General features: G+C 43.3%; 2 protein-coding genes across 4 annotated transcripts in view; one reads left to right on the forward strand and one right to left on the reverse strand.

The window, feature by feature from the left end:
• The first annotated feature begins 10879 nt into the window (after positions 1-10879).
• Positions 10880-60656, forward strand: THBS4 (thrombospondin 4). Its single transcript, XM_029218904.1, has 22 exons — positions 10880-11153; positions 16521-16724; positions 27913-28160; positions 31539-31647; positions 32038-32120; positions 32457-32508; positions 32729-32931; positions 34351-34488; positions 36117-36185; positions 43879-44031; positions 47074-47178; positions 48100-48207; positions 48510-48669; positions 49978-50096; positions 51184-51236; positions 53763-53956; positions 55287-55465; positions 56097-56145; positions 56239-56435; positions 57068-57240; positions 59658-59797; positions 60436-60656. The coding sequence occupies exons 1-22, from the start codon at positions 11066-11068 to the stop codon at positions 60495-60497; spliced, it is 2886 nt and encodes a 961-aa protein (XP_029074737.1). The 5' UTR covers positions 10880-11065; the 3' UTR covers positions 60498-60656.
• A 54946-nt stretch (positions 60657-115602) lies between these two features.
• The window catches only part of SERINC5 (serine incorporator 5), an 84240-nt gene continuing 55663 nt past the window's right edge, over positions 115603-144179 (reverse strand). For 2 of the 3 annotated variants that reach the window (XM_029215859.1, XM_029215861.1), the window contains 10 exons: positions 143188-143366; positions 142637-142719; positions 141097-141190; positions 135311-135522; positions 133661-133756; positions 131050-131176; positions 124515-124581; positions 121361-121400; positions 120535-120679; positions 115603-116897 (listed from right to left, as the gene is read on the reverse strand). In XM_029215859.1, coding sequence (XP_029071692.1) covers positions 116750-116897; positions 120535-120679; positions 121361-121400; positions 124515-124581; positions 131050-131176; positions 133661-133756; positions 135311-135522; positions 141097-141190; positions 142637-142719; positions 143188-143366 — 1191 coding nt within the window. In that variant the 3' untranslated portion in view covers positions 115603-116749. Of the gene's footprint in view, positions 116898-120534; positions 120680-121360; positions 121401-124514; positions 124582-131049; positions 131177-133660; positions 133757-135310; positions 135523-141096; positions 141191-142636; positions 142720-143187; positions 143367-143830; positions 143936-144179 lie in introns of all 3 variants that reach the window. The other variant, XM_029215860.1, reaches the window with a different exon arrangement.

Below are 144179 nucleotides of genomic sequence, written 5' to 3' on the forward strand. Positions count from 1 at the left end.
AAAGGGAAATCTCTCCCAGCAGCCTCAGGAGCAACGGACTAAATCTCCACAAACAACTTAACGTACCTGCATCTGTGGAATACCTGAATAGACAATGAATCATCCCAAATTGAGGAAGTGGCCGTTGGGAGCACCTGTAGACTTGGGGTTTGCTTTCTGCATCTAATTTGTTTCTGGTTTTATGTTTATCTTAGTTTACTATTTAGAGTTTATTATCATTGGTAGTTTTTATATGAATTTGCTTGCTCTCTTCCTTTTTTAAAAATATATAGATATATATTTTTTTTCCTTTTTCTCTTTTTGTGAGTGTGTATGTACTTGCCTCTTTGTGTGATTTTGTCTGTATAGCTTTGCTTTTACCATTTGTCCTAGGGTTCTGTCTTTTTTTTTTTTTAGTATAGTTTTTAGCGCTTGTTATCATTGGTGGATTTGTTTTTTGGTTTGGTTGCTCTCTTTTTCTTTCTTTTTTATTACTTTTAAATTTTTTAAATTTTTAATAATTTTGTTTAATTTTAATAAATTTATTTTATTTTTTCTTTCTTTCTTTTTTTCTCCCTTTTCTTCTCAGCTGTGTGGCTGACAGAGCCTTGGTGCTCTGGCTGCATGTCAGGCCTGTGCCTCTGAGGTGGGAGAGCCAAGTTCAGCACATTGGCCCACCAGAGACCTCCCAGGTCCACATAATATCAAACAGTGAAAGCTCTCCCAGAGGTCTCCATCTCAACGCCTAAGACCCAGCTCCACTCAACGACCAGCAAGCTACAGTGCTGGACACCCTAGGTCCAACAACTAGCAAGACAGGAACACAACCCCACTCATTAGCAGAGAGGCTGCCTAAAATCATAATAAGGTCACAGAAACCCCAAAACACACCACCGGATGCGGTCCTGCCCACCAGAAAGACAAGATCCAGCCTCATCCACCAGAACACAGGCACCAGTCCCTTCCACTGTGTAGGAAGCCTACACAAACCACTGAAGCAACCTTAGCCACTGGGGGCAGACACCAAAAACAACAGGAACTACGAACCTGCAGCCTGCGAAAAGGAGACCCCAAACACAGTAAGTTAAGGAAAATGAGAAGACAGAGAAACACACAGCAGATGAAGGAGCATGGCAAAAACCCACCAGACCAAATAAAGGAAGAGGAAATAGGCAGTCTACCTGAAAAAGAATTCAGAATAATGAGAGTAAAGATGATCCAAAATCTTGGAAATAGAATGGAGAAAATAGAAGAAACATTTAAAAAGGAACTAGAAGAACTAAAAAGCAAACAATGATGAAAAACACAATAAATGAAATTAAAAATTCTCTAGAAGGAATCAATAGCAGAATAACTGAGGCAAAAGAATGGATAAGTGACCTGGAAGATAAAATACTGGAAATAACTACTGCAGAGCAGAATAAAGGAAAAAGAATGAAAAGAATTGAGGACAGTCTCAGAGACATCTGGGACAACGTTAAACACACCAACATTCGAATTATAGGGGTCCCAGAAGAAGAAGAGAAAAAGAAAGGGACTGAGAAAATATTTGAAGAGATTATAGTTGAAAACTTCCCTAATATGGGAAAGGAAATAGTCAATCAAGTCCAGGAAGCGCAGAGAGTCGCATACAGGATAAACCCAATAAGAAACATGCCAAGACACATGTTAATATTAATCAAACTATCAAAAATTAAATACAAAGAAAAATATTAAAAACAGCAAGGGAAAAACGACAAATAACATACAAGGGAATCCCCATAAGGTTAACAGCTGATCTTTCAGCAGAAACTCCGCAAGCCAGAAGGGAGGGGCAAGACATATTTAAAGTGATGAAAGGGAAAAACCTACAAAGAAGATTACTCTACCCAGCAAGGATCTCATTCAGATTCAATGGAGAAATTAAAACCTTCACAGACAAGCAAAAGCTAAGAGAATTCAGCACCACCAAACCAGCTTTACAACAAATGCTAAAGGAACTTCTCTAGGCAGGAAACACAAAAGAAAGTAAAGACCTACAATAACAAACCTAAAAGAATTAAGAAAATGGTAATAGGAACACACATACCGATAACTACCTTAAATGTAAATGGATTAAACGCTCCAACCAAAAGACATAGACTGGCTGAATGGATACAAAAACCATACCTGTACATATGCTGTCTACAAGAGACCCACTTCAGACCTAGGGACACATACAGACTGAAAGTGAGGGCATGGAAGAAGATATTCCATGCAAATGGAAATCAAAAGAAAGCTGGAGTAGCAATTCTCATATCAGACAAAATAGACTTTAAACTAAAGACTATTACAAGAAACAAAGAGGGACACTACATAATGACCAAGGGATCAATCCAAGAAGATATAACAATTGTAAATATTTATGCACCCAACATAGGAGCACCTCAATACATAAGGCAAATGCTAACATCCATAAAAGGGGAAATCAACAGTAGCACATTCATAGTAGGGGACTTTAACACCCCACTTTCACAAATGTACAGATCATCCAAAATAAAAATAAATAGGGAAACAAGCTTTAAATGACACATTAAACAAGATGAACTTAATTGATATTTATAGGACATTCCATCCAATAACAACAGAATACACTTTCTTCTCAAGTGCTCATGGAATATTTTCCAGGATAGATCATATCTTGGGTTCACAAATCAAGCCTTGGTAAATTTAAGAAAGTTGAAATCATATCAAGTATCTTTTCTGACCACAGTGCTATGAGACTAGATATCAATTACAGGGAAAAATCTGTTAAAAATACAAACACATGGAGGCTAAATAATACACTAATAAATAACCAAGAGATCACTGAGGAAATCAAGAGATTCTGTGCATTAATTTTGTATCCTACTTTACCAAATTCATTGATTAGCTCTTATAGTTTTCTGGTAGCATCTTTAGGAATCTCTATATATAGGATCATGTCATTTGCAAACAGTGACAGCTTTACTTCTTCTTTTCTGATTTGGATTCCTTTTATTTCTTTTTCTTCTCTGACTGCTGTGGCTAAAACTTCAAAAACTATGTTGAATATTAGTGGTGAGAGTGGACAACCTTGCTCCTGATCTTAGAGGAAATGCTTTCAGTTTTTTGTCATTGAGAACATTGTTGGCTGTGGGTTTGTCATATATGGCCTTTATTATGTTGAGGTAAGTTCCCTCTATGCCTACTTTCTGGAGAGTTTTTATCATAAATGGGTGTTGAATTTTGTCAAAAGCTGTTTCTGCATCTATTGAAATAATCATATGGTTTTTCTCCTTCAACTTGTTAATATGGTGTATCACATTGATTGATTTGCATATATTGAAGAATCCTTGCATTCCTGGGATAAACCCCACTTGGCCATGGTGTATGATCCTTTTAATGTGCTGTTGGATTCTGTTTGCTAGTATTTTGTTGAGGATTTTTGCATCTATGTTCATCAGTGATATTGGCCTGTAGTTTTCTTTGTGACATCTTTGTCTGGTTTTGTTATCAGGGTGATGGTGGTCTCGTAGTATGAGTTCGGGAGTGTTCCTTCCTCTGCTGTATTTTGGAAGAGTTTGAGAAGGATAGGTGTTAGTTTTTCTCTAAATGTTTGATAGAATTTGCCTGTCAAGCCATCTGGTCCTGGGCTTTTGCTTGTTGGAAGATTTTTAATCACAGTCTCAATTTCAGTGCTTGTGATTGGTCTGTTTATATCTTCTTTTTCTTCCTGGTTCAGTCTTGGAAAGTTGTGCTTTTCTAAGAATGTGTCCATTTCTTCCAGGTTGTGTATTTTATTGGCATACACTTGCTTGTAGTAATCTCTCATGATCCTTTGTATTTCTGCAGTGTCAGTTGTTAGTTCTCCTTTTACATTTCTGATTCTACTGATTTGAGTCTTCTCCCTTTTTTTCTTCATGGGCCTGGCTAATGGTTTATCAATTTTGTTTATCTTCTCAAAGAACCAGCTTTTAGTTTTGTTGATCTTTGCTATAGTTTCCTTCCTTTCTTTTTCATTTATTTGTGATCTGATTTTTATGATTTCTCTCCTTCTGCTAATTTTGGTGCTTTTTTGATCTTCTATCTCTAATTGCTTTAGGTGTGAGGTTAGGTTGTTTATTTGAGACATTTCTTGTTTCTTTTTTCTTTTCTTTTTTTTAATAAATTTATTTATTTATTTATTTTTGGCCATGTTGGGTCTCCGTTGCTGCACGTAGGCTTTCTCTAGGTGCAGCAAGCGGGGGCTACTCTTTATTGTGGTGCGTGGGCTTCTCATTGTGGTGGCTTCTCTTCTTGCAGAGCACAGGCTATAGGTGCACGGGCTTCAGGAGTTGTGGCACATGGGCTCAGCAGTTGTGACTCGTGGGCTCTAGAGCGCAGGCTCAGTAGTTGTGGCATATGGGCTTATTTGCTCCATGGCACGTGGGATCTTCCTGGACCAGGGCTTGAACCCATGTCCCCTGCACTGGCAGGAAGATCCTTAACCACTGCACCACTAGGGAAGTCCCATTTCTTGTTTCTTGAGGTAGGACTGTATTGCTAAAAACTTCCCCCTTAGAACTGCTTTTGTTGCATCCCATAGGTTTTGGGTCATCGTGTTTTCATTGTCATTTGTTTCTAGGTATTTTTTGATTTCCTTTTTGATTTCTTCAGTGATCTCTTGGCTAATTAGTAGTGTATTATTTAGCCTCCATGTGTTTGTATTTTTTACAGATTTTTTTCCTGTAGCTGATATCTAGTCTCATAGCGTTGTGTTTGGAAAAGATTCTTAAAACTATTTCAATTTTCTTAAACTTACCAAGGCTTGATTTGTGACCCAAGATATGATCTATCCTGGACAATGTTCCATGAGCACTTGAGAAGAGAGTGTATTCTTTTGTTTTTGGATGGAATGTCCTATAAATATCAATTAAGTCCATCTTGTTTAATGTGTCATGTAAAGCTTATGTTTCCTTATTTATTTTCGTTTTGGATGATCTATCCATTGGTGAAAGTGGGGTGTTAAAGTCCCCTACTATGAATGTGTTACTGTCGATTTCCCCTTTTATGGATGTTAGCATTTGCCTTATGTATTGAGGTGCTCCTATGTTGGGTGCATAAATATTTACAATTGTTATATCTTTTTCTTGGATTGATCCCTTGGTCATTATGTAGTGTCCCTCTTTGTTTCCTATAATAGTCTTTATTTTAAAGTCTATTTTGTTTGATATGAGAATTGCTACTCCAGCTCTCTTTTGATTTCCATTTGCATGGAATATCTTTTTCCATGCCCTCACTTTCAGTCTGTATGTGTCCCTAGGTCTGAAGTGGGTCTCTTGTAGACAGCATATATACAGGTATAGTTTTTGTATCCATTCAGCCAGTCTATGTCTTTTGGTTGGAGCATTTAATCCATTTACATTTAAGGTAGTTATCGGTATGTGTGTTCCTATTACCATTTTCTTAATTGTTTTAGGTATGTTATTGTAGGCCTTTACTTTCTCTTGTGTTTCCTGCCTAGAGAAGTTCCTTTAGCATTTGTTGTAAAGCTGGTTTGGTGGTGCTGAATTCTCTTAGCTTTTGCTTGTCTGTGAAGGTTTTAATTTCTCCATTGAATCTGAATGAGATCCTTGCTGGGTAGAGTAATCTTGGTTGTAGGCTTTTACCTTTCATCACTTTAAATATGTCCTGCCACTCCCTTCTTGCTTGCAGAGTTTTAAAGATGATACAAACAGATTGAGAGATATACCATGTTCCTGGATTGGAAGAATCAACATTGTGAAAATGACTGTACTGCCCAAAGCAATCTACAGATTCAGTGCAATTCCTATCAAGCTACCAATGGCAGTTTTCACAGAACAAGAATAAAAAACTTCACAATTTGCATGGAAACAGAAAGACCCCGAATAGCCAAAGCAACCTTGAGAAAGAAAAATGGAGCTGGAAGAATCAGGCTCCCTGACTTCAGACTATACTACAAAGCTACAGTAATCATGAAAGTATGGTACTGGCACAAAAACAGAAATATGGATCAATGGAACAGGATAGAAAGCCCAGAGATAAACCCACCCACCTATGGTCACCTTATCTCTGATAAAGGAGGCAAGAATATACAATGGAGAAAAGACAGCCTCTTCAATAAGTGGTGCTGGGAAAACTGGACAGCTACATGTAAAAGAATGAAATTAGAACACTTCCTAACACCATACACAAAAATAAACTCAAAATGGATTAAAGACCTAAATATAAGACCAGACTCTGTTAAACTTTTATAATAAAACATAGACAGAACACTCTATGACATAAATCACAGCAAAATCCTTTTTGACCCACCTCCTAGAGAAATGGAAATAAAAACAAAGATAAACAAATGGGAACTAATGAAACTTAAAAGCTTTTGCACAGCAAAGGAAACCATAAACAAGAGGAAAAGACAACCCTCAGAATGGGAGAAAATATTTGCAAATGAAGCAACTGACAAAGGATTAATCTCCAAAATTTACAAGCAGCTCATGCAGCTCAATATCAAAAAAACAAACAACCCAATCCAAAAATGGGCAGAAGACCTAAATAGACATTTCTCCAAAGAAGATATACAGATTGCCAACAAACACATGAAAGGATGCTCAACATCACTAATCAGTAGAGATATACAAATCAAAACTACAATGAGGTATCACCTCATAGCAGTCAGAACGGCCATCATCAAAATATCTACAAACAATAAATGCTGGAGAGGGTGTGGAGAAAAGGGAACCCTCCTGCACTGTTGCTGGGACTGTAAATTGATACAGCCACTATGGAGAACAGCATGGAGGTTCCTTAAAAAACTAAAAATAGAACTACCATATGACCCAGCAATCCCACTACTGGGCATATACCCTGAGAAAACCATAATTCATAAAGAGTCATGTACCACAAAGTTCACTGCAGCTCTATTTACAATAGCCAGGACATGGAAGCAACCTAAGTGTCCATTGACAGATGAATGGATAAAGAAGATGTTGCATATATATACAATGGCATATTACTCAGCCATAAAAAGAAACGGAATTGAGTTTTTTGTAGTAAGGTAGATGGACCTAGAGTCTGTCATACATAGTGAAGTAAGTCAGAAAGAGGAAAACAAATACTGTTTGCTAACACATATATATAGAATCTAAAAAGAAAAAAGAAAAGGTTCTGAGGAACCTTGGGGCAGGACAAGAATAAAGACACAGATGTAGAGAATTGACTTGAGGACATGAGGTGGGGGAAGGGTAAGCTGGGATGAAGTGATAGAGTGGCGTGGACATATATACACTACCAAATGTAAAATAGATAGCTAGTGGGAAGCAGCTGCATAGCACAGGGAGATCAGCTCGGTGCTTTGTGACCACGTAGAGGGGTGGGATAGGTAGGGTGGGAGGGAGACGCAAGAGGGAGGACATATGAGGATATATGTATATGTATAGGTGATTCACTTTGTTATAAAGGAGAAACTAACACACCACTGTAAAGAAATTATACTGCAATAAAGATGTTAAGAAAGAAATTCAAGTGGAAAACTTGACATAACTAATGATAGCTTTATTCAAATATCAATTAACAAATATGTATATAGCTTCTACTTAGCTGTGCCAAATAGTAGCATGTAATATGAGTAACTTCTCCCCCTTCTGAAGAACAGGAGGAGCAGAAGCAGGATGGGTATCCCCACGCCCGGCTGCAAAAGATTTTGAAAAGGTTTATTACTCACATAGGGAGGCTTTCTGGTGAGAGCAGGATGGGCTCCCAAGCTGGTCTGCAGATGGCTTGAGAGAGAAGGGAAAGAAGGCTGGCTTTGGGGTGTTCATGATGATTAGGGGGTGGGGCTGGGGAGAGTGTTCCCATGCATGATGTAGGGCTTGCACAGCACCAAAGGAAGGAGCACCCAGGCTTTCTTATCCAGTTGCTCAGATGTGGGACCAAGAGGAAGGGGAGTGCTGAAGCTTGAAATCTGTCAGCAAACATCAAAAATGGGGCATACTCTGTGTTACAATAATTAGAAATGGCACAGAACCTAGTATATAATTTGCTACAATAAGATCGTAATGTGACAATAATGTTACATAGTAAACAACCCCCAAATCTTAATGGCATATAAAAATAAATGTTTAAAATAAATAAATAGGGACTTCCCTGGTGGCACAGTGGTTAAGAGTCCACCTGCCAATGCAGGGGACATGAGTTCGATCTCTGGTCCGGGAAGATCCCACATGCCACGGAGCAACAAGCCTGTGCACCACAACTACTGAGCCTGCGCTCTAGAGCCCACGAGCCACAACTACTGAGCCCATGCACCACAACTACTGAAGCCCATGCTCTGCAACGAGAGAAGCCCCCGCAATGAGACGCCCCCGCACCGCAATGAAGAGTAGCCCCCGCTCGCCGCAACTAGAGAAAGCCCACGTGCAGCAGCAAAGACCCAATGCAGCCATAAATACATACATACATACATACATACATTTATTAAATAAATACATTTTAAGAAATAAACGTTTGTTCCTCTCGTGGCTAGAGTCAACAAGACAGCTCTGCTGATCTTGCCTGAACCTATTCACGTGTGTGCGTCAGCTGTGAGCAAATCTCAGCTGGCTTTACTTAGGGTGACTGTGGTGCCTCAGCTCTGCTCCATGTCTCGTCCTCCAACAGGCTAGCACAGCCACACTATCATGGCAAAGGCAGAGGTGGAAAAGTAAGCAAATCCAATCACACACGTATGTTTTTTACTTCTGCTTGTAGGAGTTTTGCTAAATTCTTATTGACCAAGAAAACTACATGGTCAAGCCTAGAGCTACAGCTGGAAAGCAAAAGATATATAGATAACAGTGAAGCTTTGGGGCCATTTTTGCAATCTACGGCACGAATGGATTACTAACATATCACAACCTCTTATCCTGCTTTACAGTACCAAGAGAAGGAAAGTAAATTCAATGAGCTACTTACTATCAAGTGTCAGCACTGTACTTGGAATTAGGACTATGAAAATAAATGAGATAGTGCTAAAGAGCTCAGTCTGATATTGGGGAAAATTTAAATAAATTAGTACATTATTAAAATAAATTAAAATTCAGTGTAAGTGTTAACAACAGATATTTTAATGAGGTGGCACAGAAAAGACACAGATTAACTCTTTCACCTCCTTTACCATATATTTCACAGCCAATTTAATGAATTTTATTGTAATCAGATTTCCTCTTGATTCTGAGAACATGAAGAAAAAGCTGACTGAGGTTCCCCAAAGAATAGTCTCATAAAATGCAGTCTCTTTAAAAACAAAACTAAATTGTAAGTTCTATTAGGCTAGCAGAAAGTCATTTGATTCTTTTGTTGCTCAGGTACACTTAGTAGTCATCCAGTTTCAACCAAAATTTATTGTGTGCCTACCTGTGCAAGCTCTTTTGTTGGGAATTTGCTAGGGTTTGGGGATGCCTGGCAAAGATGACTAAACAAAGATGACTTAAAAAAAAAAGGTATCTGCCTTCCAAATAACTTAGTCCTACTTACTCTGAAGTCCGTTGCATAAAACATATACAAGCAGAGCCATTGTGCTTAAAGTAGAAGTTGGGGGCCTGGAGCTCCCTCCAACCCAGGCCACTCCTGAGGACACCGTTTGGTGGCTTGAAGATTCTCGAGTCTAATCCATCTCACTAGTGTACAGTGACATTGCTGGAAACATGTGCCCTTTGTCTCTTCAGTGCTCTCTTATATGTAGACATATGGTGACCCACTCCATACAGAGACTTAGTGCAATGCGGCCTTAAATGAAGCCTGGATTAGAACTATGTTAGACCCCAAATAGAAAGGAGCTCTGAATATAGCTCACAAATTTTCAGGTCATTAGCTGTAAGTGGAATCATAATTGGTGAGGGGTTATTCTAGCACAGTTTGGGAATAAGAAGATGAGTTAATCTTCCAGTTTATGGCAGATAGCTTCTTAAACTTTGAAATGGAATTCTTTGAGATTTAAAGATAGGGATATAAATACTTTGCTGGATTTTCTCCATTAGTCAAGATTGTTTAAGAGGAAAAAGTTTGCCATTGTTCTGAAATATTTTTTCCTCTAATTAATCCACATTATTTTTAGGGAGCTTTGCCTAGGAGGAAGACTAATTCCTTATGTTCCTTCCCTCTCTTTTAGGTCCTACTCCCATAGCTTTAAACTGTCACTTGGAATCTTTTGGGAAGGCGGAACAGAAGTGGGCAGAGTGTTTGGAAACCGGACTGAAAAATTCTCCATAAAACACTGCCATCCTATAAATGGTTCTGTCTGGATGGATTCCTTGAGATGTGTTTTATTTCCATTGAAAACTCAAAAACTTTGAAACATTCACCGTTCACGTCTCAAAACTTGATGGGGAAAATATTCATCATTTAAAGTATTCAAGAAAAGCTTTCTCCGGACCACCAGTTGTTCTCCGGACCACCTTAGGAGGCAGAAGTTCCCGGAGAGCCTTCAGGGCTCGTTGGGAAGGGAACCCAAGATGGGCGTTATGAGCCTGACCAAACGATGTTCTTCTGTTTAGAAAAGAAGAGGTGGGGGATGGATGGTGCCCAAAGCTAGCGGGTCAGTGTCACTTTCTTCCTCCTTTGCCCCGCTCTTCTCCTTCTTCTCTGTCCTGCGTGTCCTCACTTTCTCACCAGCCCCGCGACTGCTCATCCTTGCACTTCGCATCCTCCTAACCCCCTCGTCCGTGCGGGCCCGGCGACTACGCCCACCCACCCAGGACCGGGTCGGCCCAGGGCTCCTTCCCGTCCCCAGTCCCGAAGCTCACGCCTCTCTCTCTGCCGCCCACGCTCCCCGCTCCGGCCGCCCCCATACTTCCCGGCCAAAGGGGATCCCAGCCAAGTAGGCCGCCCCGGCCTCGGCCCTCCCCCACCCCGGCCAGCCAGACCATAAAGCGCCCTGCCCAGCATCCAGCGCGCTCAGCTCCGCGGCGCCAGGACGCGAGCACCGCCCCCGACGGCAGCCCGGACGCCGCGCTCGCCTCACCTGCGCTGCGCGTTGGAAGCCCGACCGAGGGGCCGCGCGCCGTCCGCCCTCCCAGGCAGGGCCCGCGGAGCCGTGAGTCCCGAGCGCCCGCGGGGAGCAGGAAAAGGCAACATGCTGGCCCCGCGCGGAGCCGCCTTGCTCCTGCTGCACCTGGCCCTGCAGCCGTGGCTGGGGGCCGGCGCCCAGGCCACCCCCCAGGGTAAGTGGGAGCGAGCCGGGGCGGGAGCCACGGGCCAGGGTCCCTCGGTCACGGAGCCCGCCGTTCCGCGGTCCACTTGGGCGAACGGAGGGACCAGCTCCGCGCGCGGCTCGGCCCCTGGCTCCTGGGGCCTCGCTCGGCACCTCTCTGTTTTTTATTGTGATTGGAAACGATAAAGATTAGAATTTTCGGAGATTCGATTATCCAGCGATGAGACCAATTCCCTATACAATAGTTTGGGGGATGCAAAACTTATTTTCAGGCTAGGCAAAGACGTGGGGTTTCCAATCTTATGGCGCGGCCCTAGACCTCGAACACGTTCTGTTTGAAGTAGGGCGAAATCCGCATTCCGTCCCCCGCTGCTCTCTCTGGCCGGCCCTCCACTCAGCCCAGCATCCTAAATCCTTCGACGCGGCAGGAGCGATGTTCCCACCAGGTGGTCTGAGGCTGATATCCCCAAGAAAGGTGCAGTATGGCTGTATTGCCCTGCCACTCGCCTTTTTCTGCTCCAACTTTGTTGGGACCTCAAAACCTCCTTTGGGAGTTGGCTTGGTCTCTTGATTCTTGAGGTAAATTGAACTGGAAGGCTGAGAAATGGGTCTTTCTCTACAAAGAGGTTAATAAGTTGATGAATAATTTGAAAAGCCACCTGGATGATCAGTCTTCAAACCCCTTTGTGAGATGGGGTGAAAAGAACTGTTGGGCAGAAAGCACTTAAGCTTAAACAGAATTTTGGAAAGACCAAAAGGAAGAAATTATTTAAGCAAGAAAACATCTTAGGGCTTTAACTGGCTATCTAGTGATGACCTTCATCTGTTTGAATTGATGCCTGGGGTTAATTTTTACTGACTAAGGAAATAAAGCTGGAAGAGACGCGCAACTTGAAGTAAAAATTGCTAATTCAAGGAAGGCAGAATGAAGAAAGTCTGTGCTGGTGCTCTCCATTCCCTTCCCCTCCCACTGCAGTAACTACCCATTTAAACTTTGCGTTTCACCAGATAACTCATTTTGATTCCAGACCAGGCAACCAGAATTGTGTTTTCAGGGGGTAGTGAAACTGCTTTTCGTTTGGGTTGAAATGTTTAAAATGCTGTACTTTATAGTATTTATTCATTGTGACCTTGCTTCTAGGAAGGTAAGAAAGGAAGCCTTCTTTAAAAATTAATGTATAATTGGCATATAATGTTATATTAGTTTCAGGTGTACAACATAATGATTTGATCATTGTATACATTGCAAAATGATCACCACAGTAAGTCCAGTTAACATCCATTGCCACACATGACTGCAGATTTTTTTCTTGTGATGAGAACTTTTAACATTTATTCTCTTAGCAACTTTCAAATGTGCAATACAGTACTATTGACTATCGTCACCATGCTGTACATTACATCCCCATGGCTTATTTATAACTGGAAGCTTGTACCTTTTGACGTCCTTCACCCATTTCACCCCCACAACTACTACCCCACCTCTGGCAACCATCAGTCTGTTCTCTGTGTCTATGAGCTTGTCCTTTCTTGTTTGTTTTTGTTTTTAAGATTCCACATATAAGTGAGACCATACAGCATTTGTCTGTCTTAATTACACTTACATAATGCCCTCAAAATCCATCCATATTGTCATAAAGGGCAAGATTTCCTTCCTTTTTATGACTGAATAATATTCTATTGTGTGTGTATCACATTTTCTTTATTCATTTATCCGTTGATAGACACAGGTTGTTTTCATATCTTGGCTATTGTAAATAGTGCTGTGATGAATAACTCCATATATCTTTCGGAGTAAATGGTTTTGTTTTCTTTGGCTAAATACCCAGGAGTAGGATTGCTGGATCATATAAGGTAGTTCTATCTTAAATTTTTTGAGGAACCTTCATACTGTTTTCCATAGTAGCTGACCCAACTTACATTTCCACCAATGGTGTACAAGGGTTCCCTTTTTCCCACCTCCTCACCAACACTTGCTGTTTCCTGTCTTTTTGCTAAGAGCCATTCTAACTGGTGTCAGGTGATATCTCACTGTGGTTTCGATTTGCGTTTCCCTCATGATTAGTGATGTTGGGCATCTTTTCATGTATATGTTGGCCATCTGTCTATCTCCTTTGGAAAAATGTTTTTTCAGATTTTCTGCCCACTTTTAAATATGTTTGGTTGTGATTTTTTGTTGTTTTGTTTGTTTTTGCTATTGAGTTGTATGAGTTTTTTTATATATATTGGATATTAACCCCTTTTCAGAGATGTGATTTGCAGATGTCTTCTCCCATTCCATAGGTTGCCTTTTCATTTTGTTGGTTTCCTTTGCTGTGCAGAAGCTTTTTAGTTTGATGTAGTTCCACTTGTTTACTTTTGCTTTTGTTGCCTTTGCTTTTGGTGTCAGAAAGGAAGCTTTTTGACACAGTTCAAAAGTTTTCTTATTGCAAACATTATTTAACAGGTTTGAATTCATGGGTGTAATATTTTGTGTTATATGAATTCTTGACGTTTGAACACACAACTTCATGGTGTGTTGCAGGTATGGATTTTGCTTCTCCTTGGACAGAGCTGCCTGTTTTATGGAGACTTGAAATCAGGCTATACCTAAATTATCTGGTTAATTTAATTGCTGTAGATGATCTGATTAAGTCAAGTTTCTGATAGATTCTTTATTGAGTTGATTAGTTTGCAGTTATCAGCTCAGCTGAATAATTTATCTCCTTTTTCCTCTGAGCTGCCTTGCTAGTCTTATTGGTAAGTATTCAATTTTCATACAGTGATGGTTGGGCTCATTGGTAGCAGTAATTTCACCTGTAACACTAGAAGGTTGTGCTTAGATCCTGGCGATATTACTAAAGCGTCATAACATTAGTAGAAATTTGTGGTGTCTCATTTCCTTTTCAAAACACTCTCCAAACTCATTACTAACTAATCCCGACTTGGCCTCTTGAGAGTGAAGCCAGTGGATTAGAGGAACCATACAGATTGAAATGCGGTAAATTTAGTTTCAGCTGAATTATGACGTAATCATGGTCAAAGCAAAAATCAGGAATACCAAGAGTTTAGTTTTGCATGCAGTTCCCAAACTTTTAAACACACCTCTTTCCTGAAGATGTCTTGTCCTGAATGGAACTTTTAAATATATTGCCTTATTTCCCTTTGCTCCCACTGGTGGAAATGTAAAGTTTCCAGTTCTCTAGAAATTTAAAAATTCTATGCCCCTTTAGAAGTACAGTTGGCAGCAGTCCTCATGTTTGGGGAATGTGGGATGCTAGAAAGAACATAAGAGATATTCTGCTTTCCAGCACTGCTAGTATTAAAATCATTATCGTATAAGGTTCTTGATACACATGAAAGAAACAATACAGATCCAATCTGAAGACATATCGTCTTTTAAACTAGGCTGTTGCCTGTTTGTTTTATAACTATTTTTTATTACAAAAGCAACACCTGTTCATTGTAAAAAAAAAAAAAGAAAAGAAAATTGGATAAGTGAAAGCAAATAAAATTAAAAATGTATAATTCTTCAACCCAGAGATAGCTACTATTCTTGTTAGCATTTTGTCATATTGTTTTTCAAATCTTTTTCTGGGCAAATACATATTTCAAATGGGATCATGTTATACATGTAATTTTATCATCTGTCTCCACTTAATATATCATGAGCTTTTTCCCATATCTAAGTATTCAGCTGCATTACCCTTTTTAATATATAGTAATTTAATATATAGTATTTCTCTTTTTGGGTGGACCAAAATTTATTTATCCAGGGCTCTAATGTAGGACACTTAGTTTCCAGTGTTTTCATACTATAAATATTTTGTTGAACATTTGCGGTGCCACAGGATGGCTTCGGAGGGCTGAAATCCCTGTAATCTCTGTCAAGCCTTTCTGTCTCTGTTAAGAAGAGACAAAGTGCTCTTCCAGCAAAGATTCAGGTTTCCCACCTCTTCCAATTAGATTTTCACATAACTCCTTCCTAAATAGAAATTCTAGAATTAACACTGGTGGTGAATCTCCTAAATAAATTACCATATCATCCTTTATTTTCTTAAGATAAATTCCTTTTGTAGCAACGCTAAATCAAAGAGCATATGTGTCTTAGGGCCTTTGATATTGCTATTTAAACTGGCTTCAAAGTGTTTATACCAGTTTAAATCTTACCCACCAGTATATGAGTACCCATCTTCCTGAATCCTCACCAACAGTTGGGTATTATTGTATTTATTGTTTTTCCAATTTGATGGTGAAAATAATACCTCGTTGCTTAAGTTAGCAATTCCTTCATCATTAATTAAGCATATGAACAGTTATATATATACTTATTTGCCATTGTAACTCTTTTTCTGTAAATTGCCTTTTCATGTTATTTACCCATTTTTCTATTAGGATGCTAATTTTATTGATTTGTAAGAGCTCTTTATAAATTATGGGTACTGTGACCCTTTTTAGTAACCAGATTATTGTATCCAGGAGACAGCTCTGGAGCCTGAAGTTCCTGCAGGCTATGGAATTGTCCAAACGATATTTGCATAAACCAAGAAAAATACTAAGTAACTTCTAGTGAGTATTACCCAAATTTGGCCTTTGCCTTTTAAATTAACTGGACATACTCTCTCATAGCTTTCATAAAATTTGAGAGAAGGTGCTGCTGACTCGATCAAAAGCAACTTACACAAATATACATGCAGGTTCTAGTTTTTGTAGACCAACTCTATCAGTGAGGTTACAATCAAGAAATAGAAACCACGTTGTATGGTTTTGTTTTGTTTCCACATCGGGATTTCTTAACAGAGAAACACTGGGGCACTGTAAATGCACAAAGGGAACGCTTTGGTCTCACAAAGGTAGCAAACTGTTTTGTTAACAGTGTATCTCCTACCATACCCCTGCTTTCTGCTGCATATTCCCTGTGTCACTTATCTCTGACCAGGAAAAGACAACGGTCCAAGAGACACATGAGGGACCCCAAGGCAGAAATTCACTACTAGGGGCCATAAGAAAAACAATGACTTGGACGCTGTTACCTGCGTCCCCCACACCTTATACGTTAAGCCTTTAGTATGAAGGCTTTTAGCTTTTATACTAGCCTCTCCCTAGTGGGCATTTTCAGAGCCACTTCTTCAGCCAAAATGCAATTTTGGGTTTGCAAAGTTTGTCTTCTCTTGGGGGCTATAAGCTTGTGATGAATATTGTGCTCTATTTCTTCTGGTTCAAATGTCCAGCCACTGTAAGAGTGATGAGGAAGAACTGGCGAGTTTGGCAATGTGGAAAAATGATTACAGTATCAGTTTACTTCATAGCTTACTGTCAAATTGTCTCCCCTCAAAAAACGTGTTTGCCCCAAAGTTAAACCTTTCACTGATTGTTCCTTTCTCCCCATTCTCCGCAGTCTTTGACCTCCTCCCATCCATCAGCCGGAGGCTGAACCCAGGTGTCCTGCAGCCAGTCCTGACAGACCCCACCCTGAACGAGCTCTATGTGATCTCCACCTTCAAGCTGCAGGCGAAAAGTTCAGCCACCATCTTCGGACTTTACTCTTCAGCTGACAACAGCAAGTATTTTGAGTTTACTGTGATGGGACGCTTGAACAAAGGTAAGGAGATTTATAGAAATAATTTTCTTAAAAATCCTCTCTGCCTATTCCAGGATTTGGGGTCTACTTTCCTTCAGATGGTTCCATCCACCATTGATTTCAGTTTTCAATACCAAATTCCTCTGATTGTGCACTTACCTGTACAGGGAGGGTGAGTTGATATCGGGAGAAAGAAGGAAGAATAGCTTGCGGCAAAAATGCCCTTTGACATTGTCCGATCCTCATGTTATTCTGGATCCAGTTCTGGAAGGGACAGGACCCAGGACCGTTTGGCCACTCTGTTAGTCAGCTTGAGCTGCTATAACAAATACCATAGACTGGGTGGCTTAAGCAACAGATGTTTATTTCCCACAGTACTGGAGGCTGGTAAGTCCAAGGTCAAGGTGCCAGCAGATTTGGTTCCTGATGAGAGCCTGGATCCTGGCTTGTAGACAGCCACCTTCTCACTGTGTCCTCATATGGCCTTTCCTCAGTGTGTGCTGGTGCAGAGAGAGAGAGTGAGCTGTGTCTTCCTTTTCTTGTAAGGACACTAATGCCGTCATGGGGGTCCCACCCTCATGACCTAATCTAAACCTAATTAACTCCCAAAGGCCCACTTTCTAATACCACCATATCGAGGGTTCGGGCTTCAACATATGAATTTGAGGGGAACACACACATTCAGCCTGTAATAGCCACTCACACCATTCTTGTGCTCCCTTAGAAGCATGTGGCTTAGCAGACCTAACTCCTAGCTCTGCAAGCACCTCCCGGACTTGATGGAGAGAATATATCTCAGTGGTAGAACGAAATGAACAGCTCTCTTTTCTACCTGTTTTGTGCCAATTTACACAGGTCTGTCACTTGTTTGTTCCCTCTGCTGTCAAATGTTTCACTGTCAAATTGAGTTCCTACATGTACTAAGAAATGACTTCCAAGGAAAAGGTCACTATTTTTTCATCTCCTTCTCTTCCACCCGTGCCCTGGGGACAACACCTGTTCCTGCTTATTGAGGAATGTGACAGATACGTGTCCATGGTGCTCATGCTTTTAAAAAAGGACTGGTCCTTCCGGCGAGATTTTTTATTTGTTTGCTCTACAAAGTAGATATTTCTAGTGCTTCAAACTCTCTGAGATTCTAATTGTGATTGAACACTTAAAGCTGCAGGTGTTGGGAGCTGAAAGAAATTCCTAATTCTTAGCATTCATAGGACTATAGAGTTAAAAGCAAGAAGGAATGGGCTTTTAACCCCTCCTTTTATGTCAAGTTCCAATATCCTCCCTCCCTCCTTCCATCTCACTCACAAGTCTGCTTTCTCTGTCTGTTCCTCATGGCCTCTCGGGCTGAGGTGCAGTTTCAGACAATGAAGGGAGCTGGGGACATGATTCATGATTTAGCAGATGTTTCAACCATTCCTGCTCCCTTTGCCCCGCCTTCAGCCCTGATGGGAGGTAATTTCACCCATCTCTCTGCCTTGATTCTGACAACCCCATTTTGCCTCACATCTCTTGAAGGAACAGCTCATTGTCTAAGAACCCAGCTACTCAGTTTATCATCTATAAAAGCCACCCTTCTTCATCTAAAGGGCAGTAGCTTCTCACTAAATTATTTTAGATGCACTGGAAGGTTTTTCTTTTAGCTCGCTCAGCTTAGTGGCTAAAAGGCCCTCTATAGAGCCAAAAACTCTGCTTCTAGCTTTTCACTCTCTCTGAATCTCACCCTCTATCTCTAGATTGGCCATTGTAGAAAAACAAGCAACTTCCCCTGAGCTGATGCTTTCTGTTCACTCTATAGAAGCCAGGGTAATGCTAGGTACATGGGCAGGTAGATGGATAGGGAAGGGGGTTGTTAAGTGCGTTTCCTTTGAAGAATCACCAGTCATGTGAGTCAGCTGTTAATACCAGCTGATCTCCATGTTAAAGGAGAAAAAAAGAGGACAGGATTGAACACCTTTCCACCTGCCAACCTACTAGAAGAGATAAAAAGCTCTTAGAAAAAATATTTTTTAAACGGAGTCCTAAAAGAATCCAGAGATGACAATTCTCAGAAAACAAAGAGGAATTTATAACAGTATTAGAGTTGAAGAATTTGACACAGAGAAGATTCCCTGGAGCAATAGGAAAAAGGACAGAGATTTGCCATCCCTTGTAAATCTGAAAGCTCTAGGAAGGAGCAGCAGCCCATTGTGACTGGAACAAGAAAGAAGTCACTGGGTCCATCAGGTCCAGAAAAAGATGGCAGCATGTGTTTGTGACTCCCCATTGAGGTGTTCAGTGGTGGTGCTGGGCTGCACCCTGCAGGCCTCGAGAAGACCAAAAGAAGAGCCCAGAACAGTGACAGAGACATCAACAGTTTATTGGACAGGGGATCTTACATGTCTGCAGCAAAAGGTCCTGGAGCAACATCCCACTGTATAGAGCAGACAGCAGGTGGGACATGGCAGCGATCTTTGCTACTCGGAGGAGAAGGAGGCTACCATGTATGGGGGAATTGACGTCAGGTTGGCTCGTCAGTTACCAGGGAAACCGGCAGCCGGGGCACATCCCTCACAGCCCCTCAGGTTAACCGCCATCATGAGGGCAGAAGTTTCCCTTTAATAAACTAGCAGGTGGAGGCGTTCTGGCCTAAGGATTAGAATAAGCACTTGCCGGAGCAGGGGGTAAGCACTTTCATGTGAGTAGGGAGTAGGTGAAGCAGGGACTGGTTGAGCAGGGGAGTTACAAAGAGCAAGAGACCATCTTCAGTGACCTGACCGTTCAGGGGGCCATGCACACCTGCCATGATTTGTGGAGAGTGGGGGGAAAGCATCTTCCTGAAAGGTGAACCCCAGTCCGTTATTCAACTGACAAGCCTCAGCTGATCTTGTCTTCTGTTGCTTTGCATGGAAAACAGCGAAACAAGAGATCAAGATGTATCTCTCATGACTTAAAGCACCAGAGTAGGAAATAGGACACATCTTTCCCTCTATTAAAGGTTATGGTTTGGGAGAGGGTGACTGCACAGATGGAATCGAAGAGAGGATTTGGTTGTCTGGGCCTCTGACGAGCTCCTACAAGAAACTAAAGTGTATTCCATGAAGACTGCAAAGAATGAGTTTGCCACTGAGCTTTCTGTTTCTGCCCTCTCACTCCCAAGGCATCCTACCATGGTCGCCTCGTTACTGTTCGCAAAGCGTAACATGGATCTAGTTACGCCTGACTGCAGAGACCTGTAGTGGCTTCCGATCCCAAACTGAATAAGGTGCAATTGCCCAGGCTGGGCATTTAGGGCTTTCTATTGCCTGACTCCCAACCAGCCTTTCCAGTTTATCTGTCCTTGCAACTGTCCGTGCAGCCTGTGCTTCAGCTGGATGGACTAACTACTGTTCCCTGGATGCAGCCATGCTGTCGCTCCTTCTCTGTCCTTTTGCTCTTGCCCTCTGCTCCCCCTGGTGCATGCCCTGCACCATCTCAAGTGACTGAAATCCTACACACGTAAGACGCGTCTCCAGCTCCTCCTGACACCTTTCTTTATATGACTTTGTACCTCCACAGAAGGTGCTACTGTTGGCTTGCCTTGTATTTGAATTACTTAGAGGTCTTTTCTCCAGTAGGTTATAAGCTCCCCTAAGGCAGGGACTGAGTGTATACTGCAGCACATAGCACAGTGCCCCGTACATAGAAGTGGCTCATGAAGAGACTGGATAGAATAAATGGAGGCTGAGAAGAGTAGCTTTGTTTAAAAAAAAAAAAAGACATTGTTGTGGAAATTCTAGATGTATACAATGTCACACAGTAGGCCTGGCTCGGAATCACTTTTTGAATGAATGAATGTTGAAGACCATTTGGTTGAGGATGTAAAAGTGATACAGGTAGTATTTCTGATAGAAATGTTCTATCAGATTATTAGTAATACAGTGGTATAGAAATAAGCATTCTATAGAAACCACCTAGCTGGGTAGAAGATATGGTTGGTGATTTTCTTGAATCTGGCATAGAGACAACTTTCCAGTTAGTATCCTGAGTTTGAGTCACAATTAAAAGTCTCAGGAGCTGTGTCACCATGAATGCATCTCTGAATCCCCCTGAGCATCGATTTACTATCTCTAAAGTGGGGATGATAACAGCTACCTCCCAGGTTGATTGCAAGAACTGACTTACATAAAGTATAATAACTTAGAGTCTGAAGCTCAATAAAAACTTCAGGTTACTATATTAGATAGATTAGATAGATAGTGAGAGACAGAGACACCTTTCTATTATTTAGGCAACTGTCTTCCAAAAATGATGAGTCGGTGAACTCTTGGCTTACCTTAGTGAAAGCTTCACCTTTCAGAAAAAGCATGAGAGGACCGCTTCTTTAGCCTTAATTTGAGAGCCACAAAAAAACAACTTGATGCTGTGGAAATGAAGGGAACTCCAAGAATTAGCAGTAATGACTGGAGAGAGCCAGGCTTCTCATCCTATGACAGGAGAAGTCAAACGGCTCAGAGTAGTTCTGAAACCTGCAGGCTAATGAGAGATACAGCTTGAAAGAGATGGAAGAGTTTAAAAGTTAGAATTCTGGAATTCCCTGGCTGGCCAGTGGTTAGGACCCTGAGCTTTCACTGCCAAGGGCCCGGGTTCAGTCCGTGATGGGGGAACTAAGATCTCGCAAGCTGCGTGGAGAGGCCAAAAAAAAAAAAAAAGAGTTCTAAACCAAATAATGAAGGGGAAAAAATGAGGTGCCTCAAACGCTTATAATAATATTTACTTATGGAGCCATTACAATGAACCGGGGCCATGCTAAAGGCTCAACGCTCATTTTCCCTTTTAACTTTCACAGTACTCTTATGAGGTACCCTTGAATGAACTCAGTTTTAAAATCATGATATACAGAAAGTGGAAAGAATTTTCGTGAACTTTAGGACAAACCTTCAGAGGGTTGTACTGTTTTATTCATGCATTTGGGGATTTCCTGGAAAAGAGAGCTGGGATTATTTGAAGGCAAATAGGTTTACTAAAAATAAATCCTGCCAAATTTTTTAATGAATTTTATGAAGTCACTCATTATACCTTTCTGAATAATATAAAAAAAGAATAAACTAGATAAATAGTACTGTTAGGAGTTGGTAAATTGCCTTATAGCAAAGTATCTAGTGGTTTTTGACAAGGCTCTGTCTTGGGCATTGAACTTTTCAACATATCAGTGACTTAGGTGGAAACATAGTATTTTAACATGTTTGCAGTTGGCACAGAGCTGGAAAAAACAGTTGAACATGTCAGATGCCATTATCAAGATTTGCAAGGTCCTACCTGGCTGACACACAATAGGCCACCATCAGATTCAATTTAACAATAATAAATGTAAATCCATCCTCTAGGAATGAAAAGTAAATTGTAGGCACTCAGGATGTGGAAGGCCCATCCTAAGCATCCTAGTCAACAACGTTAAGAACCAAGCAATGTTGAGCACAGTGCCTGGCACTTAGTAGTCGCTCAGAAATGTTTGCTGAATGAATGAATGAACAGATACAGTGACGCAACTTCTTTTTAAAGCTTTTTAAATTTTAGGCTTCATTAATACACACATGTGGCCAGATTAAGGGCACTGATAGTCCCACTGCACACTTAATTGTCCAGCCACATCTAGAATACTGTGTCTAGTTGTGAGCACATCTCACAGGGACACTGTCAAGTCAGAGACTACCTTAAGGAGAGTCACCAAGCCAGCATCCTTCTGGATCCCGTTTTTTTTTTTTTTACCACATCACAAGTCAAAAAGTTAAAGGAAGTGGAGAAATCAAGGAGCCAGACAGAAGACATGAGAGAAGTGCAAGTTGCCTTAAAATATTTGAAGAGTATCATTTCGATTGAGGATAAGATTATATCTGTCTATAGTTCTGAAGAGTAAAATTAGGACACACTGGTGGAAGTCGGAGGAAACAGATATTGGCTCTGAATTAGGAAAATCTTGGGGAGCAATCCAAGAGTGAAATGGGTTTTTCTGCAAAGTAAAGTTCTTTGTTACTGGAAATGTGCTGGTAGAGGCTGCACTTTTACTAAACGGATTTGTGAAATGAGATATTAAGCTGGATGACTTATAATGCTAATATTCTGTGGCTCTACTAAGGCTAGAGAGCATTCCATGGGCATTTAAGAAGCTGCTGTGCACCTCTCTCCTATAAGGTGACCTTGGGATTCTGTGCACATTTACAGCTCTGTTACCTACCTGATAGTTGTTTACAGTGATGCCTCGTAACTTAGCAAAATATAAAGCCCTTTGCAGATGTTCAGTATAACTGCTGTGCTTCCTTCCACTGGATGGTTTCTTTGCTCCGTGTGTGTGTGTGCGTGTGCGTGTGCGTATGCGTATTCTGTAAGCTTTACATTGGTTTAAACTGCTACAAAAAAATTTCAAAACACACAATACTGCATTTATCACACCTGAGAGTCACCCAGAGTACTTTTAGGACAAGCAGTTTGATGATTTACCTTTTATGTATTTCCAAAGCACTAAAGTTAGAAAGACCTTAGCGTATAGGGCATAAAGATAAATGAGCCAAGGCAAACAAGAATATCCGTCACAAGAAACATTAATGGCAAGAAGTCTTTTTTTAATGTATAGTTATTTAGAGAAGAAGAGGAAAGGTTGACAGCAATTGCTTTCATCATATATTTAAAAGTGCCAAAGAGCAAAGCCATTCGCCAAGCAAAGCCATTCGCCAAGCAAAGCAGAAAGCCCTGGACTACCTTGCTGAGTTTGCTGCCTGCAGGCCAGGTCACTCTGAGTTTCTTTGCCCAAGCAGACAAAATATTATCATTTCCAGTTCTTTAAAGCTGGTAGCCTGCTTCATAGCTTTGACATTCAACACATCATAATATTTTTGACCGCCAAGTCTGTCCACTTTTCAAAAAGCACCTTTTGAAAGTTTTCCCAAGATAGCAATATTTCAAATCTTCATTGCTTTGGTTTGCTTCTTCGTCTTCATCCCCCGCCAGTCACTGAGATGGTTTTAATCAGGCCGGGCTGCGTGGCTCCTCTGTCAGGCTGGTACCCAGACATGGAAATGCAGCCATAAAACGGGGCTGCAAACTCTCAAGTACACAAAGATGCTAAGTTTAGAAGGAAAGGGTTTATGTACGTAAACTAATAGAAACTGCTCCCCACACTTTTAAAAAGATTGTGGATTAAAAAAATCAGAGTAGGGGGCTTCCCTGGTGGCGCAGTGGTTGAGAGTCCGCCTGCCGATGCAGGGGACACGGGTTCGTGCCCCGGTCCAGGAGGATCCCACATGCCGCAGAGCAGCTGGGCCCATGAGCCATGGCCCATGAGCCTGCGCGTCCGGAGCCTGTGCTCCGCGACGGGAGAGGCCACAGCGGTGAGAGGCCCACGTACCGCCAAAGAAAAACCAACAGAGTAGATACATGAATACTCTATTTTATCTATTTTTTCATTCAACAGATAGTTGTATTTGGTGTTTTCAGATGCTGTGGTGTATGGGAAAATTAGTAAGAAATAGACTGCTTGTCCCAAGAGTTTATGCTTTAGCAGAGAAGATGAGAAATAAACAAATATACTAGTACCTACGTTTGTATAGCAGCTTATATTTTTGCATTTTCTTATTTGACCACCACTGAAAACAGAATTACATAGGAAGGACAGCTTTTATTGACTCCTTTTAATAGTTTAAGAAGTGAACACTTCAGGCCCAGGGTCACATAGGGATTAAGGGTCCGAGCCATGACTGGAACCTGAGTCCTGAAAACGTATACCTAGCAAAGCACCGAGAAAGTGTTAGGGAAGATGAATGAGGCAGTAACTTCCAACCATGGGGAAGATGGAAGACTAGAGGGAGTCTGGTGCATTTGAGCTGGATCTTGGCTTCAGACTTGTGGCAATGATGGAGCAGGAAGGAGAGGAATGGAGAAGAGAACATTCGCACAGAAAGAAAAGGATGAGGGAGGCTGGAGGAAGCTAGAGAGGGGTGAAAATGGGTTATTAGAACTGGTCGTTCAGCTTGGCTGGTGATCAGCAGAATGGAAGGTGGCAGGAAGGTTGGGCCCGTCCTGGGATAAGTTACACATTAATTAGGGACCACTAGGGAGCTAGTGAATGATTCCACTGGCTCGCTTGTGTGTTGCATTGAAAAGGCAATCATTTGGTCAAAACAGTCCTGTAAGAATGTCAAGCTTTCAGTCCAGAAAAACTGCATAGAAAGAGACCCTCAGCAGGAAGGTAAGTAAGGAATCTGGCAGAGAAACCCAGAGATAGAACAAGGTAGAGGCAGAAACACCGTTTGAAGACCTGCAGCCTTCAGTTCTAATCAGAGGAGTTCTTGGTACTCGCCCTGAGAGAGAACAAGGCTGAAATCACCAAGCACACTTGTTTCAGTGAGAAGCAAGCAAGAGAATGGAATGTGCCTCAGTTGAAGAAGCAGAGCTGTACCCAGTGACGGTTTTCCTGAGTGCGTTGCTCCCTGGGGTGCTAAGGGGCAGAAGTGGGCTGGAGCCAGGAGAAGACTGCTCCTTCTGGCTTCCAGGCCTGATTTTTCACTCCTTCTGGAGGCAGAAGTGATGTCTTACTGGCTCACTTGTATTTTCCCCTCTGTTTTGCTCCCCTCTGCTTGTGTGTATGTTGGGCTAAGATTGGGCAAGGTGAGCACTGGGAAAGGGGGACCAGAGAGAGGAAGGGAACCATGTCTGCTCTCTCCCCTCCAGTGGTGCTGCTTCTGGAGAAGGTCAGGGAATCTCCCAGGCTGCAGGCTCCTGGGTTGTTGAGGCTGTTTCTAGACTCATTGTGACTGATGGGAGAATGCTGAGTTTTCTGAGCAGGTGCCTGTCGACCCTCTGGGGTAGTCTTACTGCTCTGAAGATAAAATAAGTATAGAAGCACTGAAGTAAGGGGTTTGCAATAAAAAAGAAAAATGAAAAAATGGAAGCCATAAGCAAAATGAAAATTATTGGATCAAGTATGAAGAATGGTAAATGTCAAAGCACTTGATAATTTTCTGCTAACGGACCTTGTGAAGATGGAAGTTTCCATAAGTCTTCTTTTCCTTTTTTTCCTCTTGCTCTTGTCACAAGATCTACGAGCATGAGGAATCTGTCATTTCAGTGCTGCACTGCAACACAAAGCAAGGCAGAAGTCTAGCGTGCCCTTAAATGACAGCAGGAACACAATGGCAGGTTTGGCTGCCTGCAATAGATGTTAAATTGCTACTCTCTAAACTTTTAAATTTATATGTGAAAAGCTTTCAATGCAATCATTTAATTATTCATTGAAAGTTTATATTCACAACATTAATGTGCAACTGTTATACATAACGTACTCCACTAGGTACTATTTATAAAATTAAACTTAGCGATTCAGTTATGAAAATAAATCATGGCCCACATGGCCTGGAAGGCCTGCTCAAAGCAGGCAAGGGCCCATGAAAATATGTTTCCTTTGAATTACACAGAAATCCCAGGAGAGAAAGACCAAGGGTATTTGTTTTAAGCTGCTCTGTGTATCCTCTTAAACTGTTACTATGAGGAACAGAGGTTGTGGCCATAATGAAAATGAGGAGATCCTGAGTATATGTGTCTATGACCTGGTTGAAGTCTGGTAGTCCAAGTGGTGTTTTCACTGGCCTGTAAAAACGCCAGGGATTTGCAAAACTATTCAAAAAAGTAAAGAAATAGACGTCTTAAAATATTGAATTAGTGCATATATTTGGGTTCATTTTCCCCCTCTTTTGTGTACCTTATGCCTCCAATTTCCAGCCATGCTGTTACTATTATAAATTCTCAACAATATTAAATAAAGGGGTAAAAAAACTCTGTTGTATCCCATGTTTAAAATACCTCAAGAATTTCTACTCACGTCTTTTTTCTTTCTCCTCATACCACATTTACTTAAGTCTTACCAATACTTTGCTTCAGGAAACGTAGTAATGTACTACAGCCATAGAAAGGCCTTCTAGCCAGTCTGTTCTGTCAGGTCTTACCAATTCTTCTCTCTCGGTAAGCAAGTGGCAGTGACCACGTGGGCACGAGAGAAGATCTCCTTACTCCTCAGGGCATCTCTCTATACCACAGACCCTGATGCCAACTGGCCCCCTCCAGCCATGGTCAAATGGGAAAGCAAATCTAGTCAGGGTTTAGAAGGGTGGGGAAGTCAACCTAGAAAGTCTAATGTATTTGGAGGAAGTCTTCAAAAACATCTTTAAAATTTCATAGTAGGGATTATTTTTTCTGGCAGTATCGCAACATAAACAGATATTCCTGGCTGGCTACTCCATGGGGCAGCACCAAGTTGGCATTTACATTTCACAGAAGAGGTATCTGAGGAAAGATGGTCCCAGTTACTTGTTATGAATCATATAGACTGACTGTAGCACACTCTGGGTTTATGTGTGGAATTCATTTTTTTCTTTTACTTTTTTGTATTACATAAGTAATGCATGTTTCTTGTAGAAAAATCAGGCAATAAAAATGAAGAAAAGGAAAAAAAACACATCGTCCAGCAATGACCGTATTAATATTTCCTTCTAATTTTCTGTATATGTGTATATAAGTCTGTGTACATACCTACATAGTTTTTTCAGAATGAACCTGTACTGACTCATAACCTTTTTTTCACTCAACGTAATACTGGGAATGTCTTTTTGTGTAAGGTAGTGGATCTCCCATGAAGTCCTTACAAAGGCCTATCCAGGCCTAGCATTCTTTTAGTCATGGAATAAACCACACTCAGTTTCAAATTCTAGTCCTGTCACTTACTGTGTCCTTGTGCAAGTTCCTTCGCTTATCTGAGCTTCTCTTTCCTCACCTGTAGTCATTCCAGTTTCGTAGGGTTGCAGTGAGGAGAAATTAAGTGTTTACAGCAACGAAGGGCAGCACCCAGCCCTGTAGTAGTGCTCAGTAGATGTTTGCGAATTAGTGAATTCATGCCCTCAGGAGCTTACTTGGATGTTACTTGACTTTTGATGGGTTCTACTTGCTCATCATTATCTGAAATTATTCTGTTTATTTTCAAATTTACTACTTATTGTCTCTCTTCATGAGCACAAAACGTTCTCAGCAACAGAGTGGCGGCCAGTGCCTAGAAAAATGCCTGGCACACAAAATGTTGAAAATTTATGGTGCTGACTTACGTGCGTCTTTCCAATGACCCAGCCTTGCCATCGTCACCTGGAGGCTGTGCAGCACAGAATCACGCCCTTTCCCTTTATCTCATTATTCGCTGACCCGTGCTTGGTTCTAGCCATCCTCCGTTACCTGAAGAATGATGGGAAGATTCATGTGGTGGTTTTCAACAACCTGCAGCTGGCCGACGGCAAGCGGCACAGGGTCCTCCTGAGACTGAACAATCTGCACCAGGGAGCTGGCTCTGTAGAGCTCTACGTGGACTGCTCGCAAGTGGATTCCATTCACAATCTCCCCAGAGCCTTTTCTGGCCTTGCCCAGAGTCCTGAGGCTGTTGAATTGAGGACTTTCCAGAGGAAGGCACAGGTAAGAACCCACAAACCATTCTCCAAACTGGAAAGATGAGTTTCTGAAGCTTCTGCTGAACGCAGAAGAGTGGGCTGAGGTCAAGAGTGGGTCTAATTTTGGCTGCATGTTAAAAACACCTGTGGAACTTAAAAACCGACTGCTAGAGGGCCCACCCTCCAGACAAGTTAAATCAGAATCTATAGCGGTGGTGCCTCGGCATCAGTATTTTTTAAAATACTGATTCTAACGTGAAGTCAAAATTGAGAGCTGCTCTTTTAGATGATAAGTGGAGACTTTGGCGATATAATTGTAAAGCAGGAAAGGAATAGCAAAAAGAATAGCAAAAATTTTTAAACTTTCTTAGGGCAATAGGATGATCTACTTGTAATCTTTCTATAACGTTATTATATTTTTAATGAAAGTAAAAAAGAATGATTGGAAATTGCCAAGCACCAGGAACAACATTTTTCACAGGTCTCACTAGAGCATCCCTAACAAAAAGACCCTTATTGCCAACTTAATTCCATGAGGCCTTACAAATCACATCACTTCTGTCTTCTGTTTTATGCCCGGTTGATGGTATTTTTTTTCATCATATCGTTGCACCTACTCTAGAAATTGCCACATATGCTTCTCTTAGAATTTTGCGCTAGGGGGACTTCCCTGGTGGCGCAGTGGTTAAGAATCCGCCTGCCAATGCAGGAGACATGGGTTCGAGCCCTGGCCCAGGAAGATCCCATGTGCCACAACTACTGAGCCCACGTGCCACACCCACTGAAGCCCGTGCTCCTAGAGCCCGTGCTCCACAACAAGAGAAGCCACCACAATGAAAAGCCCATGCACCACAACGAAGAGTAGGCCCTGCTCGCCGCAACTAGAGAAAAGCCCGCGTGCAGCAATGAAGACCTAATGCAGCCAAAAATAAATATAAAAAAATAAATAAATTTATTTTAAAAAAAAGAATTTTGTGCTAGGAAATACCTTGTTTCCTATAAATAACTAGTAGTATTCTTTGTCTTTTCCAATTATTACTATAACTGCTCATCGTTTCAGAATTTCATCTGATACGGAAGTCAATCCCAAAATCAGTAACTACGTTCATCCACTGTGGCCCATTGTTTTATATATTGCAATCACTATTTTCCACTTCTATTTCATTATTATATGCTTTAAACTATATGTGCTCTTACCAAGTTATTCTGAGCCCTTTGTGTAAAGAAGCAGGGTGTAAACAGTAATTTCCATTGTAACTAGGAATGCTGAGGAGTTTTAGATAATAATGTAAAAACTATGAATCAGATACTAGAATTTGTGCTTGAAACATAGGAAGCATTTTCAAGCAGAAGTTTCAAGAGAGCTAAAATCCCAGTTTAGAGAGAGGGAGAAAGAGTTGTATATATATTTAGTGTAGATTTATAGAGAGAGAAAAAAATTAATGGAGAGATATGCCAAACTTTATTTCTGAATCCCCAGAGTAGCCCAAATAGTCAGAATGACAGTCAGAAATTGTGTCACTGACATTTCAGAAATTAGTCTCCACCAAATAAGTCCATTTCTAAAAACCAAGGTCATCAGAAACATGGAATTTTGTCCAAAAGTCCTACCTCCTTAGACTATCAACAAGGACCACAGTGCTCTGTCTTCATAGTCACCTTCTCAGTCAGTCAGTCAGTCAATTAGTCAGTCAGTAGGCACATTCTAGGCATTAGGCCAAACAGTCATGGCTCTGCCTCCATAAAGCTTATGGTCTGATTCCAACAAAATACCTATTATGTAGCACGTGTTGTATACATCTTAACTTAGCTAAATGAAAAAGCAGAGTCCCTCTGAAAATCCTTAGCATGCTCATTTCTAAAATAAGAATGATGACTTTATGTTGCCAGTTAACATAAACATTTTCTATCATACATATATAAAATAACGAGTACAGTAAAAGCTACAAAATTAAGGGGTGAGAAAATTGACTGTGACTAACAATGAATGATGGATATAAACCAGTAATGTGAAAATATATGAAAATATACATCACAGAATATACAGTTTAATATCACTAATTATTAAAGAAATGTAACTCAAAACCACAATGAGTATCGCCTCACACCGGTCAGAATGGCCATCATCAAAAGGTCTACAAATAATAAATGCTGGAGTGGGTGTGGAGAAAAGGGAACCCTCTTGTACTGTTGGTGGGAATGTAAATTGGTACAGCCACTATGGAGAACAGTATGGAGGTTCCTTAAAAAACTAAAAATAGAACTACCCTATGACCCAGCAATTCCACTACTGGGCATATACCCTGAGAAAACCATAATTCAAAAAGACACATGCACCCCAGTATTTATTGCGGCACTCTTTACAATAATCAGGTCATGGAAGCAATCTAAATATCCATCAACAGAGGAACGGATAAAGAATATGTGGTATGTATATACAATGGAATATAACTCAGCCATAAAAAGGAATGAAATTGGGTCATTTGTAGAGACTTGGATGGACCTAGAGAGTGTCATACAGAGTGAAGTAAGTCAGAAAGAAAGAGAAAAATAAATATCGTATATTAACGTATATATGTGGAATCTATAAAAATGGTACAGATGAACCTGTTTGCAAGGCAGAAATAGACACAGATGTAGAGAACAAATGTATGGACACCAAGAGGGGAAAGGCGGGGTGGGATGAATTGGGAGATTGGGATTGACATATATACACTAATATGTATAAAATAGATAACTAATGAGAACCTGCTGTGTAGCACAGGGAGCTCTACTCAATGCTCTGTGGTGACCTAAATGGGAAGGAAATCCAAAAAAAGAGGGTATATATGTATACGTATAGCTGATTCACTTCACTGTACAGCAGAAACTAACACAACATTGTAGATCAACTATACCCCAATAAAAAAGAAAGAAAAAGAATATACGAAAAAAAAAAAAGAATGTACGGTTTATTCCTCCTCATAATACAAGGAAACCAGAGACTTTGCTAAAACCTGAATCCAAGATACCCTAAGAACAATAGTGTTTAAAATTGGGGTCAATGTCTTATTCATTACAGTCTAAACTCCATAAACAAACAACTCTTAAGAGGCTCCTGCCACAAAAGAGCTTGTCTACCATGAAGGAAAACTGCCTTTTCTCTTCTCTGAGTCACCTTCATGAGCTCTCAGACCACGCTGGACGCCAGCACTCTCCTGAGCTACTGGTTTCTTCCATATTTGCTTCAGTCAAAAGGATAGGGCTGGCAGGCTTCAGGAAAAAATGCAAACCCACAAAATTATGTAAAGTGTCAGAGTCCAAGTATTCAGGCCTACTGTGTTATGAAAATTGTGTGCGTCTGCAAGCTCACTGGCTTTTGAATGACATCAGCAATGTATGGTATGAATCCGATTTCTTCCAGGACTCCTTGGAAGAGCTGAAGTTGGCGGTGAGAGGCTCGCTGTTCCAGGTGGCCAGCCTGCAAGACTGCTTCCTGCAGCAGAGCGAGCCGCTGGCTGCCACAAGCACAGGTGTGGGCTCTTGGGCAGTTTGCACACCTCCGTCAACACAAAACCCCCAGGCCCCCGGCTGGACTGGGTCCCATCCCAGAAAGGTGGGCTGTCGGCAGAGCAGCCCTACAGGATCATGTACCTACAGAGATGAGGCTCTTGTGCCAAGTCCAGGGCAAGGAATGTGTTCATTGCACTTTTATTAGTATAATTCATAGGAATTTGGAGTAACCAGCCCAGCGGCATCATTATCATTATGTTTTAGATGAATTAAATGAGTTTTACCCTAAACTAAATTCCTGTATCTTAGGTTCTTTGTCTTGATGGTCTCTGGGAAATCATTTGTTTTTGAGTCACTGTAGAAATAGCTGTCACTGACTGAATGCGCCTTACCTTCTGCTGTTCCTACAGGAGACTTCAATCGGCAGTTCTTGGGGCAGATGTCACAACTAAACCAGCTACTGGGAGAGGTGAAGGATCTTCTGAGACAGCAGGTAACAAGTAGGACATACCATCAGAGAAGGTCCAGTCTTATCAGAGAAGCTCTGTGTTGGAGTTAATGGATCTGCAGGCCTGCAGAGGCAGGGAGCGGACCTGGAGCCTGACCCCAAGTGGCCCCGTGCAGCCCGCTGCCCTGGGGCTCTGAAAATGGGGGACCAGCCTGTGATAAACACACCAGGGCTCCATGCAGAGTGGGAACTACCAAGAGCTCCTTTAACACTCCTTTAAGTACTGCTTAATAGTTTGCTACTCATGGATTCTTTCACCCCTGGATTATACATCAGGAACTCCTTTTCCATCTTTTTTTTCCTCCCTTCCCATTTCTAAAGGTCAAGGAAACATCATTTTTGCGAAACACCATAGCTGAATGCCAGGCTTGCGGTAAGTGCTTTTCTAGTAACTGGTGCATTCTGAGTTGGACCAGCAAATGCCAACTGATGATGGGCCTGGGTGGGTTAGGCTCCACTGGCGCTGGTTTCTGGAGGTTTGGCACAGAGGCGGAGGGAAGGGAAAAGAAGTTCACTGCAAAACTAAGCTTGATTCTGTATCAGCTCTGTTTTCTTGGTGGTTTATAAGCCTGTGGATGATGGTTTTCCTCTAGGTCCTCTCAGCTTTCAGTCTCCAACCCCCAACACCGTGGTGCCCCCCGTGCTCCCAGCATCCCTGATACCCCCAGTGCGCCGGTGCGATTCCAACCCGTGTTTCCGTGGCGTCCGATGTACCAACACCAGAGATGGCTTTCATTGTGGGCCCTGCCCTGAGGGCTACACAGGAAATGGGATCACCTGTTCTGACGTTGATGAGGTAAAAGTTCAACTAGATAGGATGGGGCTCCCTCAGTATCTTGTACATCCGACAGCTTATGGAAAAAGAAGCTATGTTGATGACTAAGGGATGACTTGGGTTGTCCTCCAGGCTACATAAAAAGTACTCCCTCAGGAATCCTTAGAGATCTGTGATGGTGGGAAGGAGGAGGCATGACACGCAGTTGTGGCCGTGATCATTGAGTCTCCCCTCCATGGTTCCCACTTTTCCGGTTTGTGTTACTACAATGCTGAGATTTCAGCCTTCAACTCTAACATTGATTCTTTCTCTTAAGCAGTCTCTGTGACAATTGTGATTTTTCCACACATTTGCAAACATGGGAGGGGAAAGATCTGGGTAAGGGTATATTTCAGGGGTTGCAACTGATTGCTTCAGGCTTCCTAAAACAGAGGAGCAGACAGGAATCTCAAACCAATAAGATCTTTTGAAGAGGCCCCATTATCTGTGAGTAACCAAAAGTGCCCAGAGATGGAGCCAGAAGGACATACAGCAAATACGGGCTGTTTGGCCAGCTGGCAAAGCCTCTGAAGGACCATCGTTAGCCAGTCACTGGTCCAGTCCCAAAACGGTGTTCGCAGTGGGTAGCAAGGCTGCCCCCAGAATGTGCCTTTGGCCAGAGGAAGGCTGGAAGGAGCTTTCACACACATGGATCCTGCAGGCTTGTGGTAGCTGATGACCTCCCCAGGTAGTAAGCAATTAAGATGGTCTTTAGTCATCCCTCCACTGGAAGAACATCTGCACATGTTTCACAGAACTGCATCTGGTTTTTATCTGTGAGCTGGAATTTTCCTCCTTTTGAAAGGGCAGGAAGTGGTCATGTTTTTTACATTAGTTGAACTGGTTAAAAACGAAACAAAACAAAACAAAATCAGAATGAACCTCCTAGACTGTGAGAGCCTAGGAACAGTCATGGACTTGGTAGGGCACAAAGGCAGGCACAGACCCTGATGAATCACATCTTACTCAAGAAACAACAACTGCCCTGGTTTTGTCTTCTCAAGGTCTTTTTGTTTGAGTAGTTGGTTCCTTTGGACTCAGCTAATAGCTAGCCGACAAGTGGTCCAGGAGCACTGTCCTCTCACGGAGGTTTTAAAACTCCAAGTTAGAATATCAGGGAATTTGCGCTGGGAGGTAGACTGGTTAACATTAAGGACTCTTCCCACTCGGCTGTGCGTGATTCTATGATATAGCAAAAGCCCACTACAAGGAAACCTCCAGACCGTGTGGGTCAGGGATTCTGTGAGTAACTATGAAATTGGAAGCCTTTATTGCCTTTGATCATGTCGAGCACCAAAAAATGATAGTTAAATGAATCCCCAAGTCTGCACAAATAGATGAATGGAAGTTTGAGGGTGTTTTCTCCATGCGGCTAAAGAGTGAATTTTTCTTTCTCTCTAGTGCAAATACCATCCCTGCTACCCAGGCGTGCGCTGTGTGAACTTGGCTCCTGGCTTCAGATGTGACACCTGCCCGGTGGGCTTCACAGGGCCCACGGTGCAGGGTGTTGGGATCAATTTTGCCAAGACAAACAAGCAGGTGGGCTGAAGTTGTGGCCTTTTAATCTCTAATTACCAACAGAAAACCTTTGGTTGGTTCCCACCTCTTTCCATATAACCCTTTACCTCCCTGAGCAGCCAAGGGTGTGCAGAATGTCCTCATGCACTGCAGGCACATTAGGAAGTTTTCCAACTCATTTCATCAAGGCTGGTGAGGAGGAAGCTAGTCAACTGGGATAATCGAGTAGCACTAGGAAAGCAGTGAAGGGGGTAATCCTGGATATGTGACATGTTTCAGCCTTATTTTGTTGGTAGCCTTTTGAACATTTTGTCCCACCAAATAACTTAAGAACTGGGGAAACAAATAAAAGCTTTGAAAAATTAGGTCACTTTCATAGAGTCATTGTTGCTGATCAGAAGCTGTTTTAGAGATAAGAGGATTTCAAGAGTAGAAATAATCCCCTGAGGAAACCTGCCTTTCTTCTTATATAAGCCGTAAATTGCTGTAAAGCACTCAAGCACTTTGTGACAGTCTCCGTTTATTTCCAAATGTTCTCCTATATCCTGGACATTATTTAACTGACTGACCGTGAAATTCTTTTTGATGTTTTCAGCCCCTAAAAATGGTTGGTCTATAAATATATTTTACTACCTTACGGAAATTATTAGCTTTAAAGAAGGGCGGAGGTTCATAATTTCCTAGCAGCCTATCAAAGGATTCTAGAGGGCATCATTTTTTAGACTAGAAAAAGGAGCCAAGCTCGACACACACGAATGACAAGCCATTGGAGTAATGACCTAAGTTTTTCTTCCTCTTCTCTAAAGACAGAATCGCCAAGACTAAGCTAAGAAAAATAGACAAAAATAAACAGAAGGTGCTTTATGTAAGCTAGGAAGGAGCCCTTCCAGTGGATTTCCAGAATATGGTAGAATGAACTTAAGTCAAAGGGAACCAACTTGCTGAAATTAAACAACAAATTTTAATGCATGACCAATATCAAAAGAAATAAGAGGAAATGTGCAGGTTCGAGAAACAAAGAGGGAACTCAAAGTCAGAGCTGTGGGTGGAAACTGATGTCACAGCAGCTCATGGGAGGTGGGAGATGGTTTTAGGTCCTCCAAGTGGGAAACTGGGGTTCAAGCACTGTGTGGGTATAGCAGATGTAGTCTTGAACCTTTAGAAAGACCTAATACCCCTGAAGAAAGCCAGAAGCCTTAGAGAGCTATCCTACTTATTACAAGGAGATGAGAAAACTTTCTTAGCCCCCAAAAATCAACAGGAAGCTTGATGTCAGCTTTGGGACATGGTTGACAGAAATGACAGTTGCCCACAACAAATCAAAGCTCCAAGCTTGTAAGACATGTAGTCATGAGCTCCAAACCTATGTTACACATAGAATGCAGAAACAGGAGCCCCAAAATTGACATAAAAACCAGCCCTAGAGCAGTAAAATCCCCAGGACCCTGGCTAATATCACTTTGTGAAGAGACTCCAAAACTCAGGGCAAGTGGGACACCCTCAAGCAAAAGCAGGGCCACTAAGGATATACTCTGATCACCAGCCTACCTGAAATTGCACGTCCTCGCTTCACACAAAGATGTCAAAACAAAGCAAAATGTATTTGTCTTTCTACTTAAACAGTGTCCCTTTAAACTTCTCTGCACTAGGTCTGCACTGACATCGATGAGTGTCGAAATGGAGCGTGTGTTCTCAATTCTATCTGTGTTAACACTTTGGTGAGTATTTTTCATGGCTCTTGTTATTGAAGACTAGTTATTAAAACAAGTATGTGTACATAAATCATAACCCCAAAACACATGGAGAACATATGGGCATAATATATTTGACTTGCAAGTGAGGATAAAATTTGTGCTGAAAAACAGTTTTTAATGTAAGAGTAATTTATAAGTAATTTTCTATATAAGAATGATTTTATATGGGAATTCCCTTGTGGTCCAGCGGTTAGGACTCTGCGCTGTCACTGACAAGGGCTGGGGTTCAATCCCTGGTCGGGGAACTAAGATCCCGCAAGCTGTGTGGCATGGCCAAAAAATTACTACTAATAATAATTTTATAAATGCCAAATTTGTTCTTTATCTTCTCTCAAAGTTGCAGTGTTGGGCTTTGGGGTTTTTTTCTTTTTTTTTATACAGCAGTTCTCATTAGTCATCACTTTTATACACATCAGTGTATACATGTCAATCCCAATCTCCCAATTCATCACACCACCACCACCCCCTGCCATGGCTTTCCCACCTTGGTGTCCATACGTTTCTTCTCTACATCTGTGTCTCTATTTCTGCCCTGCAAACCAGTTCATCTGTACCATTTTTCTAGGTTCCACATACATGCATTAATATACGATATTTGTGTTTATCTTTCTGACTTACTTCACTCTGTATGACAGTCTGCAGGTCCATCCACGTCTCAAACAAATGACCCAATTCGTTCCTTTCTATGGCTGAGTAATATTCCATTGTATATGTGTGCCACATCTTTATCCATTCGTCTGTCAATGGGCATTTAGGTTGTTTCCATGACCTGGCTATTGTAAACAGTGCTGCTATGAACATTGGGGTGCATGTGTCTTTTGGAATTGTGGTTTTCTCTGAGTATATGCCCAGTAGTGGGATTGCTGTATCCCACTAAAAACTAAAAAATTCTATTTTTAGTTTTCTAAGGAACCTCCATACTGTTCTCCATAGTGGCTGTATCAATTTACATTCCCACCAACAGTGCAAGAGGGTTCCCTTTTCTCCACACCCTCTCCAGCATTTGTTGTTTGTAGATTTTTTGATGATGCCCATTCTAACTGGTGTGAGGTGATACCTCATTGTAGTTTTGATTTGCATTTCTCTAATAATTAGTGATGTTGAGCAGCCTTTCATGTGCTTCTTGGCCATCTGTATGTCTTCTTTGGAGAAATGTCTATTTAGGTCTTCTTTCCATTTTTGGATTGGGTTGTTTGTTTTTTTGATATTGAGCTGCATGAGCTGTTTATATATTTTGGAGATTAATCCTTTGTCCGTTGATTCATTTGCAAATATTTTCTCTCATTCTGAGGGTTGTCTTTTCATCTTGTTTATGGTTTCCTTTGCTGTGCAAAAGCTTTTAAGTTTCATTAGTTCCCATTTGTTTATTTTTGTTTTTATTTCCATTACTCTAGGAGGTGGATCAAAAAAGATCTTGCTGTGATTTATGTCAAAGAGTGTTCTTCCTATGTTTTCCTCTAAGAGTTTTATAGTGTCCAGTCTTACATTTAGATCTCTAATCCATTTTGAGTTTATTTTTGTGTATGGTGTTGGGGAGTGTTCTAATGTCATTCTTTTACATGTAGCTGTCCAATTTTCCCAGCAGCACTTACTGAAGAGACTCTCTTTTCTCCATTGTATATCCTTGCCTCCTTTGTCATAGATTAGTTGACCATAGGTGCGTGCCTTTATCTCTGGGCTTTCTATCTTGTTCCATTGATCTATGTTTCTGTTATTGTGCCAGTACCATATTGTCTTGATTACTGTAGATTTATATTATACTATGAAGTCAGGGAGTCTGATTCCTCAAGCTCCGTTTTTTTCCCTCAAGACTGCTTTGGCTATTCGGGGTCTTTTTTGTCTCCATACAATTTTTAAGATTTTTTTGTTCTAGTTCCGTAAAAAAGACCATTGGTAATTTGATAGGGATTGCATTGAATCTGTAGATTGCTTTGGATAGTATAGTCATTTTCACAATATTGATTCTTCCACTCCAAGAACATGGTGTATCCATCTGTTGGTATCATCTTTAATTTCTTTCATCAGTGTCTTATAGTTTTCTGCATACAGGTCTTTTGTCTCCCTAGGTAGGTTTATTCCTAGGTATTTTATTCTTTTTGTTGCAATGGTAAATGGGAGTGTTTCCTTAATTTCTCTTTCAGATTTTTCATCATTAGTGTATAGGAGTGCAAGAGATTTCTGTGCGTTAATTTTGTATCCGGCAACTTTACCAAATTCATTGATCAGCTCTAGTAGTTTTCTGGTGGCATCTTTAGGATTCTCTATGTATAGTATCATGTCATCTGCAAACAGTGACAGTTTTACTTCTTCTTTTCCAATTTGTATTCCTTTTATTTCTTTTTCTTCTCTGATTGCTGGGGCTAGGACTTCCAAAACTATGTTGAATAATAGTGGCAAGAGTGGACATCCTTGTCTTTTTCCTGATCTTAGAGAAAGTGCTTTCAGTTTTTCACTGTTGAGAATGATGTTTGCTGTGGGTTTGTCATATGTGGCCTTTATTATGTTGAGGTAGGTTCCCTCTATGCCTACTTTCTGAAGAGCTTTTATCATAAATGGGTGTTGAATTTTGTCATAAGCTTTTTCTGCATCTATTGAGATGATCATATGGTTTTAATTCTTCAGTTTGTTAATATGCTGTATCACATTGATTGATTTGCGTATATTGAAGAATCCTTGCATCCCTGGGATAAATCCCACTTGGTCATGCGGTATGATCCTTTTAATGTGTTGTTGGATTCTGTTTGCTAGTATTTTGTTGAGGATTTTTGCATCTATATTCATCAGTGATATTGGTCTGTAATTTTCTTTTTTTTGTAGTATCTTTGTCTGGTTTTGTGTGATGGTGGCCTCACAGAATGAGTTTGGGAGTGTTCCTTCCTCTGCAATTTTTTGGAAGAGTTTGAGAAGGATGGGTTTAGCTCTTCTCTACTTGTTTGATAGAATTCACCTGTGAAGCCATCTGGTCCTGGACTTTTGTTTGTTGGAAGATTTTTAATCACAGTTTCAATTTCATTGCTTGTGATTGGTCTGTTCATATTTTCTATTTCTTCCTGGTTCAGTCTTGGAAGGTTATACCTTTCTACGAATGTGTCCATTTCTTCCAGTTTGTCCATTTTATTGGCATACAGTTGCTTGTAGTAGTCTCTTAGGATGCTTTGTGTTTCTGCGGTGTCTGTTGTAACTCTTATTTTTCATTTCTAATTTTATTGATTTGAGTCCTCTCCCTCTTTTTCTTGATGAGTCTGGCTAATGGTTTATCAATTTTGTTTATCTTCTCAAAGAACCAGCTTTTAGTTTTATTGATCTTTGCTATCATTTCCTTCATTTTCATTTATTTCTGATCTGATCTTTATGATTTCTTTCCTTCTGCTAACTTTGGGTTTTGTTTGTTCTTCTTTCTCTAGTTCCTTTAGGTGTAAGGTTAGATTGTTTATTTGAGATTTTTCTTGTTTCTTGAGGTAGGCTTGTATAGCCATAAACTTCCCTCTTAAAACTGCTTTTGCTGCATCCCATAGGTCTTGGATCGTCGTGTTTTCATTGTCATTTGTCTCTAGGTGTTTTTTGATTTCCTCTTTGATTTCTTCAGTGATCTCTTGGTTATTTAGTAACATTGTTTAGCCTCCATGTTTTTGTGGTTTTTACATTTTTTTCCCTGTAATGATTTCTAATCTCATAACGTTGTGGTCAGAAAAGATGCTTGATATGATTTCAGTTTTCTTAAGTTTACCGAGGCTTGATTTGTGACCCAAGATGTGATCTATCCTGGAGAATGTTCCAAGTGCACTTGAGAAGAAAGTGTAATCTGCTGTTTTGGGATGGAATGTCCTATAAATATCAATTAAATCTATCAGGTCTATTGTGTCATTTAAAGCTTGTGTTTCCTTATTTATTTTCATTTTGGATGATCTGTCCATTGGTGTAAGTGAGGTGTTAACGTCCCCCACTATTATTATGTTACTGTCGATTTCTTCTTTTATAGCTGTTAGCAGTTGCCTTATGTATTGAGGTGCTCCTATGCTGGGTGCATGTATATTTATAATTGTTATATCTTTTTCTTGGATTGATCCCCTGATCGTTATGTAGTGTCCTTCCTTGTCTCTTGTAACATTGTTTATTTTAAAGTCTATTTTATCTGATATGGGTATTGCTACTCCAGCTTTCTTTTGATTTCCATTGCATGGAATATCTTTTTCCATGCCCTCACTTTCAGTCTGAATGTGTCCCTAGGTCTGAAGTGGGTCTCTTGTAGACAGCATATAAATGGGTCTTGTTTTTGTATCCATTCAGAAAGCCTGTGTCCTTTGGTTGGGGCGTTTAATCCATTCACGTTTAGGGTAGTTATCAATATATATGTTCCTATGACCATTTTCTTAATTGTTTTGGGTTTGTTTTTGTAGGTCCTTTTCTTCTTTTGTGTTTCCCACTTAGAGAAGTACCTTTAGCATTTGTTGTAGAGCTGGTTTGGTGGTGCTGAATTCTCTTAGCTTTTGCTTGTCTGTAAAGCTTTTGATTTCTCCATCGAATCTGAATGAGATCCTTGCTGGGTAGAGTAATCTTGGTTGTAGGTTCTTTCCTTTCATCACTTTAAGTATATCATGCCACTCCCTTCTGGCTTGTAGAGTTTCTGCTGAGAAATCAGCTGTTAACCTTATGGGAGTTCCCTTGTGTGTTATTTGTTGTTTTTCTCTTGCTGCTTTTAATAATTTTTCTTTGTCTTTAATTTTTGCCAATTTGATTACTATATGTCTCCGTGTGTTTCTCCTTGGGTTTATCCTGTATTGGACTCTCTGCGCTTCCTGGACTAAGGTGGCTATTTCCTTTCCCATGTTAGGGAAGTTTTCGACTATAATCTCTTCAAATATTTTCTCTGGTCCTTTCTCTCTCTCTTCTCCTTCTCGGACCCCTATAATGCGAATGTTGTTGCATTTAATGTTGTCCCAGAGGTCTCTTCAACCTCCCAGAGGTTGTCTTCATTTCTTTTCATTCTTTTTTCTTTCTTCTGTTCTGCAGCAGTGAATTCCACCATTCTGTCTTACAGGTCACTTGTCTGTTCTTCTGACTCGGTTACTCTGCTATTGATTCCTTCTAGTGTAGTTTTCATTTCAGTTATTGTATTGTTCATCTCTGTTTGTTTGTTCTTTAATTCTTCTAGGTCTTTGTTAAACATTTCTTGCATCTTCTCGATATTTGCCTCCATTCTTTCCCCGAGGTCCTGGATCATCTTCACTATCATTACTCTGAATTCTTTTTCTGGAAGGTTGCCTATCTCCACTTCATTTAGTTGTTTTTCTGGGGTTTTATCTTGTTCCTTCATCTGGTACATAGCCCTCTGCCTTTTCATCTTGTCTATCTTTCTGTGAATGTGGTTTTTGTTCCACAAGCTGCAGAATTGTAGTTCTTCTTGCTTCTGCTGTCTGCCCTCTGGTGGATGAGGCTATCTCAGAGGCTTATGCAAGTTTCCTGATCAGTGTTGGGCTTTTGAATTAATGTTTATTGAATAAAATATTATCATTCTAGTATTTTTTAAATAGGAAGAGCTTTTTAGTTTGTATTAATAGTTCAGTATTCCAAAATATGCATTTTACTCGTGACAACACAATTCCCAAATGGTATTCATTATTTTCATAGGACTTCTCAAAAGTCATTTGTATTAAATTAAAATGTCTAACGCTTAATGGGTTGAAATTTTTTTTTTAACATCTTTATTGGGGTATAATTGCTTTACAATGGTGTGTTAGTTTCTGCTTTATAACAAAGTGAATCAGTTATACATATGTTCCCATATCTCTTCCCTCTTGCGTCTCCCTCCCTCCCACCCTCCCTTTCCCACCCCTCCAGGCGGTCACAAAGCACCGAGCTGATCTCCCTGTGCTATGTGGCTGCTTCCCACTAGCTATCTACCTTACGTTTTGTAGTGTATATATGTCCATGCCTCTCTCTCGCTTTGTCACAGCTCACCCTTCCCCCTCCCCATATCCTCAAGTCTGTTCTCTAGTAGGTTTGTGTCTTTATTCCTGTCTTACCCCTAGGTTCTTCATGACATTTTTTTTCTTAAATTCCATATATGTGTGTTAGCATATGGTATTTGTCTTTCTCTTTCTGACTTACTTCACTCTGTATGACAGACTCTAGGTCTATCCACCTCATTACAAATAGCTCAATTTCATTTCTTTTTATGGCTGAATAATATTCCATTTGGGTTGAAATTTTAACTAATCAGATTTGGCTTTTATTCCTGAAAGTTCCTGTTGACTCTTTCCAAGGTGATAGGTGTAGCACAGTAGACTGTCAATGAAGGAACTATTGGCTCCAGGTGTGACTGCTTCTCATTTACTGTATGTTCCTGGGAAAGGTTTTTAATCTCTAGGTTCCTAGCTTCCTTATATGTCAAAGCATTTTATAAATATCAAGTCACTTATTTTAATCCTCACAACAAACCTGTCAATAGGCACTATTATTATCCCCATTTTACAGTTGAAGAAACTGAGGCACAGGAAAGTTAAATAATTAGGCGAAGGCCACACATCTCATAAGACATCCAGTCTGGCTGCAGAGCCCTGTTCTTATCCACAGTGCTGCCTAGGAATATACTGGGACTTATTAGCTTTTTAGCTTCTTAGCTTTTTACCAGGACAAAGCTAGTCTGCAGAAATGGATTTGGGAGACACTGACATGAAGGTAATAACTAAAGCCACTCAGGGAGAGGAAAAGTAGACAGTGGAACTGTCTACAAAATAGAACTCTAGAAAACCTCAAAAATGAAGGAGCAGGCAAAGGAAAAAGAGCAGAGAAACAAAGAAAAGGAAAGAACTGACCAAAGGGAGTCTTCCAATGAGGCTGACAGATCAAGAAAAATCATTGGAGAGAATTCCCTGGCGGTCCAGTGGTTAGGATTCTCCCAGGGCCTGAGTTCAATCCCTGGTTGTGGAACTAAGATCCCACAAGCCCTGCAGTGTGGGCAAAATAAAATAATAATACTTGGAAAGCATCTTTTGGATTCAGTGAGTCAGGGGTTGTGAGTGACCAAAATCATTGAATTGTGTAGTTTATGTGGATGTCTTTCATGATATGTAAAGTCTATCTCAGTAAAAAAGAAAAAAAAAGAAGTCAAGCTTGCCCCGGAAGTGCCATCGCAATGGAGCTGACAGCTCACTTGCCAGGTTTCTTTCACAGCACCCCACCTCATCAAGAATTCTCAGTGCAAGGCCAACGACATTTCTCTGTTCCTTTGTCACTTGATTGTTAAAAAAAAAAAAGCCAAATGAACATTAAAAACAATTTTCTCATTTGCTTTTTTACCAAACCGTGTTCTTTGTCCCCAGAGTAAATTTTCTCACTCCACCTCCCAGGACTTCACTGGAGTTTTCAGCCCTTTCCTCCTTGCCCTCCACAGTGGAGCCGGCAAGTCAAAGTGGCTCACTGGCCAGCCTTCTCCCTTCGATTGTGTTCCTTCATGTCTCCGTGGCCTGCTGTGGCTTCCAGTCTGGTAGTGTCTCCCCCAATACTCACACAGTGTTAGAAGACATACACATAAGCAGAGGCAGGCATGGGGCTCACTTCATCCTGGCATCGAGTACATGTAAAAATAGACACAAGCGCCGTACCTTTGCTCACAGGTCTGAGGCCCTGGCTCACCGTCTTGCTCTGCTCCTTACAGGGATCTTATCGCTGTGGGCCTTGTAAACCAGGGTACATTGGTGATCAGACGAGGGGATGCAAAATGGAAAGAAACTGCAGGAATCCAGAACTGAACCCTTGCAGCGTGAACGCACAGTGCATTGAAGAGAGGCAGGGGGATGTGACATGCGTGGTAAGTTGTTTGCTACTTTATCATTTTCCCCCTTCCATTTGAAACACCATGCCTCTCCGGTTTCTACTTGCTTCAGGGTAAAAGTACTCAAGAATGAAAACAATTCCATCAAAGTAAACAAAGGATGTAGTAATAACAGAGTCAGCTGAGTTTGTGGGGAGCAATCTGAAGTCCACCTGACCATCAGCCACCCTCTTTCTCTCCCTCTTGGCCGTGGGTCGGCACCATCCCCTTGGGCACCTCGATGGTGGAGCCCCAGCTCCCAGCCACCCCCTCTGGAAGGCCCAAGAAGTGAACAGCCGGAGCGGAAGGAGCCTCCTTCCCTCCCTTCCGACTGCTGCCCTTACTGTCCTCACCCTGAGGGCATCCAGTTTCAAAATCTGGCCTCATACTCCAGGAAGTGAGCCACAGTGGAGGGGTGGTGGGCTGCTCTTATAAACCCTGGGAGGAAACCTCCCATCTTCCGCAGCACCCTCTGTTCTCTGTGTCCACCTCGGCCGGGTTCAGGAGTAGCTCAGTGGGTGCTCACTCTCCTTCCCATGCGGTTCCCCACCCGGGAGCCGGCCTGGGGAGGAGGAGGTGGGTAGAGGGCAGGGCAGTTGCAGCCTTGCAAGGGTCTCCCACCAGGCAGGTGTGTAGTGGACCCTTGGCGAGGAATGAGGTTCATGCCTGCCATCCATCCTGCCCTGGAGTCCTGGGGGATTCTAGGCGCTGTTCAATCAGCCATCTTCAGCCACTCACCTCCCCAGGGAGCCAGGCCCTTTAGAGTTGGGGGCTCATAGGTTCATGGCGATCACCCTGAGCGGCAGGATGGATCCTGGGAGACTTTTTCTCTCTTCTTTATACCTCAAACTCAGACTCCCTTACCTTCATGTTCTCAGAATTTTCTACAATGGGCATATCATTTTCAAATAGGAAAAATGAGAAGAATCAAAACTAAGTTAGAGAAATAACTGTAATGGCACCAGCTCTCTCCATCAACACAGATAATTTGTAACAAGATACTGATGAGGGAATGGGCTGGGTTCAAGGGGGAGAAAAAAATCAACAGTTCCTCTAATTCCTGTTGATGGGGCATGTTTATTCCCACTGAGAGGCAAGCGTATATCTATGTTTAAATCCTCATTTTCTGTGAACAGATTAACAATTCCCCTGGGATGGTGGGTGATGAGGCTCTTCATGTGTTTCGTTTTTTTTCCCTTAATGTGTTTTGAATTCGTGGTAAGGCACAATGACAGATGGTAAAGGATTAATACACTTGGTGTGACTACTAAAATAATTTAATCTGCCAGAAAATGGCTCATTAAAAACATACTTGTTCCTAGAGGAAATCTTTTCTTCATTAAAATGAGTCAAGGACCATACCCCACGGCTGAGCTCTCCAGGCCCTCTGAAGGCCCTGCTGAAGCGATTGTACAGAAATAGGGCTAGTTGCTGGGAGGGGTGTCTTTGGATTCTGCCTTCTACACCTCTGGCTGCAGAAGCGGGGTGCACAAGATTAAGAACAGCCAGGCTGCAGCTTAGGAAGTCACTGGTCTTAAATCACGTTATTTTGATTAACGAGGGCAGGAAATTTAACATTTACTCATGTAAAGTTTCTTTTTCCTTGGTCCTGCTCCCCCGGCTCTTACCTGCCCCTGCCTTGCTGGTTCCCTGTCATTTTCCAGGCCCCCTTGTCTCCTGTTCCTTCTGCAGTTCTGCCTGCCCCTCCTCGGGCACCTATCCTGCTCCTGAGCTGAGCTCCCAGGTGCCACCTCATACCCAGGACACCGCTTATGGAAGGATTTCCTTTCTCTTGGGTTTATCATTCATCCTTTAGCCAGGCCAGCTATATGGAATATCAGAGGGAGAACTCAAAGTGCATGTTAACCAAATACATGTGGCAGAAAACATTGAACTGGGACAGTCTTGAGTTCAAGTCCCAGCTCTGAGACCTTGGGCAAGGGACTTAGCCACTCTGAGCTGAGTTGACTCTTTTGTAAAATGGGATAGTGATGACCTTGCAGCATCATTGTAAGGACTGGAGATAATGCTTATAGAGTCCGGTATAGAATAACTGTTATTTTAATGCCTCTTCTGCTGACAATGAAGGCTTGCTCTCAGCAGCTGGTGGTGGCACGGAACTTGGGTAGACTTTTCCAGAAACGTAGGGAACATGCAGACCCAGCACTACACCTGTGGGAATCTTCACCTGTTAAAAGATATGAGTAGAGGTAAAGCACTTTGGAAGGTTCCTGCTGTGGTGGAAATTGATCTAGAAGACCATTAGATGCAGAGATATGACTGTGGCTCCAGAATGCTAAGGAAGGTGCCACAGCAGCCACTCCACCCTTGTGTGCATTCATTTCCATTGGGAGAAGAAATTGGATAATCATATGGAGAACATTTTGACAATAATTCAAAAGTACAAATACCCTTTGAACCAAGAATTTCATACTAAGAAGCCAGTACATGTGCAGAATGATAAATGTCCTCAAATTCTTTGTGGCAGCATTGTTTGCGACAGAAAAAGGTTTTAACGACTTGACAGCGACCAGTAGGGGACTGGTTGAATTAATTGAGGTGCATGCATTCCACTTTATGTATGTTATATCTGTGCCCATTAAAAAGGAAGACACTAATCTACGTGTGGTAATATGAAAAGAGCTCTAAGATATAATGTTAATTTTTTAAAAATTCAAGGTACAGAGCAGTGTTTATATGTGTGCTACCAATTGTGCTGAACGACAAAAAGAGAAAAAGAACGTATGTGTGTTTGCTGATCTCTGCCCAGCATGTCTCTGAAAGTATTCATGAGAGCAGATTGCCTTGATTCCTGAGCCAAGGTGCAAGAGCAGGAAGGAGTTTTCACTCTCCCTTTGTACTTTTTGAATTTTGAAGCATTAGACTATTCAAAACACAGTTTAATAGTTTTAAAATCCTGCAAACAAAGCTTTCTGGCCCTCCCTCTGGGGATGCACACACAGGAGCAGAGGCCCCTGTCGGACCCTGGCCTCCCACCAGGCTCAGCTCCTGGACTCTTGACGGGTTTTTCCTTCACAGTGTGGGGTTGGCTGGGCTGGTGACGGCTACATCTGTGGAAAGGACATGGACATTGACAGCTACCCTGACGAAGAATTGCTGTGCTCTGCCAGGAACTGCAAAAAGGTAAGGCGGTCGAGCAGGAGAAAAAAACACACACACGCGCATGCACGCACACTCTGTGGCTTTCCAAAGCCACATCTTATATGGGGCAGAGGTTCTGTGGCTTCCATTTAAAATTGTATTTTTGAAGTAGCTGCATCTCAAATGTAGCAAAACAGCCATCAACAATAAAGCCAGACAGGTAGGGACTTCCCTGGTGGCACATTGGTTAAGAATCCGCCTGCCAATGCAGGCGGAGACACAGGTTCGAGCCCTAGTCTAGTCTGGGAAGATCCCGCATGCCGTGGAGCAACTAAGCCCGTGCACCACAACTACTGAGCCTGCGCTCTAGAGCCCGTGAGCCACAACTGCTGAGCCCACGTGCCACAACTACTGAAGCCCGTGAGCCCGTGTGCCTAGAGCCCTTCTCCGCAACAAAGAGTAGCCCCCGCTCACTGCAACTAGAGAAAGCGCACAGCAATGAAGACCCAACGCAGCCAAAAATAAATAAATTTATTAAAAAAAAAAAAAAAGCCAGACAGGTACAGGCAGAAATAGTTTTTGACTTAAGACAGATGGAGATGGGGATGGGGGAAACGGGGAGAAGTTGATGAAAGGGTGCAAACTTTCTGCCATGAGGTGAATAAGATCTGAGGATCTAATGTATAACATGGTGACTATAGTTGATAACACTACTGTATAGTTGAAATTTGCTAAGAGTGTAGAACTTAAATGTTCTCAGCAAAAAAAATGGGGAGATAAACATGTGAGGTGATGCATATGTTAATTAACTCAATGGGGGAATCCCTTCACAATATCAACGTATATCAAATCATCACATTATACACTTTAAATGTCTTGCAATTTTATTTGTCAGTTATACCTCAATAAAGCTGAAAAAATACAAATGTAGATGTGTCTCTGAGCTGTGTTTCTCCAACTTAGGACAACTGCAAGTATGTGCCAAATTCCGGCCAAGAGGATGCAGACGGAGATGGCCTTGGAGATGCTTGTGACGAGGATGCTGATGGAGATGGGATCCTGAATGAGCAGGTAGGTACCTGCTTTGCTGGGAGGGCCTATGAATTGCCACGTACCAGGGATGGTGGAAGAAAGGCCGTGAAGTCAACTATTTATATTAATCATCCCGATTGTCTGTTTCCATGCCTGCGTTCCCATGGCACTGCAGTTTTTTATTCTAAGATTCTGAAATGTTTATAAAACTGATGAACTTGTGCCTCCTGAGTTGTGACATCTCATGCCAGTCGGGGGAAGGTTGGCTGGCATCCACCACAGGACCAGGCACACAGTGGGGATTCACTAAAAGAGTTAATGTCGGTCTTTTGATCCTTTAGGACAACTGTGTCCTGACTCACAATGTGGACCAGAGGAACAGTGACAAAGATATGTTTGGGGATGCCTGTGATAACTGCCGGAATGTCCTAAATAATGACCAGAAGGACACTGACGGGGATGGAAAAGGAGATGCCTGCGATGACGACATGGATGGAGATGGTGGGTGTGTCTTGCTTAGTCTTTTACTTGGGACTCATTTGTCCTTTTTCCCCTTGTTCTCTCTTAGGAGCAGGAATAGAATGACTGACTCTGAGGGCCTTTCCGCTCCAGGGGGTTCCACATGGCCTGTGCCTGGCGGCCCCAAGGCCCACTTGTTTCTGTGGAAGAAGAACCCTGGTGTTCTGGGAACTCTACATCATTGCCAGCAACTGTAGGAATCCCTTCGAGCAGTGTCTTGTCAGGGATGTGACTTTGTAGGGCATCTGTCTTCCCAGACTGCAGCTTTCCTCCCTCCCCACCATCCTTCTCATGCATAAGGGTCCTGGAAGTGGAGGATTGAGGTAGAGGGGCTAAGCAGTGTCATGGGCTGCAGCCCTGGGTCAGGCTCCTCCTGCAGAGACTCAGGCATTTCCCAGGAGCCTGGGAAGAGCTGTCAGGCAGGGCGGCTACATCAGCCAGCTCCAGGGTCCACTGAAGGGGCCTCGTATTGTGGTCTGTGTGAATAGCACCTCTGGAGCACAACTCTGGAGCCTCACGGGCCGTGAGGGAGGACGTTTGTTCCTGTATAGCTTCCGTAACATATAGGTGACTATCATCAAAGTATAGGCTGGATCCGATGGTTTCTGAAAAACACATCACAACACAGGACCTTGAAGGAATTTCCTTTTAGAAATACACTACACCCACCACTAACCAACACACACCCCACACTCCATACTATTCACATGTCTCTAAAACACGATCCCACCTTCTATAAGCCTGACTGATGGTAAACCAGCTCAGCGAAACAAACAAAAAACACCCCGAGTTGTAGCATTTGCCAGTTTCCATTATGTAAATACCACTCCCACCATCACTGGTTCCAAGGTACCAAGAGGAGATGACATGATTGAACGGGAAGCTGGGGAGAAATGGGTATGACTGGCCTGACTCCAGCACACCACTGCCTGAGCCCCGGGGCCCTTGTCATAGCTCACACACCCGTGAGGTCCTCCCTCTCCAGGGTCGGCCCACCTAGCCCTCATGACCCCCTCATCTGGTTGCAGTGATAGCCCTTGATATCTTCAACAAATTCTAACTCAGTGGATAAATGCCTTAGGTCATTCTTCTTTTAAGTCTCCCAGAATCCATCCTTTGACATTACCTCCAGGTAACTGCTGGAAAAGGTATGGCTCTCTGAGGATGGCCCAGGCAGACATTACCTACTGTGTGCCATGTGCTGGCCTGATCTCTACAGCACCTGGAAGTCTGTGCTCCAGACCTTTCTGTGATGTTCACCTGACTCAGGGAAGCATTCCTTTCTCATAGGAATAAAAAACATCCTGGACAACTGCCAGAAAGTTCCCAACCGTGATCAACAGGACAAAGATGGTGATGGCGTGGGGGATGCCTGTGACAGCTGTCCTGATGTCAGCAACCCTAACCAGGTTAGTAGGATCCAGGGGCATCCAAACTCTAGGCTGAACTGCCCAATGCAGAGACTCGTGTAAGACACGTGTCTGGAAGAACCCAGCCGAGCCCGCCAGCCCGGTTCTTTGCTGTTGCCTTATACCTAACAGCAGAGGTGGTGAAATTGTATACTTAAGCCTGGAGGTGATGGGAAGAACATTACAGGAGATCTGAGGCCTTCTGGACTAATCTCACAGGCTGTGAAGTCCCTGTGAGGTTAGGAATAGGAGTTTTTGGGGTTTCTTAAAATTTATTTGGCTGCGCCGGGTCTTAGTTGCAGCACGTGGGCTCTTCGTTGCTGTGTGCAGGATCTTTAGTTGCAGCATGCAGGATCTAGTTCCCTGACCAGGGATCAAACCCGGGCTCCCTGCATTGGGAGCACATGCTGGACCTGGTGGTCCCTGCTGGACCACCGGGGAAGTCCCAGTAATAGTTTAATGATGCCCAAAACAAGTTGGGTTTTTTTGCTGAAAGGAAAATGCAATGTGGAAATTAACCATTGGGAGCCTCATGTCCCTTTCATCCCCAAATCCCAACAACAGTCTATGCATGGACATTTCAGATTGGGATCAGTCAGCGATGTGCTGTTTCCCTTCTCTCTCCTCCTTCCTGTCTGGATAATTGGATATGATGTGTCACTTATTTTTAAAGCCCTGAGAGAGGGGCGTCATTATTGCCCTCTGACTCACTCCCATTCTGGCTCAATTCCAAAATGCAGAAGCAAAGCAAAATCTGTTTGCCTTGTCCCCGTGCCTGTGGCTGGCTCCCTTCCGACCCGTGCCAGAGTGCCACGTCTCCACCTGCCACCATGCTGCCCCAGCGCCCTTCTCCAATCAGCTCATCTGGTGTGTAGGCAGCCCATCCTTGGAGCTTGATATTTTGGAAGGCTTTTTTGAAAATTCAGCATTGTGCCTACACCAATATGGTGTTGTCCTTTTGCAGTTTGCACCACCCCAATTCCAGAGAAATAATTCCTGAGATCCAGTGATGATGGGCTGGGTCTGCCTTCTCTGGAACATTCTGTGCAGGCCCAGGGGTAAATAACACGTTTTGTTCTCTTTGCAGTCTGATGTGGATAACGATCTGGTTGGGGACTCCTGTGACACCAATCAGGACAGGTATGGCATGTTTCCCAGCTGCATAGGGCTGATGAAAATTCCAGAGAAAGTTTTCTCTTTCAGAGCTCTCCGTTGCTACCATGCTTTGGGATCTCTCTGGGCAGATTGAGTTGCTGGAGGGACAATAGCCCTGTCTTTGGTCAGGGTCACTGCACCTCCATGAATGGGGGACTTGACGGTACCAGGAGGGGCCACTAGGCACTCAAGCAACTGAGACTCTATCACAGGAGAGGCGGTGTAGCATCATGCTTTAGAGATGGGCTCTGGAGCGACACAGCTAGATATAAATCCCAGCTCCTCCACTTACACATCAGCTTACCTTAGGCAAGTTACCTCATGTCTCTGTGCCTCCATTTTCTCATCTGTAAAATGGGGATGGAAATGGAATGTAGCTCTTAGGACTATTGTGAAAGTTGAGTTAATTTATGGAAAGGACATATTACAGTTTCTGTTGCATAGATGTTAGCTCTTTTGCTGTTATATTCTTTCAGCTCAGGAAAGCTTCATCATCATCCCAAAATAGAGAGCTGTCAGTGTGCTGAGGGAATCACTGTTATTTCATTGTCCTTGGAATTTTTTCTTTCAGTTTTCTTTATTTGGGTGGAGTTGTTCTATGCAAATGAATGTTGTCAGCCCTTCTAGCCCCACATGGATGGAGTCCTACGTTAAGACACAGGGCTGGATCAGATGCTATAGGAACATCAAAAATGTAGGCATGGCCAGCTCTGCCCTAGAGGTACCTGCCGTCCAAGACTCTAAACCCTTTCCTCTCTTTAGGGAATCATAGGGGCAGCAGGACAGGGGTGAGAGAGGGAAAGGAGTCTAAAAGGCAAAGCAGGAAGAAACATAGCTGCCCTTCTCAACCTCTTCTCAGAGGCTTCCCTACAGGCAGCAGCTCCCAAGCCCAACCTTGCTCAAGGACAGCTCCTATCAAGTCCTTGTGCTCCGCGTCCTTGATGCACAGTACATGCCAGCTAAGTGAACGTCAACAGACTTCTCAGTCTCTGAGTCTCAATTTCTTCATCTGCAAAGTAGAGAGAATTAAATGCCAAGTGATGGTAAAAAAGAAAGATAATGTAGGTAAAGCTCCTACCTACAGTGCTGGCCCTCAGATGACCTGCAGAAAATGGTAACTGAGGTATTAGTGTTATCACAGCATGAGGAAAGGAGAGGCAAGTTGGAGACAGTTTGACATAGGATGTCTCCGTTTTTGAGGGGAAGATGCGACTGGTACCCTGACAACGTCCCTCAATAATGTACATCAAGAATGTTCCCTGTTGTAGGTCATCCTGTGCTCTCAGTGCCATCTAAGTGATTTCTAAAATAGCCTGTCCCACCAGCCTCTAGATTTTCTGCCTAAAATAACTCATTCCACTACATTTTAATTCCCACAAACTTGAGGACAGAAACTGCTTGGTTTTGCATAAAAATGTTCAGGGCTATATGGAATGGCTGCTAATGGAAATAGCTCAATCTTATGATTTGGAAAGCAGCCCTGCCACATGCCCAGGAATTCCACTGTTGGAGTTGTGTCACCTTCTGCTTGTCAGGGTTGACCTCACTTTCTCTGGGAAGCATTGGCCTGAAGGGCAAGGACTGGCCCCTGGCTTCCCTTCCTTGTCCCACTGTGGACAGCGTGGGGCAGTTGCTGGTCCAGGACGAGCTGTGGGTGGCGCCCGTGAAAGGAGTATCTGCTCAAATCCAGGGTAGCCGTGGGAGGCCTCCATCAACTCAGGGAAGCCTGGGGACAGGGCAGACTCATCCTCAGGTGGCCGTTAGGGCTGGAAAGAAGGAATGTCAGGTGGGCAGAGAACGAGGGTTCTGCGAAGTGCGTTAGCCCAGGGCCGAGCCCGGCCTACGTGCTCAGTTCTTGGGAAGGGTGGCCCTGCTGCTCCTGCCCTTCTCCCTGTGCATTCCCGTCTGACGCTTCTCAGGCTTACTGGCTGGGCATGGTGAAGAGTCACAGAAAAGGAAACACCTTAGGGCTTCCCAAGAGCCAGGCACTTAGAAGTATTTTTCCTATGTTAAAACGTAACATGCCAAATTCTAATCACTTAATCATTCAATCTTCCTAACAACCCTGCGAGGTAGGCTGTTATTATTCCCATGGTACAGGGGAGGATGCTGAGCCGTAGAGGGGTAAGTGTCACGTCGGGGCCCGATGCTGGTGCGCAGCTGAGCCAGGACTCACAGCGGGCAGCGAGTCCACTGCCCCTCACTTTGTTCCCCTCCCACTTTCTCTGTCGGGGGTCACAGTCGTGCCCGGGGACTGAAAGGAGCGTCTGGTCACCAAATCACAGAAATAGGCCCTTATTTTGAATAGAAAATGATCTACTTGTTTCAACAGGTTGGAGAAGTGGGAAATGGTCTCTGAGGCCCATAAGGCAGCCTCATCTAAGGACCTGTGGGGGTGATGAAAGACCAAGCCTGGTTAAGACCCCAAACCCAAACTCTCCCTCCTGAGAACTGGACTCTTCGTGTCCTCTGCTGAACTGGGACGCAAGCCCCCTCTCCTTTCTCCCACAGTGATGGAGACGGGCACCAGGACAGTACAGACAACTGCCCCACTGTCATAAACAGTGCCCAGCTGGACACTGATAAGGATGGAATTGGTGACGAGTGTGACGATGATGATGACAATGACGGCATCCCAGACCTGGTGCCCCCTGGACCAGACAACTGCCGGCTGGTCCCCAACCCTGCCCAGGAGGACAGCAACAGTAAGTGGGCTCAGCCCCGGGCTCCCTTCAGCCAGGCACATGGTGGCCCACCTCTGCCAGGGCCCCAGCTTCTCTGAGCAGCCACAGCTTGTGTGGACGGTAGACATCTGCTAGACACCAGCCTCCAACTGTCAGATAAGAGCTGCTTCCGCGCAGCTCTAGGATGAGATCACACGGGGCAGGGAAGCAGCCCCGTGCTGCTCGGGGCTTGGAGAGCTGATCCACCATCTTGCTCGTGCCTTTCACCAGAGTCACAGGGCAGGAGCGGGATGGAGGGGAGGGCACCGCAGCGCTGCGTGATGCCTGATGCCAGCAGGGGCCAAGCTGTTAAGGAAAGGTATGCACAGAGCCAGCAATGAGACAGCAGAGTGGTGAGGACACATGGTGGTGCGTTGGTGAGGGCATGCCCATCCCAGTATGCAAATTCAAATTTTAATACCATCTGTCAGCTGGACAAAAGACACTGGGCTATATTCAGCCTAAGGATCACTGTAAATTCTGCTTAGATTTTGGTGACCATAATTTCCCTGGTTTTTATGCATCATAGTCCAGAAAGTGCTGTAGACATTTGCTTACGTCAGGTCAGGCTTAAGATCCACCAGTTGGGGCTTCCCTGGTGGCGCAGTGGTTGAGAGTCCGCCTGCCGATGCAGGGGACGCGGGTTCGTGCCCCGGTCCGGGAAGATCCCACATGCCGTGGAGCACCTGGGCCCGTGAACCATGGCCGCTGAGCCTGCGCGTCCGGAGCCTGTGCTCCGCAACGGGAGAGGCCACAACGGTGGGAGGCCCGCGTACCGCCAAAAAAAAAAAAAAAAAAAAAAAAAAATCCACCAGTTGGTGAAACCCCTGTCCTAGAGGACAGCCAGGGTTTCCTGTCAGGTCAACATTGAAGTGTACTTTTTTTTTAAGGTTTTTTTTTTTTTTGATGTGGGCCATTTATTGAATTTGTTACAATATTGCTTCTGTTTTTTGGCTGCGAGGCATGTGGGATCCTAGCTCCCCAACCAGGGATCGAACCCGCATGCCCTGCATTGGAAGATGTAGTCTTAACCACGGGACCACCAGTGAAGTCCCTTGTCAGGTCATCTTTGGACAGTTGCCCTCCACTCTGTCCCTAGGAAGTCCTTTTGATCACCTGCAGTGGGGTTCACCAACCCACCACGAGGACCGCGGGGCCGGCTCAGACACGGCTGATTCCAGGACTCCTCGCTCCACGTGGAGCTGGGTCTTGGGCTCTCTCTGCTCCTTGCCCAGCCCCCTCTGTCACGGAGCAGGTGGCTTGAGGGTAGTAGGCATTACTGAACTGATCCCCTCCTCCTCCACCCCCGCAGGCGACGGCGTGGGGGACATCTGCGAGACAGACTTCGACCACGACCAGGTCATCGATCGGATCGACGTGTGCCCGGAGAACGCAGAGGTCACCCTGACCGACTTCAGGGCCTATCAGACGGTGGTCCTGGACCCTGAAGGGGACGCCCAGATCGATCCCAATTGGGTGGTCCTGAACAAGGTGAGGGTCATGCGGTTGGCACCGGCTCAGCGTTGCCTCTCGACACAGGCCCTTCTGAGAGTAGTGGGTAAATTTTGAGGGTGCCGACCTCCAGCCAGATGCTGTTCCGCGTCGTGTTTGTTCCTCTCAACAGCCCTGTGACAGAGCTCTTTCATTAGCCTCGTTTTACAGGTGATGAGCTCAAGTGTTACAAAGCTTGAATGATTACTCAGGGTAGCACTGCAGTTAAGCAGCTAAGATTGCTGGATTTGGGACCCTAGAGCCATGCTTCTAATCTCCGCAGCAGATGCTCCGGTGTGTCCTCCTCCCTGTGGACCTGAAGAAGACAGGCACAGAGAGGCTTCGTAGGTTTTCCAGTGTCACCCAGGAGGTCACATTCATTAGAAGCATATGTTCTCTAATTAAGGGTTTATTGACTCAGCTTAAGTGACAGTTTTAGCAAAACTATTTCTACTTAGCTTTGAGGGTTTTTTGTTTTTTTTCTAAGGGTACGCTTTCTTTGAGCACATAACAAGGTAGAGCAGTTCCTCAGATAATGAAATCTTTACATGGAGGTCTGAGGTTCTGGGCTTCTCTGAGATTATTCTACCCCCTCCAAGGTTAATCTTAACCCCTTCAACTCTCTCTGCAGGGCATGGAGATCGTGCAGACCATGAACAGCGATCCAGGCCTGGCAGTGGGTACGTCCAGGGCCTCATCACCACTGGTACAGAATTCACTCTTTCAAGCTGGTGTGGCTTGTCTGTTTTCCTCATCTATTTTGATCTTTACAGGGTACACGGCTTTTAATGGAGTGGACTTCGAAGGGACCTTCCACGTCAACACCCAGACGGACGATGACTATGCTGGCTTTATCTTTGGTTACCAAGACAGTTCCAGCTTCTATGTGGTCATGTGGAAGCAGACAGAGCAGACGTACTGGCAGGCCACCCCGTTCCGAGCTGTTGCAGAACCTGGCATTCAGCTCAAGGTACGCATCTCCCTTTCCTCTGGGCCCTTCACCCACCTTTTAAATTCTGTGTTCTCCCATATGGCATTTATCCATCTAAGGAATTGATGCATTCGTGCCAGCATTCAAGTTAGGGAACACTGGAGCCCATCCAGGGCCTTGCCTTCACTCCTGCGTACAGGCTACATGCTTCCCTCTGGGTGACTGATGGTGAGAATGTCAGCCCCAGTAGGGGCCCAAGAGGTGGGGAGGACTTGGAGGTGCAGCTTCAGGCACACTCTTTTGGAAACTGGTATTGTGTCTCCTCGATGGGGCCAGCTTTGTACAGGAGGGCTGGGAGGCTACCTCTGTCACTCCTGCTGGGAGGAAAGGCACACTTCAGAGCCCTCATTGGCCAAATGTGGGGAGCAATGGATTTTCAGCAGGAAAAACATGGGCTGGGTTAGTGGAATACTGGCCAGTGCGGCTTACTGAAAGGCTGGGGGGAGCATCGCAGTGGAAATGGCACTTAAGTGTTCGTTTATGCTTTGTGTCCAGATCCAAAGCCACCAGATTGTAACCGTGAATTCCCACCCCGTCACCACCCCAGGGATGGAGGGTGCGGGAAGTGTGGTCTGTGTGTTCTGTTCTAAGACCTCACTCGTGTCGTCCAGGCCGTTAAGTCTAAGACGGGTCCAGGGGAGCATCTCCGCAACTCCCTGTGGCACACCGGGGACACCAGCGACCAGGTCAGGCTGCTGTGGAAGGACTCCAGGAACGTGGGCTGGAAGGACAAGGTGTCCTACCGCTGGTTCCTGCAGCACCGGCCCCAGGTGGGCTACATCAGGTAGGTGCAGCGCCCCCTCCTCACCGTGCACTTGAAGTAAAGCGCATCCTCCTCCTGCATCACAGAGCCTCCGCTTCCCTGAGCCGAGGGTCCCCGAGGACACGCTGGGACCTCAGGCTCCCAGAAAAGAGGTGGGAGGACGACACCTGGCTCAGACTGACCGCCTGGATGGTAGGGCCAAACTGGGGGTAGAAGGACCTTCTGTGGGGGAGGCCTTGGTACCGGGGCACCAGAACGGTGATTCCCCTCTGCCATGCTGACCCGTGTGAGGTGAGACGTGCACTGACTCTCCCATCCGCATCCCCATGTGGTCCCTCTATCATCACTTACCCCCAAACAAACAAACATTTCACGCTGCAGTGAGTCCCTCACGGTCTGATAAACTCCACGAGGGCAGCACCCATGTCATTTTATCTTGGTCTCCCCAGTGCCTGACACAGTGATGGCGTGTCCCACCCTCGGCATGAACTGGCCCTCATGTGAGCCGATGTAATCTCCCTTATTTCCCTGTAGGACTATTTAAAAAACAACTGTTCTCAGAAACTAGGATGCCTTAGCACTACATCTTTGAAATTTAGTCGGTGTACTTTTCTCTCTCATTCCTCAAACTTACAGATCAACACCCGTGCCAGCTTATGTAGCACTTTTAGGAAGGGTGCTGATTGCTTTCTGCTGCCTGGGGGCAAGGAAGCTGCTGAGTGGAAAAAAGCGAATCATGAGGGCTAGTTCATATTTCGTCCTTCTTTGAGACATTACATCAAATGTAATCTGTCTCACAGTAAGATGACCATGTTCTCAGCCCTATTAAGCTTAATGCCCCTTTTTTATGACATATTTTGAGATGCCCCCTCTGTGTCCCAAAATAAAATCATAGAAAATATAACCTACCTGCACATATTATTTTAGAGTCAATCTGATCCCTAATAGAGAAATAATAATTTATAACAAAATCGTGTAAATGCTTGGACACAGCCACACCCAACACAAAATGAGACAGACACTGGCACCGGTGCCTAGAATCACGGCAGAGGCAATGTCCTACTACAGATTGGTGTGTTGTAGACACAACAGTGGTAATGTGACTTTCTAAAATGGTGAACAGCTACAGAGAAGGACAAATATTGTATGACATCGCTTACATGTGGAACCTAAAAGGTACAAATGAACTGATTTACAAAACAGAAGTAGAGTCACATGTAGAAAACAATCTATGGTTACGGGGGGGCGGGGAAGGGATAAATTAGGAGGTTGGGATTGACATCTACACACTACTGTATATAAAATGCATAACTAATAAGGACCTACTGTATAGCACAGGGAACTCAATATTCTGTAATGGCCCATGTGGGAATAGAATCTAAAACAGTGGATATATGTATAACTGATTCACTTTGCTGGACAGCAGAAAGTAACACAACATTGTAAGTCAACTATACGCCAATAAAATAAGTAAACAGCTTAATTGTTAAACAAAACAAAGTACAGCTGACCTTTGAGCAATTCAGGGGATCAGTTCCAGGACCCCGCCAGGGATAAAGACCTGCAGATGCTCCAGTCCCGTAGTCGGCCTTCCGTATCAGAGTCAACCACCTGGAGATCACGTAAAGTAGTATTTGGAAAAAATCCACGTATAAGTGGATGCATGCAGTTCAAGCCTATGTTGTCTCAGGGTCGACTGTACACAGGTTTTCAATTTACCCTGGAAAATCAGTCAATACCAGTGCAAAAACTACTTGATGTTCACAAATGAGAGAGAGTTAGGTTCTAAGCCCAGATAAACAGTCTCTTCACCTACCCAAGGGTCTGGAGGAGCACCCCAAAAGTGTCTGGATGCAGGACAAGTTTTGATTTTTCTCTCCAGGGCCTTGTAAGCCACCCAGCACCCCTGGCCTCTGTCACTAAATGCCACGGTGACAGCTCAAAATGGTCCCACAAATGTCTCAAACCCTGCTTAGGGAGCGCCGTCCCTCCCGAGGAGAATCATTGCTCTGGGATTCCACCCAATGTTATCAGTTCAACCTAGAGAAAAGCAGTGGTTTTCAAGCATGAGGTCTGGACAAGGTAACTCACTGGACAGTGAAGTCACAGAGCCTCTTGGCCCTGAGTCGTACTGTGATCTCTTTAACTCATCAGCGAGCATCCAGCGAGTTGAACTCGGTGCCCAGCATCATGCTAGGCCTTTGGAGAGACAGAAGAGGGGAGATGTGGACAGGTGGTCCCTGACCTCATGGAGCTTCCAGTCTCGTAGGGAAAGGGGAACACGGGAGCACGATCCAGGTCTGTGAAAAGTGGAGTATGAAACAGCAAAGACGCAGGTGGATAAGAAGTGGGACCCCCTAGGTCTTACGACAGGCGCTTCCACCAACCTTGGTTGGAGACCTGCTCATGGAGACCCGCTCTGGCTGTGTTGTCCTCAGGGTGCAGTTTTATGAAGGCTCCGAGTTGGTGGCTGACTCGGGGGTCACCATAGACACCACCATGCGTGGAGGCCGGCTCGGCGTGTTCTGCTTCTCCCAGGAAAACATCATTTGGTCCAACCTCAAATATCGCTGCAATGGTAACGTACATTCTTGTCACTGCATACTATTACTACTAGAAAAAAAATCAAATAATGCCACCCTCTTGTATAGCGCACATCGCTTTCAGGAGCCACAAGCTCATGCCACATATTCCCGAAACCTGAGAAAAAATCAAATAATGCCACCCTCTTGTATGGCGCACATCCCTTTCAGGAGCCACAAGCTCATGCCACATATTCCCGAAACCTGAGAATCCCTGTGTCATCCAAGTAAAAGGTAGATCTCATTTTTCCTATTTGATAGATGAGGAAATTGAGCCCCAGAGAATTAAACTGCTTGGCTTAGGACGTGGGTTCAGTGAGAGATTCAGGCAGGTTTAATTGACAGGCAGCCTTCATTTTCATACAGCTCACACATAATCATAAACTCAAAATCCATTCTGCGTGCAAATTTTCTTTAGGCCTGTGAATGAGCACTCCTGGGCTTTAAGCCAACAATTTGCAAAGCAGCTGGCGGTAGAAAATGGCTGCCGCGGGTGTGGCGTGAAGTGGTGTCTTTGGGGGCCTGCTGGGTGGGCTGAGAGCAACCCCTACAGGATGCCTCCCAGCGTGAGATGCACCAGGATGCGGGCTGGAGAGAGCCTTCCTAATCCCCCTTTGCCTGTTCTCCTTTGCAGACACCATCCCAGAGGACTTCCAAGAATTTCAAACCCAGAATTTCGATCGCCTGGATAACTAAACCAAAGAAACAATCCGTGACTGCTTTTCCAGACACTGAAACCACATATTTTTTAACCTCCTACAACTTTCTTTATATACACTGTGGCTTTCTTTTGCCCACCCAAATATACCAAACTTTTTATATGAATGTAGCAATAAAGAAGAGAATTTCTAAAAACTGTGTTACCCAGATATCACTTGCACGTGGCTCAGGCTTTGATGATGTGTGTGCCGTTCTCTGTGGTGTCCACGTGCAACAGTCAAAAGGCTCAGGCCAGAGGTCTCATCTTCCGTCTCTCCAGTTAGCTTCACACAGAAGCCTCACAGTTCCGTGCTCACCTCAGCAGCCTCCTTATTCTGGGTAAGAAGCCTCAGAAACACTGCTGAGGGACACCTTTCCTATGAAGACTTTTCCTGACCCATCCTGGGGCAGATTTGTCCAGTTCCTTCTGTTACCCTCCCCACCTCACACACACACCTTCTGCCCAGACTTCTATGCCAGCACTTTCAACACGGTTATTGTGCTTATTTATATATTTGGCTCCCTCTAGTGGAATATCAGCTAATTGAGAATAAAGGACCGTGTCTTAACTACAATCTGTATAATCTGAGTGCCCGACATGGAGTAGATATCCAGTAAATTTTTGGCTGGCTGGCTGCACGAATGCCTCTTAAGTAATAAGGACAATAGCGTATATGGATCATAGAAGCCCTCCTACAACTCAGAAAGCTGCTTACAACATACACTCTATCTGCGGTGGTATCGGCAGCCTCGCCGTGTGTACGGGACAGAAACTTGCCTGATTTTTGCACTAGCCTTTCTCCCATTCCATTTGTTAGGCAAAGATCCAGGCAAATTTTTATAAGTTCCCTTAGATTTTTGTTTCAAGGAATATTGCTGGGCAGTAATATATTCTCCAAATTCTAAAATTCCTGGAAGTATTTTAAATCATAAATAAAGGATAAATACTGTGACCACTGTTTTATTATATTTTGGTAGTCAGAAAACACAGTGGCATACGCATGACCAATATGAGACGTGCAGGATTTCGGGCCACCTCTCACATGTAAACCCTACAGATGGAGGTTGCCTCAAAAGTCAGGACTTAGACCTTCAATCAGGGTCTTCAGTGAGTGGACAGAACTTAGACCTGTCTACCAATTATTCCCTCTGCTGACACAGAGGGAATCTAGTCTCGCAGGCAGATCCTGCTACAGGAGCTGCCTTCCCAGGATCTCTGGGCCATATTTCTGTCGTGACACATGTGGTTCCACATCTACAAATCTTTCCCAATTCTAAAAAGCCCAGGAAGGAGAAGTAAATTCATATGGTTGGAGATTGTCACCTCTCAATCTTCCCCGCTTTCCTTGCTTTTTGTATCCCACTGAAAGGTTATTTCCTGAGCCCCGAGGGCCTCCAGGAGCTCTCTGGCCCTCCTGGTCCACACCCACTCTATGGTAGAGTTACGTCATACCTTTATAGGTATAAAAGGTATTTCATACTACAAAATTTTAGTGTGCTTTCTCTGGAGTCCTTGGCACTTTACTAGCAATATGTGATGAAGGCTACAGATACTGTTCTTGGGGGATTTCATTCTAATCACTGAAGTACATGCCAAACTGAAATATATATTTTTAAAAACCCATACAACTCAATAACAAAAAACAATCCAAGTTTTAGATGGACAGAGAACTAAACAGTTTTCCAAAGAAGACATCAAAATGGCCAACAGGCACATGAAAAGATGCTCACCATCACTAAGCATCAGGGAAATGGAAATCAAAACCACAATGGGGGGGGGGGCTTCCCTAGTGGCACAGTGGTTGAGAGTCTGCCTGCTGATGCAGGGGACGCGGGTTCGTGCCCCGGTCCAGGAGGATCCCACATGCCGCGGAGCAGCTGCGCCCGTGAGCCATGGCCGCTGAGCCTGCGCGTCCGGAGCCTGTGCTCCTCAACGGGAGAGGCCACAACAGTGAGAGGCCCGCGTACCGCAAAAAAACAAACAAAAAAAACAATGGGATTCATCTCATCTATTAGAATGGCTATCATCAAGAAGACAAGAGACAACAAGTGCTGGCGAGGAGGTGTTGAAAAGAGAACCCTTATATACTGTCTGAATGTAAATTGGTCCAGCCACTGTGGAAAACAGTATGGAGTTTCCTCATAAAATTAAAAATAGATCTACCATAAGATCAGTATATACCAAAAGAAATGAAAATAGGATTGCAAAGCAATACGTACACTCCCATGTTTATTGCAGCATTATTCACAATAGCCAAGATATGGAAACAACCTAAATGCCCAATGGATGAATGGATTAAAAAAAAAAGATGTAGTATACACACACAATGGAATATTATTCAGGCATGAGAAAGGAGGATCTCCTGCCATTTGCAACAACATGGATGGACCTTGAGTAGTATGCTGAGATAAGTCAGATACAGAATGACAAATACTGTGTGATATCACTTATATGTGAAATCTAAAAAAGTCAAAACTTTTGAAAAACAGAGTAAAATGGTGGTTGCCAGAGGATGAGGAGTGAGGGGATAGGACTGCTGTTGTTTAAGGGTACAAACTTGCAATGAGAAGTAAATACGTCATAGAGAGCCAATGCACGATACAGTGAATATACACGACAATATTGTACTACAATCATCAAACTTGCTGAGACTAAAACTTATCCCAACCACTAAAAAGAAATGATAATTATGTAATATGATAGAGGCGCCAAATAACACTGCAACAGCAATCACATTACAACATGTAAATATATCAGATTAACATGTTGTATACCCTAAATTCACACAACGTTATATATCAAATATATTCAATTTTAAAAAGCAAAGAAGTGGAAGAAACTGAAAATCGGGAAGCACTTGAGAGAAGCTAGACAAAGGCCAGATACACACCATAGGAACAGACTAGCAGGTGTGGTACCCTCTTCCCCAAGTCACAACCTGGGACTTTTGAATGTTTACACTCAACTTTATCTCAGTGACTCAAATTCCTATTAGAGTTTCATTCAGGTTAGTAAGGTCCTCCTTTGAGTTTTAGTAACACCCCTAGGAGTCTGAGCAGCCATCACTCACTCACCAACGAGGATAAAGTCATCCCGTTGCCTATCCACCTCCTCACTTCTGACTGAGATCAAGGGTCCTGGGGGCGTGGGAGGTGTGACTGGCCGAGAGAAGAGGCTCATCACTGTGGGAAAAAGACCATGCCTGGGTAGACTCCCACCAGGTGTGGGGAGAGTTCTTGGGGCAGGAGGAGGGTGCAGAGGGCATCAGGAGACAGCTCCAGGGCCTGGGAGCAGGTGCAAAGAGGGAGGTAGAGCACATTTTGCCTCCACCCAAGAAAGAAAGGAAGCTCTCCCCTCTCCCCTCCCAGGTTATTATTCCGGGATCTCAGAATTAACTAAAGATACAAACTACAAAATCTGAAGTTTATAAGTTCAACTTAAAACTCTTACTATACTCGGGGAAAGGGCAGGGAGGATAAATTAGGAGTTTGGGATTAACATATACACACTACTATATGTATAATAGATAAGCAACAAGGACCTACTGTATAGCACAGGGAACTCTGCTCAATATTCTGTGATAAACTACAAGGGAAAAGAATCTGAAAAAGAATAGATATATACATATATACACATATATGTATAACAGAATCACTGTGCTATACACCTGAAACTAACACAACATTGTAAATCAACTGTACTTCAATTTTTTAAAAATCTTACTATTCTACTATACTCTATCAATATGCAAATCTACTTAGTACTCTATAGCAAAATTTATAACCACTGTTAAGCTTTTGTTTAGTCCCATTTGCAAACTTAATTAAATCTCCCTAAGCACTTAAAATTGCACTTATAAACTTAATACATTAATCTATAACATAATACTACAGTTATTTGTGATATACTATAAATTTACTATGTTTCAATTTCACTTATAAATTTTTCTGTCATTTGTCTGACAAAACCTACCTACATACTTACATGACTCTTACAAATATAACAAACATGAATATTGTGGATCATAAGGTATCTTAACCACCTATTTATATATTCAACCAAACCCTCCCATACCTTTTAACTTAAAATTACAAGACTAAAATCAAATACTCAAGTTCAGTTTATTAAATTCTCGAATATGCCAAATTCTCTTAAATATTTCAAGTACTTTACACACCACATAGTCAAAGATAATTCCCAAACACCACACAAAAATATTGGGATGACTGGTTCAGCATCTCTATATTTAAGTTTTCTTAGGAATAAAAGACCCTTACCCAATAAGGAAACTATGCTGTTTCAAGACATTTGGGGTGAACTCAGTGGACTGAGGTTGTTTAATAGCCAAAGTTTTGGGGCTCTGGACACTGAAGGGGATTTTTCTCATGACCCCAAAGGGAAAGCTGAGCTCTCCTATAGTCCCAATGTTATTAGGGACTCCAAGTGTATGCCTTCCAAACAGGGGTGGCTCATATCCCACTCCCCTAGATTCATGTATAAATGACCTAGTTCTCAAGTTTCCTCACCTCTGGACCAGATTCTTTTTGTGCTGGAAGAATCTACAGTAGCCATAATTGTGTTTTCTGTGTACAAAAGCTTCCCTCATAAGGAAAAAAGCAAAATCAACAAAAAACAGCTAAGTGACAACATTGATAGTTTTTTTTTTTTTAATTTTGGAGGAGTCTGGGAAATGCATCCCCAACTCCAAATAAGTGGCTGACAATTCTTCTAGAGCACAGCCCATTTCTACCATGGGGATTGTCACTCTACAGAGGGGACTGTCGCTGTACCTTGGTGCAGCCCTCCCTGGCTCCAAGGCCATCAACATACAGCAGGCTGCAGCATCACTGAATGGCCTGGCGATCCTGCCACAAACCCTCCGAGGCAATGAGCTCAGGGTCCACCCTCTGCCTGAACGGAAGAATTGGGGGAAAGGGAAATATGAGCAGGTGGGTGGGTCTGTGTCTCAAGGTGCTACCCTACCTCATTCTGAATGATCTCAAATGTTGGTGATCTAAAGGGTAGGATCATCTTTGGGTTTCTGGGGCCTACCTGAAAAAACAAAATAGCCACCAGGGATACGGTTTGGAAAAGTAGGACTTAATGAAGGAATGAAACTGGAGTTGGTCTAGAGGCAGAGGGGGGTGGCCCTTAGAAGAGAGAAAGGGATTCCCCAAGGCTGGTGGAGCAGAGGGGTGGTGGGGTCTGGAGTGGCAGGGTCTGCCCCACTCCCACACAGCAGGAGAAGGTGGAGGAGCCTCCAGTGGGGCACCCGTGGGTGACTGTGGACTGGACACTTAGCCCACACCCTGAGAGCAGAGGTGAGGGCTCTGGGTAGCCAAGACTGCAGGGGCAGACAGGCCCATTATGAGCAGCATCACTGCAGCCACCAAGAAATGGCGCCCCCGTGTGGTGGAGGACCAGACGCCCGCAGGAACATCCAGTGGCTGAAGAGCAATGGTAGAGTGGGTGACCACCAAAGATAAAGCCCCCAGTCTCATATTCTGAAGCCATAGAAGCCCAGGGATACTGAATGGGGGCATGGGGGTGAGGGAGGAGCCCCAGGAAGAACTGACAATGGAGGTCGGCCGGATGAGTGGGCAGGAGGCCAGAGTGAGAGCAGGGGCATCTGCTGAGCCCCAACAGAGTGGAGCAAACAGAAGGAAAGTCAAGGAAGGGAGGACATGAGGGGCAGCGCCAAAGGGATCTGCACTCGGAGAAGAGAACTGGGCCACAGCGAGAGCGGGACTGCCTCCACGACCCACACTCCCAACGCCAGAAGGTGTTTCTGGAGACACTGTCCATCCAGCTCCGTTCACCAGAGGCAGAAGCAGGCAGCCCCAGACCCACATGCAGAAATGGGGAGCCTGCAAAGCACGTGTACTGTTCTAAGATAAAACTCCTGACCATGTGTTGTTTCTATAAGAAAGAATGGAATACAAGTTAAGAAAGTGTCAAACAGACCAATGAGGGCTTCCCTGGTGGCGCAGTGGTTGAGAGTCCGCCTGCCGATGCAGGGGACACGGGTTCGTGCCCCGGTCCAGGAGGATCCCACATGCCGCGGAGCGGCTGGGCCCGTGAGCCATGGCCGCTGAGCCTGCGCGTCCGGAGCCTGTGCTCCGCAACGGGAGAGGCCACAACAACAGTGAGAGGCCCGCGTACCGCAAAAAAAAAAAAAAAAAAACAGACCAATGAGCAGTTTAAATGGGTTCAGCAAAATATTGCCTAAGAGAAGTACAGATGAATAAATGATACAAAATGAGAGCAATTTAAATACAAACAAAACAGCCTTGATTTCAGCTCCTAGCTCACACCACCAAGGCTGGACCCCAAGCCGGTTTCTTGAGCCACTACAAATCAGACTTGCATTATTCAGCTCCTACTGACTAAATTTGTTCTTAAAATTAAAAGCTGCCTGTGTTTAAACCAGGCCACATCCTTCACCTTAGAAATTCCACAAAATAGCTCCTAAGCCGAGGGGTCCAGATGGGTGGCTGGGTGGTGGAGCCAGGTCCCAACCCTGCCCTGAAGGGTAGCCCTCAGAAGTCACAGCTTCAGCTCAAAGTACTCTGAGAAAAGGATTCGTTTCAGTCCTTGATCCAAGTGGTGAACTAACACACAAGTTTCGCCTCCGTGAAGTTTAACTTGCTAAGTACAACCAAATTTTTACACGATGAAGCACAACAGGAATCCCTGTCGGGAGCATGTGTGCCCACAAAAAAGACTTGTCCAACTAAGCGTGAACATCTGTTGCCACGTTTCAGGTTCTTAACTAAATACTTGTTCATTAATGCTTATTTTATAGCATCCGCTAGAGTAAGCAGTAGCAGACATCTAAAGTCTAAGAAAAATTTATGGAAGGAAAATTCTTACAGAAAATTTCTCCGTTAATTTATTTTTAATGAGTTATCCTGTTCCCCAACCCTCTCCCACCAGAATTCTGAGGATGAGAGTTCGAGAACCAACATCTCGCAAGTCCCTTCTCACCCTGTGGTTTCTGTGAGCTCCTGGAGGATGAGGACTGTGCAATTTTCATCTCCATGCCTCCCCTCTCCAACCCCCCACCCCCGCCCACATTAAAGTGTTGAATTGGAAAAGCCAACTGCATCAAGCCCAAGAGCAGTCGGCTTCAACTTCCTGTCTTTCTCCATAGAATCCACTAGGTGGCGGCAATCCTCTAAAAATAGGCCTATTCTGAACAGACTTTTTTTTTTTTAGCTAAAAGACAACTCCTAAAGTTCATTAAAAGTAAAATAACAACTACTACAGTTTATTAAAAACTTACTCTACCCCTAGCACTGTTAACTGCTAATAGTTCAGTGCTTAAGAACTCTTATTTACCAAAACATAACAACTAAACAAAAAACAAGCACCATACATGAAACATCCTAAATTTGAATTATTGCAGATTAGGCTCTGAATGATCACTGAAGCCTCATTTCCTTTGGTTTCTTTCAGGAATTGCCTAGAGAAGCCTTTTTCCATGTCCCTCAACCTAAATTCACATGATAGTCTTCTCTGTGAGCCAAGCAAAGAACCATTCTCCATCCATTCATTATTCATTCATTCACTCACTCATTCATTCATCAAACACCCAATAAGCAATTACCATGTGCCAGACACTGTGCTAGGCACTGTGAGGGCTACAAAAAAGGTACACAAATGCAGTTGGCTTCAGTCCAGGCCTCTGTATGAGTAAAGTCATTTTCATTCTAGTACTGATCATAATTGCAAAAGTATTATTTATTTTAGAATTAGATGAACCTTAAAGCCAATCTCTAGATTCCCTTGCTCTTAGACTATCTATAACACATTTGTCTATTGGAAGAACCCCTACTTACTTAATCCTGAGAGTTCTTAGCTGGGTCAAAAGAGCCTTGTCCTAAACGTCCCACCAGGAAGGATTTTCCAGGGAGCAGAGGGCAGAGTCCCAGGCCAGGGCAGGTGGCTTGACAGAAACTGATTGAGGCAAAAACTGGCCTGCAGGGTGTTTTCGTTGTCGTTTGGTAGTTTGTTGGTTTTGTTAACCTGATCAAACATTTAAAACACGGAAGAGTTCACATAAAAATCTGGATTTCCAGCTTCCCTCAAAAAATCAAAAGCTCTGGCCACACCATCTGCATTCCTGACCAGGAACCTCAGCGAGGGCTATGTCCGCCAGGTCTCCCAGGCCCCATTCAACCCTCGGCACTCAGTAGGCTCCTGCCTGGCTGCTACGGGCGTCTGGGTCTGACTGAGACCCTCAACTTGCCATATCCAAGGTACTCGGCAAAGCCAGCCGGGAGTACAGAGAAGGGTTAGACACCAGCCCTCTGCCTGATGACCTGCTAGATACCTTGGCCCCAGTCCCACAGCTACTGAATGGCTCAGCCTGGGCTCTAATCCAAGTGTCCTAAGTCCTCGTCCTAGCAGGACTCCGCAAGAAACAGAAGGCTGTCAAATTCGTAACTGAGAAGACATTAATAAAGGGGCTAATGCAGAAGGTAGGGGCAGGTTTCGGGAAACCAAAAGCGAGAATACAGTATCCCTTCCTCTGCTGCCGCCCCACTCCACCCACCAAGCAAGAGAGGGGGGCTGTTCCCACCCCTCCCCACCTCCCTTGACAGAACTAGAGGCAAGAGTTGTCACCACTTCTGGAGAGGGTGAGGGCAGTGAGTGCAGCCAACAGGACCTTGGGTAGAGGGGCACAGCCACACCCCACATGTGCAAAATCCCACGAAGGAGCCAAGGAAACAAGCAGCCCACCCTCAGTCTCCTCCCCCTCCCCGATCACTCAGACTCAACCAGAGCCAATGTGCCAGGGGGTCCACTGATGCAGTACGCCGATGCCAGCCCCTCCAGACAGAAAGCAGAGGAAGGGCAGGTGGGGAGTGGGCCCCCCTTTTGACCCAGGACAAAGAGAAGACCCCCTACTTCTACTCCACCTTAATTCAGCTCCACCACACTGCCCTCTGCCCCGGGCATTGGACCAAAATATCACACACCAACACAGACAGGGAGGAAAAAGACTAACAGTGGGCTTCCCTGGTGGCGCAGTGGTTGAAGAGTCCGCCTGCCGATGCAGGGGACGTGGGTTTGTGCCCCGGTCCGGGAAGATCCCACATGCCGCGGAGCGGCTAGGCCCGTGAGCCATGGCCGCTGAGCCTGCGCGTCTGGAGCCTGTGCTCCGCAGCGGGAGAGGCCACGGCAGTGAGAGGCCCGCGTACCGCAAAACAAAACAAGCAAACAGAAAAAAAGACTAACAGTAACAGCTCGACTCAGAGAGCATTCCAGACACCTTGTACACATTACATCTAATCCTGACAACAACCTGCAAGGGAGGAGGAGGGCAGGGGGAGGAGGGAGAGGATTCCCTTCTTGTAACTGAAGAAACCGAGGCACAGATTGGGAAAGGGACTTGGCAAAGGACACCTACTTTATAAATGGCAGAGACAAGATTCAAACCCGGTGTCCCTGGCTCCATAACCTGAAATTATTATATAGTTATAGAAAATATGCATCAATTGTGCAGAAGAGTTAACAAAGCAGGCCTGAGATCCTAAAAGCCTGCTCGCAGTTTTGATCATGAAGAGATGTCGAATGACAAAATTGGTTTTTCCTCCTCTACTACAGGGACTGTTTGGTTATTCTGCTTTATTCTGTTTATACAGTGAATTACATTTTTAGGTGTCTTTTAATATTAAATCATTCCTTAAAAAAAAAAAAAAAAGCCTGCTTGCCAAGTTGGCTTCTGGCTGGCACCTGAGAGCCTGGGTTTGGGGAGGGCTACCTCCATTCCCAGAACTGATAACTGTGGCCCATATTGTACCATGTGGCTTATGCTGAACACCTGCTTCCCTGCCGGGCGTCTGGAACTTTGGTACATGCTAGGCAGAGTGTGCTTGCATGCCCAGCCCCCAGTAACAACCTGGCTGCTGAGTCTTTAATGAGCTTCCCTGGTGGACATTTCACATGTGTTGTGACAACTCCTTGCTGGAGGGGATTAAACACGTTCCTCTGGGAGAGGAATCTTGGACACATGCACCTGTTTTCCTTAAGATTTTGCCCCGTGCCCCTTTTTCCTTTGCTGATTCTGCTTTGTATCCTTTGCTGTAATAAATCATCACCACGAGCTTGTCTGTATGCTGAGTCCTGGGAGTCCCCTAGCAAGTCACTGTATGGGAGGTGGTCTAGCGCACCCCTGAAACATCAGGCACCTCTCACTAGCAGCTGAGTGAGGCCGTGGGGCTTGTCAAGTGCAAAGACAAAATGAAGGGCTATTTCTGCATCATTCATGAGGAAATAAAGAGGGATGCAAAGGTAAAAGCTAAGGCTAATAACTACAAATGCCCTGTGGGACCAGAGGAGAAGACTCACAGTGGAGACCACTGAGGTGAGACCCACATGACCAGGGGCAGAGACCAAATGGTGTGGCTTATTCGGCTAGTCCTGCACCTGGAGGAATTTAAGGTAGAGGCTACGACTCCTAATATCTGCTCTATCCTTCTTTCATAGGCATAGAGCCCACAATTTTACCTGGAACATAGATGCCTGGAATAAGTCTACATCTCCCAGATTTCCTTGTAGTTCGGTGTGGTCATATGACTAAGTTCCAGCCAATGGCATGTAAGCAAAAAAATTATGGTAGCTCTGGGACTCTTCTTTTAAAGACAGTTGATGTTTCCTCTCTATCCTTTTCTCCCTCCTCCTACTCTGGAATATGGATGTAACGGCCAGAGGTCCAGAAGCCATCTTCGACAGAGGAGAAAACTTCGGGAATGGAAGTGTCATAGCACAGAACAGGATAGAATTGGTACTGTGAAGTCACACACTGGCCCTAATATTTCTACATCTTGGCTTTTTGAAAATGAGAATTTTTTATCAGCATATTTGGGGCTTTTCTGTTACTCCCAGTTGAATTTAATTCTCCCTAATACAGAAGATACTCAGGATGGGCAAGTGTTTGCAATGTTAGGTATCCAAAACCATAAAATCACCAGATTTTGTATCTGAATGGTGATTAGGGACCATCTTTTTCAACCTCCCCATTTTACAATTGGAGAAACGGAGACCCGGTCATCTCTGATTTGTCAGGGTCCCATAGCTAGTTAGGAGCGGGGCTGAGACTAGATGCCAGGTGTGGGAACCTGCAGGCTCAAGCTTCTCCTTCTGCTGTGAGAACCACCTCAGCTAGGCCAGGTCAGAGGTGAGGTCTGAAACGCTGCTCCCCTCCAGAGCGCTCCAACAGAAAGTGCTAATAAAAGGTACGAGACAAAATTCCAGGAGTCTCCCTGGAGGCCACCACACCTCCTGTTTTGATGGGGAAGACCCAGCAGTGGAAGGTGGGCACGTCCTGGGACTTTGGAGGCCCCAGCTTTTCTTCTCCACACCTTCTTGTCACCCTCACCAGACTTCATGCCTCCATCTATCCTTGGAGCTCAAACCCGAGGCTACTGGGAGTGCCTCTGACCCATATGGTGCATATTGAGCAGAACCCAGGCTGGACTTGAGCCCCACCTGTGCCTCCTTGGCCAGCTGCCTTTATGAAGCGCACAAAACCAGCAACTTTATACAGCTGACCCTTGAAAAACTCGGGTTTAAACTGTGGGGAGTCCACTTAGAAGTGGGCTTTTTTCAACAAATACGTACTGCGGTACTACGCGGTCTGCAGCTGGTTGAACCTGCAGGTGAAGAAACACATAATACGTAGGGTCGACTGTAAAGTTATACTGGATTTTCCACTGTGCGAGAGGGTCAGCATCCCCAGCCTCCATGTTGTTCAAGGGTCAACTGTACAGCGGCCCTAGTCAGCCTCAGGCTTGAGAAAGAGCTCACTGGCATCCATCTTGCTTCCCAAAGCACGCTTGGCCTTGCTTCCATCAGGGGAACTTATGTTCCTGCTGAAAAACACTGTGGCAGATGCGTTTGGTGTCCATCTCTCTCAGCACTTCTCACTCACTGATGTCAAACTGCCGGCCCTTTGTTCCAGAAAGTTCTCTGGTGCCGAGACAACTTTTCTACCCATGTCGCAGGCTGGGAGTACAAGGGAATTAAGAGTCCCGGGAACAGGCTCCAACTAGCCCCTCACCTTGTGGGGGGATGCCCCTGAGGTATTGTTGCAACGTACATAGAAGTGAGAGTTTTCTTTCTTCTCCTGAGGGCAAGGAAAGCAAAGGGAACCGCGAACAGGCTAGAGAAGAAACAACCTGGCCTGAAAGAGTTAATCACTCCTTGTTTTACTCTGTCACTAATCTGTAGTAAATAGATTTGTACTTTACAAAGCTAACCTCACTCCCCTACACTATGTAATTTACATTTGGCACCTATCATCCCCAACTCTCCGTGAGTTACATCCGATAAACCAGAGGCAAACGGACGCAATTACCCGGTGGCCTGACACCAGCTATGACTGTTTTGAAATAATGTAAAGGAAAGGAAGAATGCAAGACCTTCACTACTTTGATCCTTATCATATACCCCGGACTGCGAGACCCACATATAAACTCTTCCCTGATTTCCAAGGGATGGGGGAGCACAGTTCTTGAGGCACTAGCCTGCTGTGTCTTCCCTTCTGCCCGGCAGAAAAATAAAGCCATCTCTCTCTTCCTCCAAATTCCCTGTCTCCGTATTTTTGTTCGGCACTGGTGCACAGGGAAGCCGATGTTTCGGCAACAGTATGTGTTCTCTGTCACCCCCAGCACGATGAAGCTCCAATTGCCTCAGTGGTAAATGCCTTCTCCTCCCTGCCTCACTCTCCACTCCCCTACCTGGGGTTCCTTCACCTCCAAATAAACAAGCTGTACTCAAATCCTTAACTCAGCGTCTGCTTCTGGATAAACCAACCAGAAGTAAACCTCCCTCTCTACTAGCCCACTTAGAGTTTACTTGATCCAGAGTTAGGGAAACTGAGGCTTGAATGTATACTCAGTGCTCATGAACATGCGCACACATAGAGACGTAGAAATGTCCAACTCCCCTCTGGAGCAGTCATCCCAAAGATATCCATGTGTCTCAGCCACTTAGCTAGGCTTCACTGTCCCTCCATGAATAGCCCAGAGGTCCAGTAAATAAAAGGAAAACTAGAACAGTGAGGGCATAGTGATACTGGATCTCATTCATCTTTTCAATCATACCCGCCGTCCACCGTCACATCCAGCCCACAGACTTTGGTAACTGCGCATTAAATATCTGCTCATTAGAGAAGCAGTTAGAAACAGGCAGCTTCCGCTGCACAACAGCCCACCTCCAATGCCCAACGATCTCATCTCTCTGGGCACCACGGATAATTCCCCACCCCTGCTCTCTCCACACGTAGCGGTGCAGAAACTGTACTTGGTTTTTTCAAACTATTCTTCTGCATCTTCAGAAGCATGTGCCAGGAACATGCTCATGAAACAGCCTGCTTGTTCATAAGTACATTTCCATTTTAGCAAGCGCAACTGTCGTTCCTGCTGGTCTCACCCATGCCACCTGCCCAGAGGGAAAATTTAATTCACAGAAACTCAGAGTACCTCCCAATTCAGGGGTTCTCTCAAGAGCCTCCCTGACAGTTGTCATCTCGCTATTTCATGAATACCTCAAGTGACAGGGAACTCACTACCTACAAACGTTTGACCTGATAGGCTATAAGAGGTAGACTATCCTTTTGTTGGAAGGTTCTAATTATAATAGTTTTGAATAATAGACATCCATTAGACATTTACTATATGCCAAGTGCTATTAAAAGTGCTTTACCTGTGTGAATTCATTTAATCACCACAGCAACCCCATGAAATAGCTGCTATCGTTATCATCCCCACTTCAGAGCACAGAGAAGTTCATAGCTTGCCCACTATCACAGAGCTGGCAACTGGCAGAAGGAGATTTCAAATCAAGGAAATCTCACCCCAGTGTCTTCCTTATTGCCTTTTTTTTTTTTTTTTACTCGGGGTAGAAATCTCCCACCATATTAACTAATAAGCCCTTGTAGGTCCAGATCCTTGTGAAATTGTGATGAAAGCCAAGGACCCTCCCTCTCCCTTTGCTAATGTGCAGATGGACACAACATTTTGCATATAATTTCAGGGAGTCAACCTGCCCAACCCATGGCACGCAGGTTAAGAACCACTACCAACACACCAACACAGAATATTTTGCATTTGCCTCTACTTGAAAGTCATTTGAGGAGATTTTATGTATCCAAAGGGCTTCCTCATGTTTCTCCAAGCTAAATTCACCCAGTTCCATTATGAAAGAATATTCAACCACCCCTCCCCCCAGTAACCAAAGAAAGACAAATTTTAAAAATAATGAGATTAAACAATAATGAGTGCTATTATGTACTTAAAACAAGCAACAATAAAGAAAGACTTAAAAATCATGTGCTTGAGGGTTGTACTCATTTGTTGCTGCTGGCATTGGACCTATATCCACTACCTTTAGAAAGAAATTTGGCAACACACAGGAAGGAGTGACAAAAATGCCCAAAAGCTTCTGACCTGACAATTCCACTCCCAGAATCCATTCCAAGACAATGATTTATGCGGAAATAAAAGCCATATATAGAAAGATATTCATAGCAAACTTACTTCTAAGAGCAAAAGAGAAAAAAAAGGAAAAACTTAATGCCCAGAAAACAATGGGATAATTATATAGTTATTAATAATGGAACATATCAAACAATGGAAAGCATTATAATAATATTCAGAGAAAAAATGTGTAACAGAGAAAGAAAGTCATGATTGTTGTTAATTATGGAGTGATAGGGCAGGAACGCCCAGAGAGTTTTAATTAGCTTTTTAGTGCCTCACTCTAAAATGTGAGACCAAACAATGACAATAAAAGCAGCTCAGAGGGGTGAGAAAGAGGCCATAAAAGGACCAGAGGAACAAGTAAAAGAAAAAAACTAAATAATACCCTCCTTGGGAATTCCCTGGCAGTCCAGTGGTTAGGACTCCATGCTTTCACTGCTGAGGGCCTGGGTTCAATTCCTGGTCGGGGAACTAAGATCCCGCAAGCTGCGTGGCACAGCCTAATAATAATAATAATACCACCCACCTTGAAGTATGAGAAGATATGTGCTATGGTCCATATATTTGTGTCCTCCCTAAATTCATATGTTGAAATCCTAACCTCCAAAGATGATAGTATTAGGAGGCTGGGTCTTTAGAAGATGTTTATGTCATGAGAGTGGGGCCCTCAACAACAGGATTACTGCCTTATGAAGAAAAATAAAAAGGCTACAGAGACAGCCCAGCCTCTTCCACCCTGTGAGGACACAGCAAGAAGGTGCTGGTATGAGCCAGGAAAAGGGCCCTCACCAAAAGGCAACCAGGCTGGCACCTTGATCTTAGAATTCCCAGCCTCCAGAAGTGTAAGCAACAAATTTCTGTGGTTTATAAGCCACCCAGTCAGTGTTTTTTTTTTGTTAGAGCAACCTGAACAGACTAAGACAATATGCATCCATGAAACAAGAACAGAATGCTATTTTTAGGGAGGGAAAAGAATAATCAGAAAACAGAAAAGAACTCTTGGTAGATAGAATTATGATAGCTAACAATAAATTCAACAGAAAATCTGGAAGATAAAATAGAGAAACTCTCCAATAAAGGGAACACAATAAATAGAAAGTGGGAGAGAAAAGGTGACTAATCTGGAAGGCTCAGTATCTACCTAAGAGGAGTCCAGAAAGATCAGAGACAATTTCCAGGACAGGGAATTTAACTGGCCAAGGCAAAGGCATATACCCTGCCCACAGCTGGGCAGGGAGGGGAGGATCTGGCCTCTTTGAGTTCTTTAGAGAAAGGGCACTGCCTCCACCACAGCTATACCCAGGAGTATCGTCTCCAGGAGGGAAAGTAATAAGGTGCTATTAAGAAATGAAGTTTAGATAATGGACAGACAAAAACTACTAATGTCACTACACAGGAACACATGTTGACTCCTAGAAAACATTCTTCTCCAACTCCTGATAGAACACCTTAGAATCCTATCAAATGCAAAATCTCCCATTCTAGATCTTTTGTGTATCATCATAGGATAGATTTCTTGTGGTGTCCTACGTTCCAGTTGCTTCATATAAGTTATCTCATTAAAGCCTTACAACAAAGCAAAAAGGTAAATACTCTTAATATCCCCATTTTGCAAATGAGGAAACAACTACCCAGAGAGGTTAAGAAGCAAGTTCAAATAAGAACCTGCTATATAAAAAAATAAATAAAATTGTAAAATTCAAAAAAATAAATGAAGCAAGTTCACCCATCTAATAAGAAGAAAAGCCAGGATTTGGACCGAGTTCACCTGATTGTGGAGTATGCTCCCTTACCCATATACCACAGGATTTGATATTCCTCTCCCAAAAGGCTTCCCAGTGCTCCTAGAGACCCAGATGTCCCACCTTACTCAGGACTCCAAAGAGGATGTAAGGCAGCTCATTAAATGGCCCAGAGCCTCAGCAGAGCCATGTACCAGGAGCATGTAGCTCAGCATCTCAGCTCAGAAAGCCCTTGGCATCCATGGTCACCCACAGGAGGGCCATGAGCCTTCTCCAGGCACTTTTTTTCTGACATAAAACATTACTTTAGTTTCAGTTGTACAGCATAATGATTCAATTGATATTTGTATACATTGAAAAATGATCACAAAATAAGTCTAGTTACCATCCATCACCACACACAGAGACAAATGTTTTCTTCTTGTGATGAGAACTTTTAAGAGTTACTCTCTTAGCAACTTTCAATATGCACTACATTATTATTAACTATAGTCATGAAATATTTTCCAGGATAGATCACATGCAAGGCCACAAAACAAATCTCAGTAAATTTAAGAAAACTGAAATCATATCAAGCATCTTTTCTGACCACAATGCTATGAGACTAGAAATCAACTACAACAAAAAAACCTGCAAAAAACACAAACACATGGAAGCTAAACAATATACTACTAAACATTCAACAGGTTAGTGAAGAAATCAAAGAGGAAATTAATAAATATCTGGAGACAAATGAAAACTCAGTGATCCAAAATCTATGGGATGCAGCAAAAGCAGTTCCAAGAGGGAATTTTATAGTGATACAAGCCTAACTCACAAAACAAGAACAATCTCAAATAAACAATTTAACCTTACACCTAAAGAAACTAGATAAAGAAGAAAAAGACAAAACCCAAAGTTAGTAGAAGGAAAGAAATCATAGAGATCAGAGCAGAAATAAATGAAATAGAAACAAAGAAAACAATAGCAAAGATCAATAAAACTAAGAACTGGTTCTTTGGAAAGATAAGCAAAATTGATAAACCTTTAGCCAGACTCATCAAGAAAAAAAGAGGACCCAAATCAGTAACATAAGTTATAAAAAAGGAGAAGTTACAAATGATACCACAGGCATACAAAGGACCATAGGAGATTACTATGGGCAATTACACACCAATAAAATGGACAACCTAGAAGAAGTTAACAAATTTCTAGAAATGTAAAATCTCCTAAGACTGAACCAGGAAGAAATAGAAAATACAAACAAACCAATTACCAGTAATGAAACTGAATCAGTTAAAAAAAAAAAAAAGAAAGAGAGAAAGAACAAAAAACTCCCAACACAGAGGAACCAAGATGGTAGAGTAGAAGGCCATGCTCTTACTCCCTCTTGCGAGACACCAGAATCACAGCTAGCTGCTGGACAATCATCGACAGGAAGATACTGGAACTCACTAAAAAAGATACCACACATCCAAAGACAAAGGAGAAGCCACAATGAGATGGTAGGAGGGGCGTGATCACAGTAAAATCAAATCCCATAACTGCTGGGTGGGTGACTCACAGACTGGAGAACATTTATATCACAGAAGTCCACCTACTGGAGTGAAGGTTCTGAGCCCCATGTCAGGTATCCCAACCTGAGGGTCCTGCAATGAGAGGAGGAATTCCTAGAGAATCAGACTTTGAAGCCTAGTAGGAATTGACTGTAAGACTTTGACAGGACTGGGGAAAACAGAGACTCCACTCTTAGAGGGCACACACAAAGTAGTGTGCATCGGGACCCAGGGGAAGGAGCAGTGACCCCAGGGGAGACTGAGCCAGACCTACCTGCTACTGTTGGAGGGTCTCCTGCAGAGGCGGGGGGTGGCTGTGACTCAAAGTGGGGACAAGGACACTGACAGCAGAAGTTCTGGGAAGTACTCCTTGGCATGAGCCCACCCAGAGTCTGTCATTAGCCCCACCAAAGAGCCCAGGTAGGCTCCAGTGTTTGGTTGCCTCAGGCCAAACAACCAACAGGGAGGGAACACAGCCCCACCCATCAACACAAGTGGATTAACGTTCTACTGAGCCCTGCCCACCAGAGCAACAGTCAGCTCTACCCACCACCAGTCCCTCCCATCAGGAAACTTGCATAAGCCTCTTAGATAGCCTCATCCACCAGAGGGCAGACAGCAGAAGCAAGAAGAACTACAATCCTGCAGCCTGTGGAACAAAAACCACATTCACAGAAAGATAGACAAGATGAAAAGGCAGAGGGCTATGTACCAGATGAAGGAACAAGATAAAACCCCAGAAAAAAAACTAAATGAAGTGGAGATAGGAAACCTTCCAGAAAAAGAATTCAGAATAATGATAGTGAAGATGATCCAGGACCTCAGAAAAACAATGGAGGAAAAGATCAAGAAGATGCAAGAAATGTTTAACAAAGACCTAGAAGAATTAAAGAACCAACAAACAGAGATGAACAATACAATAACTAAAATGAAAACTACACTAGAAGGAATCAATAGCAGAATAACTGAGGCTAAGAACCGATAAGTGACCTGGAAGACAGAATGGTGGAATTCACTGCTGCTGAACAGAATAAAGAAAAAAGAATGAAAAGAAATGAAGACAACCTAAGAGACCTCTGGGACAACTTTAAACACAACAACATTTGCATTACAGGGGTCCCAGAAGGAGAAGAGAGAGAGAAAGGACCCAAGAAAATATATGAAGAGATAATAGTCGAAAACTTCCCTAACGTGGGAAAGGAAATAGCCACCCAAGTCCAGGAAGCCCAGTAAGTCCCATACAGGGTAAACCCAAGAAAACACGTCGAGACACATAGTAATCAAATTGGCAAAAATTAAAGACAAAGAAAAATAATTGTAAGCAGCAAGGGAAAAACAACAAATAACACACAAGGGAACTCCCATAAGGTTAACAGCTGATTTCTCAGCAGAAACTCTACAAGCCAGAAGGGAGTGGCATGATATATTCAAAGTGATGAAAGGGAAGAACCTACAACCAATAGTACTCTACCCAGCAAGGATCTCATTCAGATTCAATGGAGAAATCAAAAGCTTTACAGACAAGCAAAAGCTAAGAGAATTCAGCACCACCAAACCAGCTCTACAACAAATGCTAAAGGAACTTCTCTAAGTGAGAAACACAAGAGAAGAAAAGGACCTACAAAAACAAACCCAAAACAATTAAGAAAATGGTCATAGGAACATACATATCGATAATTACCTTAAATGTGAATGGATTAAATGCTCCAACCAAAAGACACAGGCTTTCTGAATGGATACAAAAACAAGACCCATCTATATACTGTCTACAAGAGACCCACTTCCGACCTAGGGACACATTCAGACTGAAAGTGAGGGCATGGAAAAAGATACTCCATGCAAATGGAAATCAAAAGAAAGCTGGAGTAGCAATACTCATATCAGATAAAATAGACTTTAAAATAAACAATGTTACAAGAGACAAGGAAGGACACTACATAATGATCAGGGGATCAATCCAAGAAGAAGATATAACAGATATAAATATACATGCACCCAGCATAGGAGCACCTCAATACATAAGGCAACTGCTAACAGCTATAAAACAGGAAATCGACACTAACACAGTAATAGTGGGGGACTTTAACACCTCACTTACACCAATGGACAGATCATCCAAAATGAAAATAAATAAGGAAACACAAGCTTTAAATCACACAATAGACCAGATAGATTTAATTGATATTTATAGGACATTCCATCCCAAAACAGCAGATTACACTTGCTTCTCAAGTGCGCATGGACATTCTCCTGGATAGATCACATCTTGGGTCACAAATCAAGGCTCAGTAAATTTAAGAAAATTGAAATCATATCAAGCATCTTTTCTGACCACAATGCTATGAGATTAGAAATCAATTACAGGGGAAAAAACGTAAAAAACACAAACACACAGAGGCTAAAAACTACGTCACTAAATAATCAAGAGATCACTGAAGAAATCAAAGAGGAAATCAAAAAACACCTAGAGACAAATGACAATGAAAACACGATGATCCAAAACCTATGGGATGCAGCAAAAGCAATTCCAAGAGGGAAGTTTATAGCTATACAAGCCTACCTCAAGAAACAAGAAAAATCTCAAGTAAACAATCTAACCTTACACCTAAAGGAACTAGAGAAAGAAGAACAAACAAAATCCAAAGCAGAAGGAAAGAAATCGTAAAGATCAGAGCAGAAATAAATGAAATAGAAACAAAGAAAACAATAGCAAATATCAATAAAACTAAAAGCTGGTTCTTTGAGAAGATAAACAAAATTGATATATCATTAGCCAGACTCATCAAGAAAAAGAGGGAGAGGACTCAAATCAATAAAATTAGAAATGAAAAAGGAGAAGTTACAACAGACACCGCAGAAATACAAAGCATCCTAAGGGACTACTACAAGCAACTCTATGCCAATAAAATGGACAACCTGGAAGAAATGGACAAATTCTTAGAAAGATATAACCTTCCAAGACTGAACCAGGAAGAAACAGAAAATATGAAGAGATGAATCACAAGGAATGAAATTGAAACTGTGATTAAAAATCTTCCAACAAACAAAAGTCCAGGACAAGATGGCTTCACAGGTGAAATTCTATCAAATATTTAGAGAAGAGCTAACACCCATCCTTCTCAAACTCTTCCAAAAAACTGCAGGGGAAGGAACACTCCCAAAGTCATTCTATGAGGCCACCATCACCCTGATATCAAAACCAGACAAAGATACTACAAAAAAAGAAAATTACAGACCAGTATCACTGATGAACATAGATGCAAAAATCCTCAACAACATACTAGCAAACAGAATCCAACAACACATTAAAAGGATCATACACCATGACCAAATGGGGTTAATCCCAGGGATGCAAGGATTCTTCAATATCCGCAAATCAATCAATGTGTTACACCATATTAACAAATTGAAGAATAAAACCCATATGATGATCTCACTAGATGCAGAAAAAGCTTTTGACAAAATTCAACACCCATTTATGATGAAAACTCTCCAGAAAGTGGGCATAGAGGGAACCTACCTCAACATAATAAAGGCCATATATGACACACCCATAGCCAACATCATTCTCAATGGTTTAAAACTGAAAGCATTTCCTCTAAGATCAGGAACAAGACAATGTTGTCCATTCTCCCACTACTATTCAACATAGTTTTGGAAGTCCTAGCCACAGCAATCAGAGAAGAAAAAGAAATAAAAGGAATACAAATTGGAAAAGAAGAAGTAAAACTGTCACTGTTTGCAGATGACATGATACTATACATAGAGAATCCTAAAGATGCCACCAGAAAACTATTAGAGCTAATCAATGAATTTGGTAAAGTTGCAGGATACAAAATTAATGCACAGAAATCTCTTGCATTCCTATACACTAATGATGAAAAATCTGACAGAGAAATTATGGAAACACTCCCATTTACCACTGCAACAAAAAGAATAAAATACCTAGGAATAAACCTACCTAGGGAGACAAAAGACCTGTATGCAGAAAACTATAAGACACTGATGAAAGAAATTAAAGATGATACCAACAGATGGATACACCATGTTCTTGGAGTGGAAGAATCAATATTGTGAAAATGACTATACTATCCAAAGCAATCTACAGATTCAATGCAATCCCTATCAAATTACCAATGGTCTTTTTTACAGAACTAGAGCAAATCATCTTAAAGTTTGTATGGAGACACAAAAGACCCTGAAGAGCCAAAGCAGTCTTGAGGGAGAAAAACGGACCTGGAGGAATCAAACTCCCTGACTTCAGACTATACTACAAAGCTACAGTAATCAAGATAATATGGTACTGGCACAATAACAGAAACATAGATCAATGGAACAAGATAGAACACCCAGAGGTAAATCCACATACCTATGGTCAACTAATCTATGACAAAGGAGGCAAAGATATACAATGGAGGAAAGACAGTCTCTTCAATAAGTGGTGCTGGGAAAACTGGACAGCTACATGTAAAAGAATGAAATTAGAACACTCCCTAACACCATACACAAAAATAAACTCAAAATGGATTCGAGACCTAAATGTAAGACTAGACACTATAAAACTCTTAGAGGAAAACAAAGAAAGAATACTCTTTGACACAAATCACAGCAAGATCCTTTTTGATCCACCTCCTAGAGTAATGGAAATAAAAACAAAAATAAACAAATGGGAACTAATGAAACTTAAAAATTTTTGCACAGCAAAGGAAACCATAAACAAGACAAAAAGACAACCCTCAGAATGAGAGAAAATATTTGCAAATGAATCAACGGACATAGGATTAATCTCCAAAATATATAAACAGATCATGCAGCTCAATATTAAAGAAACAAACAACCCAATCCAAAAATTGGCAGAAGACCTAAATAGACATTTCTCCAAAGAAGACATACAGATGGCCAAGAAGCACATGAAAGGCTGCTCAACATCACTAATTATTAGAGAAATGCAAATCAAAACTACAATGAGAGGGGCTTCCCTGGTGGCGCAGTGGTTGAGAATCCACCTGCCAATGCAGGGGACACGGGTTCGTGCCCCGGTCCGGGAAGATCCCACATGCTGCAGAGTGGCTGGGTCCGTAAGCCATGGCCGCTGAGCCTGCATGTCCGGAACCTGTGCTCCGCAATGGGAGAGGCCACAACAGTGAGAGGCCTGTGTACCGCAAAAAAAAAAAAAAAAAAAAAAACTACAATGAGGTATCACCTCACACCAGTTAGAATGGGCATCATCAGAAAATCTACAAACAACAAATGCTGAAGAGGGTGTGGAGAAAAGGGAACCCTCTTGCACTATTGATGGGAATGTAAATTGATACAGCCACTATGGAGAACAGTATGGAGGTGCCTTAAAAAACTAAAAATAGAATTACCATATGATACAGCAATCCCATTACTGGGCATATGCCCAGAGAAAAGCATAATTCAAAAAGACACATGCACCCCAATGTTCATTGCAGCACTATTTACAATAGCCAGGGCATGGAAGCAACCTAAATGCCCATCGACAGATGAATGGATAAAGAAGATGTGGTACATATATACAATGGAATATTACTCAGCCATAAAAAGGGACGAAATTGGGTCATTTTTTGAGACGTGGATGGATCTAGAGACCGTCATACAGAGTGAAGTATGTCAGAAAGAGAAAAACAAATATCGTATATTAACGCATGTATGTGGAACCTAGAAAAATGGTACAGATGAACCGGTTTGCAGGGCAGAAGTTGAGACACAGATGTAGAGAACAAACGTATGGACACCAAGGGGGGAAAACCGCAGTGGGGTGGGGATGGTGGTGTGCTGAATTGGGTGATTGGGATATATATGTATACACTGATGTGTATAAAATTGATGACTAATAAGAACCTGCAGTATAAAAAAACAACAAAAAGAAAGCAACAAATACTAAACTTTCTTTGGGTTATTTGTATGGAAATATGTTAATATAAATGTTTCAGACATTACATGAAACTTCTAAAAATCTTATATGTTCTGATATAATAAGTCATAATTCTAGTTATTCCTTTAAAATGTATATCTCAGAAATAACTAAATTTCCTTGTCAATTGCATTATTATGAACTTTCATCAAATCTTTAACTGTGGTCATTTTCTTTTTTTTTTTTTTTTTTTGCGGTACACGGGCCTCTCACTGTTGTGGCCTCTCCCGTTGCGGAGCACAGGCTCCAGACGCGCAGGCTCAGCGGCCATGGTTCACGGGCCCAGCCACTCTGCGTCATGTGGGATCTTCCCGGACCGGGGAATGAACCCGTGTCCCCTACATCGGCAGGCAGACTCTCAACCACTGCGCCACCAGGGAAGCCCTAGCTGTGGTCATTTTTAAGTCTTTTGTCATTTACAGACAGTTCTGGGTGTACTCTGATGCTTTTGCAAAATGTTCCAATAAAAGGGTTTCATCTTCAAGGAATTCATGGAAAAGACTCTGACAAGTACAGGTTTCTGGTAACTGACTATACTGCTGAACTGAATGAATAAGCATTTTCAGAACTCTAATGGAAAACTGATGAATTCATAAAACTGCTAACAAAAGATCAAGATGAAAAAAATAATTAATTACATGGGACTGAGTGAACTGATGAGGATGATTATAATTTTTGTGAATATTTGAATAAAAAAAAATAAACCAAACAAACAAACAAACAACAACAAAAAATCCCATCAGCCTCCCAGAGGCTCCTATGTGTATTTTAATAAGAATGATCATCATGAATGACGAGGACTACTGTCATCATTGTGCTTTGTATTTAGGGGTGGGGAGGGCTCTTGGCTCTGCAGACTTGGCCTGGGGGCCTCACCCAGGCCTCCCAGGAGGAAGGTGGCCAGTGTGCCTCTCCAGGCTTCAGAGGCACCCCGAGGGGCCTGCCCAGGCCCACACAGCTGCACCTCAGGAAGAGGAAAGCCCTACCCACCACCACTTACTGTGGCAGGCTTTCCCGGTCCCCAGTCTCTCCTGGGCTACTCATCTGATATCCTTAAGCTTCATGGTTAAGAATGCAGTTTTAGGAGCCAGACAGGCTGGGTCTGAATGTGAGCTCTGCTATGTAATCTGGGCACAACTTCTCTGTGCCCACCTCATGGGATCATTTTGAGGATTACATGAATTAACACATGGATCATGCTTAGAACGATGCCTGGCATGAAGCAAAGCTCAATAAATGCTGGCTTTTATTAACAAACAAAAAAAAACTCCCAACAAACAAAAGTCCAGGAACAGATGGCTTCATAGATGAATTCCACCAAACATTTAGAGAAGAGTCAACACCTATCCTTCTCAAACTACTCCAAAAAATTGCAGATGAAGGAATGCTTCTGAATTCATTCTACAAGGCCAGCATCACCCTGATACCAAAACCAGACAAAAAATATATCACGAAGAAAATCACAGACCAACATCCCTGATAAACAGATGCAAAAATCCTCAACAAAATATTAGCAAACAAATTCAACCATATATTAAAAGGATCATACACCATGATCAAGTGGGATTTATCCCAGGGTTTTGATATCCACAAATCAGTCAATGTGATACACCACATTAAAAAACTAAAGAATAAAAATCATATAATCATCTCAATAGATGCAGAAAAAGCTTTTGACAAAATTCAACATCCATTTATGATTAAAACTCTCAACAAAGTAGGTACAAAAGGAATATACCTCAACATAATAAAGGCCAAATATGGTAAGCCCACAGCTAAGATCATACTCAACAGTGAAAAGCTGAAAGTATTTCCTGTAAGATCAGGAACAAGACAAGGATGTCCACTCTCACCACTTGTATTCAACATTCCAATACTATTCTTAGTATTGAAAGTCCTAACCACAGCAATCAGATAAGAAGAAGAAATAAAGGCATCCAAATTGGAAAGGAAGAAGTAAAACTGTCACTGTTTGCAGATGGCATGATACTATATATATAAAATCCTAAAAGTGCCAGCAAAAAACTACTGGAACTCATCAATGAAGTCAGTAAACTTGCAAAATTCATATACAGAATACAGATACAAAATTAATATACAGTAATCTGTTTTCATTTGTATACACTAACATCAAACTATCAGAAAGAGGAATTAAGAAAACAATCCCATTTACGTCAAAAAGAACAAAATACCTTGGAATAAATCTAACTAAGGAGGTAAAAGACCTGTACTCAGAAAACTGTAAGATACTGCTGAAAGAAAGTAAAGACCACACAAACAGATGGAAGTATATACCATGCTGATGGATTGCAATAATTTATATTGTTAAAATGAGCATACTACTCAAGGCAATCTATAGATTCAGTGCAATCCCTATCAAAATATCCATGGCATTTTTCACAGAACTAGAGCAAATAATTCTAAAATTTATAGGGCAACATAAAAGACCCAAAATAGCCAAAACAATTTTTAGAAAGAAGAACAGAGCTGGATATATCACGTACCCTGATTTAAGACTACACTGCAAGGGCTTCCCTGGTGGCGCAGTGGTTGAGAGTCCGCCTGCTGATGCAGGGGACGCGGGTTCATGCCCCGGTCCGGGAGGATCCCACGTGCCGTGGAGCGGCTGGGCCCATGAGCCATGGCCGCTGGGCCTGCGCGTCCGGAGCCTCTGCTCCGCAACGGGAGGGGCCGCAGCAGTGAGAGGCCCGCGTGCCGCAAAAAAAAAAAAAAAAAAAAAAAAAAAAAGACTACACTACAAAGTAACAGTATTAGCAAAAAACAGACAGGTAGATCAATGAATCAACAGAATACAGAGACCAGAAATGAGCTTATACTTACAAGGGCAATTAATCAACAGCAAAAGAGACAAGAACATAAAATGGGGAAAAGACAGCCTCTTCAATAAATGATGTTGGGAAAACTGGACAGCTACATGCAAAAGAGTCACACTGTACTATTCTCTCACACCATGCACAAAAATAAATTCAAAATGAATTAAAGACTTAAATGTAAGACATGAAACCATAAAACTTCTAGAAGAAAACACAGGCAGTATGTTCTTTGACAGTCTTAGTAATATTTTTTCAGATATGTCTCCTCAGGCAAGGGAAACAAAAGCAAAAATAAACAAATGAGACTACATCAAACTAACAAGCTTTTGCCAAGTGAATGAAACTATCAACAAAGTGAAAAAGCCACCTACTGAATGGGAGAAGATATTTGCAAGTGATATATACAATAAGGGGTTAATATCCAAAATATACAAAGTACTCATACAACTCATCAGCAAAAAATAACAAACAACCCAATTTAAAAATGGGCAGAGGATCTGAATAGACATTTTCCCAAGACATACAGATGGCCAATGGGTACATGAAAAGATGCTCAACATCACTAATCATCAGGGAAATGCAAATCAAAACCACAGTGAGATATCACCTCACACCTCTCAGAATGGCTATTATTAAAAAGACAACAAATAACAAGTGTTGCAAAAATGTGGAGAAAAGGGAACCTCGTGCACTGTTGGTGAAAATGTAAATTGGTGCAGCCACTGTGGAAAACAGTATGGAGATTCCTCAAAAAATTAAAAATAGGACTACAATATGGTCCAGCAATTCTACTCCTGGGTATTTATCTGAAGAAAAGAAAAACACTAATTAGAAAAGATATTTGCATCCCTATGTTCAATGCAGCATTATTTACAATAGCCAAGATATGGAAGCAGCCTAAGTGCCCACTGATAGATGAATGAATAAAGAAGATATGGTATATATATACACAATGGAATATTGCTCAGCATTAAAAAAAAATTGAAATCTTGCCATTTGTGACAACATGGATGGACCTAGAGGGTATTATGCTAAGTGAAATAACTCAAACAGAGCAAGACAAATATTATATTTCACTTATATGTGGAATCTAAAAACAAACAAACAAAGTAACAAAACAGAAACGGAGTTATAGATACAGGGACCAAACAGGTGCTTGCCAGAGGGGGGCGGGGTAAAGAAACAGGTGAGGAAATTGAAAGGTATGAACTTTCAGTTTCAAAATAAATGAGTCACAGGCATGAAATGTACATTGTGGGGAATATAGTCAATAATTATGTAATATCTTTGTATGATAACAGAGAGTAACTAAACTTATCATGGTGATCACTTTGATACATATAGAAATATCAAATCACTATGTTGTATAACAGGAACTAACAGTGTTGTAGGTCAATTATACTTCATAAACAAACACACAAATGAACTCATAGGAAAAAGAGAACAGATTTGTGGTTACCAGAGGCAGTGTGGGGTCGGGGTGGGGGGCAGGGCGGTGCAGAGGGTTGGAGGGAAGGAGAATTGGATGAAAGCAGTCAAAAGGTACAAACTTCCCCTTATAAGGTAAGTAAGTACTAGGGCTGTCATGTACAACATTATAAAGACAATTAACACTGCTGTATGTTATATATGAAAGTTGGTAAAGAGTAAATCCTAAGAGTCTTTAATCACAAGAAAAAATTTTTTTCTATTTCTTTAATGTTCTATCTATATGAGATGATGGATGGTTCATTAAGCTTATTGTGATAATCACTTCATGATGTATGTAAGTCAAATCACTGTGCTGTACACCTTAAACTTATACAGTGCTGTATGTCAATTGTATCAATAAATCTGGAAGAAAAAAAAGAACTATAGTCACCATGCTGTACGTTACATCCCCATGACTTAGTTATTTCGTAACTGGAAGCTTGTACCTTTGGACGTCTCTCACACCTTTCACCACACTCCCACCCCCGCCTCTGGTAACCCCCAGTCTCACCCCTCCTTCTCGTCTCAGGTCTCACTCAGGGGCTCTGCCTGCGGGTTTGCTCAGGCTATGGAACAGGAACGCCTGTTCCTTCCCAGCTGGGAAGCCAGACAAAACAGAAAGAAGCTCGGGCAGTTGAGAGCCCCCACACAGCTGACACCTCCTCCCAAGCAGCAACACACAAGGCCCCAGTGCTTCACCAGCATGAAAGCAGGTGCGCAAAGAGCACACTGATGTCCTTGTCTGAGCCGGTGGAAGCTTCCATGGGCACAGGCTGTGGGTCAGGTGGAGACCCGCCTTGGAGCACTTGCCTCTTTTTTGCCTTACTCTTCCTTGTTGCTTTTCTTTAAAATGCTGACCTGGACAGAGAAGCTCTCAGCACTTAGGAAACGTTCACTCTAACTCCATCAAATGTGAGCTCTCTATAAAAGTTCCTGAAGTGGCTCCCAATCTCAGGCCACAAGTCCAGGTGTGCAGAATACACACACTTTTTCTATTACTGAATTTAATTTGTTTTGATCCCCATCCCACCAATGTGGCAAAAACATAATCTCAGTTTGGAATTTACCCCCTGCCTGAACCTAAGATCTTGTCAAAGTCCCCCTAAGCTTTGAGGGATGGGGTCTTCAATATTCTGGCTGTCCGTGTGTCTGGATGCTGTCACATATTGTCACTTTGTGGCCTGCACAATTGCAGGCTCACCATCCAAACATTTCCTATTGCTGCTGGAACAAATTCCCGCAAACTTAGCAGCTTAAAACAACATAAATATATATTAACTCACAGTTTCTGTAGGTCAGAAGTCCAACACGGGTTTCTCAGGGCTAAAATCAGGTGTTGGCCAAAGCGGGGCTTCTACTGGAGATCTTAGGGAAGAATCACTTCCAAGTACATCCAGGCTTTTGGCCCAGCTCAGTCCTTTGTAGTCAAGGGACTGAGATCCCCATTCCCTTGCTGGCTGTCCACCAGGGTACCCCTAGTTCCTAAAGGTCTCTCTCTGGGCCTTGAATATGCACCCCTCAGCACCAGCAAAGAGGCAGCAAACACTCCTCACCCTTGGAAGATCTTCTCTGACTTGGCGTCCTCTGCACCTCTCTGACCAGCTCTGACTTCCTCTCCTGCTTGATTCCATTGGGCCCACCTGGCTAATCCAGGCTGATGTCCCTATTTTAGGTCAGCTGATTAGTTACCTTAATTCACCTGCCGAGTCCCTTCCCAGCTGTACTAAATTGATGCTTGATTGACTAACCAGGGGATGGGAGAATGGCTCAGGGAAGGCAAAGGGATCTTTGCAATTCCACCTACCACACAAACCCTGTGAGGGCACCCGGGGAGAGATGCAGTGCGGCCACCCTGCATGGCCACTGAGACATCACCTGCCCCCTCAGCCCACAGCCCCTGGAACACAAGACCTCCTTTCAAGGTCATGGTCCTCTTAAGGCTGACGCTTTGCTGCTACTCTCATGGCCATCTCAGGAAGGAACTTGCTATGCTCTGAACCACACTGGGACGGGAAGCTCTGGGGGCCAAGGTGTCACTTCTGCCTGAACACACTGTACAAGCCACTTCCTCTTTGGGGTCTCCCAGGGCTCTTTCTAGTTCACAGGACATAGGACATCCCCCCCACCATAGGAACCCCCATTTCTGTACTGTCATGGCTTTCCTTCTTCCTCCCTTCCCCCATCCCAGAGGAATCTTTTCTCGTGTTTAAGTGAAATCATCCTCTCACCAAACCCCCCAAATCCCAAATGCTTTGGCTACATCCAGAGTCCTGTCCATTCAGGAGCGGCTTTAGGCTTTTAGAACCGGAGGTCCAGTCCTGCTTTCCTCTCTGTTACATTCCTCACCTGGGGCCAAGGGGCTGGAATATGGCTGCTTTAAAGTTCAAGTTGCCGGGGTAGGAGGAGAAGGGAGGGAGAGGGACGGCAAAGCAGGGAAATACTTGAGTTAATATTTCAAACATGTTTTCCCGCCACTCTCCTGACCTGGCCTGTTCTTTAAAATGCCCTTGGCATGCGGCCCATCACAGGAGTCCATCCTGGGGGACTAAGCTGGAGCCAGCGTCTCCCCAGCCCCAGGCTGTGCCGGGCCAGGAGGGGCTGTGGGCAGCTTTGAGGCCTGCACCTTCTTGTCTTTTTTGTTCACTCTTTGGAGCCTAATTCAGAGGTCACCTCTCTACGTGGCCTCTCCTTCCCTTCAGGTAAGTGTAAGCACTCCCTACTCTGGGCTCCCAAAGCTCTTTGACTTGTTTTTGACCACACAGCCAGGGGGTTCGGCCTGGGTTAAATCAAAACCAACCAAGGTCCTCAGAGCAGACTCCCTCCACCGGGATTACAACTCTCAGCCCGTCTCTGCCTCAGAAATGCCACCACTGCTTCCTTTAGGGGCTCCTCATCCTCTTTGGTCCCGAGTGTCTCCCTGCCTCCCACCCCGGACTCCTGAGGCTCTGGCTGTCCCACTCGGCTCCCCACAACACAATGCCCAGCTGCAAGGGCTGCCCGTAAGGATGGAGCAGAGGCTGGCACTCCAGACTCCGAGGATGCCATCATCATAGTTCAAACCAGACACACTCCTAGAAGGGCCTGCAGGGAGACCCAGGGTGCCCATGGACCCTGGAGCAGAACTGGGCTTCTGTGACAGCTCAGGCTCCAGGACCTAGAGATGTTTCCAGGAGGGAGCAGCAAAAGGCCCTGCAAACCAACCAGGCCATCGCTCTCCCCCACCCCACTCAACACCCATAGAGGCCTTCTCCAGAGCCAAAGGCTTCTTGGACATCTTTTCAAGGTCATGGCAACGCACTCCACAACCAAGAGGGCTTGTTCTCAGGATCAGATTGGAAGGGCAGAGAGATGAGGTCACAAGAACCTGCAGCCTCGATGAATGCAATGCTGTGCCCAGGCCCACCTGGAAGGACCACATGAGGCTCAGCCTCTCACCCTAACCATGCCAGAAAGTCTACGGGCAGAAGTGAACAGGAAGGGAGGAACGTTCTTCAGATCAACATGGTTTTATTGATCTTCTGACCAGCACTGGGCAAGGGCCAGTGGGATTTTTTAAAGGAACATAATCCTGGTCTTTGCCCTCAGGAAGCTTATGATTACTAAAGAGAACCAAGACTGTCACATAAGTAAATTAGGCCGGACACCGTTGGGGGACGGAACAAGGCCTTGGCCAAGTCAAGTCTGTGTGTAATGGAAAGTGAGCTGAGCAAATAAGGAGAGAGAAGAGGTAGGGGGTAGGAGTTACCACAGGTGGTGAATCCATTTGCTAGGGCTCCTGTAACAAAGTACTGTCAACTGGCTGCCTTAAACAACAGACGTTTGATGTCTCCCAGTTCTGGAGAATTGGTTTTGGAAATCAAGGATCCTTCCGAGGGCTTTGAGAAAAGGATCTATTCCAAGTCTCTCTCCTTGGCTTGTCAATGGCCATCTTCTACCTCTGTCTCTTCACATCATCTTCCCTCTATGCACATCTGTGTCCAAATTTCCCCTTTTTATAAGGACATGAGTCATATCGGATTAGGGCCCACTCTTATAACTTCATTTTAACTTGATGAACTCTGTAAAGATCCTATCTCTAATAGGGTCACATTCTGATGTACTTGAGGTTGTGACACCGATATGTCTTTTTTAGGGGACACAATTCAACCCATAATAGATGGCTTCAGGGAGGACTTAAAAGACTCAAAAAATTTGCCCATTTGAAGGATCAGGTCCCCCAGCAAGGGTGAGAATTTTATGATTACTGAACAATCCCACAGGGAAGTACTTTCAGGATTTGGAACTGAAATCCTGTAGGAACATCAGGACCAGAGAACACCATGTTGGGCAGGCTTCCTTCACGCAGGTCCCGAGTCTGGGGGCAACAGAATCCTGGCTCCAGCCGTGTGCAACGGCTGAAGCCAAGCCTTCAGATTTTCCCACCAAAGGGGAAATCTTCTGGGATCCACATGAGGACCATAGTGGAGACTGGTTTAGAGGGCAGCAAGCAGCCAGAGTAGGCCAAGGGGGAGGGAAGAACCTTTCTCCCTGTTTCCACCCCCGCATACAAACACAGGAAAAATCAGACACCTCCTGCGGCCCACTTGGATGGTTTATGGGTCCAGGACACAGACAGGGTGGAGGAAGGAGGGCCACTGGGCCCGGGTCTTACATTCATGAAAGGGCTTTATTTTAGCCTTTCGATGTTATTTCCAAATGTTTGTTACGAGCTGAGTTGTATTCTCCAAAAATTCCTAACACCCAGGACTTCAGAATGTAACTGTATTTAGAAATAGGGTCTTTAAAGAAGTTAAGTTAAAATGAGGCCATCAGGGTGGGCCCTAATCCAATATGACTGGTGTCCTTATAAGAAAAGGACAACTGCACACAAACACACAGAGAGAAGACCATGTAACAACATGGGGAGCAGACGGCTAATCTACAAGCCAAACACAGAGCCCTCAAAGAAGGCAACCCTGTAGACGGACATGATTGATCTCAGACTTCCAGCCTCCAAAACTGTGAGACAATTTCCGCTGTTTAAGCCACTATCTTAGTGGTACTTTGTTCCGGCAGCCCTTGCAAACTAATACAGTGTTAAATCTATATTCACATTGTCTGTGTTTTTAAACATTAACTTTTTTAAAAATTTTATTTCCAGTGTACTTTTCTTTTTTTAATTTATTCATTTTTATTTTTGGCTGTGTTGGGTCTTCATTGCTGCAGGCAGTCTTTCTCTAGTTGCGGCGAGCGGGGGCTTCTCATTGCGGTGGCTTCTCTCGTTGCGGAGCACAGGCTTTAGGCGCACGGGCTTCAGTAGTTGTGGCACATGGGCTCAGTAGTTGTGGCTCATGGGCTCTTTTTTTTTTAAATAACATTTTTTTAAATTAATTTATTTATTTTTGGCTGCGTTGGGTCTTCATTTCTGTGCGTGGGCTTTCTCTAGTTGTGGCAAGCGGGGGCCACTCTTCATCACAGTGCGCGGGCCTCTCACCATCGCCCACAGAGGCGCGGGCCTCTCTTGTTGCGGAGCACAGGCTCCAGACGCGCAGGCTCAGTAGTTGTGGCTCACGGGCGTAGTTGCTCCGCGGCATGTGGGATCCTCCCAGACCAGGGCTCAAACCCGTGTCCCCTGCATTAGCAGGCAGATTCTCAACCACTGCGCCACCAGGGAAGCCCCGCAGGTGGATTCTTATCCACTGCGCCACCAGGGAAGTCTTAAACATTAATTTTTTTAATGTAAATATATTTTTTAAACACTATAACATTTAACCTGTTTTTCCCCAGCATTTTTAATGTATTGGAAACTACCACCACCCCTCCTCAAAAAATGAAAGTGGCCCAGGAGTCTGTAGCTCTAGGCAGCCCCTGGGAGAATCCAGCAGCCCAAACAGCAACTCTCTGGAGATCTGGAAGGATGGTGTGTCTGGACACAGCCTTCATATCTGGCCCGAGAGCCAGCTGGCACTGTTAGGCCGAGGAGAGAGCTCTGAGCTTCCTCAGTAGCTGGCAGCATCCCCGCCTGCCTCCTCCCCACCACCCACAAACCATCTGGAAAATGAAAATAATGCCTCTGCTTCCTACCAGGCTCCAGAGACTCTTTGAGAGACAGGGAGAGATTATCCACTAAGCCCCCCACATTCCCGGAGAAGGTTGCCCTGGAATGGGCTCTTGCCCAGCCTCCTTCGCCCTAAATAGCAGAAGTAAGACGCTCATCAGGGCTCTCGCCAGCTGCCCTGGCCTGGCCTCTGGAACCGCTTCTGCTCGGAGGCCACCCGATTGAAGGCGAGGCTTCCCACCGGCTCCGCTCCTCAGGGGTGTCCTCTTCCTACCCCGCCCCTCTTCCCCTGCAGCCTGAGATTCAGCCACCTGAGAGGTGACTCGGGCAGAGCTATGCAAAGGCAGCTGTGCTCTTGAGTCACCTGCAGATTTGTTAGAATGCAGAGTCTGATTCAGCAAATCTGCCCCAAGGCCCTGAGCTTCTGCCTTTCCCCCTGGTGATGCAGATGTCACTGGTCAGAGTGGAATAGCGCTAGACAATACAGCAGGAGGGAATTATAGTCTCCAACGCATTCTGGCAGAGGCCAGTACTCCCAGTCAAGAAGCTTGACCACTGTTAGGAGGGAAACGTGATGCTCTCCCCCGCAGCTCCGAGGGGGATGTAAATCCACACAGGCTTCTGCCCAGCGGCTTTTCCTTGCACTTCCAGGTGGGCACATAGCCCCCAAGTCAAAGCAGCGTTTAGCCAGCTGGCAGTCCAGCACCAGCAATTCATCTTTAAGTTAGGAACCTGGGAATCAATAGGCGGGCGCAGCTCAGTTTTGGGGTGTCCCTGAGAAACAACGCAGCCCCTCTCCAGATGGGCTTCTCTGCACCTTCCCTCCCTCCAGTGGGGGCTGGCCAGGCCCCAGGGTGGATTCATTCTGGGTAATTGCACTATTCCTGGCAGGGCTTCCAGGCTCATGAAATTTATCTCTTGCCAAAGGCAGAGGATCAGCTGGCAACAGAGGGCATGGGCTGCAGCTAATCAGGTGCAATCATTTTTTTAATGACATCTTTTTCCCTCTAATTATCAAAATCATGCAGCAACTCACTTTAGAAAATTTAGAAAACATTGAAAATAGAAGGAATAAACCTGCAATTCTACAATTCTAAAATAATCCATTTTAACATTTTGAAAAATGTCCTTCCAGTTCTTTATGTGCATAAATGTCATCGGCATGCAGTTACGCATTGGGCTCCCCAAATTCTTTGAAAGCGTTTTTTTTTTCAAATGATTAACATTTTATTATAGAAAAAGCATCCCAAATACAGGATTTTGTAAACACTGGTAGGTGAACAAGTGCAACTTTCAAAGTAAATACAAAATAAAGAGGCAAAAAACCTATAAGCATTTTGCCTTCAAGAAAAAATGTAATGTTCTCCTGCAGAGCTGATCCCACCCAGAGCATGAATGTGGCTCCAAACCCCATAAAGGCATCAGGTTTACTTTCTGAACTATGCCCAGTTTATCAATTTCAAAATGATGGCAAGAAGTGGCATTGAATAAATCACTAAGACAGTTGCTTAACTTTCTACTGATCATTACTCGATAAAAGCTTCCCATCACACTTTGACAATTTAAAGCCTGTGTTCTGATTGTTTATACTTACAGAAGGGCTGGAACACTATCCATCCCTCCTGGGCTTATTCCACAGTATTTTCATAGATAGACCTGTATACATTAGGTATACAGAGATCAGAGAACTAAATTCCAAGAGAACAGAGATCACACTGTTCTCTTGGAATTTAGTTCAAAATAATATTGGCTATTGCATATCGTGCAGTAAATCCAGCTACTTTCTAGCTTCCTTACCTTTTTCTACTGTCATTCTTTTAATACCTTTTCTCCACTTTGGAGAAACCACTCAGTAATCTCACCAGAAAGAATGATTTTCAATAGCTGCATAATAGTTTCCCCAAATAGACCTTGAGCAAGTTGAAGGCAGACTTGTTTTTTTCCATATTCCTAGAATTTGACAAACAATAGGTACGCAACAACACTTTGTTGAATAAACGAAACTTTCCTGAGTTTATGTTTACCGCATAAAAGTCTATACATTTTTGCTGTCTTACATTTACTTCTTTTAAGGTATCAATATGCTGAAATTTGGTAAATATAATTTCAATCCCACTTGAATCCCTGAAGGCTAGGTAAGAGTATTACAAAAAATATAAAGTGCACTTACCGTCTGCGAGCAGGGCCATCTAGAACTCTTCTATGGCTCTTTAACAAACCTTTAGTGGGATTCCTACCTCCACTGACAAATGGGGAAAATTCTAGAAAGGAGGGAAGTCTTTTTGATTGGGATGCTTAACAGATTATTCACAAAGTTAATTCAACATTGCAAGGATAGAAGATGTCAATTCCACACAAATGTAGAAGAAATCAACAGTCTGGCCTCATGGAAACCCATGCTGGGGAAGGCGGGGGCAGATGGGGGAGGAGTGTAGGGGCAGAGCAGAAAGCCATTTCTTGGCTGCAGCAAAATGCAAAATCAGGCCCCTTACCTTTGGCCCCTCCAGCACAGCACTCCGTCTTGTCTCTCCCCTACTTGGAGAAAAGCAAACTGTATTCAATCACCTTTTCAAATTCTAAAACCAGGCTTTCCTGTCAGAATCAGGCCCAGGAATTTTCCATTCCTTCTTGCACTGAGGGTATTTTACCTGGGTCTTAAGTCCATAACATTGGGAGCTTCTGAGAAAGGAATAGAAATGAAAATCCAGCCTCGTGTCCCTCTCCTCAACTGAACAGAGGGTGGGACAGGCCCAGTCAGTCCAGATCACCACCAGCCCAGAGGAAACTTCAGTCCATATTCCCTATTTCCTTCACTGGAATTTGCATGCTCTACCTCCCTCCAGGCAGTGAGAGGCAGCGCTCACCTGCTTTCTCCCCACCCCTGTGTGCAGCAGCTCCGTAACTGAATGCAGAAACCGGTGGCTCACCTCCAAGAGGATGCCATACACTTCTCCAATGGCCCTGTAGCAGCCAGAGATCAGCTGGCATCCCGTCCTATTACAGCTCACTCATTAACAAACATCTGCGGAGGCACGCCTGCTGTGGCCTGGAGGGGCATGCCATACACTAGAGGACTCAGGCTCATGGAGCCCATTGCTCCGTCCACCCCTCTGGCTCTGGTCACCCAAAATGGTGGAGCCCTTAACTACAATGACTAAGCATGTTAAGAATTTACTAAAAGGGAAGACGGTGTAGGGAACTGCTTAAGCCAAGACTCAGGAGCAAGACAGACCTGAGTTCCAGGCCTCCCACTGGCACTTAGTCACTGTACAACCACAGGTGGGAAATCACCTTTCTGAGCCTCAGTTTCCTCATCTGCAAAATAGGATAATACTAGTACTTACCTCATAGAATTGATGGGAGTTTTAAATGAGGTAATGCAAGTAAAGCACTTAGTCTGGTACCTAGCACATATTAAGTAGTCAACAGTATCAGAAATGATGAAGGTGATGATGGTGATGATGATGTAAGTCCAACACAGAGAAAGAGACAGGCAGGTACTAACAGATAATTACATAGGGCTAACTGACCCCCAATTTCAGTGATGTCTGTCTCTGACTTTCCATCTGTCAGCACACAACATAATTCATCCTTGAATTATATGCTCCCTGAGGATTTTGCTTAAAACAAATAGGGTGTATTAGTTTCCAGTGACTGCTGTTAAAAACAAAAACAAAACAGCCATAGACTGGTGGCTTAGAACACAGAAATTTATTTTCTTGCAGTTCTGGAGGACAGAAATCTGAAATCAAGGTGTTTTCCATACTCTCGGGGACAATCCATTTCTTTCATCTTCCAGCTTCTGGTGACCATCAGCATTCCTTGGCTGTAGCTGTATCACTCCAATCTCTGTCTAGACGTCACATCTCCTCTTCTGTGTCTGTTTTCTCCTCTATGTGTCTCTTATAAGGACACTTGTTACCCACCTGGATAGTTCAGGATGACCTCCTCACTCAAGATCTGTACCTTCATTACTTCTGCAAAGGTCACATTCACAGGTTCTGGGGGATTAGGATATGGACATATTCTTTCAGCCCACTGCTCAGAGAAACTAAGAACATGAGCTTTAGAATCAAACTGACCTGGATTCAAATACCAGATCCACAACCACTGGCTAGTTGAGTCACCTTGATTAAATTATTTAACATCTTTGAGCTTCAGTTTTTGGAAACAATGCCAACTCCTCAGTGTTTTTTGTGAGAATTAAATAAGCTAATATGTAAACTCCCTCTGTAAATGGTACTGCCTCTCATTAATGGTAGGTTTACCTTACCAGGCTAAAAGCTTACAAGACCGGGCAGCATCTTGCTTTGCTTCGTTCATGGGTCCTTCTAGCACAAGTCTGCAAGCAGTCCATCCTCAGTAAAGACAGGGTGAGAAATTGGCTGAACAAGCAACCCAGGCAACCAACATCACCAATGACATGTGATTCTACAGATGATAGGGAGCTGGGTTCATGTTCTCCACATCTGAAGGAGGCTGTTAGAGGAGTCCAACAGTCACCCGAACCTGAGCATTGCAGGGTCAAGATGGGTGGGCTTTCGGCAGAGAATAGGACCATTTGGCAGGCATGCAACTGGCCTCACTCATCTCTGTTGTTACCATTTAAAAAAAAAATCCCTCCCCAGTGACATGATTCCTTGGAGTGGGGCAGGGGAAGCTACTCTGGAGAAGCCCCAGAATTTCATAAACAGATCAGAACCCCAATTCCTAGCAAGGAGCACTTTTCCAGACCAGAACTGGGAATTCACCTACTCATGTTCATTTCAACACATCTGAATAACCCAGGGTGCTTAGTTAATGCAGATTCCTACCCCCTCCCCGACCCCAGACTGGCTGAATAAAACTTTAGTGGAGTGAGGCTAGGAACTAAACATTTCAAACAAACCACTTAGGTAATTCTGATTCATTTGGAGAAAACCAGCCATGAGAATCAAATTATAATCCAACCAACACATCCCTAAACATGGGCTTGATCTCCAAACGTTCTACTGAAGAACTATTATATGTCAAACTGGAAAGAGTAAGAGTTTGGGAGTCAAATAGGATTGAGATCCTAACTGAGGTGCTTCACATAACAGCTGTGGGACCCTGGGAAAATTATTTCTCTGGCTCTCAGCTCCCAGTTCTGTAAAGCAGACCAATATACCTCTCAGGGCTCTGGTGTTAATTAAATGAAAATTATGTAAGGTGCCAGTACACAGTAGGTTGAAGCAGAGACTGCTACTGTTCACCAATCCATTTCTTCTTCATTAATATACAGCTAGACTATATCTCCAAGCACCCTGACAGCTAGACATGGCCATGTGACTAGCTGTCACCAAGGGAATGACTGTTAAGTGATGTGTACTTCCACTAGACAAAGGCTTGAGGAACAGATGCATCTCCCTCATATTCTTTCATCTTGCACCAACTGGATGTAGGTGACGGCCCTAGGGAAGTGAGGAGCTACAATATGGAAGGAGATACAATATGGAAGGAGCCTGGGTCTCTGAATCGCTGGGTAGAGGAAAGCTACCCACCAACCAGAATACCTGCCTTGGACTTTTTTTTTTGCAAATGAGAACTAAGTCCCTATACTTTGGGAATCTATTTTTTACAACTAATGTATAGGTGGTCAGAATATGTTCATCTTCTTTCTCGGCCTTCAAATAATAATTACACGTTACCCAGAACTGGTTCAAGAGTTTATCTCCACTCGGAATTTCTTCGTAGTAGGCAAATTCTAAAGACGGCCTCTCTGAGATTCCTGTCCCCCCACTCCCCCCCCACCCCCGTTATTCATTCAATTAAACACTAATCTAGAGACTTCTGTGAAGGAATTCTTCAGATATAATTAAAGTTCCAAGTCAACTGACCTCAAAATAAGGAGGTTATCTGGGTGGGCCTGATCCAGTCACATGAGTCCTTTAAAGGACAGATACGGAAGTCAGAGAGATTGGAGTGTGAGAAGGCTCCATATGCCCTTGCTGCTTTGGAGATAGAGCACCATTTGAGAAGGAACTGAGGGTGGCCCCTAGCTGGCAGGCAGCAAGAAAACAGAGACCTCAGACCTACAGCCACAAAGAACTGGATTCTGCCAATAACTTGAAAGAGCTTGGAAGCAGATTCTTCCTGGAGGGTGCAGATAAGAGCCCCGTCTAGCCAACGCTTGCTTTCTGGCCTTGTGATACCCTGAGAAAAGAACTTAGCCAAGCCCACCCAGACTTCTGACCTCCAGAACTGTGAATGAATTCAGTTGTGTTGTCTCAAACCACTAAATTTGTGATAATTTGTTACAGCTGCCACAGAAAACCAATACGTTTTCTAAATCTGTTTCCTCACCTATGTTTTTAAGAATTCTGTGGGGTGGTGGTAGAAAGTAGGTTAGGTGATATCCAGGCATCCTTTTAGCTTTACATTTGTTCAGTTCCATGTCTCCATTGTATATTAGGGAGCCCCATGGCCCTACGGCACTTGGAATCTGGTGTGAACATGGCACAGTCTGGGTATTAGTTGTAGCTTTATGAGCAGATGATCCACTCCCACTTCACCAGCCCCCAAATCCAAATCTTAAAAGTAGCACTGCTGTCAAAGAAAACAAAGTTGGGCAAAGTGATTCCAAAGCCTACTGTGCTGACCTTCAATCTCCCAGCAGATCTCCAAGCCTGATGAATGTGGAGGATCCAGCCTTTACCACTGTTCTCTACCAGCTCTGGGTGTCATGAACGGGGAAGGTGGCTTATTCTGATCACATCTCCTGGAACCCTCCTGGCCTGATGCATATATCTTATTTCCATGTCTCTTACCCTAAAACACCCTCCAAACGCAGAAAGTGTTCCCGCACATATTATGCCCTTGACCAAGATGAATTTAAGAAGTTTTTTTTGAAGTAAAGGAGTTCAATACATACAAGTATCATCATGAGATACTGAATATACAAATGGACAATGGCCAGACTATATATAAAAATAGAACTCTGGGGAATTCCCTGGCAGTCCTGTGGTTAGGACTCAGCATTCTCACTGCAGGGGCCCTGGCTTCGATCCCTGGTCAGGGAACTAAGATCCCACAAACCGTGTGGTGTGGCCAAAAAAACCCCCAAAAAACAAACAAACAAAGGAACTCTGACACACAACATGCAGCAACCAGACCAGGAATCCAAACAACCCTTGTAGCAAATGACTCAAAATGGCCAGGACTTGATTAATAACTGATAGCTTCCCTAATTTTTGCCCCCATTTCCAATTTAGGACTAACCAGAGAAAGCTAAATAGTCACCTTCACCAATCACACAGGATGCCTGCATCTAGTTAGCCCGTCAGCCTGCCAACAGTTTCCTCACGGCAGCAGCTTCCAATAAGAGCATCACTGAAGTCTTCTCTTTTCTCCACTATAAAGCGTTCCCACTCCTTTGTCTTTTGGAGCCTGCCAAGCACTGTTGACGGTGGCTCACTCCCCTGCGATACAGCAAGATCTGGAGAGCCTTTGCTTGTTCTCTTTCAGGTAGTCTTCATTTATGCACGTATTTTTCAAGCAGATTTAGAGCTTTGAGACATAAAGTGACATACTGATTGTTTTTAGTAGTGTTATGTTATTCACACTAATTCCAATAATAAAAGGAAATTTTAATAGTAGGCTACAGGAGTGTTTACTGGAAACTCAGGGTCAAGAGAGCATCTGGGCCACAGGAAGACCTAGAACCATAGTCTGGAAAAGCCATCGGACCTCTCTATCTTGCATATTATCTCAGAAAGTTTCCTCTACCTTATCTTGCTGCAAACAGAAATCTCTGCTTTTCTGGCCCACAGGGCAGAAAACGTGACCATGAACAGGGCCTGTGTTTAATGGTTCTTGTCCAGCCAAGGGGGAGTTATCTGCAGAGAGAACTCCCCTCCCGTCCCTTCCCCTCCTTCTTTCTCTTCTCTTTTCCCTGTCTCGGTCCTAATTGCAAGCTCCAGGGTAAGGGACACAGACCAGGCCACTGGGTCTAGGGCCATCTTAGAACAGTTCACAAACTATTATAATTCTATATTCTAGGATAAAATAATTCATCCTAGAATAGTCCCCAACCCCGAACCCAGGTGGTCAGTGGCTGTGGGCGGTCTTGTTTATGACCACGGCAATCAGGAGTCCATCACTGTAACTGTTTGAGGGGAAGGGGGAATGGGGACAGTTCCCAGAGAAAATGTACAGGGGCAGACAACCCAGTAGGGGTTCAGTCCATTCCTGATGGCACAGGGAGAGAGTAGTTATGTGGTGCTAGATTCTGTGCCTCCCAGTATCACTAACTGACATGGTCTAGTCACTGATTTTCGTTGGGAAGAGATTCATCCATCCATTTAACAGACAGCAAGTGCACATCCCAGCATTACGCTAGGTGCTAGGTGTACAATGGTGAAAAAACCCATCATCTCTGCCCTCATGGAGAGGAGGATATCACCACATAAATGGAAAATTAAAATACGGTGAAGAGTATTATGCTCAAATTATAACCCAAATCTGATCCGGGTGGGGCTGAGGAGGGAGCTGTTTCAAGAAATGCTTTCTTAAAGAATATGATATCTGAAAGGAAATCTTGAAAATTAGGGAGGTTGGTAGAAATAAAAGAAGGATGAATGTTCCAGGCAGAAGCAAGTTTCACTGTCAAGGAAGGGCATTTAGGAACACTGAAAGTAGTAATAGTAAGGTTGACACGAGGAGTATTCGGGTGAGAGCACTGGGGAGGTAGACTAGAGAGGGGGTCAGAGACCAGGTCTAAAGGTGAAACCATGACCCTCAGATTGGGACTTGAAGCCACACTGCTGGGACTCAAACCTGGCCAAAACCCAGATTGGGACTCGAACCTGGCCAAAACCCAGATTGGGACTTGAAGCCACATGCCGGGACTCAAACCTGGCCAAAACCCACAGTCTTCCAACTGATACTGCACACCCGGTTTCAGGACTTAATGAAGCTCAGGTTCCTGATGTCTCATTGCAGAAAGAATTCAGTGAGAGACAAAGTGATAGGTAAGAAGCAGATTTATTTAGAGAGAAACATACTCCACAGACAGAGTGTGGGTCATCTCAGAACGTGAGAAAAGCACGAAGGTAAGGAGATGTCAGTTTTTATAGAAGCGGGTTATTTCCCAGGCTAATGAGTGGGAGGAGTATTCCAGCTATTTCAGGAAGGGGCGGGGATTTCCAAGAATTGGGCCAGGGCTCACTTTTTGATCCTTATGGTCGGCCTTGGAACTGTCATGGCGCCTGTGGGTGTGTCATTTAGCTAGCTGATGTGAGCATATACTGAGGCTCAAGTTCTGGTGGAAAAAGTCGACTTGTCTGCCATCTTGGACCCATTTGGTTCTAATCAGTTTATGTCATGTCCTCAGGCTATGTTATTCTTTCAAAAGTTGTGCCCTGCCTCCTTCCCTCCTGTTTCAAAGGGACTTGAATGCCATAAATATATGACGGAGGCAATGGGCCCCTTACACAGGAGTGACCTAGATTACTAGATTTACATTCCTGAAAGGTCACCACGGCTGGTAAAGGATTGGGTGTACCTGAAAATGGAGAGAGCCAGGTGGGCAACTTGTGCAGTAACCTTGGGGTTCTAAGGTGAACTAAGACAGAAGGCAAACTGATTCAAGATACGTTACCACATGGATCAAGAAAAGGCCATGTAGTGGATGAGGTGGTGGGGGGAAGGTATATAAATAAAGTTGTTACTTGAAATAATGGAAGAAGGTTTGAGACAGATTGATTCTATCACCATTTACTCGGCAGGATCACAGGCTGAATCATGAGCCTTCCTGCAACCTAACCTAAAGTCTGTTCAGTTCAGAGATTCTATCTGAGCAAGGAGGAGCTAATGAGTCAGTCACCTGTCAATGCGGTCTTGTGAGCTTTCTTGTCTCCAAGAGACAAAAAAGGAAGAGAAGAACACTTTAGGATTATAATTATGAAAATTCATTTAAATATACTGAAAAACCAAAGTGGTGGGGTAGAGGGGAGAACTGAAAATCTGATTTCATCTCAACCACCAAGTAGATTTGGGACAGAAACAACCAATTAGGCAGAAATCCAATTTGGATTACAAAAAGCTAGTTCATCAGTAAGATCAGTACTGACTGTAAAAATCAGAAGCAAATGAAGAGTCAATTAAGCACAAAAGCTTCGCTGTGATAATATGCAAAGAGAGCCAAGCTGTCCTAAGTGTAAGTTTCCTGCCAAAGAGAAATATCAGCTTCCCTGGTGGCAAAAATGAGAATTTCATGACATCAGCCAGATAACCACAAAAGAATGTATCTTATAATACAAAATGCCTCTATGCCATCATGAGACTATGCTCTCCCCACCCAACTAACCAACATTCATCAGTTACTGAGGTATGTATTTAACACACACATTCCATTTTATAGCCACACTCTTTCTGAGCTGACAGGTTGGATAGAGAGATACCTAAAACACAAGCTCTCCAACATACATTTTTTCCTTCTCTGTTGTGCGATATTAAAACACTGTTTTACACACATCACCCTTCCTATATTAAAAACAAGTTATCCACTGCCTTTTCTGTCCAAATAAAATTTATAAATTTTAATCTGGCTATGAAAATTTTAATTAAAACTTAACATTTTTAATTTGGTTTCAAAATAACTATATATATATTCATTATAGAAATTTTCAAAGAAGAAAATTAAAATCACCCTAATTCCAATACCCAGAAGCAATCACTTCTGTAATTTAAGACACGTTGACATCATGTATGACAGGGGAAAAAAGTAAATTATAAGAGTTTTAAAAAATCTCCTTATTCCCCATTACAGTAGGTTGTATTATTGTTCAAAATTATCAGCTGCCCCACCCTGGGGGAGGGTAATACTTCCCTGCCTCATTGCATCAGCCTTGGCTATGACTTGAGGCACCCCTCCTTGTGGGAAGATTATATATCCCCACCCTGTGGACCTCAAGAGTAGCCACAGGACTTGCTTTGATCAATGCAGTGATAACAGAAGTGATGTGTACCACCTCTAGGAAGAAGCTTTGGGAGTCACCATGTGATTCTGCCATGTTCTCTCTTTCTTCCATGAGACCAGTGTAGGGGAGGAAAAATAATTTTCCCTTTACTCTTCTAAGTTCTTAGCTGAGACCTCTGTAATAAAAGAGTTAACAAAAGACAAAGACATTTATTAACATGCATACCTCATGTATACATGAGAGATACCCAAGGGAAAAATGGCTCCCCGAAGTGGCTTAGAATTCACTTAAATACCATCTTAATAGGGAAAGAAGAAAGAGGATGTAGGCCTTTTAGGGGAGAGTAATGATTTTTAGGAAAGATGAATGGACCTTTAGAAGAACAGATGGGAGTTTATGTTGAAGTCTGTCTGGGTGTGGTGTCAACTTCTAGTCTCCTCTGGTTGATGAAATTCCCAGGGAAGGGATCTACGACTACTGAGCTTCTTTTGGAGGATCTGTCTGTAGGCAGGTAAGGGGCATTCAGAGAAAGCTTCTCCCTACTTGCTATAGCTCAAAACAATCAGTATGCCAAAGTGGCATATTCTGTGGTGGCACGTTTTGCTACCCTTCATTCTATACCACATGTACACATGGGAGATATACTGGAAAAATTAGTAGTTCTCAGAAGTAGCTTAGAACTCAGGCTTATATACCATCTTTAGCTAAAGACAAGGGAAAAGTATGGGAGAAGCCAAGTATGAGGAGGTGACCAGGAAAAGCATGGTAAACTAGAGTAAGTTTTATTATACAGATTTAAGTCAATGTCTTCTCCATTGATAAGGGTCCAAAGTTGTCCCCAGGTATTAATGTTTGTCCTTACTGGTAGAGAGGGGAGGAAGGATGCTTTTCTAAATTTATGTTCTGCTCTTAGGCAAATGGGGGAGGGCAAAAAAGTTTTCTTGTATCTTCTCAATTGCGTTCAGCTCAGAAGAATTCTTCTTCCAAAGTAGCATATTTTGGAGTGGCAAATTCACCCACCTTCATCAGCAATGTCCCAAATAGGGGCTGCTGTATCAGCCCGGCTCTCAGAGTGAAGAGAACTTGGAGCAGAGCTGCAGACAGCCCACAACTGAAATGTAATGTGAGCGAGAACTGAACTTTAGTCATTGTAAACCACTGAGAATTTTAGACTTGCTTGTTGCCACAGCATATCTTAGCCTATAATGACTGACACACCCAAAGTATCAACTAAATTTTTCTTATGTCTGAAGACAGCTTTTATGCATTGAAAGAGTTTCAACTTACATTTTATATAAATTACATGTATTTTTAAAATAATTTTTAAGCCTTTAAACTCATGTCATTTTATTTACAAATTGATTAATTTTGTGTTAATATTATTAGTCAATTTTGTTTTTGACTAATGTCTCCTTGGCTTATAAATGTGATACATACACCCAAATGTTTATCACGTTTTAAAAATTAAGTCTTAGAAATTTCAAAGTACAATCTAATTTTAATACATTTGATTTTCTCAAAGCCCTTCAAAAACCCAATAAAGATGATTCACATTAGTACAGACAAAACTCTCTGAACATTTAAAACACATGACACCTAAAAAGTTTAACCTTATGAACTTAATAAACTATAATAACTTAAACATTGGCTTTAAACTTAATTACCTGTATCTTCTTTTGAATTTTTATTAATATTATAAGTCTAATTCATCAGTCTCTTCACTTTCTCACCTTAAAAGGCAGAAAAACGCATAACATACTATAATGATTACAAACCTTATTTCTAGATAATAGTCATTGCTAGACATAACTTAGCTTGTCATCAGAGCATCTTTAAAATTATTCTTGTCTTCTGGTAATAACAAGATAGTCCAGACCTTTATATTTCCTGCCCTAACATGTGCAGTGGGCTTCTCTTCAGGGAGCCCTGCACCCTTCCTTGGTTTTCTGTCTGTAATGTAGATAGGATGGATCTGCAAAGCAGTCCCTGGAGTCCACAAAAGAAAAGCCAGAAATTCACAGTAGCCTTTGGCCTGACATTGAGATGCTGAACCAAAATCCCAGGTGTTTAAGACACTGAGGTTCACTCTGCTACTCAAATGCAAGTCCTTACTGATATAATCCTTATGCAAATAGAAAAACCAAGAGAAAGCTCTATATGCTAAAAGGAAAAACTGATCTACAAAGGAAACCTTGGGAGGTGGAGAATGGTAAAGAGAAAAGGAGATGGGAAAGATGGGTGAGGAGAGGTGAGATTTGGCAACCTCTGTAAAAACAATTGCATTTAGTAAGGATTTTAAGAAAAGTTCGCCTTTTTCCTTCACGTGTAAAATGAGAATTACAACAGTAACTTCCACAGGATCATTGTGAGAATTGTACCAGGCATACATCAAGTGCTCAGTGAATAAGAGCTATCATTACTATTTCAAGCTGGGGTTCCAGAACAGAATTCAAGTGGGGAACATTAAGAACACCCTAAGAAATCCAGAAGTCCATTCTCTCTCTCTGCCCCACCTCTTCTCTCTTTCACAACTGCCCCTCTACACATCCATTTTAATCCTAGATCTTCCTGCAAATTGTCTTTCTCCCTGTGTTTTAACTAGTCACTAGCAACCATCTTTTAAGTTTCCCAACTCCTTGTTTCAAGTCCAAATTTCCAGAGAGGCTGATTGCCCAACTTAAATGGGAAGTCCATTCCTCAATCAATTAACTGTAGCTATGACAATTATGTGGAAAGAAAATAGCTGCTCCTGCTACAGGCATGAGAACAGTTCCCAAAATGTGGAGAGGGAAACACAGGGCGGAGGTGCTGCTATGAAGACAAAACAGTGTGAACACTTTGGGTGCATTTTCTCTGAGCGCGCAAGCATGCATGTGTGTTCTAACCAAGTCCCTCTCCTTGACCAAATGTTAGGCTCCTCTGAGCTCTCTTCTTGACTAGACCTCAACCTTAGTCTTCCACATCCAGCCTGTCCTTGCCAGGTGGCACAGCCTAGTCTTAGCAAAACTCCCCACCCTTGATATCTGACCAAGTTCTTCATCCCCTCTACCTCTGATGTATAAGTCCTTGTGTTACCCAAAAACTGGGTTCGCCTCTTCATGGGTGTTGAGCCAAAAGACACAACCAAGCCAAAGATTGAGAGAAGGATTTATTATTACTTGCAGCCAGTAAGCAGAACACCAGGGATCTTTCTCAAAGCAGTGTCTCCCTGAATAGCAAACTTGGGGAAGCTTTAAGCTAAGGGTCCATGCATATTCATGAAGGGGCTTGTGTGGTATATGCATATTCATTAAGGGGTGTGAGCAGAGAATTCAGCATAGACTTGGGACAAAGGTTGACAAGAGTCCAGGCCCTAGTTGATAGAAGTCATGAGGGTCAGAAAATGTCAACATCATCATCCCTTAGGTTCCAGTTAATCTGATGGTTGAGGACTCCAGGGGGGTTTGAATTCTGCAAAACAACTCAAGAACGTGCTTCAGGGTAATCTTTACCTTTCAAACAGAACTGGTAGTCTTTACAACTGATATATTGTCTCTGATAGTTAGGTTATCTCCTTGTCCTGGTAGTAACTGTTTTTACCTTCTTTTTTTCCCTTAATATCACTGACTACTGAGACCTATCCCTCTGCAAGGGCAAGCACTGTGGCCAGGCTTAGATCACAAAATGGCTGAGGCCTAAAATGGCTTCTTATGTTGTTAATAAAGTCTGGTTCTTTCTCTGGGGGCCCCCTACCCTATCTGCTTACACTTGGCCTACCTTTAGCAAGAATCTCTCCACCCCCTGAGGTCTCCTCTTATAATTTTCCATCTACTGGACCCCCTCCCTCTGCTTGTTGTTTATCAATCCCCAGTCCTTGTATTGAGTTGAGCCTGATCTCTCTGCCCTATTGCAAAACTCCTATTGAATGGACTTGAATAAATTCTTACTGTGTTGTTGTTGTCATTGTTTTTTGTTTTTTTTTGGCCGCACCATGGGGCATGCAGGATCTTAGTTCCCCGACCAGGGATTGAACCCAGGCTCCCGCAGTGAAAGCACCGAGTCCTAACAACTGGACTGCCAAAGAATTCCCAAGTATTACTGTTTTAACAAATATGAGAATAATTTTCTCTTTAAGAGTTCACACAGGCAGTATTTGGATCACACTGTATATATGGTTTTCTAAATTACTTTTCATTTAACAACACACTGAAACACATTCGATGAAATATTTTTTCAACAACATTATTTTTTTAACTACTCATCATTTCTAAGATGCCACAAATAAAGTGTGGCCTCAAGGTCAAGATAAAGCCTCTTATTATGACCTCAAAGATTTAAGGAAGTGCGTCTCAAATCCTCCTGGCTAGGGTGTCTCCTAATCTCAGCTAGATAAAAGGGCTTCTGTAAGAATAAGGGTATTGTCACACAGCACTCTGACCTGTAGCCCAAAGTAGAGGGGAGTGTATCTGGAAAAGATTGGTGGGGATGGTTGTACCTAACATAGTGAATCCCAGTAAGAGTCACACAATGTTTTTAAGAGAATTGAACTAACAAAAGCACCACCAGCTTGTACCAATAGGGACAGGGACAGAGACGGTTCAAATTGAAGCCACTGGGCTCCCAACCACTTATGGGCAGGAAGCAGGCTGAGCAAACTATTCAGCTACAAATCAGGCCTTTTTTTAAGGAAAAAGAAGGATGACCCAGAAGGTGGGGCTTAGAACTAAGTCAGGTGCTGTTGTGGATGATGCTTCCAGGGGTGGTTCCTTGGATGTCGTTCTGTGGGTGCAGAGACTGGAAAACTAAAAAGACAAGTTTTTTTGTTTATTTATTTATTGATTGGCCACATTGGGTCTCCGCTGCTGCGCGCGGGCTTTCTCTGGTTGAGGCGAGCGGGGGCTGCTCTTTGTTGCGGTGTGTGGGCTTCTCATTGCAGTGGCTTCTCTTGTTACGGAGCACGGGCTCTAGGTGCTCAGGCTTCAGTAGTTGTGGCACACGGGCTCAGTAGTTGTGGCTCACGGGCTCTAGAGCGCAGGCTCAGTAGTTGTGGCGCACGGGCTTAGTTGCTCCACAGCATGTGGGATCTTCCCGGGCCAGGGATCAAACCCGTGTCCCCTTCATTGGCAGGCAGATTCTTAACCACTGCGCCACCAGGGAAGTCCCAAAAAACAAGTTATTTGCCTCCCATGATCTTAAGGGCAATGTGAACAGGGACAGGATAAATACAATAGACAATCCCTTTCAAAAGGTGGGGATGAGTGTGTGTAAAAACCAGTAAAATCTGAACAAGGTTTGTAATTTAGTTGACAGTTAATACTGCCAAGTGCTGGTAGGTCAAGTAAGATGAGGACAATGGATTCAGCAACATGAAGGTTACCAATGACTTTGAAAAGCACTTTCTTAAAAAGGTATGTGTGAAAGCTTTACTGCCGCCGGTTCAATTCAAGAGTGAATAGAAGAAATGGACAGAAGCATAGTTTTTGGATCTTCCTGAGTTCCGACACAAAAACAGTGCGAGAGGGTAACACAACCAAAAACCCCATGGAAAACACTTACAACAAAAAGTGGTGAACCTCAAAACACAAACACCAGAAGACCTGAGCAATGTCAGCATTTATGTGGGAAGAAGTGGTAGAGGTAGAGGGTTGGGACTGGCAAATTCATAGAGGTAGAAAGTAGGATGGTGGGTGGTGGCTGCCAGGGGCTGGCGAGAGGGGAACGGAGAGTTGCTGTTCAATGGGTAGAGAGTTAGACCTTTGCCAGAGGAAAAGAATCCTGGAGATTGGCCGCACAACAATGTAGATGTATGCCAACTCAAGGTTGGCACCTGCCACATGCCTCTACAAGGATTAAATCACAAGCTGCTGGGACCGCTGACCTTCGACACCCCCTGAAAGGAGTTCAGGGTGGAGATCAGGAATGACGCACTCTGTGCTCCGGGAAAAACTGTCAGGACAGGCCTTCAGATAGTTAGATGTTTGCAGGAGAAGATTATGAGCCCAATTCTTGCACCTCCTCATATCTAGAAAAGCACTAAAATCTTTTATGGTGACGTCTGCTCCTAATATACTGATCTCCCCCCCCCCCACCTCTTCGGAACGGTTCCTCGGAGCTATCTGAAATGCTGTCTCTTGGGCTATAGTCCCCATTTTGCTCCAAATAAAACATAACTCACAACTCTCACGTTGTGTTTTTTTTTTTTCCAGTCGACATGTATTTAACACTGCTGACTGCACACTAAAAAACAGTTAAGATAGTAAGTTTTATATTATGCGACACATACTATTAAAAAAATCAGGATACTAACCTCACATACAAATGAGGATTGGAAGTATCAAGATTAAATCCCATACAAAGATATTTTAATAAAAACAAAAGTATCATTCAATACGGCTAAAGAAATTTTAAAAGGCCTATGTAAATGAAAGATACAATCATACATCAGAAGACTTAATGCTGTTATCATGTCAGTTCTTCCTGAATTGATCTAATGACTCAATGCCATCCCAATCAAGGGAACTGGCAAGTTAATTCCAAACTTCAGAGGGAAACGCAAAAGACCTAGAATAGGCAGATCTTGAAAAAGAAGAACCATGTTGGAGAACTCACACTACCTTGTTTAAAGACTTACTCTAATTCTTATATTTAAGACAGTGTCGTTATCGTAAAAATAAGAAAAAGGAAGCAGGTTGCAGGGGCTTTCAGAGAGAAAGAAGGCAAAAAGCTTGGGTTTTCCTGTTTGAATTTTCATTCTCTAGAACCAGAACAGACTCTATGAAGCTTAAGAGAGAGCGAATTAACACCTGAAGACATCTTTGGAAAACAGTACCTGGAAGACTTTAATTACAAATGCATTCAACAGAAGGGAGAAAAAACCAACAGTTTTCAATTTTATTAAAGTTAACAAGTTTTGAGTTTCCTACCTAGGAAAAGACTGGTCAACTTCGGCTGCTTCATAGAAAAATTAGTATCCAAGATAACAAACATAAATCCATAGTTGCCTTTGTGACTTAAAGGAAAAACAATAACTATTTTAAAAGTTACCAAAACTCCAACCATATCTGAGAGCATTATAAATTTCAAATAGTAGATTTACCACACATATTACATTTTCAAATTCTAACATAGCAAAACATAACCACATAATTTGGCTACATCTAATTATTTCAGAACGGTTAAAAAAAAAAGTAACGAAGTTATGACTATAAAACTTTTGTAGTTTTTTTTTTGCAAAGTAAAAAAACCTTAAATCTTTAATAAAGGAAAACAAAACAATCCTTAAATTTCTTATAAATAGCTCTCAAGACATATATTACCCATCTGCTACAAGCTTTCTTTACCTGAGAGAATTTCCCAGGATCCTTCACCACAAAGGATTACCTTAAAGAATTCTTCTTAAAAAAAAAAAAAAAAAAAGAATTCTTCCAACATTTTACTCACATAAATATGATTAAACACCTATAGAAGTGGATGTGGACAAATGCATTCTTAATCCACCCTTCCCCAAGTAAGTTTTTGCTGAAAGGATTTTGCTTTTAAAAAAAGAACACCTCTTTGGTAAAAGCCAAATATTTCCTCCTTTCAAAATGAACGCCTCTGCAAATGATTTACTGAGGAAGGGTGAAAAAAAGAAAAAAGAGCGAGAGGTCTTTAGAATGGCTAGCATCAATTCAAAAGATCTGTGTCCTGTGAAGCAGGTCTAACATTACAGAACGCATTTCTGCCTAAAATGCAAAACTGGATTAAAATGTCTGAGGCTTTACAAATATATTAAGATGGCAGGAAACACAGTTAAGAACAAGGCCAAAGGGATTTAGTAAATTAAGGAGAATACCCTATAGAGAATGCCATGAATCCAGGGGCATTGGCACTGCACCTGATTAAGGAGGGCCCAGCGTGCTCTCTGGACACGTGGGGTCTTGGCCCAAGGTCACAACCTTCTTAGTTATAACTAAAACCGCCTTTCACTTCCAAGAGGTGTAGGACACGAATACATACCACGATGAGATGCTCATTAGAAAGGCAGTCAAAGGAGAAAAAAGGCCTAGGCAGCTTAAATGCACACAGGCTCTGGAATTCCCTTTGCAGGGTAACAGGAAGCACCAATGGTAGTAAACTTCTGGCCAAAATTAAGCACATAATCTTAAAAAGGCAGAAGGTGACAATTTGGGGGGAATTAGCACTGCACAGAGGTCACCCATAATGAAGGCACCGCTGAGCAACTGGAAATAAACAATGGGGTGTGGGAGCCCCTCTGTTAGCCATTCTGATGGGCACCAGAACCCCAAATCTCCAATAACCCCACCCTCCATCAGTCCACACGCACATGGCCCATCTACTCTACAAAGGAGCTCCAAAGACCTCTGGAACAATTCTTTCAAGCCATTTCCCAAGAAACTGTGAGAACAAAGACAAAACCAACTAACCAGTATTAAAAAATTCAACCCAGTGAGGACAAAGTAGGGTTTCCAAAAGCCTTTGACAAAAAAGTCTCTGGTCTTCAGTCAGGTGACACATCTAGACATACACTGCAACTCCCAGAAGAATCCCTTCCCCTACTTAAATGTCTGTACTCGTGAAAATGAGAGGGGAAAAAATTTCCTCATTGGATGAACGGCACAGAGGAAGCATACACAGTTTTAAAATATCTTCGGCTTTCATCACTAAAGGAGTCTGACCAGCAGCTTCTGGGAATGCACTTTTTAAATCATGTATAAAAAGTTGTAGGAAGCAGAAGTCTATTATTTTAAAAAGATTATCAGTGAATTTATCAAATGAACATCATCCTTAAGAGCAACTCAGAGCAATTGGCACAATGTTTCCAGTTTCTTAAAACACAATAGCACAAAAATGTAGGTTTTTTAAACCCATGAATGTTGACTTATCACCTGAGTATTGTTTATTACAATTAATAATCATTAAAGTCAACTTATTTATATGCCCTCTGTCCTCAGAGAACACCTACATCTCTTGATCATTCAGATAAGCTTGCTTAAATTTTCAGTTGAGAATAAAAATCAGAGTGACTGTAACTCTCCTTCTTGTGTCAGACCAGCCTTCAGAAAGGAACATTATTAGTCTCAGGCAGCTGGAAAATGGGGGTTGGCTGTAGGAGAATTTGGGCGGCTAAGGAAGGAAGCTCCGAGGGCCTGGCCACTGGCAGTGTCCTTTCCCCTGTGTCTCCCTGAGCTTCCTTCGGCACAGGAAGGGCCCAACGAAGGCCCGCTAAGGAACACAGGGCCCGGTCAACTTGACCTTGACCTGCCAGAAGGGCCAGTTCTAAAGTCACACGGCTGGATGCCAGACCCCACTAGACCCCAGCAGGGAGAAGACACAACGAAACCAGTCACTGACGGCACCCCGGCTCCTGAGCTGCCTCTCCTTTCGGCTTACCCAGAGCCCGTGTCACTGCACCGGCTGCTGTGGTGGCCTCTGCCAGGATGCTGCGACACACACAACCCCACTCCCTCCACCTGTCCGACCCACAGAGCTCACACTCCCACTGGCGTAACCTCGTGCTACGCATAGCGGCCATTCATTTTGTGCCTACAGAAGATCTCTGGACCACCGAGCTCAAAGAGCTCCTGGTCTGAAAACAACTTGATAAAGTTTACAAAACAAGGCTCTCACACACACACAATGAGCGAACCTCCAACACTGTAAATAAGTTCCTGGAGGAATTCATCCATTGTTTGAGCCCCGACCCCCAGTTTTCTTGAAAGGAGGGCAAAGCAGTGAGTGGAAATGAAGAACTGGACTAATTTCCCAGGCCGGCATTTGGCACACTGGAGGCCAGCTTAGGTGGGACCCAATGCATACAGCAGGGCACAAAAAGTACAGGCCAAATCTTTTTATCCTCAGACCCTCTCTGCCCGGGTGCTGAGAGGATTCTTTCCATCCTGCATGAAATACTAAGAGGAGGGTGCCCACCGTCCTCCATCAGGGTCTCTGATGGACTCTCCACTGCGTAAACTCTTCCCTGGCTGAGAGTATCAGCACTGAAAATGGACGTCTTCTTGGGCAGCTGCCTAGAGTCAAATCTTTCTTCAGTATCGCCTTAAAAGTATGTATTTTGGAAATTTCTGCGGCTTTTGCTTATGGCTTAGTTAAATACCTCCCCCCCACCCACCCTTTCTTCTAAGTATATTTGGTCACTTGTACAACTTGTATAACTGGAGGCCTTACCTGGTCAGCCCTGTTTGAGGTGTTGCCTGTGGTCCTCACCTCAGCAAATCCACCCCCAAAATCATAATGGACATTAATGGTGTGGTCACATTACAGGTCTGGAAAACAAAAGTCCTTTTGCTTTTACAATTTCGAAGGCCTCAAGTGGAAGAGAAAACTGGCTGACTTTAGTAATGGCAAGAGGGGCGCAGCAGGCTTCAGTCAAGAAGCAACTTCCCAGGTAAGGTCCTAAAGTATCATGAATATCAATCCACAAACAAGAAAGAACTATAGCAAAGAAAACAACACGAATATTGTTCTCTAATCATGTGAGTAACACCACGTGTAAGAGTCATAGTATTGCAGTAACTCAGATCAGGTAGTGATAATCTGGTGGGGGATCCCATGGGTGGTGATGGCAAATTGTGCTTTTTCACATTATAACAAAGATGTTGAACCCAGAAAGGGTGAGGGGAGCTCTGGGAAGGGCAAGGACAGAGTGAAGTTTGTGATTCCCAGCATCACAACTTCAAAGGGAAACGTTTGGGGGCTGGGAGGAAACAGCACAAGGGTGGAGTTAAAAGGAGATGCTTCCTCTTGTAGCCAATAAATAGCAGGGAACCAGGAGCAGGGGTCCCGCAGGCCGAGGTGCGGGAGAGGGGTCTGCGTTCTGTCAGGAGCTTAGGGCCCCAGATTCTGTCACGTCTTTCTATTTCAAGGATAGGAATAATAGGCCACACAAGGTAAGCTTTTCTCCCTGTGATAAAATGTCATGTCCCAAACTCTTGTTTTGGTAAAAACATGCAGAAGGAAAATACTTGCCTAACTACTATTCCCAGTTTTTAGGGGTAAGACACATACAAAATATATCACTCAGGATCCACTCGGGTGAAAATTTCAATTTTCGGGAGACAAACTGGTAGCTTTTTTTCAAATTTCAGAATTAAAAAAGATAAGCAGGTGATTTATTTTTCCCCCTGTAAGTTTTTTTAGACCCACTCAAGCCAGCCAGGGGGAATGCTAGCTTGTCACAAAGTACCAGTCACTGCTCAGACTCCTGGTACGTTTGTTCAAAGGACGTCACTTCCAGCCTGCAGAACCTAGGAGATTGCTCAGATCCTCACACGGAGAAGTGCGGAGAGGGTCGACAGAGGGGAGCGACCAGCGTTCCCAGGTATAACAGCACACATATCCAGCAGGAAGCCATCTTGACCCAGAAGATGGACCAGCTCCCGCTGAAGAAGGTTTCAATGTTGGCACTTTCATAGCTGCGGAAACAAGAGACCCAGTTGTGATCAGTGCAGGGAGAGAACAGGTGGTTGAGAAGGTCTCTTCCACCAAGTCTTGTCTCTCCCTGTTTCCACCACCTCCAGCCTTTCTTTTTTTCCCTGGCAACTCAATTCAGGTGTAATTCACACCCACTTAAAGTACACGATTTTTATTATATTCATAGACTTGTGTAACCATCACCACAATCAATTTTAGAACATTCTCATCCCCCCAGAAAGAAACCCTGCACCCTTCAGCTGCCCTCTCATTTCCCTCCTCCTGCCAGCCCCTGCCATGCATTTATCCCCTTTCTGTCCACATGGCTTTGCCTATTCTGGACATGTCACCATACATGGAATCATGTGGCCTCTTGTGACTGGCTTTTTCACTTAGCATACTGTTTTCAGGGTGTATCCATGTTGTAGTATGTAACAGTACTTTATTCCTTTCTGTTGCTGAGGAATATTCCATTGCGTGGATATAGTACCTTTTGTTTATCCATGTGTCAGCTGATGGACATTTGGTTGTTTCCACTTTTCGGCTATTATGAATGATGCTATTATGAACATTTGTGTACAAGTTTTTACGTGGACATATGTGGTTTTTCTTTCTCTTGGTTATATAATTAGGAGTGGAATTGCTGCATCATATAATAACTCTGTGTTCAACATTTTTGAGGAACTATTTTCCAAAGTGGCTGCACCATTTTACCTACCAAGAGTGAGAGGGGGTTCCAGTTTCTCCACATCCTTGACATGTTACTTTCTCCCTCCATCCTTTCTTAAACTTCCGAAGCCAAAATTTTCTAGGAATTCTCCAGGTATCACTGGGAAGCATTAGAGGCTCTAACACCCTCTTCTCCCTCAGGATGTTGGGGAAGAATCTCCTCAGGGAAGCCATCCCCATCACTCTATTTGAAACCGCTGCCCCCAGCATCCCTGACCCCACTGGGTACTCCTCATTCCTCTTCTTCATTTTTCTCCCCAGTAGTCATCACTGTTTGACACGCTGTATTTGATGTGGATCACTGTCCATCTCCCCTATTAGAATATAGTCCCTACCACCCACAGCAGTGTGGCGTGAAGGAGCCACTCACACGTTTGTTGTACAATGAGTCTTAATGTCTATCCTAAGTTATTCTAATGTCTATCTTAGGTATATCCTCAGGCACAACAAATTACGATGCAACAGAAACTTTGGATTGGTCAAAGAAATCTCCAAAAGGAATCAAAAAGAACCTCCATGTAGTGACAGGGAAAGTCAGGCCCATCATGTATTGTCCATCACGTAAGTTAAAAAACAACCCGCAAGGGGAGAATATGTGTAATCACATTTATGTTTTAAAAATTATATAGGCTAGGGCTTCCCTGGTGGCGCAGTGGTTGAGAATCCGCCTGCTGATGTGGGGGACACGGGTTCGTGCCCCAGCCTGGAAAGATCCCACATGCCGCAGAGCGGCTGGGCCCGTGAGCCATGGCCGCTGAGCCTGCGCGTCCGGAGCCTGTGCTCCGCAACGGGAGAGGCCACAACAGTGAGAGGCCCGCGTACCGAAAAAAAAAAAAAATTATATAGGCTTATAAATGCAGAGAAAAGGAATGAAAGGATACATACCATATAGTTAGCAGTGGTTATGGGGTGGGGTGGGGTCCACTGTTACTTTTCACACTTCCACCTCTTTTTTGTTTGTTTGTTTTTGGCTATGCCACGCTGGCAAACCCGCATCCCCTGCTGTGGAAGCAGGGAGTCTTAACTACTGGACCACCAGGGAAGTCCAAATGTTAGTTTTTTTTTAAGAAGATGTTTCAAACTTTTGTAATGAAAGCGTAAAAAAAAACAAAAAAAGACAAAGTACAAAGTAGAAAAAAAGAGTATCTTCTCTTTCTTAAAGGCAGAATTCCATGTTCTTCCTCCTCACTGTTACTATGCTCTCAAGACTGCCCACGTGCCATTAACCTCCCATTTTCTTAAAGCTGCAGTAAGTATCACCAACTGCCAGGCTTAAAAGCATGCCAACAGAGGGACTTCCCTGACGGTCCAGTGGTTAAGACTCCATGCTCCCAATGCAAGGGGCCCAGGTTTGATCCCTGGTCAGGGAACAAGATCCCACGTGCTACAACTGAAAGATCCCTCAACTAAGACCTGGCGCAGCCAAATAAATAAATAAATATATATTTTTAAAAAGCATGCTGACAGGGCTTCCCTGGTGGTGCAGTGGTTGAGAGTCCGCCTGCCGATGCAGGGGACACGGGTTCGTGCCCCGGTCCGGGAAGATCCCACATGCCGCGGAGCAGCTGGGCCCGTGAGCCATGGCCACTGAGCCTGCGCGTCCGGAGCCTGTGCTCCGCAACGGGAGAGGCCACAACAGTGAGGAGCCCGCGTACCGCAAAAAACCAAAAAACCAAAAAAAACACAAAAAAACAAAAAAAAAGGCATGCTGACAGACTGTCAGGAACGTGGACTGTTTCTGTGAAGATGAGTACAGCAGCACTTGGAGAAGAAGTTAGTTGACTCCAAGAGATCTGATCTTTGGGCCGTAAAGAATAGGATGTTTTTAACAAACAACCCAATCCAAAAATGGGCAGAAGACCTAAAGAGACATTTCTCCAAAGAAGATATACAGACTGCCAACAAACACATGAAAGAATGCTCAACATCATTAATCATTAGGGAAATGCAAATCAAAACTACAATGAGATACCATCTCACACCAGTCAGAATGGCCATCATCAAAAAATCTACAAACAATAAATGCTGGAGAGGGTGTGGAGAAAAGGGAGCACTCTTGCACTGCTGGTGGGAATGTGAATTGGTTCAGCCACTATGGAGAACAGGATGGAGGTTCCTTAAAAAAGTACAAATAGAACTACCATACGACCCAGCAATCCCACTACTGGGCACATACCCTGAGAAAACCATAATTCAAAAAGAGTCATGTACCACAATGTTCATTTCAGCTCTATTTACAATAGCCAGGAGATGGAAACAACCTAAGTGTCCATCATCGGATGAATGGATAAAGAAGATGTGGCACGTATATACAATGGAATATTACTCAGCCATAAAAAGAAACGAAATTGAGCTATTTGTAATGAGGTGGATGGACCCAGAGTCTGTCATACAGAGTGAAGTCAGAAAGAGAAAGACAAATACCATATGCTAACACATATATATGGAATTTAAGAAAAAAAAAAGTCAAGAAGAACCTAGGGGTAAGACAGGAATAAAGACACAAACCTACTAGAGAATGGACTTGAGGATACGGGGAGGGGGAAGGGTAAGCTGGGATGAAGTGAGAGAGTGGCATGGACATATATACACTACCAAAGGTAAAATAGATAGCTAGTGGGAAGCAGCCACGTAGCACAGGGAGATCAGCTCAGTGCTTTGTAACCGCCTGGAGGGGTGGGATAGGGAGGGTGGGAGGGAGGGAGACGCAAGAGGGAAGAGATATGGGAACATATGTACATGTATAACTGATTCACTTTGTTATAAGGCAGAAACTAACACACCATTGTAAAGCAATTATACTCCAATAAAGATGTTAAAAAAAAAAAAGAATAGGATGTTTTTTTTTTTAACAAAAAGACTTTTTTTTTTAACAACTTCTAAAACATCTAAGACAACGGGGCCACTCACTTGAACCAGTTGGTGATGGTCATCATCACATAGAGGGAAGCCAAGAAGAATACGAAGTGGAAATAGGCATAGCTGTAGACAGTGCTTCTCTTCTCATCATAAATGACCCTCGGGCCCTCTTTCACATTCTGCTGCTCTTCTGTGTCTGTGAACCACAAAGCGAGCACAAGCCCAGTGAGTGAACACACGCATGTTTACCATTTTCGCAAAGCCACACTCGCTAGTTTCCATCCCAGGGGCTGTTGAGTAGAAAAGCTGTCAAAAATCATTTGTACCCTCAGGCAATTTCATCTATGCCATAAGCCCCAAACGCCCACCTCACCCCAAAACCTTCTATAACAGGATGAGTTACCCAATGTCGGTCACGTTTATTTTAACAGAAGAGAGCCGTTAAACACACAAAACGTATTATAAGCTCAGAAGAAAATGAGAGGGCAGAGCAAGAGTTCTCAAGCCCCTGGGATGCTCTAATTCAAGAAGAAAAGTAAGCTGAACGAAAGAAATTTTCCAAATTATCATTCCTTTAAAAAATGCACCTCCCGCTCCTTGAAATCTCACTGCGTAAATGTAACTTATATAAACATGACCCAAAATATACACTGTTCTTCGCTTGCCAGAATATCAGCACAAACGAATCCCGGCAACCCTTTGGGAAGAACGCGTAAAGTGTAACACATAACAATAAACCAGCTCTGGGATAAAAATTTCCTCTTACCACTCAAGTTATTTGTGCCTGAATCCCAAATGCCTACAGACTAGAGCTACTAGAGCCCTGCTACAGGTCTGCAGGGCCACACGGAGCACAGAAGGAAAGCTGTCTACTTACCCTCTCCACCAGAGCCGAAGCAAAAACAACACCGGGCTACCTGCGAGGGCAAAACCAACAGTCAGGCGGCTTGCTTTCTGCTTTTCTATCTCCACATTGGTAAAGAACTAAAGGCCACCTATGTGCCAAACCTTCTCCATCTGAACTATATCCCAAGTCCCGAACTGCACACTTCACTCCTTCGAAAGGTTCTGATTACGTATGTTCTTCCAAGACGCTCTGGGGGCTAGTGACAGGAAATAAGGACATGGAGGTGAGCCACCCAGATCCCGTTCCAAGGTGCTCCCTTAGTGCTTGCTCAGCTACTGCGAGGCTCTAGAAGGCAGCTCCAGGCCTCGCCCCAGCTGTGGGTTGCCCCACCCTCGAGGGAGCCTATCCTGGGCAACCCACACAGAATGACCGCTCACGGCAGGGCTGTAAAAGCGCAGCCACTGACCCCTGGGGGACAGCTCTGATGGGTCGTGTATCTGCTCCGAGTGCCTGGGGGGTGAGCAGTGGCTCTGTCCAGCCTGCAGTGCCCTTCGACCTCACCCTCTGCCCCATGCTGCCCCCTTCCCTCCTTCCACATGTGTTGATCCCTAATAAACATCTGCATATCAGGCTCTGCCTCGGTGGCTGCTTCTGGAAAACTCAACCTGGAACACAAAGTGAATGAGACAAGGTCACCACACTCATGGAGCTCACTCCTGGTGCTTTGCTCTACTTGCTACTTGATGAAATCCTCTTCAGCGCCTGGGGCTGGGATCATTATCCTGTTTACACGTGAGGAAACTGGGGTCCCGCAGGCTGAATAACTGGCCTGAAGTCACAAAATTAGGTGACAGACCTAGGAGAGGAACGCAGTGAACCCCAATAGGCAGCACGTGGTATCTAGGAGATGGTGGGGCTGACAGACTCAGAAAGGGTAAAACAGCTAAGGGATCTGGGGCCAGGAGGCCTGCCCACATTTCCTATTAAAATCAGGCTCTGAGCTGGCTGCCTCATGGGGGCAGGGGTGCTGGGGACAGCGATGGATGGGATGCTTTCCTTTAACAGTCCTTGGTTCCTTCCAAATGTCATGCCATGTTTCTGACCTACTCAAAACAATAAACAAGGGGCTTCCCTGGTGGCGCAGAGGTTGAGAGTCTGCCTGCCGATGCAGGGGACACGGGTTCGTGCCCTGGTCCAGGAAGATCCCACATGCCGCGGAGTGGCTGGGCCCGTGAGCCATGGACGCTGAGCCTGCGCGTCCGGGGCCTGTGCTCCGCAACGGGAGAGGCCACAACAGTGAGAGGCCCGCGTACCGCAAAAAAAATAAATAAATAAATAAATAAACAATTAAAATAAATAATCAGGTTACGAAAAATTACTCCATGATTCCAGAAGTACTCTGGTAAACAGAATAAGAAATGCTACACATGCCAAGACAGTCTGCGAAGTGCTGGGTCCTCAGCACCTTCCGGCTAACAACAGTTTCACGACAAACAACAGAGAGCCAGGGGCAAGGACGTGGGAGTTTGAGCCTTCGTCCCATTTATACATCTCAAAGCCAAGCCCTTTTTCCTTCGTGCATCAAGGAAACTTGTCATAGAGGGATTGGCTCTCACAGAATCTTGGATCAAGTGATACAGTCTAAGATTCACTAATTCATTCAATGGGGCCAAGACATGGTATGCTGGGGTCCCAGTTCTTTTGAAGCTTAAGTTACAAGAAATGACTAACTCTCTCTTTCAAAGGTATATATTGTGAAACGTGAGGCAAGGAGTTAGCAAACCAACTTCCATCCTGTGTGCTCTCCCGTTCAGAGGGAAACGCTGGGGCTCTTTCCTTGGAATGCAAAGAAAAACATCCTCTCTTAAATCTAACTCGGAGACTTGCTGTTCTTTGCACTTTAACTGTGTACACAATGAGGATATTGAAGCCAGAGCGGTCCAACCTCAGCAGGGGGGTGACCCAGTCAGCGGTGTGAACGACCACTTGTCTTCTAGAGGCCATTCTCTTCTGGAGAATAGGCAGTAACCCATTCAAACTCAGCACAGTTTTCTCCTTCTTCAAGAGACAGAAAGAGCTGGTGAATGATACTGGCAGACTGACAACCCCTCATAATGGTCCACTATCTCCAGGTCAGGTGCAGGGAGGACCATCCCCAGAGACCCACTGCAGAACAAAGTGCACATATCTGGACAGACGCCAGGGCTCTTCCTCCATGCAGCCGGGGCTGGACGCCAGGCAGAATCAGAAGAGAGCAGCTGAATCTCGGGCAGTGGTGGTTAGGAACACAGCACAGACTCTAGAACCAGAGGGCACAGTTTACACGCTGGCAAATCAAAAGTTTCAAGGACTTAACTTTTCCCCCTTCTGTGAAATGGAGATAAAACCCTCCTTGGGTTTCTTTGAAGATTAAATGAAGTCACAGATGTAGCACTTAGAACACAGCTAGTCTTAGCCATCATCGGAACCTCCTGTTCGTTCCATTCCTGGGGTCAGGGCTGAGTCTCTTCCTGGCTGCCTCCATCTGATCAGACCTTTTGTGACCTTGGTGGATGTTCCACTGAGGGGCCCAGAAAAAAGACGTTTGCACAAGAAAGAAAATGACATTCTGCTGACCGACAGGCAAATGCTGACCAGCCTGGTTCTTTGGACGCCGACTGTTCACCATTCTTCGCCCCATGGGATGGCCCGCCTGCTGGCGCTGCTGCAGTTAACAAACTCACGTACAGACAGTGCCCAGCAGGGCGGCACAGAGCGCAGGCGCGTTCCTCCCCTCTCCTTCCCACAGCTACCCTATGACGTCATGGCCGTGCCGTGTACGGAGAGCGCAGACAGGTAAAGACGAGGGGGATGGGCTAGAAGTTAAGACAACCCGCACACGTTCTGTTACAACAGAGGAAACGAGCAAAGAGCAGCCCAACGAGCTACCCAGGCCTCTGGTGGGAGTGGGGCGGCCGAATGCCACACCAGAGGCCAAATTTATTGGAGGAAGATCAAGGATTTATTTTAATCCTGTAGTATATTCAGGACATTTCTTTTCCTGGACGAAAACTGTATTCCTTCCTGAGGAGAAAAATGGGATCGTGGAATACAGACCACTAAGGATGCAAATAAACACATAAAAAGCCTTCTGAAAAATGGGTCTTCTGAGATGAAGCAGGGCCAGAAAAGGAAATAAGCTTACTTCCAGGTCAGGAGCTGCGTACCGCCCCTGCAGAGCATCCGAACTTGATCTGGTCGTCGATGTCAAACTAAAAGATAAACAAAAAAGGTCAGCAAGGCCTATTAACGTGTTATATCACATAGAAGGAGGGCAGAGTCTCCTGGCGGAGGCTCCAGTGAGAGGCTCACTCTAACCTACAGTCCTGCTTAAATAAAAGTTGTCTATTTTAACAACCCACTTTATTCCAAAACCTGTTCGATGGCTGATGTTTTTTTCCCATGTTGCATGAGATCATTTTATGCAAAGAGAAGTTTATAGGTTAAAAAAGATAAAAGTCGTTTTTTGATCCTATTATCTTGTTTTTCACTATTGGTTTCCGCTTCTCCTCCCTCAAATGCCAATAATTTTCAGATTTCATTTTTATCTTTCCCCTCCCTTTGACTAGTCTCACTTAGAAGGGATCAAAAGCAACGAAAGAAGCCAGAAATGGCAACAAAATGCAAAGGCATGAAAAGCAAAGGTCATCACTGTTTTCTGTGATAATCAGCCTTTGGCAGAGCAAGGTTTTCTGTTTGGAAATTCAGCACAGAGTAGTTATCAGTGTGATTAAAAAAAATTCTTCCTGCCACTCTCCCCATGCCTAGAGAGGTAAAATGTTATAAAATCTGGCTTACAGGGGTAAAAAAAAAAAAAAAAAAAAAAGTATTTATTTTTCCTGGGGGAAAAAAGGACCATTTTAAGCAAATAGAAAAATATTCAATATATATGAATAATCTTTACAGATTGATTTAGCAAATATTTACCGAAGGTGTGCCATGTGCCAGGCCCTGTTCTAAGCACTGGGGACTCGGGGAAACACACAACAATCCCTGCCCTCCTGCAGCAAATGCGCTAGCCTGGGGGCGGAGGGGCTAGTGGAGAGGCAGGAATTAGCGGACTCATTTCAACCAAATAAACTGCAAGACGCAGCACTACCTTCTCTGCTCATTCTCATCCTCTCTCCCAAGGAGAGAAGAGATCAATGAGATGCAAATAAACAATAAAAAGTTTTCCTCATAAAAAGGTCCTCTGGGATCCAAGAGCATTGCTTCTTTTGTGGTCCACTCAAGTCCGATGGCATCACTTTCACTTCTGCTTTGAACAGATGGATGTTAATGGAGGCCCACTCCACTCCCACTTCCTGACTTTGAACCTGGTCTGAGGAATGACAGAAACAATTCCAAATGGCTGTGCACCCAAGAAACACATACACCTTGCTCCTGCACTCAAGGCATGCTACATTTTGTGCATATGAATTATGATTTAACACAGTATATCGTTTCCATGGAGGAAAATGTAACTTAACTTTAGGAAGAGATCAATATCTGGAATTTTCATCTGAAAGATGATATTTATTCTTTAAAAAAGTTCAAATAAATATTCCATTTCATAAATTCTTGGGAATAAAATGGTTTCAGAAAAGCAAAACTTTTGATCCTGGCACCTCTGCCACTTTGCTTCCATCATCAGAGAGCACTTTAAAAGGGGAAGCTTTTGTTCTTCTAAAAATACCTATAATCAGTTCATCATTAGTGACATGTGACTTCTATAAGTAGATGTTACCATAAAATAAGGTCTTTATTCAATCATGGCCTTTACCCACAAAACACTCTTCTTAAAATTACTGAGAAAATATTGTTTTTACAAACTCTTTAAAAGCCTAGGAAATTCTTATTGTCTGCACTCTGGCTATTACTAAGACCCATCTGGTCAGCACAAGACAACAATTCCCGGATTATCCATAACCTCTTCCCTTCCAGGGCTAAGGCCTGAGTGACTTTAACCCAGTACTTCCTGTGGGGGTGGGAGGAGCCTGACAGCATTTGGTTGGGACAATGCTTCAGTGGCAGAGAAGGTCTAATCACCTTATTTGTTTACTATCTCGAGCCCTCTCTCACCAAAAGCCAGGGGCATCTTGCAGTTGTTGTGACAACCAAAAAAGAAAAAACGCCTCCCTCCTACCCCCAACCCCTCCCAACCTCTGTCATGCCCAGAATCTCTTCCATATTGGAAGAATGATTTGCAATGCAGGTGCCCCTCCACATCTGCTTCAGCGGTTCGGGAACTGGCCAAACTCCACTAGGTCACAGAAAATCTCTAGACAACACGTCCAGACTTTCCTATCGGAGACCACAGATTCTGCCCCCGACAAACTTACAGGGCCCTTGAGAGATCCCGTGACTGTTCTCAGACTTGGTATAATCAAGTTCAGTTATGTTCCCAGTGGAAACCAGAGTTGGTGAAAAGGGGTCCTCAACATGTTCCTGATGCAGAGACATGAAAACTTCTAGCTGGCAGGTTAGGCAGTAACAGGATTCCCAAAAGGTACTCCCCCCACCCCCTTCTTAAATAAAAGCAGTAGGTCCAGAACACACCAAAAGAATAGATAACCCTCCTTGATTTGCCAACTTTTCTCCATTTATACCAATCTCTCCAGTGCCATCTTACCAATCTTGCACCTATTTCCATATGGTCTGCTATAGTGCTGTGAAATGTCCCATTTGGAACCAGCAAGTTGTTTGACCTTTATTAAAGATTCTTAGTTTTTCCAATTTTGTTCTCAAATTCCTAAGACAGCTGAAAAAAGAGTTATTTTTTTCTCTTAAGCATAGCTAAAACTGAAATAGCCGGGAAACATTTTACAGCACAAATGCCTCCTAATGATGCAATTATGCAAGTCATCCAGCTGATTGTTCCACCTAAGTGAAGGACCTTACTCCAAGTCTTCCCAGGGCGGGGGGGGAAATGACTATGAACCTGTCTCTCCCAATACGCCAGCAAAGGAGATGTAAGGAAACGTTTCCTGAACTGGGGGAGAAACATAGGAGCAGTCTCCACATCTCAATTTTCCTTATGTGTACAATGAGGGAATTGAACTTTTCTTTTTTTGGGGGGGTGGGCGTGGGGTGCACAGCTTGTGGGATCTTAGCTTCCCAACCAGGGATGAAACCCGGGCTGTCGGCAATGAAAGGACAGAGTCCTAACCACTGGACCGTCGGAGAATTCCCAAGAGGGAACTGAACTTGATCGACTCCATGATCCTGTCTCATCTGACAGTTTGTGAACTTGAATCCAACAGAATAACAATTTCAATCAAAATCTAGAGACCAAGGAGGGACTTAAGGAATAGCTGGAGGAGGCCAGGGCCTATGACAGCAAGGATCCAGGCCTAAGGGGGTACAGGGGCACCCGCTTATAGAAAGAGCCATCGGGGGACTCCTGACGGGGTCCAGGCTGTGACATTGCTTTACAGCATAATGCCTGGGTACAGTAGAAGAGGCTTTGGGAGAAAGGGCAGCCTCAGTTGGAAAGCTGGCGAGTGAGTTTTGGCTGAGCCCTTCTTCCAAGCTAAGACAGCCAAGAGTAAAAAACATCCTCACAGTGAGTGCCCAGAAGCAGGACTTGGGACAGAGAGCCAGAAACTGAGACTGGAGGTCATCATGAGAGTCTCCTAAAGAAGTGTTTGAGAGAGAGAGAGAGTGTGTCGGGGGTGAGGAGACTCCAGTTGGGTGAGAACATAGCACAGTGAGCCTCTAAGATCTTACCAAAAAAAGTTAACCCCAATCCCAAGCAATCCTGGACTTCCATTGAAAACAGGTGATTTCTTCTCCCTTCAACGCACACACCACCCAATCTTCTGGCTTCCTACAGAGTCTATGGAGAATTCTAGATATTCCTGCAATCATCTTCAAATGACAGTTTTCGCCCAGGCAGTGCAGCCTCCTTCTGTAGTATCTTCCAATCTCTCAATCCTCTGAGTCTAGGAAAGTCAAGATTTGAAACTTGGGTTGCCTCTCACACCTCCCTGTTCAAGGCCCTCCTAGGCTGAACTCAGTACCCCTTGAGCTCCAAGATGCTTGGTATAAAGTTCTCAAAGCCCATTCCTCCTGGAGCTGTGGTGGGTAATCAGAGCAAACATCAGTCACTCAGACACCCTCACCCCACCCTGTGCAGCACTTCACTGACCCCTGAGGAATCACCTGTCATCACCAGGCAGTGTGTCCACGCCATGTGTTACACCAATACCCTGGAGCTGCCTGGCTACTCCTCATCTCCGCTCGGTGTGGCTGCTGTTTTCTGTCTCCTCGTTCCTTTGCACACTATGGTTTTGCAGTTTGATTACCAGCATTCAAAACTGTTTGTTGGGCTTCCCTGGTGGCGCAGTGGTTGGGAGTCCGCCTGCCGATGCAGGGGGCACGGGTTCGTGCCCCGGTCCGTGAAGATCCCACATGCCGCAGAGCGGCTGGGCCCGTGAGCCATGGTCGCTGAGCCTGCGCGTCCGGAGCCTGTGCTCCGCAACGGGAGAGGCCACAACAGTGAGAGGCCCGTGTACCGGGGAAGGGGGGGGGGGGGGGGGGGGGGGGGGGGGGGACGGGACACTTTGTTACTGGCATTTAGACAGATGTTAAGTAGCAGCTGTCAGCTTTGAAATTTGTTATCTTTTGGGAATATCAGATTAGACCTTACCAATCTCCACTAAAGTGCCTCTAAATTCCAAAAGGAGCAATGTTTTATTCATCATTTCTCACTCAAGGGTGGCAGTGAAAATCTAACAGGGTGGAAATTCCACACCACAAACCAACACCACTGGTGGCAGTTCCATCAGCACATTAAATAGCATTTTTGCCATCTTTTCCATTGATGGGCTTATAGCAAATCTATGCCCTATTTTTATCTAAGGGCACAAACATTTTTTATCATGCAGGATTAGGCATTCAGCAACTCAAAAAACACATGATTTTATTGTATCCAATATCTTTACAGCCTTTTTTTTTCTGATAGCACAAACAAAAGAAACACTAGCTCGTAAAAAAAAAAAAAAATTTTTTTTTTTTTAGAAAAAAACGTTATCCCTAATACCACCACTCTTACAAGCTTGGTTTATCTCCTTCCAGGAGTTTTTCTACATGTGTAAATACAACTATATTTTATTTTAAAAATGGAATATTCTACACTTATAGTTTAGTAACCTACTTTCTCCTCACTGGATTTACCAATATTTTTTTACATACCAATACAGAAAAAAATGTGAGTGACAAATTGCAAAATTAGCCATGTTGCTGACACTTCTCCCCAAAGCCCAACAATAACAGACTCAGGAAGGAAAAACTTAAGAAAGGAAGCGCTGAGAATCAGCATTAAAATGTGGGTGGCCTTTATGGCTTTCCTGAAAACATTCATTGATGAGGGCCCGAATCAGTGAACAAGTATGGAATTAATAACGGTGCAAGGCCAGAAACCGGTCACCACAGTCCCTTCTGCGGCATCATGGAAAGGCTGTCACCACATCACAGACAGGCTGAGAGCTTGCACGCGTTTGAAAGCTTGATGCATGACTGTGAACACGTGCTTTATAAAACTCAGTTCTCTTGTCTACGTCTGTCGTCTATGTCTGTTGGTCCCTCTCTATGGCATTAGGGGGTGTTAGAAGCTCTAAGAGAAAAAGCCAACATGCTCTGAGAGACATTCTATTTATACAAGCTATCACCACCAGGATAGTACAGTTTTGGCCAGAGGAAGATTACCACGTGCCTGTGACTAGCTGAAATTTTTAGACACTGAAATATAACAAACGAGGGACTTCCCTGGTGGTCCGGTGAGTAAGACTCCATGCTTTCAATGCAGGGGGCCCAGGTTCGATCCCTGGTTGGGGAACTAGATCCCGCATGCATGCCACAACTAAGAGCCCACATGCCGCAACGAAGATCCCGTATGCCGCAACTAAGACCCGGCATAACCAAAATAAATAAATAAATATATATACATATATATTTTTTAAATAAAAATAAAGAAGAAATATAACAAACGAAATGTAAAACACAGGAGTAAAACCTAAACATGAAAGGGTTACTGTCAAAGGGAAGCTTGATCATCAGTGAAATATGTACCTGAAGTAAGAAACTTATCATTCCTACCCTTTACTTTTCTCCTTCTCGTATCTTCTACAGATTTTGAAGGTGGAATAAACCTCACCCCAAGCATCTGCAACACAGCCTGTTTATGTGTCACACTTACTTTTGGAGGAATGACTTCGCCTCCTTAATAGCAATGTGGGTTTTAGCATAAAAGAAAAGGGATGTTTCCTGTCTTTCCTGGACCAAGCACAAAATGACTGTGCATGGAGTACTTTGTACTCTTTCCATCAACAAGAGAACAAACGATATTTCCGCTGGAGTAGAAAGTTGCCAAAACATTCTGGCACATTCCACCTCTTCCTCACTTTGTGCTCCCTTACCCTCCAAAAATGCTTTAGCAAGTAGTACTCAACCGTCTGTTAAAGCATTGCAACGTACCATATATATTTATTTTATTTACCACATAGAAATACAAGTTAGGCAAATGAAGTCCGAACACCTAGATTGCATGCTGTAATACCACCTTTTTACTTCAGGCTACATTTTCCCTCTTCCTCAGATGGTATTTGTTTGGCTGCCTCACACTGCCAAAATGTATTTAAATTCTCCTCTTATACTTTTAAAGTCTGCAGAGATGGCCTTAGGTAACTCCTGAAACTTACCAGGAATACAAGATGCACGCACACAACAGAGTGGTACCCAGTCCAGCAACCAAGTTTTTGTCTCTGTACAGGTCCTGACCAAAGTCAGGCACGCAGATGGTGACATTCTTCCCATGTTGATCTAGAACTTGTGAAGAAAAGGGAAAGGAATCAGAGCCACATTAGAAAAGCCCGCTGTAACTCAGGGATGCATTCACTTTGGGAAAATTCATGCAGTGCAGAACAGTGAGACTCAGCACTGGAAGCTTCTCCTCTACTGTCCCACTCGACTCAGACTAGATTGTTACTACTGTGAAGCACCCTCTGCCACCTAGGAAGCCTCTCGGAGCAAGACCCTCGGGTTCCAGCTTAGTGCTAAAGGGATCTTCAGTCCCAGGACTTTCTAAGAGTCGTGCTATTTTTCAGTACTATTGAAACGATAGTAAAGAGTAAACTTAGGTCATTTTTCAGTTGATTGGGCAGTTGATTGGCAGGTAGCGTGCAGCTAACTGAGAGCATCCTCCATGTCTGTCCTCCCTGGAGGAGTGTCAAGACTATTACATCAAACAGGAACCTGCAGGAACTGCTATCTGGCTGACAGCCTCCACCCAGATGAGAAGTCATTTTACTGTTGGTAATAGGACAGTCATGACATCTTACGGCTGTAACCTGGGAACCTCCTCAAGTGGTCTAGAGCTTTAAAAAATTGTGAGAGGCTACATAACAAAGATTTGTATCATATTACCATCACTAGTCGTTTACTTTTTATCTATCACAGAGTCTTCAATTTTGAACACCCAAGCTGGGTCTGTTTGCCAACTCTGCCCAAAAATAAGGATAAATAAACATAAAATAACAGGCTAGAAACCATTTTACAAACATGCACATTCTAAGAGTTTAAAGTTGGACTAAAATTATTACTGGTGCTCCCACTTGAAACTGTAAACTGTGTGTGCTGTGGTTTAAGGAATCTTTATTCTTAGGCCAATGAAAATTTTGTTTACAAAACTGACCAAAATATGAACTTTGCTATTTAAGTAGTACCACCCAAAATTAAAAATAAAAGTTTTTTTCTGTATTTAAGTGATACCTGCCATTAAAAAGAAAAATGTTGTAACCAAAAACCCCGTTAAGTTAAAAACAGAGATTAATACATAAACAGTCAAAACACTCATAAAAGTCTTAAATAGAGTAGACTTAAATAAACTTAGAGTCAAGAGAGATTTAAAAAAAAAATATCCAGGATAGACTATACTTAATATAAGATGTACAATTATATTTGCATTGTACTATAAATAGCTATAAAGGCAAGACCCATATGTAGTACATGTATATGTTAAAAGTTTCAAATTATCTTTGCATTTGCTTTCTAAATTTAAAAAAGGAAAACAACTTCAATTTTCTATTCTAGAGAAAAGAGAGTACATGTATTTCACCTGATGTATATAAGATAAAATGTACCCAAACATACTCACATGTATATGAGTATACATTTATATAAACATTTATATATCACAAAAGTGATAAAGATGATGAAATATAATGAGTTTGGAAATCAACACAAGAAAATTTGGTCCTTTACTGGGAAAGCTTATAATATAATAGTGCTTTTATAGTTCTCAAATATTCATTGCAAGCACTCTACAAGAATAATAGGCACCCTTTATATAGCACCTACTACATGCCAGGAACTGTACTTATACTTACATACACACACATACTCATTGAAATCTTAAAAACCACCCTATAAAAGAAGAATTTTATTTAATTATCTTCTTAAAATAATAATTAAAATTCTTATTTTAGGGGATTCCCTGGTGGCGCAATGGTTAAGAATCCACCTGCTAATGCAGGGGACACAGGATCGAGCCCCGGTCCGGGAGGATCCCACATGCCACGGAGCAACTAAGTCCGTGCACCACAACTACTAAGCCTGTGCTCTAGAGCCTGCGAGCCACAACTACTGAGCCTGAACACCACAACTACTGAAGCCCGCGTGCCTAGAGCCCGTGCTCCGCAACAAGAGAAGCCACCACAGTGAGAAGCCCACGCACCACAAGAAAGAGCAGACCCCGCTCCTGCAACTAGAGAAAGCCCCGCATGCAGCAACAAAGACCAGATGCAACCAAAAAAAAAAAAAAAAATCTTATTTTAAAGGCGAGATATCTAGGGAGAGAAAAGTGACTTCATACAAGTTACTTAAGTGGCAGAACCACTCCCATGCTCTTTCTACTCTCTGTTACAGTCAGAGAAATGATCACCTAAAGAAAATTAATAACCATCTAAAAATAATAATTAAAAAAATAGAGCAAAAAATTTTTTTCTTGAATATTTTTGATTATTTCTTGAACATTTGAGTATTTCTGAGCAGGAAAATGCAGATTAGGCCTCAAAGCAAACTCAACAGCCCTCCTTAGTTCACGTCTTTCCTGAACAGCAGGAAGACTCAGGAGAAGGAAGTTTCATGTTCATATCCCATGTTGAGGACCTCATTTAATGAAGAAGTCTAGATCACCTATTTTGATGTGTCGTATCCCTGATACTTAAACGATAGCTCACAGAGACATGGTGCTCCCTCCAAAAATGACAACATTCATCCTGCAGGCACAGGCTCCCTAGCAAGCTGGCTTACCTACTTCTACAGGTTTGCTGGACAGAGCCGAGAACGTGAGATACGTGACGTAGCAGCTGATGAGACCCGACTGCAGTAGCCCAGAGTGCGGCTGTCCTGGAGCATGAGAAGAGGCAGTGTTTTAAATCAATGATAAGAAAGCATATGCGCCTTAAGAAAACAGGTCTCCCCCAAATGATATCCCTCCAACTTGGAGCCCCACCCTTCAACGTAAGAAGAGGTACATCATGTGTTTCTCAGATGACACCAAAACATTTGGGGAGGGGGCGGGGCAGGGAGTGATACACTGAACCTAACTGCTGTTTTAGAGATGACAAGCTCTACCGAGTTCTCTCCCAACACCCTATTTTGATAATAACTACAGCTGTACTGAAACATATTGCCTGGTCTCCGTGAGGTTCATAACATTAGTTCTTAAATCACAAAACCTCCAAAGAAAATTTACCATCGTTATTTGTGAGATCACATAGTTTAGTGGGGTAAATGATGGATTTTATAGGGAGGGCCTGGATTCCAAATGGGGAGAAAGCTCATATCTGTCAATGGACAAAAAATCCTTTGGGAATACCAGAGCTGGTCCAAACCAAAGAAGAAGGCTATGGGACTGAGCATTCACTGGGAAAAGGGCTTCAATGTTACAATATTTAAATTAAACTGTTCGGATGGTTGAGAGTAACCAAGATGTGATAAAAGTGATTTATCCTTTTTTTGGTGAAATTTTCAACCACCTGCAGATATAAAAAGATTTAGTTTCGCCCAGTCTTCCATTTGATTAAATTTATTCCCAGAGTTATAATTATTAAATTATAATGACCAATAAAGGTAAAAAATAGGCCCTTTTATAATGTTGCTCTTTGGCATGGGAATAAGACTCACCTTAACAATTAATGGCATTAAACCAAATATTTCAAAATATTATAACTATTTCAAAAAGTAGGATTTAACCCAAAGAACATTTTAATCTGAATACTAATGCTTTAGGAAATTCTTAATTGATCAATTAAAGGAACTGGAGGAGTAATAACCATCTCAATTTCAATAATGAACTTCCATCATCTCTTCCTTTTAGCTTTGAAACAACCATGAGCAAGATCAGGCTCACAGGTTTCTGTTGGCTTCGCAGAGGAAGGATTGGGGTATGAGAACGGTTAGCTCCCGGAGCTAGCTGCTGGCAGAGCCAGGATCAGATTTCCTGCTTCCTGACTCTGGGACCACGCTGTCCTCAATTTGTGGTCCACAGGGGTCTTAAGTGAAAGATGAGTCCCAGACCAGCTCCTTCCGTACCCCTCTCACTCATTCAAGTTTTACACAGAGATCACAGGGAAGAGCTAAATATCCACTAAAGGTGTTTTCCATTGAAAACAAGGCTTTCCAAGGTTTTCCAAGGCTCCTTGTAGTATATTATGTAATGGCAACATCTATCTCCTTATTTATTGGCTTCATTACACTCAAATCTTGGACACAAGGCATGCGTGACTATCACATTTGCCCCAGTGTGGGGCATGAAGGGGACACTGGGGTCCCACCTTTCCTATTGCTGACCCACCCATGGTAAATTAAGGAATGACCATAGTTTCCAAAAAGGGAGGGGTGTTGCTCAAAGACATTTATAATATGAATAAGGAAGAATGGAAAAAAAACTGTGCTTACGATTTTGGACACAGGGTGAGATGGCTACCACTGAAATAAGCAGACACAGGCCTCCGTTTACCCCCAGAAGAATTTTATTTTCCAGGCAACCATCTTTCTGCGTATAAAACACTGCCATCAAAATCAAGCCTCCCGTGGCGATGGAGTACATGATGAGAGTCACCAGGGACAGAGAGGCGTACCACAGCTTGTTGCTAGCTGTGCCTGCGGTCCTGTTTCTCCAGGAAGTGGAGAAGAGCAAGGGGAGAGAAGACAGGTCAGTTGATTCTCCGACAGCATCTATCATCCCTCAGGCATTATTCACTAATGCTATCAGGCCCAGCCCATAGTAATGAGTTATCCAGAAGGCCTATCATTTTACCCACTAGAAGCTAGAAGGTACAGGTAAATGTGCAAAAACTTCTTGGCTCAAGGACAGAATTTTTTCTAAGCACTGATAAAATTCCATCTTTGACTCAAGTGTGTTCATCAGCTAAAATGAATACGCCACAGACTTGATTCTCGCTTCCCCGTTCTGGATGTCAACTACCCTGGGACAGGTTTCGGCAGTATTAAAAAGTGGCTCTTTGCTGGAGTTGGAGTTTTCCCCATAAACACAGAGCCTGGAGGTGCCAGTCTCTCAGCCAAGTGCTGCAGCTCCTGCTGACACTCATCTTCCCTTTAGGGAGAGAGAAGCAAATGAACTTCACCCGGAGAAAGACTGGCTGACCTCAGCTCTTCTGTCTCTGCACTGAAAAGGAGAATCTGTACCAGTACTGCTTCTCCCAAACAATGCCAGGTATGATTAAGGAGAAGTTTGACATTAGAAAAAGTGAAGACGGGAATTCCCTGGTGGTCCAGTGGTTAGGACTCAGTGCTCTCACTGCCAGGGGCCCAGGTTCAATTCCTGGTTGGGGAACTAAGATCCCGCAAGCCACGCAGCACGGCCAAAAAAAAAAAACGAGGGGGGTGGAGAATAAAATCAGCCGGGAAAAGAGTAGAAATTTTAATGGGATTTACAATAAAGAATCTAAAAGAGGAGGTTAATGTGCTCTCTGGTTTATGTAAACATTAATAAAGGGATGGGAGAAATAAGTAGTGATTTAACAATCTACAGAAACTGTTCAGAACAAAGAAAAGAGGGCTTATTGATGCTAGATGAAGAGGACAGAACAACAGGGGGATGGACTGAATCACTGTCATCTGCCTTAGGATTCAATTGCCCTTTGTAACCACATTCTCACAAACCTTCACAGAGAAAGCAACATACTTACTATCTTCACAAAGCTGGAGAGTGTTCAAGCAACCCAGCTAAAATGTTTCAATTATGAAGTTACTGCAGCCCGGAGACAAAGAAAACAGGGAGGAAAGGCCAAAATGACAATGACCATCATATTCCTGAAACGGAGCCAGGCGCTCCGATGACCACAGAGTTATTCTAACAGGGAAGGCACACAAAGCAAATGAAGAGAAAATGAAACTAGAGAAAGGAAGGAGCCAAATGGTAATCGACGACAGGGAGAGAAAACGGATTAAGTAGAAAAAGGTGAACACTGCTGACCAGTGTGTAGGTGGGGTCCAGCTGTTTCCTCACTAGTCTTTTGGGCTATGTTATTACTATAAGAAGGACTTTCTTAACAGTTAATTTATGCTTAGATTCCCAAGGTTAAATCTTCAACCCTAATCTCTCCCCTCAACTCCAGGCTCCTATTATCCAACTGTTAACGTCTCTGCTTGGAGGTCTAATCTGCATGTCAAACTTGGCAGGTCCAGATTAACTTCCCAATATTCAAACCTCCATCCCCAAACGTGCTCTTCTGTGATCTTCCCAACCTCAGAACATGGCAATTCCATTCTTCCCATTAGGGGTGGGGGTGGGGGTGGGGGGGGAGATTAAAGAATTGCAGTTGCTCTTGACTGCTGTCTTTTTCTCTCCCTGCTCCTCTCCTCTCCCCACCACCATGCCATCCCCAGCAGCAAATTCCACTGCTTCCAACTTCAGACTATATCAGAATCTGACTGCTGCTACCATGTGGCTTGCACCCTTCCCTCACCACTGGGGTCCAGCCACAGTGGATGTCCCTGTGCCCCTTAAAGAAGCCAGCACGATCCTGCCTTAGGCTCTCCCCAACTTCCTTCGTCTCCCTCACACCTCGTCATGAAAGCCTTTCCCTGCTCTGCTCACCCCAACTCCCACACCCTTTCTTTTTCTCCAGAGCACTTTTCACCATTGAACCTAGTACGTATTTGCTTGATTATAAGTTGATTATCTATCCCCCCTCTCCCCAGGAGAATGTAAGCTCCACAGAGCAGGACACGGTTGCATTCACTGCTGCTCTCCTACTGTCGAGTGCCCGGCAAATAATAGGTGCTTAATGAATATTGGTGCAAGGACTGCCAACTGTCAGAGGATAACTGGGTGCAGCAATGGTGGCAGAGTGGCTGTGATTCCTGCTGCTCCAGACTCAGTTGGTCCTCCCAATGACATCTTCTATAGACACCCCAAATAAGTGCTGTGACTTATTATCTTTATACTCTTGGTGCCCGGCACACAGTTAATACTCCAAAAATTTTGAATCAGTGCTCAATAAGAAGCACTTGGATGGAGATTAGAAAAAGACCGGGCAGTGGGGAGGAGTGTATGGACACAGAAGCAATCAGGTTATCAGGTTAGGAAAGATGTCTGGGCTCAGGCTTCGGGTGAGGGTTAGGAGTAAACAAAACCCAACAACAACATTAATTTAAAATCCATAAAATCTAATAAATAAATAAATAAAATCTAGAAAATGGGTCTTTATTAGAAACACCTAAATAGGGCTTCCCTGGTGGCGCAGTAGTTAAGAATCTGCCTGCCAATGCAGGGGACGTGGGTTCAAGCCCTGGTCCGGGAAGATCCCACGTGCCGCGGAGCAACTAAGCCCGTGCGCCACAACTACTGAGCCTATGCTGTAGAGTCCGTGAGCCACAACTGCTGAGCCTGTGTGCCCAGAGCCCGTGCTCCACAACAAGAGAAGCCACCGCAATGAGAAGCCCGCGCACCGCAACGAAGAGTAGCCCCCGCTCACCGCAACTAAAGACCCAATGCAGCCAAAAAAAATAAAAATTAATTAAAAAAAATGCAACTCCCTCCAAAAAAGAAACACCTAAATATACTGTTTACTTTTTGTTATTTCAGTTTTTATATAGAACTGATGCTTCGAATTATAAAAATTGACCTAGAAAGTGTCAAAAACAAGACAACAGGCTTAGAAAGGAGTCGCTTATGCTAAGCCCCACATCACCAAACCAACACAACTTAGAGTTTCAGCTCTCCCAGAAACAGAATCTTAAACCAGTCAATCAGGAATCCCCTGATTAGCACTAGTTATGTCACCTAACTGGTAGATGCCTGCCATCCCCTGAAGGGAGGTTACCTCACAATAACCAACCTGCTTTTTTGCCTAATATAACTTCCTTGTCCCTGCTCTCTGCTGCCTATAAACATCTTTTATTTTGTACAGCTCCTCGGAGCTCCTTTCTATCTGCCAGATTGGAGGGTGCCCAATTTGAATCAATTTTTGCTCAGACAAACTCTTAAACTAAATTAGATGAATTTACATAAAAATAACAATACTTGTACATTTCCTAGCTTAATCCTAATTTTAGGCAGACCAACCAGCTGTGAGTATGTGGACAAAAGAGATTTTATTGGGACACTGGCCTCAAAGCCGGGACAACAGCAACATCAATCGTTGCAAAGCTCTTAAGCCATTCCTATTGGGTGGTTTCTGGAAAGTTTTTAAAGCAATCAAACTCTTCCAAAATGCCCGTTAAAACTTGGCATCGATAATTAGTCCCAGAAAATGGCTTCAGAATCAATCAAAACATTAAAGTCAGAGTAAAAAAGCACAAGTATTCTCAAGGAAGCATACTATTTAATGGGCAAGTCAGGCACTCAGTATCAAAGATATTAATATTTTATCATAAGTTCCTTACTCGAAGTTTATTTGTAAAAATTTTAGAAAAAACAGTGTGATGCATTCCTTTTGTCAAATAAAAAATTCAGAATGAAAGTACATAAGAATCACCAGGGAATTCCCTGGTAGTCCAGTGGTTAGGATTCCACGTTTTTACTGCCAAGGGCCCAGGTTTGATCCCTGGTCTGGGAACTAAAATTCCACAAGCCACATGGTACGGCACCCCCCGCCCCCCCCAAAAAAAGAATCATCATCAATGGAAAGAATTGTATTTAATCAATTAAAATGCATTTCCAACTTATTGTGCATATTTCTTCTGCATAACTGAGAACAGGGTCACATAAAACTATAGTCAACCATTTGACTTATCTTTAGGGAAACTTTGCTGCCTCGAAACAAGATCTAGTAGAAGCCCCAAACATACTAGGTTTCAGGGACGACTCAAAATGCAGGACAGCATGCAATAATAAACATATATGTACTCAGACCTAGAAATCTGTATTATCATAGAGATTAAGATTTGAGGGGAGTTCCACGGCAGTCCAGTGGTTACGACTCTGCACTTCCAATGCAGGGGGCACGGGCTCAATCCCAGGTCAGGGAGCTAAGATTCCCACATGCCGCGCAGCGCGGCACCCCCCCCCCCAAAAATAAAGATTTGAAAAAAATACCAGAACACGCCTGTAGTGCTACCTGTATGACTATTCAATGTGCTGCAAACATTTTTAAATTGGTATTTGGGTGCTTACTCCAATATTTACCAAATAATAAAATGTTTAACCTATCTTTTCACTCAGGCATCTCATGATTCGATTTTCAAAAAAACAAGACCAAAACAAAACAACTACTACTACTACCAAGCTGAGGAATATAATCAGGATGAAAAGTGTTTTGAGAGAATTTGGACAGTATATTTTGTTTTGTCCAAAATGAAAAATAAAATTCACATTCATATAGAACTTTCAGATACCCGCCCAAACAGTACAAAATAACATGATGCCTACAAAATCTACAAAATTACAAAAGCCTTACTGGATATAGCAGGCAGTTATTTTCATTCATATTTTATAAGTAAAGTAAGACAGAGCACTTCAGTGCTTTGCCCAGAGTCACAAAGAGAGTCAACCTTAGCACCAAAGGAGCTGGACCCCTGTCTAGCTGTCACTTCCTCAATGTGGCTCAGCAAGAAATAAAACGAGCCGTTAACAGTTTGGCATTCCCCATGTATTCTAGGATGTGAATTCTATTTTCAAGGCACTTAAAAAAGGGTCTGTATTTTTTTTAAAGTCGGGGAGGCTTTCTAAGGTAGAACAACAGATCTTCCTAATGAAGGGGTCCTTCCCCTCCTAGGCAGTTGAGAAGGAACAAAAATTTTTTTAAAAAGAAAATCACTATTTCATTGAATATTCTTTGCAGAAAATGAACCTCCAGCTCCAAAGTTCTTTTTTCTTTTTAATCTCCTAAGGATGGGAGCCTAAGATAAAGCCTACCCAAATTTTCAGCCACTAACGCAAGCACGGAGCAGGGGCTGCGAGGTGCCAGCAGTGGGGTTGAGTGTGGCTAAGTCTTAGAGCCCAAATGAGAGGGTGCAGGGAAAAGAGAGCCAAAGAGTGAAAAGAAATGAAGTCGAAAAGGAAAAGTAGAAAGGTGAGAAAAACAGTATGGGAGAGGAGTAAATGAAGAGGTCCAAATAGCAGGAGGGAAGGGAGAGAACAAGCAAAAATTGTTTTTGGTGTAAGCAGGCTGCTAATTCCTGGCAATACAACTCGGGGAAGAGCTCCTGTCAACAATGGGCACTTTCTCTGAGTCAGAGAGTGAGTTCACGTGGAAGCTCTCCATAAAGGCACATACCAGTTCTTGTTCCATTTATGTGCAAACTCCACAAGTAAGAGGAGCTGGATGCCTATGAACAGGAAGCCTCCGATGGCTCCCACATAGCGCCAGGCTGCAAAAGAAGACCGTCCGAAAGGAGATGAGGTGACTGTCCCGAGTCTTTAACTCAAAAGAGAGTAATGACTACAGTTAATTTTTACTGCAGGCTCCCTGTACCAGTAACACATTTAATTCCCACACAACCCTACAAGGTGGGTACTACTATTACACCCACTTTACAGATGAGAAAAACTGAGAGTCTACACGTAAGTTGACAAGGTCCCATAGCCAGTAAAGGGTGGGGCTGGGATGTGAACACAGGCAATCTGGCACCACAGCATCCAAGCTTCACCTCCATGCTATAAATAAATGCCAGATATCCTAACAGATGCAGTAATTCATAAAATCAACAATGACCCTCAATTTAAAAGTAAAATCACACAATGCCAGAAAAACCAAGGATTCAAATTTTACCGGAGACCCACCAATGTCCAGTGAGGAAATGAGGTTCGCATGGGGGGCCACGGACTCAGGTTCTACTTCTGGCTTGGCCACAGAGAAGCCCAAACCTTGGATAAGCGCATCACATCTCTGGGTTGTCTATAATACAACTGAGCTGTGCTAGAGGATGGACAGCTAGGTCCTGTCCCATTCTAAGTATATTATTCTAATATATACAAGGACCTCTGTGGAGAATAGAAAACTAGTTACCAGTATTTTAGGTAAAAAGACAACTTGGATACAACTTCCTTAAGGAGTACCTAAAACCGGTATGACCCTAAGAAACTAGCTGGAGCCTGATATGTGGCTATTTGAGGGACTATGGCTGTTCCTTATTCACAATGTGAGTATTTTTACTATCTTAGTAAGGAAAGTGAATCCATTTGGGTCTGAACAGTGTTCTGAACCTCTAAAACTCAGGCTTTTTTTCTCCTCCCTACCTCATATGAAGAAGGGACCCTTGTTTCAGCTATGATTGAATGCATTATATTAAATAACTTTGGTAGGTTCTATCGATAAGGAATATAATTCAGTGTTGTACAGTTTCACATAAGGCAAGTTTAGAAATGGTCTGGAGGATGCCTTTCCTACCCCATTATAGCTACAGCAGATTTAAAGCTGCTAAGAAGCCTTGGGTTTGTGTGCAGTGCTCAGAAAGAACAAGGTCTCCCTGGGTCACGCTGACATGCTAAACTAGTTTTCAATCAAGTTTTAAGTGCTTCATTTTCCCTTCAGGCTAATAACCTTAATTTCAATTCTTCAACCGGTAGAGTAACTAAAGGTCCTCTCACCCCTCCCAGGGAGGGAGAAGTGGAGGTGGCGGGGGGGGGGGGGGGGGGGGGAGGAAGTACAGAGGGTGGGTGAAGTGTGGGCAGCTGAGGCAGGATTTTTTTTTTTGTTAAGCTACAAGAAAGTTAGTAACCTACAATATCAAAGGCACCCTGGACTACGCTTTTGAACAGTTTTACAAAGTGAATAAAAACACAATAAATAGATACCCCCAATACCCCATTTGTACCATTTAGAAAGGTCTCCTGATCTGGAATGAAGAAGGCTCCTGAGCACATGGCCCCCAACAGCAGAAGTTTAAAGAACCAAAAGCTGGAGGGGAAGAAAAAATAAAAAAGGAAATGTATTTAAATGATATTCAAGGAAGGACAAAAGACCTCTTAGAGGTAAGCGTGTCAATTCATGATTCTGTTCTCTTCAAATGGAGGGGAAGTAATTAAGTGACTGGAGACTGCCTTTTCCCATAATTAGACAGACTTCGGTGTGGCCTCTGATTGTGCAAGACCATTTTGTTGCAGGGGTGGAAGTGACCTGGGGGAAGCTCTTGGTACAAGAAATAAACTCTTATCTCCAATGCATTTCTCATTATGGTACCAGGTGTTACAAATAGGATTCCAGTTCTTTGGCCACTGTGTGTTAAGTATAAGTTCCACCTTCCCTAAAATCAGTGTCAACAATTTCAACTAGAGGAAAGCAGTCAGAGGGTCTGAAGAGTGGAAGAGGTCCTGGAATGTTGCTCTGAATATAAGGAAGGGTGAAAGGATCCCCACAAAGACTCACCCATTGTGAATATAGGCTCTACAACTTTTACTGTTGTTGATTTTCAAGGTCAGGAGGCAGAATATAAAGAAGAAACAGGCCATTCCAAAACAGACTCTATATACCGCAGAATACCCCACCAGCTTCTCACAGGTGTCACCAGCTTTAATGCCTTTACAGATATCTTCGAAAAAAGGGATCTGAAGAAAAAGAGAAAAAGTAATTTGTTAAAACTAGGAAAAGAAGGGCTGCCAGTGGAGTGTTCTTTCAGCCTACAAGTCAAAATCCCATGTGAAATATACCATGTGCAGAGAGAAATTAAGACTGAGAAGAAAGTCTCTCTTCCAAAGACCTCTTTCTTTCTCTGAATCTTTCTTAAAAATATAGTGCTCATAACATACCACTCCACCTCCACTTACTCCTAATGAATTCTGAAATCCAGCATCAGAGTTTTTAAAAATGATATTTATAATACACAGGTATATTTTTCTTTATTCATTCATTCATTCATTTTTGCTGCGCTGGTCTTAGTCGCTGCATGTGGAATCTATCATGCGGAATCTATCGCTGCGGCCTGCAGATGTCTTAGTTGCGGCCTGTGGGATCTAGTTCCCCAACCAGGGATCGAACCCAGGCCTCCTGCATTGGGAGCTCGGAGACTTACCCACTGGACCACCAGGGAAGTCCCACAGGTACATTTTTCTTGAAATGCATAAATATGGAGAATAATTGCACATATGCCATTATTTATATAGGATAAGCTCCTGACCTGGAAATGAAATCAGTGGGTCAAGTAGTATCTACATTTTAAAATTTCAAGAGATAAAGTCAAATCACACTTTTAAAGGCTGCCTTTACATCCTACCAGTAATATTTGAGACTGCTCACATTCCCAACCTGAGCACCAAATTTAAAGGTTAAAAACCACTATCTTGTTTTAATGTCCGTCTTCCTCATTACTAGTAAGGTTCACATCTTTTCTTAAATTTATGGCCATTTGTATTATTCTCTGT

This window comes from Monodon monoceros, unplaced genomic scaffold (genome assembly GCF_005190385.1).
Source record: "Monodon monoceros isolate NGI ecotype Baffin Bay Population unplaced genomic scaffold, NGI_Narwhal_1 Super_Scaffold_12, whole genome shotgun sequence".
In the NCBI taxonomy this organism is placed as follows: domain Eukaryota; kingdom Metazoa; phylum Chordata; class Mammalia; order Artiodactyla; family Monodontidae; genus Monodon; species Monodon monoceros.

Excerpts from the sequence above, each read along its gene's own strand:
- THBS4 (XM_029218904.1), top strand. The coding sequence starts at position 11,066 with ATGCTGGCCCCGCGCGGAGCCGCCTTGCTCCTGCTGCACCTGGCCCTG. Across the intron at positions 31,648-32,037 it reads GCTGGCTGCCACAAGCACAG|GAGACTTCAATCGGCAGTTC; the intron begins GTGTGGGCTCTT and ends CTGTTCCTACAG. Across the intron at positions 44,032-47,073 it reads AGGGGGATGTGACATGCGTG|TGTGGGGTTGGCTGGGCTGG; the intron begins GTAAGTTGTTTG and ends TTTCCTTCACAG.